Source organism: Ictalurus punctatus, chromosome 5 (genome assembly GCF_001660625.3).
Source record: "Ictalurus punctatus breed USDA103 chromosome 5, Coco_2.0, whole genome shotgun sequence".
In the NCBI taxonomy this organism is placed as follows: domain Eukaryota; kingdom Metazoa; phylum Chordata; class Actinopteri; order Siluriformes; family Ictaluridae; genus Ictalurus; species Ictalurus punctatus.
In genome coordinates this window covers 20,180,404-20,324,582 of record NC_030420.2, presented here as the reverse complement: position 1 = coordinate 20,324,582, position 144,179 = coordinate 20,180,404, and the positions used below count along the sequence as shown (strand labels likewise).

At 38.7% G+C, this 144,179-nt stretch overlaps 6 protein-coding genes and 1 long non-coding RNA gene across 8 annotated transcripts in view; 3 read left to right on the top strand and 4 right to left on the bottom strand.

Annotated features, from left to right (window-relative positions):
- The window catches only part of tspan36 (tetraspanin 36), a 4,222-nt gene extending 855 nt beyond the window's left edge, over nucleotides 1–3,367 (bottom strand). The window contains exons 1-6 of the mRNA NM_001200327.2: nucleotides 3,267–3,367; nucleotides 997–1,188; nucleotides 780–854; nucleotides 499–591; nucleotides 243–389; nucleotides 22–105 (exon numbers count right to left, since the gene is read on the bottom strand). Of these exons, the coding sequence (NP_001187256.1) occupies nucleotides 22–105; nucleotides 243–389; nucleotides 499–591; nucleotides 780–854; nucleotides 997–1,188; nucleotides 3,267–3,326 (651 nt within the window). The 5' untranslated portion in view covers nucleotides 3,327–3,367. The remainder of the gene's footprint in view (nucleotides 1–21; nucleotides 106–242; nucleotides 390–498; nucleotides 592–779; nucleotides 855–996; nucleotides 1,189–3,266) is intronic.
- Nucleotides 3,368–28,658: 25,291 nt separating this feature from the next.
- On the top strand, nucleotides 28,659–31,664 carry mpeg1.1 (macrophage expressed 1, tandem duplicate 1). The gene is made up of 2 exons (XM_017467711.3): nucleotides 28,659–29,153; nucleotides 29,621–31,664. Exons 1-2 carry the CDS (start codon nucleotides 28,704–28,706, stop codon nucleotides 31,322–31,324), a joined length of 2,154 nt encoding a protein of 717 aa, XP_017323200.1. The 5' UTR covers nucleotides 28,659–28,703; the 3' UTR covers nucleotides 31,325–31,664.
- Nucleotides 31,665–36,514: 4,850 nt separating this feature from the next.
- Nucleotides 36,515–49,156, top strand: prf1.5 (perforin 1.5). Its single transcript, XM_017467066.3, has 3 exons — nucleotides 36,515–36,729; nucleotides 37,153–37,696; nucleotides 41,065–49,156. Exons 2-3 carry the CDS (start codon nucleotides 37,161–37,163, stop codon nucleotides 42,086–42,088), a joined length of 1,560 nt encoding a protein of 519 aa, XP_017322555.1. The 5' UTR covers nucleotides 36,515–36,729; nucleotides 37,153–37,160; the 3' UTR covers nucleotides 42,089–49,156.
- A 962-nt stretch (nucleotides 49,157–50,118) lies between these two features.
- smarcad1a (SWI/SNF-related, matrix-associated actin-dependent regulator of chromatin, subfamily a, containing DEAD/H box 1 a) lies at nucleotides 50,119–67,155 on the bottom strand. Of its 2 annotated transcripts, XM_053680296.1 has the most exons (24): nucleotides 66,728–67,155; nucleotides 66,473–66,572; nucleotides 63,766–63,895; nucleotides 63,158–63,304; nucleotides 61,184–61,250; nucleotides 60,915–60,991; nucleotides 60,699–60,809; nucleotides 60,534–60,615; nucleotides 59,384–59,997; nucleotides 59,027–59,223; nucleotides 58,425–58,515; nucleotides 57,998–58,097; nucleotides 56,775–56,834; nucleotides 56,553–56,628; nucleotides 56,283–56,418; nucleotides 55,978–56,109; nucleotides 54,233–54,328; nucleotides 54,018–54,135; nucleotides 53,722–53,837; nucleotides 51,468–51,656; nucleotides 51,250–51,368; nucleotides 50,984–51,166; nucleotides 50,630–50,736; nucleotides 50,119–50,547 (listed from the first exon to the last, which is right to left on the bottom strand). In XM_053680296.1, the coding sequence occupies exons 1-24, from the start codon at nucleotides 66,864–66,866 to the stop codon at nucleotides 50,486–50,488; spliced, it is 3,249 nt and encodes a 1,082-aa protein (XP_053536271.1). In that variant the 5' UTR covers nucleotides 66,867–67,155; the 3' UTR covers nucleotides 50,119–50,485. The 2 variants fall into 2 exon arrangements, with proteins under 2 accessions (XP_053536271.1, XP_017324361.1); XM_017468872.3 differs by lacking the exon at nucleotides 63,158–63,304.
- LOC128632852 (uncharacterized) lies at nucleotides 66,535–82,917 on the top strand. The gene is made up of 3 exons (XR_008396460.1): nucleotides 66,535–66,731; nucleotides 72,249–72,354; nucleotides 82,584–82,917. It is a non-coding gene; the product is annotated as an uncharacterized LOC128632852 (long non-coding RNA).
- A 15,474-nt stretch (nucleotides 82,918–98,391) lies between these two features.
- Nucleotides 98,392–100,122, bottom strand: atoh1a (atonal bHLH transcription factor 1a). The gene has a single exon (XM_017467229.3). The coding sequence runs from the start codon at nucleotides 99,895–99,897 to the stop codon at nucleotides 99,091–99,093; it is 807 nt and encodes a 268-aa protein (XP_017322718.1). The 5' UTR covers nucleotides 99,898–100,122; the 3' UTR covers nucleotides 98,392–99,090.
- Nucleotides 100,123–108,074: 7,952 nt separating this feature from the next.
- grid2 (glutamate receptor, ionotropic, delta 2) overlaps nucleotides 108,075–144,179 on the bottom strand; it is a 522,151-nt gene continuing 486,046 nt past the window's right edge. Inside the window, exons 14-16 of the mRNA XM_017468976.3 lie at nucleotides 135,392–135,558; nucleotides 117,374–117,614; nucleotides 108,075–110,375 (exon numbers count right to left, since the gene is read on the bottom strand). Of these exons, the coding sequence (XP_017324465.1) occupies nucleotides 109,944–110,375; nucleotides 117,374–117,614; nucleotides 135,392–135,558 (840 nt within the window). The 3' untranslated portion in view covers nucleotides 108,075–109,943. The remainder of the gene's footprint in view (nucleotides 110,376–117,373; nucleotides 117,615–135,391; nucleotides 135,559–144,179) is intronic.

The window sequence follows — 144,179 nt, the reverse complement described above, 5'->3', positions numbered from 1 at the left end:
CAAATTATAGGCCTAACATACCTTTATGATGGCAAATCCCATAATGACAAACATGGCATAAGTCAGCACATTCTGCAGCAGCTCCTCCAATTTAGTTTTACACCCCTATAAATATACAGAGAATTAACTGTAGAGTTGAGAACAAAGAACTTAACTTCTCACCAAAACATAAAAACACCGTAATTGTTAAGATCATAATAATTTAATGTGTAAAATAATGCCTTCTGAGGAGTTCTCCTTACGTGTGTATTCAGCACTTCTGGATGGTTGAACTGTCCAGTGCAGGTGGTGTTTGCTTTGCAGCATGAATGAGGCACAGAATTGTTATGAGAGCTAAACCAGGGCCTACTCGACCAGTCAGTGTAGTTCAGCACCCCACAACATTCCAGCTGTAAGAAAAGAGAGAACAGAATGATAAATGACATCAGTGAGAAAAAATGTGCAGCCATTCTGTTGTTTTTTAATTATGGATTACACCCAATTATAACAATTGTTTACCTGAGTCTGCAAGTAATCCACTGCCCGGGTTTCTGACTCATCACCGTACTTATCGAAAACTTCATTCATTGTCTTTTCCAAGTCTCCATTTATCTGTCAGTATATTTACAGTCATAAATCATCCAGAGAGAAATTGTGACCTTAGTATTACAAGGTTCTACCTGGGTTAGGAATGAATATGAGATAAAACCTTATAACACTAAAAGGTCACAAAATGCCAAACCAAAACCACAAAAGTACAGATCTTATATAACAGCAACTACCAAAACAGGAAAACTCACCCTGCCTTTGTAGATGATGCCAAACACAAAGGCAGTGACCTCCGCAGCAAACATCAGTAAAATGAGGAGTAGGAACTGCATGCAACACAAAATGCACATGAACCTAGGTAGCATTAAAACAATACTTCTCCATTTTATTTTAAAACTGAAACTCAAAGCACTGTGTTTATTATTTATATCCTGTCAGAGATGTGCTACTGGAAAGTCCCATACTTACAAAGCCTAGGCCAACTTTAGACTCCCTCAGAGTTGCACAGCATCCAATTATGCCTATGATGAACATAACCACAGCCACGGCAATAATGATGGCTGCAGGGATAACGGAGTATTTGTCAACCCTGAAGTCGTCAAAGTTCTTGTAGCTGCTTATGACATAAGCACCGACATATGCAAGAGCCGATCCTGCAGCCTGGAGGAAGACACAAAATTAAAAAGAGAACTTGTGAGCAACTTCTATGAAACACATGATCATCGCATGTTGATCATGGCTGTATGACAAACACACACGCATGCCCTGACCTGAATACAGTCATGTGAACAAAAACAAGTACACCCTATGGAAATTGTTGGCTTTTTTGACATATTTGGACAAGCAAACATTTGATCATCTTTGAAAAAGTGCCTATTAATAAAGTTGATATACTTGAACAAAACTACAAGGAAAATTAGCATTTTTCAATCATTTATTCAACAGATATATCAATAAAGGTGAGATTCTTCTGTGGAAAAAGTAAGTACACCCTTGGCCACAGAAGCTAGTGTTGCCCCCTTTAGCAGAAATAACTTCTTGCATAATTGTCAACCAGGTTTGCTGGAATTTTTGACCACTCTTCTATGCAATATTCTTTCAGATGCAAGATGTTTGAGGGTTTTCTTGCATGTACTGCCCATTTCAAATCCCCCCCACAACATTTCAATGGAATTCAAATCCGGGCTTTGTCTAGGCCACTCCATAACCCTCCATTTCTTCTTTTTGAGCCATTCCTTGGTGGATTTGCAAGTGTGCTTAGGATCGTTATCCTGTTGAAAGGTCCAGTTTCAGTTCAACATTAACTTTCAGACAGATGGCCTCACATTATCTTCAAGCACTCTTTGATGTGATGCAGAATTCATAATTGACACATATTCATAATAGAACTCATTAGATCTTATAGAACTCATTAGATCTTGGCATGATGACACCACACACCTCAATAATAAAGGGAACACCAGACACTACATATGAGAGGGGTATAAATAAGACAGGTTCCGCCTGCACTCGATAGGCTGCTTCTAATCACTGCCACACATCTTCAACACCTAATTGTATGGATTTGAAGGTGTGATAAATGTAGGGGTGTACTTACTTTTTCCATGTGATTGATCTGATTTAAAATGTCAATTTTATGTGTCATCTAATAGAGTGTATCAACTTTATTAATAGGCACTGTTTCAAAGAGGATCATAAGTTTGCTTGTCCAAATATGTATTGAAAAACATTCTATGGGGTGTAGTTATTTTTTCACATGACTGTATGTTCCAGTGTCATCTTTGAGTAAATGAGTCATCTAGAATAATAATAATAATGCAAGAGTTGCTATTTTGCCTGAAATGTGTGGTTCATCTAAACACCACATGACGCAGTCCTCTTACAGCAAGTCCCAGATCTTGGTCATGAGACTGAAAGTAACGTTGCTCCGCTAATCTTCAATAGAACTCTGGTCTTGTGCCTCAGATATCAGCGTAAAGCCCTAAAGGCCTTAGGGGATGTTAATACAATTTGATCTTTATTGGTATTCCTTGTTAGTTTTGATTTTTTGTCATCATATACTATAAAGGTAGTGTTGTTTTTTTTGAAGAGTGTAACATTTGTACAAAATGTTATTGTACAAAGTTGCACTTTCAGCCCACTGATTAAAGAAAAACACTGGGCAGTTCTGCCTGAAAGAAGCTGACCATGAGAACTAATACTCACTCTTCATGCATCAGTTCTTTCTTAGAGGCTCTAATAGGAATAAAAAGTGTTTACTCGGTAGGGTATCACACTGAGGCAAACAAAAAGTACCTGAAACTTTTTTACAATGTTATCATGGCCCTTAAGTAGCCTACTGTGCTTTACCATTACGTCATTACATTTACAATTAAACAAGACCAAGCATAAACCAAAGCATGACTGAATAAGCTAAAATCGATGTATTATCAGAACTCGTTCTTTGCTTTTGCTAACAAAACAAAAACTCTTCACTATATAAGGGTCACTCTTCACTATAAGGGTGCCACTACGCAAATGTTTATTAGCAGCCAGACGGCTATATCGATTTTTGCGAACTCACACGAAAAATTCACCCAAACGTGATATAAATTAAAGGACAATTTGAGAAAATATTCTCCAAATTTAGCCCACAGATTTAATCAGCATTGAGATTAATCGGTAAAACGTTAAACATTTTAGGAGCATGGTATTAGCTACGGTTTCGCTTGCTAATGGCTTTACGAGAAGATACTCACCCAAAATATTAAACTGAGCAACAAAAGGACGGTTTTCGAAGCTATAATGCCGCAGTCCATGTCTGCTGTAGGTGGCGGTTCTACGTGTGGTATTGAAGTTTCGAGGCGCTTATCCAGCAGACAACACAATCTCCAGTGAGGCGTGTCCTCGGGCCACAAAGCCACGTGACCGACAACAAACGAAGCCTGACTTTCTGTCCAATCAGGTGCTTGGTTCGCTTTGCGTGTCAGAATGTTCGGACCCCAGAACTTCCTTTACGAGTCCTCTTCGGCTCAGTCTGATTGGTTGGTTTGTGAGAAGTACTGTACTTTGAAAGTTGGATAATCAACACGGCATATTAAAATGATCACTATTTATTTGTCACAAAAATATTTGTTATTGTTTTTTTCTTCTTGGTGAATTTATGAATTTTTGGTTTTGTTTTGGTAATTTGGTGTTGGTATTTGGTGAAGAGGGGAACGTTAAGCTTTAACAAAAGCTTAACATGTATTATTTACTTACAGTATATAAACAATGGCATCAGCCAAAAAAAAAAGAAAAAGAAAAGAAAGAAATAAAGAAAGTCTTCCCCTGTTTGGGAATATTTTCATCTTACAACTTCCAATGTATGTATGGTATTTTCAAAGAAAAAAATATACATTTACATATCACAATTTTTGACATGTATTTGCTTTCACTAATTCATGTTATTATTATATTTAATATCTTAATTTAGTATAACTTTATCCAGAAGGGGATATGCTTGGTGTGTGACAAGGAGCTTGTGTATGGAAACAACATTTCATCCATGCTAAGGCATTTCAGAGCTTTTCATGAGAATGCACAGCCCGAGAACAATCCTATATGCACACAAGGTAGTAGGATTGTTTCTTCCATAACAAGTTTATACATGATTTTAAATTATTAACTTTTTAGTCCCACAATTTATATACAATTATGAATGGATAGTTTTGTCCAAAATTAATGATTTTCATTCAAACATTCAATTACATTTTTAAATACGCAGTCGCACAAGAAATATGAAGAGTACAAATAATTTCAGGCAAAATACTTGCCTTATGCAACTCTGTTATTCATATACTGTATAGCTGCGTCCTTACCTACTGTATAGTAGGCGAAAAGCAGAGGGGTAGTATATCCGTATTCTCAGTAGGCGAGAAATACCCGGATGGCGTACTGCTTCCGGTGAGATTTTGTAGAGATTATGCAACCGATGCACCCTATGCGAGTCAAACAATCCCATGATGCAACGGGACTAGTGCGAACGAGCTCAGAAAAAAACGTGGAAGACAGCGTCGGCTCTTTTCAAGCATTACACCTTGGTTAACAATACTTCTTAAGTTCGAAGTTTTGACGTCGAATGTCACATGGCAATGTTAACATGGTGGATGTGTTATGTCCGGGATAGTAGTCATAATACGCACAAATACATACTGTCATAGAATGCGATTTCGGACGCAGCCGAGTGTATTTTTACGATTTTCTAAAGTCAATACAGAACAATCGTAAAGCTATTAAGACATCTCGGCTGTTGAAAAGGATACTTGATGTATTAGATGTATGATTGATTTTTTTTTAATTGAGATGCAGAATATTGATTTGACTGCCTTATAGATTCAAGTGTTTTTGTATGACTTTGTATTCCCCTACTGTTATTTCATTAATAATAATAATAATAATAATAATAATAATAATAATAATAATAATAAAAGCGTGTATGTGTATGTTGTGTTCTTGTATAACAAGTATTGTCCAGGTGATGGCACTGTGGGTCTATATAGGCTTGTACCTATAAAAGGCGAACAAGTGACTGCTGCCATTAATGTGATATGCTGTTGCTTGTTCTCCTTGACTGTAGTTATTAAAAACAAATCTCTGAAATTTACAAGCGACTCTTAATGCTTACCAGGATTTAACCCTACACAACAACACCACAGTTTACATTATTCTTCTATTACATCACATGGAATTATATTAGTTCATACTGGCATTTATTGCCACACTTTAATGGGTAAATTAATTTATCAGAAGGCGTTAGGCTTTTATTTGTGCACATAACATTGAAACTATCCATGTATACTGTGATTGCTGCTTCCTCCGACAGAGCTTCTTCCACAGGTTTTTGACAGCTTTATTATTATTTTTACCAACCACCAGAAGGCGCTGTTTTCGACATGCTCGAAGCTTTGAATCTTTTCCCGGAACAGTCAAGGGAAAACCTCAGTGCTTTATGAGACTTCATGTCCCTATTTGACCAATGTTTATGCCTATCTAAATAATGTGCGCTACTCTCTAAAAAGACCCAGCTTCTGCACGCCTCTATATCGACGCTTGTTTGGCATTCAGGTTTGCCAGGCCTGTGCAGGAAACCACCCCGCTCACACACACGCCCAAATCTATGCAACGTCTCCCTAAACTGAACACGCTTTAAAAGTTCAACATTATGACCATGGAAATGACCCAGAATAAACATTTCACCATGGTTTTAAATGACTTATAATGTAAACTGAATAATAATAATAATAATAATAATAATAATAATAATAATAATAATAATAACCCCACGAGAAGAAGTAGCCCAATTCACTTAGACAACATGCATCTTAAGATAACACACCTAGATAAGAGAGCCAGTGGTGGAAATGGCAGAGTTTAAATATAATATAAATATAAACATATTATAAATATAATAAAATATAATATATAACATTACACTTATATCATGTCTCGTCCAAGCAACATGCTTTCTTAAGTATCAAGACAGGTACATAAAAGGCCAGTGAACAACATTCAAGAATTATGTGTGGAACAAAACAAACAGTTCATTCAAAAGGATCTCTACTTGGAGAGAATTAGTAAATATGTAGGTCAAGGATATAGTAGTTAGCAAGCTATGATAGTGAAAATAAATTAAGATGAATAAGCGCGATCAAATTAGTCAAATAGTCGATCAAATTAATAATAATAATAATGATAATAATAAACAAGCCATGATTTGATGACCAGCTATTAAATCATTATACGTGTGTCGTGGAGAAAAGACAGCAGTTATCATTAATAGCATTTTTTAAGAACACAAACAACATACTAAAAAGACAAGAGTCCAAGAGAGGAGTGGCAGCAGGTCATTGATGACTGTTCACACGACTAGCGATAACACTAGCCTGATTGTAGAATGTTTTTAGAAGTGCTTACGAGGCTAAACATTGTCACTGTACATGGCTTTGAAAGTTAGATTGACTGCTGGGAATTAAATAGAGTTAACAGTCCACGTAGAGTCATTCAAGCTTTTAGGGAGTACAGTATCTCAAATACACAAAAAATTCCAAAAGGACTGAGGCAGTTGTTGTCTACTGTGAACACCATACCATATCTCGAGTAGAGTGCGAGCAGGGTTTCCCCAAAATCAATCTCATTTGTACCTCACAGCGTGCATCCCTTCTCATCCCCACCATCTTGTCTCTGATGTTTTTGAACATTGTGGGTCCACCCTTTACAAAGTTCAATCCCTAGCCATTTTTGTGCTTATGGATATGTAAGGGACACAGGACAGGGAAGAGGAAGAGGACACTGTGTAAGGAGCCGGCTAGATCCTCATGGGTTTCTCAGGAAAGGTAACATAACTCAGCCGGACACAAAGTAAAAGTGCTGTTCTTCGTTTATTACTCTGCAGGATACCATAGGCTTACGCATGGTTACAGGTCGGGCATTAGAAGAGGATTAACTGAGTAAAACATCCCACAAATGGTACCTTAACATGAGACTGCGTGTCAGCACTTGATGTGGAGGTCACACAGAGTGAGAGAGCAGGGCGGTGACCACGCCCCTTGACCCCACATGACATCATCATAGCCGATCATTACAACTGACATGACAGCTTTGTGGAATAATTTGTGTTAGGTAAGGCCCATTTTTTCTTGATTATGTTGTGCAGTTAATGTTCGTTTATTGTAAGTAGTCCTACTGTATGAAACAGCTTTGTTTTCTAAGTGTTTTGGGCAAATGTGCTTTGTGTGCTCTGAGGTGACAGCACAGTAGGCCTTCTATAAGCTGATAGAATGTGCAATCTATAAAGGTTTCCCTTTGTATCGAGAATGCTCACTGCTATAAACTTATGTCTCTGTACCAAGTGTGAACAATTACATAAGTCTACCAATCAGCATTGAATATCGTTGGTTTTGTGAGATTCTAGAAGCAGTTTTATGTGTCTGTATGTTCAGGGACTGGCACCTTTCGTGTGCCATCTGACTTGCCAGATCACTACCCTCTTATGCTGTGTCTAAAACCGCTCCCTATCTCCTATATAGTGCACTATATAGAGTGTCAGTCATTTTGTAGTGGTGTCCGAATTCTGAGTGAACAACTTCATTCCCTACATTCGTTCACTCATTTATACCCACAATGCACTCTGATTTCGAGTGTACATCCGATGTACACTTGCACACGCAGTATTTCCCATAATCCAACGCGAGACGGCGATAAAACGCAAAAGAAAAAGAAACATGGCGGATAGGAAGATCCGTGGCGGCAACTTTAACAAATACGAGTGTAACTTTTATTAATTAAAATACATCTGTATCAAGATATTTAGACGCAAAATGATAGATTATTGATTGATTGGAAACAGTATTTTCAGCCACTTAGTTTGCGATTTAACTTAACTAATAAAAGTGAACAATCCACCAAACTATCATTTGATGTGTATGTAACTGGTTGTAGTCTGCGTTGTATGTTTTATTTTTTTTCAAAGAAAAATAGGAGGACGGCAACTGGGTCGACTCTTTGTTTATTCTCTCTCCCATTCAACCATAACACGAAAGGGCACATGTTGAAACAAAATACAAAATAAACAAATAAATAAATAAAATAATAAAATAAATTAAAAAATCACTCAAAAGAAGGGTAAAACAACAAAAATAATCACACAGATAAATAAAATAACACTATACACACAAATTAAAATGAGTACATAAGTATATAAATGATGATTTAAATAAAGATGAAACAAGATTACTGAGAACTCAAAATTAAACCTACCTCTCCCATTCAACCATAAAGTGAAAAGGAAGAGGAGGAGCCAAAACAGGAAATTACACAAACCAATGACATCACAACAACCAAAAGGAAAATACTCAGACAGACAGACAGCCACATCAGGTACACATCCTTTTTGTGTAATTCTACACATTAAATTTATGGAATGTTTTCCATACCCGTTACATTCACCCCCCTAGAATTACACAAAATTTAGAGAACACTGGAAAAAAAAATTGTACACAGGTCATAAGCATATGGTCCACACACAAAACAATCAGTGAAGACAGTCAGCATTGAAAGCTACCCAATGAAAGGATAAAAATGGTTTGAAATTGGCCAAACTTCAACACATTCTATAGACATTATTAAGGTGCCCATTACACCTCAAACACTTAGACCAAGTACTCAAATAAGGCAGGTTTTCAGTAGAAAAAAAACAAATAAACAAGGCAAGTTTCAAAAACCACATGTACCTATAGATAAACTGAATTCAGACATGAATAACTGAAGACCCAGAATCAAAACTTAACAGAGTTTCAAGTTGAACCATAGGTTCAATAAGTCTGCATAGTGGTTTGATGACTCTCCCAAACCTGCTAGTTAAATGATCACCTGTATTTAAATCAGCTACAGGGTATATACAGGGCTACAGCTTGCCTACAGGGTATACTGGCAGAGACAGGATTTTGGGATGAATAGCTAGCACCAGCCCCAGCCACAGTATCATCATCATCATCAGTCACTGGCACAGCAACTTGTGCATTTGGCTGCTCATGATTGCGCAACTGAGAATGCATCCACGATGAAGTGCGGTCATCATCGCAAGTAGTCACATTGGAGATGTTCGACATAGAGCCTGCATGTGAGAGTACCTCAGCCTCATCCTGCCCATAATCTGCGTGTTCAGCAGACTCAAACTCGGAACATTGGAGGACTCGCCACTGCGTGTCTGCCCAGTTAGACCAAAACAGCGTGCTGCATCAGACATCTGTGAAGGTACACTGCGGTTAAGTGTCTCAGCATCCCCATGATCAAAACTAACAATTTCTGTTTCAGGCAAAGGGAGGAAGTTCACTTGCAGAAGAAGATTCCGATGCACTATTCTCTCATTACCAGCCCTGTCATGGATCTTGTAGACGTGTGTGGAAGGCTTTGAGGCAACAACAGTGTACATGACTGGCTTCCATTTGTCAGCAAGATTTTGTTTCCCTCTACAACCCTTGTTAGCCAGAAGCACTTGGTCACCAACGGCTAGAGGTAGGCCTTTAACTCTTTTGTTGTACTGGCTGGACTGGTGTCTTTGCTCCACAACAGAATTCTTTTGCGCTAACATCATGGCAGACTGGAGGTCGCTGACTAACGATTTCACATACTCGTTATAGTCACAAACAGACTTATCCTGCAAAAGACTTTGGAACATGAGTTCAACTGGCAACCTTGGCACTGTACCGAACATTAGGTAAAAAGGGGCAAAACTTGTTGTTTTGTGTGCTGTACAGTTGTACACAAAAGTCATGGTCTGTACCAACTGCGGCCACTTCTGCTTAGACCTAGGTGGAAGGGACCTCAACATGTTTCCTAATGTCCTATTGAAACGTTTGGTACCACCATTCCCCATCGGGTGGTAAGGAGTGGTTCTAGACTTGTCGATGCCAGCCAGTTCAAGAAGCTCGGCAATCAGCTCGCTCCCAAAGGTAGCCCCCTGGTCAGAATGGATGCCCCCTGGTCCGATCCTCAACAGACCAGAAGTCGATGCATACAAGCTCCATCGGGGCTGTAGTTTTAATACTCTCCAAAGTGGCTCTCGCTGCAGGTTCCGGAGTTTTGCTGAGGACACACCTGGGACATTTCCTCACATAATCCCACACATCATGCTCCATATCGAGCCAGAAAAACCTCCGACGGGCTAAAGACAAAGTGCGCGGCTGCCCTTGATGACCGGCCAGGTCGTGAACACCTGAAAGTGCTTGAGATTTTAAGGATTTAGGTAAAACAAGTTGGAACTACTTGTGCCTGGTGAGTGGGTCTTTAATGGCTCTGTACAGGATTGCATTATTCAATGAAAGTTTGTCCCACTGCTTCAGAATCCACAACACGCATAGGTATTCACGTTCACGTCTCGATGGTCTGCGCTTCCTGCCAACATACTGAGACACTCGAGCAATGACAGGGTCTTTGTGATGATGTTCTTGCAAGTCTGTCAGTGAAAGGGAATGAAACACTTCATCACCACTGATTAAAGAGATCAGATGTTCAGCAAATGATGTTGCTTCACATTCACTTCCTGTTTCCCATTCATCACAGGAGTACAGAATGGAAGACACATCACCAGCAGACATTGATGTATCCAGCCCAACATCAAGTGGACCTGATCCTAATTTTTGTGGTTGGCAGGTAAGTTGGAACACATCTTGCACTTTTCCATCTTCTACACTGCGTACTTGTCCCAACAGTTCAGAATAAGGCTCTGACAAAAGCAGTTGACTCACTGGCCTGACAAACAGATCCCTACTGAGTGCGTCCGCCACCATGTTGAGTTTTCCAGGAACGTATTTGATCTCAAAAGAATATGGAGCAATTTTCGAGACACAACGCTGCTTGCATGCATCCAATTTTGGCTTGGTCATAATGTATTTTAGCGGATTATTATCCATCCACACAGTAAACTTATGGCCTTTAAGCCAGTGACTGAACTTGTCACACACTGCCCACTTAAGAGCCAAGAATTCCAATCTGTGCGCAGGATATTTAGATTGGCTGTGGCTCAAAGCCTTACTAGCAAATGCTATTGGTCTCGCCTTGTCCTCATCAGCAGGGATCTGAGAGAGTACTGCACCTAGGCCATCTAATGAAGCGTCAGTACAAAGAAGAAAAGGACACTCAAAATCTGGATGAGTCAGTACCACACTGTCAACAAGGGCCCTTTTTAACTCCTCAAAGGCCACATCACAGCCTGGGGTCCAATCCTGGGGCTTCAACTCCCGAAAAGTGCCCGGCCTCTTGTGACAACCAGCAGCTTTCACTGAGCATTTCTGGCCAGCTGTTAAACCAAATAAGGGTCTAGCAACATGTGAGCAACCTGGAATGAAGGCTTGTTAGTACAGGACCATGCCAAGAAACAATCTGATTTTTTTTTGTGAAGGTGTGATCCCGTCTTCCTTCATTAGATCCTCCTTTTTGAAAGCAGAGATGACTTTCACCTTCCCCTCATCAACTGAGACAACAGAACCATCTATCATATGGCCTAGAAACTTTTCTTAGATTTTCGTAGAAAGTGACACTTTTTAGGTGCTAGCTTCAGGTTGCTGGTTCTCAATCGAGAAAACACAATCTCCAAACGCGTTAATGCCTCCTGTTCAGAAGGTGCAAAGACCAACAAGTCATCAGGATAGCAGAGAAGACTGGAAAAGTTAAGGTCACCAAAAATGCTGAGCATCATGTGCATGAAAGACGCGGGGCTATTGCAAAGGCCTTGAGGAAGATGATTACACTCATACAAGCCCATTGTCGTTGTGAAGGCAATGTATCGTCGGTCAGACGCATGGAGCGGGATGTTGTAAAATCCTGAAGTTAACTTCATGGTGCTGAAAAGCGTATTACCTCCCAAGGCTCGGAGGCAGTCAGCTTGATGGGATAGAGGGTGGGCATCTTTGGTGGTTTTAGCATTGAACCAGCGAAAATCAGTGCAGACCCTCAGATTACCATCTTTTTTCCAGACCATCACTAAAGGTGATGCATACTCAGTCACAGATTTGCTGATAATGCCTTTCTCCTCCATCTCAGACAACACCTCTCTCAATTTTTGGTAGTGGGCAGGAGGGATATGGCGATAAGGCAAACGGAATGGGCGCTCATCATAAAGGTATATCCTGTGCACAAAATCCTTTGCCTCTCCACAATCCAACTTATCCTTGGAGATCCAACTTATCCATCCATCCACAATCCAACTTATCCATCATGGTAGGACACAATAAGATTCGCCAATTTTCTCTTCCACACCTCAGAAACCTCACATCCATCCATGTCAATATCCTTCAGACAATAGTCTCTCAGCAATCGTTCTGGATCAGAGGATTAAGCAGTTTTGAAGGGGTCCGAATCAGGAACGTGACAATGGGTTCTACTTAAACCCTGCATAACAGTGAGATCCTTCACAGCTAGACAGGAAGAAACATCGGCCAGTTTAGTGTTACGGCGAAGAATCTCTGATGTTGGATTAGGGTTTAATATTTTCATCGGCACCCATCGATTGCCCCACATTGGTGTTACTACACGTCTGACAAGGATGTCTCTAGGTGCCGAACGTGCAGTGGTTGGCTCAACAATTATAGTGCTTCCTGGGGAAACAAGTACATTAGCTGGCAATTTGTCCCAAACGAGACATTTGGGAAGTAGAGTTATTGCCTGACAGAGTTTCACTGTGCCAAATTTATTGGGCTGTTGAGGCCCAGACCTTCGGGAGATGCCACTCAAAAGTTAAAGGAATTGCTCACACTCAGGATTACTGTTATTGCAGGAAACAAGCTCCCAGTACTTGTCATGCGACTTCATCTTCTGCAGAACACATTTGATCACATTGCTTCCAACTATGCACTCGTCTCTTTGTCCAGGCACCACAGGAGTTGGAACGACAAACTTAAATCCATAGACTTCAATCTCCGAGTCGTATGTACACTTTGGCACAGTTGTAAGGCCACCACAGCCAACTAGAACCACATTACTGGGAATTGCTTGAGGATGTGGAAGGAGACCATCAGCTTGCAACTTGGACTCACCCTCCTCACTGAGCGTACAGGACATACTACCAGAATCCAGTAATCCCTTTAATGTGTAACGGTCGCAAACTATCACAGGAGCATAAAACAACTCACTCGCACCATCAACTCTCTGAGACCCCACATATAACACAATTTTGTCTTCTAGCAATTGCTTGCAGCTGCTCACAAAAATATTTTGCACATCTGTCTCTTCTGCGAGGGTTTTAGTAAAATTGCCCATGCTACCCCTCCCATCACATGACACAGGGCATGCTACTTTAGGACAGTCACTCTTAAAGTGGCCAGGACTGAGACAGTGACGACATAGCCTCTGACGTCTACAGTGTGAGTACGTAGTGTGTTCCTTGGATCTACAGACCCTACATGCATAGCCTAAGTTGCTTTTGAAGTCTGAAATTTTGCCTGCATGAACCGGACTTGATGAAGTTAAAGAGGCAGTGCACAATGACAGGGCTCGATCCATCATGCCAACCATATGTTGAAGACTGGTGCCTGGAGAGAATGGAACAGCATTAGGATTAAGTTGATTTACAGGAGGCAGCGACTGGGCTGGCATTGGAACAGGCTGCTGAGGAGAACTGGACACAGAACTGGGACATGCCCTAACAGCGCACTGGCTGCAAGCTGACAAAGACATCCTGTGCTGTGTTCACGGAGAGACTCTCTTTAGATCCCTCTGATGACTATCCAGCTGCTCCTGGACCTCAGCAGCGCTCCACTGCTCAGCTGGCTTAAACTGAAAAGACATAGCTAGACTTGGGTCTGGGCAATGTGAAATAAACATCATCACAGCTTCAGCAGCGGGATCCTCAACACTCTTATTACGTCTGTGCAAGCGCTCCTCAGTAACATCTATGGCTTTGTTAAGCCATATCCAGTAATCCATGGGACCTTCATCTGCTCTTGGGAAAGTATTATAGAAGTCAGCCATAGGCATGTTTGACTAAGCCAACTCACTGAAGTTGCGTTTCAATATGTCGAACACTGCACTTGGAAGCTCACTGGCATTCAGTTCAGGGGGGCTTCACAGAGACACCTTAACCACATCCCTCGCTTTGCCAGATAATCTGCTCATGATGAGATCAGAGACATCAGTTCGCGTTCTGCATTTCATTCTGTTTAAATAACTGCATATATCTTCCCACTCATGCACAGTAAATGAATCACTCTTATCGCCCCTGAAGAATGGTGGAGGTGCCGGATCTTGCTGTACTATCACCTTCAGGCCTGATGCATCAATGCACTCACTGGAGTGCTGAGACTGGCAAGGTGGATTAGACTGTACTGGGCTGGGCTGGTGCACAAGGTTAAGGCTGGCTGAAATACTCTCCCTATTTTCTGAGCCAGATCTGAAATGACACCCCTAATGACTCAGGAGTAACGACACGTTCAGTATCTGGGCGCGTGGTTGGGGTAGAGCTAGCTGCTGGACCTACAAAAGCACCAATCACTGAACCTACTGCATGCACATGGTCAAGTCCCACATTAGCTTTGGCTCTCCCTCTCCCATAACAACGAGTAGTAATTTTAGACACTGCCTCATTGCGATATATTTCAGGTCCACCACCCCTGCCCAATGGGAAAGTGACATTAGATTGTTTCACAGGGCTGAAATTGTCTTGGCCAATATCCTCAAACATGTTTCAAAGGTAAAGTGAAAACACATAAAAATGTAAAAATGACTGCAAATGAATATGCCCCAAACAGCAAAACCTTAACCAACTGGCAAATGTTCAAATACACTTCATACACGCAGGGAAATACATGAAACAAAGTTAGCTCAAAACAGTTCACTATCAGAATGAGGACATCAATAATAAAAAAAAACCCCTGAAACGCTCCTTTTCTTGACAAAAACTATTTTTTTTCCTCACACACAAGTTAGTAGGCACTGTTTCTTATTTAAAATGCACCTACAGTCATTTATTATATACAGTTCAGATAAAGGACACGATGCTCGAAGGTCACTGAAGCGTCCTGGAGTGCTTATCACAAAGTCTCTCTAATTTAATATGCACAACGACGAACGAAAGTACTCCGGAGAAGAAAAGGTCAAAGTCGAAGTAAATTAAACTCTTTTCCGTTCCTTTAAGATTCAACAGTTTGTCCTGTGATGTCGCACGTAGAAAAGAAAAGAAGAAGAAGAAGAAGAAGTAGAAACAGCCGTGTGTAATCCGTGCTCTCGGTTTTGCAAAGGTACACATCCGTTTTGTGTAATTCTACACATTTAGTTTATGGAATGTTTTCCATACCCGTTACATATAAAGTTGGTCATTTAAAAGTTAACATATTCACAGTACAGTATTCACATACATATTAGAAAATAATTTATTGACGACTTTTTAATTAAGGATGGATGGGGAATGAAACACACACACACACACACATATATATATATATATATATATATATATATATATATATATATATATATATATATGAGAGAGAGAGATGCATTTGTTTCTTACAAGAGTTGGAAGGATCTAGTCATCAGCTATTTAGTTAACAGCTGTATGTATTTTGTCCAATGTCTTCTTAACGATAGGTGGCATGTTTGAGCTAACAGAGCACGCAGGAAAAAGTAGTTTTGTCAAAACCAGAACTAGTCAGATGGAGTAGATTTTATGGCAGGTTTACCTCAGGAGTCAGCTTGAAGACACTGACAGGAAACCCTGCGAAAATGAAACCCAGCGAAAATCGTTTTCAAATAAAACGATTTTCAAATAAAGTAAACAAATAAAATAAATGATAGTGTTTTTATTCTCTTTTTATTTTTTTTTAAATATAATAAATAAGCCTGATAGTAGCCTAAATAAACATGACAAGCAGTTGTTTTTGTTCTCTTTATCAACTAGTACCATAAACATGACAAATGAACAGTGAGAAAATTAACTTTACTGTTTTATGATGCAATAACAATAACATCCACGACAGACTGCTATCTGAGGCAGTATCAGCGTCCGAATTCGCCCACTCATTTTCCTTCACTTCTTCCCCTTTTAGTGGACTCAAATATCATTTGCTATATAGGGAAAGTGAAATTAAGCACTGACACACACCTAAGTCCTTCAGAACACCAAACTCCCAAATGTTCTGCCTTTATAGAGGTAGTCACACTTCCTGATGATTAATTAATCTTGTGGATTTCATTAGTAACACCTGGCTGCTAATTACTTAGAGGGGGCTGGGGCAGGACTGGCTGACTACATACTGAAACCTTTTGTGTTTTTTTTTGTCACCTGAGGTCATCTTTTTATAGAATTTGGTGAGGACCACATAATTGTTATTTAGGCCCTGCTAAATAAAAATACAGAATTGAAGGAGGGTGTACTTTCTTGTTATCATGACTGTATGTGTGTGATGGTCAGGTGTCCACAATCTTTTGGCCATTTATTGTACATCGTATTTTGTATAGTTTTGTGTTGTATAGGCATCCCATGTTTTAACTTTTTCCTCTCTATAGAAGCCACCATTTTTATGCTTTCAGGACAAAATAAGACTGGAGGTTAAAGTTGTAGAACCTGAAGAAGGTGATACCTAGGTAGCAGCAGAATAGATTTCATGGAGTGGCATGTTTGGCTGTCAGTCTCTGCTTAGACAACCACTAAACTCATGGCATGCAATTTTATAGCTCACTCACAACAAAGGCAGTCTTCAGAGAGACCCATTTCCTGAATAACATAAGATGAGGTCTTAACAGACTCTAGTACAAGGGTGAGATCCCACACTGGTTAACAAGGGCTGAACATCTTCAGAAAAAATGTATGAGTCTGCAGCGCAGCACCATCCATAATGCTGTAATGTGCTAATGTGCTGCAATGGCTGCAACATTTACCTTCAACCTGGCAGTGCACACCATTTGCACACACACGCACGTGTGCGCGCGCGCGCGCACACACACACACACACACACACACACACACACACACACACACACACACACACACAAAAGAATATCAGCACGGCTGTCAATACCTGTGGCACCTGGCCTGGAGACAAATCAGAGCTGATAATCAGTATTCAAAACCTGTGAAGGATATTATTGATTATTTTAGAGGATTTCTCATTTCCTTAGACATTTCCAATTATTATTGCATGTTAGACATATAACAGATCAAGTTCTAGATTATGTGCTCTGTATGAAAGTGGTAGATCTTGTTGGTCTGGTTAGGAAACTTTAGAAACTTAGAGCCAAGTGCAGTTACACAGTAAATTCCAGAAACTAAGCAAGCACAAACATTGTGAAAACCGTGTCTTAATGTCAAGTATATTTGCAAGGTGAAATTATGTGAGACTCTTGATAATGTTTGACATTTACTAAAATTTACATCAGTATTACACACACACACACACACACACACACACACACACACACACACACAGAGTAATTAATATAATATAATAATAGTATAAGTTGTCTGTTGAAAGAATACTTGTGTAATTACTTTACAAAATACTTTTTCATCTGGCTTCAACTGACACAACTAATCAGATTTTTTCTGATTCTAGAAAACTATTTTTCTTGTTCTATAATAACAATAAATACCTGACTATTGTTGTGGATAAAAAATGTCATAAAATAAACATAAGGGAGAAGAAGGAAAAACGGGCACCTAGACACGTAGAAGCGGGATTAGGCGGACATTGACAGATTGGAATTACGAGCAATTTAAGAGCAGTAATAGTCAAAAAAAAGTCAAAAAGAAGTGTACGAGCTGAGGAGTGCTAAAACACACACACACACACTCGTGCAGTCAAGGGCGGGCAAGTAGACACAACATACATAAACACACATGAATAACTTTAATAATATTTTATAGTAATAGAGAAACTCTATAAAAAACAGAATTGTAGGATATGCAGGACAGTAGAACTGTAATGATATTAAGAAGTTGGAAGTACAGTAAACCGCTTTTCAAGTAGTATAAATATATATAAACTAAGAAACATAGTGCAAATATGAAAATAAATTATAAACGAGAAATACAGGAAAAAAAAGGAAAATATAACTTACTCATGATTCAGATGGTGAAGATTCTCGTCTCGCAAGGAAAGCCTTAATTTTTAGAGAACCATGAAGAAAGCCAGTTATAAGGGTGGCTGCCCCCCCCCTCGAGATAACGATAAGACCAAGGTCCCTCCCGGTTGTTTAGTCGTCTTGCTTACATCATTTTTTTAACCTAGGGAAATAGGAATCCTGGTTTTTGAAAACCTAGGTAAAAGAGAATCCTGGTTTTTGAAAACCTAGGTAAAAGAGAATCCTGGTTTTTGAAAACCTAGGTAAATGGGAATCTTGGTTTTTGACAACCTAGGTAACTAGAAACCCTGGGTTTTTGTTTCCTGGGTTGTTGGAAATGCCTGGGTTCTGATTTTATGTGTAAAGTAAAACCCCTGGTTTCAATTCTATGGGTAAGTGAAATAGGCCTTTTCTGGAAACCTATGGGTTATCTAGTGTGTAAATACAGTATAAATACTGGAGCTTAAGCTCAGGGTATTGGGATCACTTCTGAGAATTCTCATCGGTGTGGATCTCGTGTGGTGGAATGGAACAATAAAGCTGGACCCTTGCTTCTTCTCACTCACGGCTGGTGTATTTTTTCTATCTCCAACTGGTCTCAGAGGTAGATGTGAGTATTGGCTTCTAAGTTGAATTTTAAATGTTTTTGGGTAATAGGCTAAATTCGAGCCAACATTTGGCACCCCAGATGGGACTGGGCTAAGATCTATATGTCTGGAATCTCTCCCGTGGGACTTCGCTCTCTAAGCAACAGACAGGCCGTATAGGAAAAGGCATTGCAGACGCCTGTTATTTCAAAGCTCTGTTTTAGTGGTCTGTTGTTACGATGGAGAAGCCCCAGGGTGGGAAGAAAGACTAAGTGGGTCTCCAAAAGAACCTGGAGTGAGTGAGAAGAGGTAAGAGAAGTGTAGATTGTAGAATGTACTTTTTATAATTGTAATAAAGAAATGGTATATGTGTTGTGTGAGTGAAAGTCCTGCAATACCGCTGGAGGAAGGGAAAAAAGGTAGAAAAAAGAGTAGAGAAATAGAGAAATACTCCAGGGCGGGGATAGAAAGCAGGTGGAAAATGAGGCCTCAGACCCCAGATACCGGCTACTAGACTTGACTAGCAGTCTAGTGGTGGCTGCATTGGTGGGGACCCCTAATACCGCTGGAAAAGGATTAGATAAAAGATAGATAGATTAGATTCCAGGGCTGGATAGAGAGGGGAATAAATCCTGGGCCCAGGTCCGGGTCGTGCAATACAGCATGCCTGGTGTATGAATGGAATATGTACTAACAAATGTGTGTGCTTATAATGTATGTGCTTATAATATGAGTGTGGTGTGAGAGCGTGTAAGTTTTGGAAACAGGGAAAATGTATTTATTAGTGCTCTGAACATGAGCTCCATACCTGAAGTATTGGATAAGTTGGATAAGATTCAGAGAAAAGAATTCTTTTGGAGAAAGTTGGATTTAATTTGTATGACTATATGCTCCATGCATATGGAGCTGGTATGTAGGTGCTTTATACTTTGAACACTTCATGTAGTAACATAAATAAGTGTAATAATGTGGAATACAATGTGTGTATGTGAGCTTGCCTGCGTTGTTGATAGAAAGGGGGGGTGTATGTGTGTGTGTTCCTGTCCGTTCTTATCTGTGCGTCTGTGTGGAAGGACAAGGAAAAAAAAAAAAAAAAAAGGGGAAAAAGGTAAGACAATTCGGTGTGTGTGAGTTCTTCAGAGTGAGCTGGGTAATGCGGAGCATTGTGAGATATCTTGCGGACTTTGAATGTTTCGAATCCGGTACATACTTTAGGTGAGTCGGCGAGACTGTGTGTATAATTAATTTGATATCCATAACTGCTGTATAAGTGTGTTAAAAATTTGGGGGAGCATGCACGCCAATGGCACATATTTTAGACATCTGTTCGACTGCCCATTGTGTAAAGAAGAATTACTAGACCTGTAATATATAAAAACATATTCCCAGATTGTGTGATCCAGGGAAAAAGGAAGACTGAAGGTGGGAAAAAAAGTGTGCATTTTCAGGCCCCAGAAGTCACTGTTAAGAAATGAATGAGTCCGACGCTCCAAATGTGGAGGAGAAAGTCCATTTGGACCTTTCATTTATATTCCATTTATATTTATATTTCATTTCATTTATATTTGTAGCATTTTAGTAACTATTGTTATACAACTTGAAGTTAGTAAATTATATTAAAAAAAATTGTGTTTACAATTATGGTAATTAAGTACATAACACTTAAATTCCTTTTAAATAATGTGGAAAAACTAGTTGGAAGTTTATATATAGATTGTGGCTGGTCAGAATCATGCGCGTCGGAGCTCCAAATCATTCTTTTCATTTTAATTTGAATTCCCTGTTTGTGTTTCCCTGTTTGGAAACTGAATGAAAGTGTTTTGAGTTCCATGGTGACGTTATCTAAACCACCGAGCGCGCGAGAGATTTGTTTTTCTTCCCCTTTTAGTTATCTAACGCCCTATATTAAAGTCAAAGTGATTCAATGTATATATATATACGTGGATATATTCCTGAAAAAATTAAAATCAATCAGTATGTCTTGATGTTATCAGTTCGGAGAGAACTTTAATAATAGTTTATGTGGTGTGCATTGTGCCACTTAGTTTCTTCTGCAGAGGCATCTTTTCCTGACTAATGATAAAATTGACATGTGAACCTGTTCGTTTTGAGTGATATTAATAAAAAACCCTGAAAAGTAAAACCGACCCGAGGTAACAGTCTCTGGCTGATCACAATGTGGTCCGTATCAGGCTAGGTCACATCCTCCCTGTTGAGATAATGTTGAGCCTAAACATTTGGTTTTAGAGAGCAGTCTACCTTCATGAACTGACTCGCTAACAAGAGCTGGAGTAACCATAATTAATTTGTGTATCGGTGATTCCTATACGGGTACGTGTCTATACAATATCTTAAGCAGTGTAAATGCGAATTCTTCTGGCGTGTGGTATTCGTGTTGTATAATGCTGAATAATTTCTGTATGTTTTCTCTTTAAATGCTGTGTATATGTCCAATGATAAGTAATTAGTAAGATCAGGTGGCAGTAGTAGTCTGCACATTTTTAATTCTTTATAATGTGTTGTACGCCTGTTACAGATGTGATATCTGAATCAGTAACATTAGAATAAGGTGATGATTTGATTACTTACTTTTGCCGACATGTTGTGCTGATATGAGTTTGGGAGGTAGTTTAATTACGGTCCCTTTACAATAGTGTAGTTTGAAGTGTTTTTTTCCTGAACCGTAGATTGGTGAATAGAATAGAGTAGTTATGCAAATATATATGTGTGGGTGTGTATATATATACATATGTGCTATACGGTGTGCTATGGATATGTCATACAAAGTATACGAGTTACAATACTTAATAATACAAAGCAGTGGTCACAAACTCGAGAACCTGTGAAGTGAATTGAATTGATAATATGTTATACAGCAGCTGAGAGCTGATAAAAACTGAGAGCTGTGAACTGGATGCAGGTGTGTGTGATCTGGGAATTGCAGTTCATGGCAGCCAGCCATGTTTGTGGACCGCAGTGAAGGATGGGAAATGTGGTTTGTGATATGAGTAGATTTAACACTACCTCAATATGGTCAAATACAGTTTAAATGAAATGGATAAAATTATAGGGCGAATCTTATGCTTCTTACAATTGTGCATTCAGCCAAGATGATAAATTTTATTAGACTAAGTTAAATACATATTCACATTCCTCGAAAGTGAGCAACATTTAAATGTCATGTATGAAGGATCTGAGTGATATTTTGAGTACAGTATGTTGATACAGTTATAAATTAATAAGAAACAAAATGCATGTACATGCATGTATACCATTTAGACTACAGACTAGTGCTGTACACATAGAACCAAATTCACTAGGTTGTTTTGAATGTAAATTAGTGGGGTAAAAGTGGTTAGAGGACTGTAAATGCATATCTAGATCTCAACCTCATTTACTCTATTTTAGTTCTATCTTATTGGGATTATCACTCGTTAGCACAGATGGAATATTAATATGTTCGGGTAGTGTGCACCACAAATTTTCAGACTAAAGGAATTTTGTTTTCCTTTCTCAATATCTTTCTGGTAAATGAAAAACAGGAAGGGATAAGAATGTATCCTTGTCAATTGGGTTTGTACTTTTAAAAATAAATGGACTAGAACTATTTTACAGGGATAACTATACATGAGAGTGGAAAACCCCTTTAAGAGAGGTGTTATTCGTTTGATTAGAGCAGTGGAGATTACTTTAGTAAATTTTTTAAATGATTCGATAGACCAACATTATTTAATCTCTGCAGCAATATTTCCTGATTCACTGTGTTGAGAGCCTCTTCTAAATCAAGAGACAAGGAAGTGCAGAGGGTACCGTGACATTATTTTAAGACTTTCAAAACAACAGTTGTGCTGATATGTTTGTATGACCTTAGACTTCTTGCAGACTGATAACATGTGAACGGTTCACTGAAAAAGCTGTCTACAAGGGACAGGAGGCTTTAGGATTGGACTGTAATGATCTAATATAGTTGGATGTCCCTGATTAAATTTAATAAAATAAAATAAATAAATAAGAAAACTGATTTTCAAATTTCTGGTATAACCCCGTTGTCAATGGAAGATTAAAATGATAAGTTAAAAGAGATAAAATAATATCAACTGCTAAGTTTAGAAATACAGACTCCACACAATCAGGGCCTTGTGATGTGGTTATATCGAACTTGAGTGATCTGTAAACATCACAAGTCTTAACACGTTAAAAACTGAACTCCTCATATCGAATTGTTTTTAATAGCTTACTGCTTTATTAAAATCAGGGTATAGTAAATCTTGATAAATATTCACCGTTTTAAGGCCTAGATCTGATGCATAAATTGAACATTTAAAGATGGGTTGTGCAGTTGTGTGTTCCCAGTTGTCTGTCTCCATTTTCCAGTACTATTGTCCTGTAAACAATATCTTCGATCCTCAGAAAAAGGATGAAAGGATATGCCCACGTAGTCTAGCATTATTACCATTATTACAGCAAGCTGTGATAACAAAAGCGATAAGTTTTGCGATACAACCAACCCACCCAGTAACCATTATTTATAGTATGATGTATATAGAATATATATATATATATATATATATATATATATATATGTATATATATATATAAGATGTCCCAATTGTAACCTATAACTGTAATTTCATTCCACATGATATTATTATGGATCAGCGCTTTTTCCAAATGACTGCATGTGAGAGCTCAAGGCCATTATTCCTCTTAACAATTCCTAGATAGGTAGTACACCTGGAAGCGTCTCCTTCGGGGGCTGTGGGCTCCCCTGTGGTGTACTCCTCTGTGGTCATAGACTCCCTTGCACGCTCCCAAGGCCGTCAGGACATGATTGGGGTCATCCTCCGCCCCATAAAAGCACAACAAATGTTCCTGGACGTTATCAAGTATGGTCTGCAGTGGATCACTGATTGCTCACTAAAGGACAACATCCTGAGATCCGGGTGTTCTTTGGACAAGCCTGACATTGAATGAACTTATGCTTTGCACCTGAACTATGGCTAGCAAACAATAACAAAGACTCTGTCTTACATGTGACTGAAGGGGTTGGGTGCTGCTGGGGGGGGGTCCCGGCTCAGGAGAATGGGGCGCTTACAGGGCTGAAATTTATGTATTGAAAATAATGGATTTGGTGGCACAAGGATTGCCAGGCTGGAGATGCTCTCTTAGTGCGGATCATTGGGGAAATTGCTCTCTCACACCGATCTTACGTTTATCACACCAGGTCATTTCTATTTTGAAAGAACATGATATGGGGATATGGGGTTAATCGTGCCACCCGAACTAAAATTCTTAAACCTGTTAGTGTGCCTAACTCACCAACTGTAGTGTTGTAGTGGTGTAATTAATTCTGTGGAGCCAGTCACTGAGAACACTCACGATTGCCCAGCCGAAATTCGTATTTCGTTGAGCTTAAAAGTTTTGGGTCTGAAATTTCACAAACATTATGAACACCCTGTTCTGCCCAATTGGCTGAATAGAAGTCTATCACTAAAGAATGCAACCTGGTTAAGGGTAGAATTGTTAAAAAAAAAAAAAATATATATATATATATATATATATATATATATATATATATATAATAAAAAATAAATAAAAAATAATATAAATACTGACGTTTAGGCCCATGGATTGTGTCGTCTGTTTGGAGTTGTTTGAATGCAATGAGGTTCTAGGAAAAAATTGGAACGCCACTTATCGAACAAATAGTTTAATTGAATTCTGACTGCACTTCTTGCTGTATGTATTACAGCTGCCCATGATCTTAGCCTCAGAGGGGGAAGGTAGAGGAATGATCTCTGTACTTGCAGGCAACGATGGAGGGTCACCTGAAGTGTGCTCAAGATTATTTATTTATTTTTTTCCTTGACCAGGGATAGGTCTGGCATACCCTGATTTGTGTTTGAGGTAATTTGTGCTGATACTAAACGTATTTCGGTAGATGCTCTACCTCTTGCACTAATGACCTATCACATGCAGACTAACAGCAATATGTATCTAACACCGCATGAAATGCTTACGGGTTGACCCATGTCTGTGTCTGTTCCTTATGATGGACGGCCGCTGGAGTAATTGCAGATGAATCGAAAAACATATATAAGACCACTAACTATTATGTATGGAGCTATATATTCACAGGAACACAGCTAAGTGCAGTGTTATCAGTGTTATGTGTGAGGCGTCACCACCTCAACGGGGGGAGGTGTTCGGAGGTGTTCGGAGGTGTTCAGAGGTGTTCGGAGGTGTTCGGAGGTGTTCAGAGGTGTTCACCCGGAGGTGGGAGTCCCGGAGCCACGAGAGAAGGCTGACTACAGGGCAGCAGCGGACTAGAACATGCAACCCCTGGAGGATGCTCAATCCTCCAATGACGATGGTGGGGAACACGTGAAGGTCCGGTACGAAGCGTCAACGGGGGGTCTGCTCTGTGGCAGACAGGATGAGAAGATGTGAAGATCCATACCCTGGGTGTACGTGCTAGCCTAACCTCTCCCCAAAGGGTGGCTCTCTACAGTACGTAAAGTGCTTGAGCTGAAGACAACCAGCATACAGAGAGATACAGATACTGCATACAACAGACTGTCAAGTATAAAATGTTATAAAATGTTTGTGATGTGACGCAATCAGGCACAGAAAAGTATAATGGTGCTGCCGAGCACATAGTGCTGGCAGGGTGGGAATTTTTTCCTCATAAGAGGTTTTTTCGCCCACCCCTGACTGCGAAAGACTGGGGTTTGGTTTTTGAGGGGAAGCAAGAATCTGCAGGTCCCGACAAATACAAAACTGTGGGCTGACAGGCTTAGTTGAGAAAGATAGGGACGTGTAGATCAAGTAGTTAGTTACTGTAGTGTACTCATACGTACGGCAATAGTAGTAGTAATGAATGATTAGGGGAACTCAGTTAATCACTTATAATCGATGTAGGCAAACAAACATATAATCAAGGTAGTTAGATTCGAAATGAGATATATATACATAGTTGAAAGGAGAAGTAAGTTAAGGGTTAAGAGTTATGGCTAGGTACATCTACACATGTCCGGCGCAAAGTGGATGTAGGGGGGTCCTAAGGCCCATTCTCCAGCTGCCAATCTACTATGAGACCCCAGGGCGCACAACACTAGCACGTCTCCCACCAGGTCTACAAAACCTCCTCAGCTCCTGTTCGGATCAGTGTTGCGTAGAAGTGGTTAATGTAAGGGACCCATTGGATTACGGGGACGACGGGCGCAGGGATTATGGCCTTGTTAGAGTAATCCTCCGACAGCTAGCGGGGGACGGCCATGGGGTGCAGCAGAACCAGTTCCTCCACAGATACCCGCTTAATTAAGGTAGTGTATGAGGCTTCACAGCCTCAGAGGGGGAAATGTTGTGGATAAAAAATGTCATAAAATAAACATAAGGGAGAAGAAGGAAAAACGGGCACCTAGACACGTAGAAGCGGGATTAGGCGGACATTGACAGATTGGAATTACGAGCAATTTAAGAGCAGTAATAGTCAAAAAAAAGTCAAAAAGAAGTGTACGAGCTGAGGAGTGCTAAAACACACACACACACACTCGTGCAGTCAAGGGCGGGCAAGTAGACACAACATACATAAACACACATGAATAACTTTAATAATATTTTATAGTAATAGAGAAACTCTATAAAAAACAGAATTGTAGGATATGCAGGACAGTAGAACTGTAATGATATTAAGAAGTTGGAAGTACAGTAAACCACTTTTCAAGTAGTATAAATATATATAAACTAAGAAACATAGTGCAAATATGAAAATAAATTATAAACGAGAAATACAGGAAAAAAAAGGAAAATATAACTTACTCATGATTCAGATGGTGAAGATTCTCGTCTCGCAAGGAAAGCCTTAATTTTTAGAGAACCATGAAGAAAGCCAGTTATAAGGGTGGCTGCCCCCCCCCTCGAGATAACGATAAGACCAAGGTCCCTCCCGGTTGTTTAGTCGTCTTGCTTACGTCATTTTTTTAACCTAGGGAAATAGGAATCCTGGTTTTTGAAAACCTAGGTAAAAGAGAATCCTGGTTTTTGAAAACCTAGGTAAAGGAGAATCCTGGTTTTTGAAAACCTAGGTAAATGGGAATCTTGGTTTTTGACAACCTAGGTAACTAGAAACCCTGGGTTTTTGTTTCCTGGGTTGTTGGAAATGCCTGGGTTCTGATTTTATGTGTAAAGTAAAACCCCTGGTTTCAATTCTATGGGTAAGTGAAATAGGCCTTTTCTGGAAACCTATGGGTTATCTAGTGTGTAAATACAGTATAAATACTGGAGCTTAAGCTCAGGGTATTGGGATCACTTCTGAGAATTCTCATCGGTGTGGATCTCGTGTGGTGGAATGGAACAATAAAGCTGGACCCTTGCTTCTTCTCACTCACGGCTGGTGTATTTTTTCTATCTCCAACTGGTCTCAGAGGTAGATGTGAGTATTGGCTTCTAAGTTGAATTTTAAATGTTTTTGGGTAATAGGCTAAATTCGAGCCAACACTATAAACCTTTAAACCCTTATTTTGTGACTAGAAAATTTACAAATATTATCTAGAAAGTAGAATATAGAAAATACTACTCAGCTTTTTAAAACATATTAAAGACTTAATTTGTTACCATAAAAAATCTCTCAACATGGCAAGGACGTGCTAAAGTAGACCTTCCATTTCTGAGGAATGAATTTTTGAACAATTCAAAACTCTGAAACTATTGGAACGGAAAGGCCAATACTGTCTTTTAATTGGCTTATAATTTTCCAAATAAATGGCTTATAGTCTTCTTAAATGCATTATTATTTCTTGACTCTGTAATTACTGTCCATATTTACTTTTGTCTTTTAGTCCTCATCAATGTCTATTACATATTGCATTGTAATTTCCGGAAGGATCTATGTTTCATGTTTATCCATTTCCATGTGATGTGCTAAAAATGACAATAAAATGGACTTTGACTTTGTAAGGGTGATGAAAAATATATGTGGTGAAGCTGAATATTGTACTTAAGAAAACAAACAAAAAAAACCCACCAACTAACAGTTTGTTACATTTCACATCTGAAAAATAGTCAGCTTTCATGCCAAAGTCAAAATTCATTACTGCTGTGTTAAATATTACTACAATTTAGCTTTCTAAAATAATGTCATAAATAAAAAGTACAGTACATTTGAAGAGTTGGGAAAAACCCACAATATCTAAATGCTCATTAATGTACCTTGGTGGCAAATTTTCCAGGTCAGCCCCTGATAACTGGAGCTGATAACTGGCTTGAAGATTGAAATGTTATACAAATACATATCTAGCACAGACTCAGATGTAATCAAACATACAGTATGAGAGTCAAACATGTCTTAACAAGTCTGTCTAGAACTGGTTCTACGTTGTTATGCAGTGGCAAACAACTAAGATTTAACACCTCATCTTTAAAGAATAGAATATTAGTCTGAATATTGACTCTTCAAACACTATGATAATAAGCACTTGTGAGTCAAACACAGTTATATTCCATTATATTTCTCTGTGCCTACATTCCATTACATTTTTCAATATCAGTACCTCTCAAATCTTTTAAACACAAATACAAGATTTAATAAACAATTTGGCAAATCAAACTGTTATATTTTGCTAAATCCTGCAGAAGCCTATATTGTTGTTAGCATACTGCCTTTGTCCATGAGGATTTCTTTTTTTGTTTTTAATATCAATATTTCCTCATTCTACTAATTTTAAAAACACTGTGATCACATATTTTAAGTGATTTTGTTCGGTTAAATCTAACAAAGACCTAGACAGAACTTCCAAAACATGAAGTTACAAATATCCAGAACTTTGTTATAAAGAGGATGTGGTTAAAGATCCTATGACTTTTTTTTTATTTTTTTTTTTTACGGAAATGAAACTAAAAGAAATGCTATTTGAAAGTCCACAGAGCAAGGTAAGACCCGCCTATCACGTGAGAACAAGATTATATAATGCTGATATATCTCTCTTTAATGACTCAAAGCAGTCTCTCCTGATAATCATGGGCTCAGAATGCCTCTCTCTGTTGGCTATCATTGCATGTATCAGTACTGCTGATTTTCATCCACTTATTCGTTCAGGCAATGGGCTTCGTGAGTGCCGCAAAAACCTTAGTGCACCAGCACTTGAGGTTCTCCCTGGTGGAGGATGGGACAACCTGCGCAACTTGGATATGGGTCGAGTGATGAACCTAAGCTATTCACAATGCCAGACCACAGAGGATGGCATCTACCTCATTCCAGATGAGACATTTGTCATTCCTCAGAAGGTGAGCTCAGTAGAGATGAACTCTGAGATCATCAGCTCATGGCTTGAGCAGAAAAGCTCCACTTCGAGCTCAATCAATGTTGAGGCTTCCTTCTTCAAAGTGGTGAATGGCAAATTCTCTGCTGAGAGCAAACGCATGAAAACCCATCAAGTGAAGGATAATTCAGTCACAGCTCGGGTACAGGTAAGGTCCAGTAAGGTGTGTGTGTGTGTGTGTGTGTGTGTGTGTGTGTGTGTGTATGTATATATATATATATATATATATATATATATATATATATATATATATATATATATATAAATTTCTTTCATTAGAAAAGTAATTTATTTACAAAAATATATTTTTTAAATGGATGACTTGGAGCGAAATATTCTGAAAAGCATCCAATAACTGTCCAGCATCGGTGGGAACTCCTTTAATACTGTTTAAAAAGCATTTCAGGGTGATTCCTCAAGAAATTGGTTTAGAAAATGCCAAGAAGATGTCTACTTTGAAGAAGTGTGTGTGTGTGAAACAAAAACATTTTGGGCAAAAGCCGCTTGTCAGCTGTGTAAGCAGAATGCTCCTGAGGCTGTGGTCAGTGGAAGCAGCAAATGCAGAAGTTTCAGACATTTCAATTCCATATTCCTTCTTCTTTTTGCTTTCCGCAGGTGCGTAACCATCTGTACACAGTAAAGGCATATCCTGATTTCACTCTGGATGCACGATTTGCCCGACAAGCAGAGGAAATTGCAGATGCCATTGAGAACAACCAAACTCGCCAGGCAACCTATCTGTCTGAAAAGATGGTGCTTGATTATGGTACACATGTCATCACAAGTGTGGATGCTGGTGCTACTTTGGTGGAGGAGGACTATTTAAAATCATCTTATGTTTCTGATGCACAGTCCTCTCAGTCCTCTGTCACAGCATCAGCTGGTGTCAACTTTTTTAACAAAGTTCAATTTGATATTGGCAGTAAAGTGTCAACAGAAACATCTGAAACTACAGCCTACCAGGGTAATATTACATACTCCATAACACTGAGTCATGGTGGGGCTTTGTTTTATCCCGGCATCACTTTACAAAAATGGCAGGAGAGCACTTTAAACAATTTAATTGCTATTGACCGTAGTGGATTACCACTACATTATTTTCTCAACCCATCCACATTTCCAGACCTCCCACTTCCAACTGTAAATAAACTTGCTCTGACTGTGAGTAAGGCTATAGAGAGTTACTATAAAATTAACACCTATCCTGGGTGTGTTAAACCAGACTCAAAAAATTTCAACTACCAAGCAAATGTGGATGATGCATCCTGTGATGGTCCAAGCACCAACCTTAGCTTTGGTGGTGTTTACCAACAGTGTGCTCCACTGACTTCAGATGGAGATGCAATCTGCCAGCAACTTGCTGTGAAAAACCCAGCCACTGGCTCGTATACCTGTCAACAGCCATACACTGCTACACTATTGCGCTCTGAAGTGCAGGAAAGACCATATAATAATTATGAGTGCCACCGGCGATGTCATTCATGCTGGTTGTTATTTCATTGTTGTAAAGATGTATGTGGAAATGTGTATTATGTTCGACGTGCACAGGTTGACACTTATTGGTGTTCCACTAATGAGACAGCTCCAGAATTCAATGGATATCTCTTTGGTGGTCTATTTGGTCCTTCTTTACAAAATCCAATAACCAAATCCAGATCCTGTCCTCCAAATTTCTTTGCCCTACCATTTTTATCCAGTGGCATTATGATTTGTCTAAGCAATGACTATGAGGCAGCAACAAGATTCTCTGTGCCCTTTGGAGGATTCTTTAGCTGCCAGTCTACTAATCTGCTTGCAGGTAGACAATCTCACTGCCCACCACAGTTTAGCCAACATCTTGTTGCCATAAGCGATGGATGTCAGGTACTATACTGTGTTCAGTCAGGCATTTTCACTGGAGGTGAGTTACTTCCCATCCACCTCCCGCCCTTCACAAGACCTCCAGTGATTAATATGATAGCTACAAACACTGTAGCTGTGATGACTGAAGGAGACCGGGCCTGGGTGAGAATCAAAGACACAATGATGTGGAAGGTGGCCAAGCCTGAGGACATTGCAAAAATGTCCCAAATGTTTGAGGATGATTCCTCTCAGTCACAAAGAAAAACGGTTGGCATTGCATTTGGAGCTCTAGCCTTGATTGCTCTTGTAGTGGTGGTAGCAGTGTTAGTGGTGAGAAAGAGGAAGAAGATTCTTCTTCTCAGAAGAGGCCGAGGCTATGAGGAGATTCAAAGTGAAGGACTGTGTGAGACTACTGTAGAAAGCCAGACAGAACAGCAGAGTCTGACTGATGATCATACTCAGAGTCTCTTAGCATAGTGTTTCTGTTCCTATGCAATAAATACTTGTGAAGTGATTTACAGCAATGCACCATTATATAATAACTAAAACCTTTAACTGCTTTTAGCTATTCATTTTCTACACTGTATTAAGCAGAATGTTTTGTTTGTTTGTTGTACTTTTACCTGTAATACATTTATACATAAAAGCAGATAATTGAAATAATAACAGTGAAGTGCTGTAATACATTTTTTACATTTTGTTTAATTTGAATTAAAGTGGCTGTGTACCTTTATCATGTAGAGAAATTATGATGCACCTTAAATTACAAACTTTTTGACAGTGGTTTGTTTTTATTAAAAATTCTCTAGAAAAATAAGAGCACATCTTTTCATTTGTACATTGCTGAAAAGCATATGAATGTGGTATATGATACTGAAGTAAACATGTTTAAACCCATACACTTAAGCCATAAAAATCAATCTAGTAGAATGAGGAAGTTGGAAAGTACCAGGAAGTTCCAACATCACATCATAGTTTCACACAAGGCAGTATCAGTCTCTAAGGCATCTGTATAAATAAATACTTACCTTTGAACACAGAAATTGCTTGTGATTTATAATCAAACATATTTAGTTCACTTTAACTTGCTTTTCAAAGGGTCCAGCTTTACATTAATAAAAATGCAGAATTTGCAATTAAAACAAAATAAAACCTTGTCACCTTGCCCTCATCTCCCAGGACATAGTTGGAGACGAGTACCTTTTATAATGATGAGTAGAGGAAAATAGAGGTAATGCAAGAGTAATATAAATGTATCATAGTTTAACTAGCTACAGTAGACCAACAACTAGTTAACCCTAGTACATACTCTGTAATGTATACATTAGGTAAGCTATGGATAAAGAAGCAAACCTTTTATTAGTTCCCTAACTATATCTTAACATGCTCTTTACAGCTAATGACAAGCTCACTAAAGGTATAATGAAGCAACATAAACTATATTTAACAGCAAACAGCACTTAGTGATCTCTAATAGTTGTAATAACAGCTGGTCACAAAAAAAATTACTAATTATTTTTTTACAAAACATCACTACATACTTTTTTTTATTTTTATTATTATTATTATTATTTTACTACTTTCATTGTTTACATGCAATGCCTACAGTATATTGACTTTATTTTTATTTTTTGCTTATTGCATTACACAGTTTTACAGGCAACTATAAAACTGACTTTGGTCTTGTTTTCTATTCTCTCTGCCTATACTGCAAATACTACATGATCAGCTAGTGGGACACTAATGTTATCCAAGAAATATCAATATCATCTTTAAAATGACGTGGCGATCATAGGACTAAAGACACTACTTAAATCTACAAATTGTATCTTTCTAAGAAGGCATATAACATTGTCTCAGCCTACATAAAATCTATTTGGCACCCTTTCTGGTAGAGAAATGTTCAGTCATAGAGCTCTAGATTTAAGGGTTTCCTCAGACAGAACCATTAATGGTACTACATTTAACCTTCAACTTAAAAACAAGGTGGCATACAAAATTTGTCTAAAGCCAGACTGGTTTTGATATTGTTTAAATGACATGACAGTTATGGCATATTTGACTACTCAAACCTGTCAGTATGTACAATAATATTTTCAGAGTGGAACAGTCATATTTTTAATAGAAGAGAGATGATTTCCAGTCATGCAAATGCTATTTCCACTCTGCTACATTACAGACTGTACTTTTTTGGCAGCATTTGTATTGTGTTTCTTTCATTTAAGAGCAGTAAACTCCAAAAACAATCTAAAATTTTATTCTTTCTAACTGTCTAACTAAGTCCCATTGGATTCAAATGTATGCTAAATGAATAAATGTTAGAGCAATAGTACAGAAATAAATGCAAGTAATAGTGTTGACTAATTTACTTAATGCTAACCACATGATATTTTACAGCAAGTTCAATACAGGACCTAATCATTGCATTAAATTCTTAAACAAGAGGTGCAACTTTATCTGTTTGAGTAAACATACATTAGAGAAGTCACATGCCTGTGTTTTGATATCTATAACATGCAACCAAAATGCTAGATAGATAGAAAGGCACTTGAACTTTGAACTTGGCTGGTTAAAAGTAATAATTCATTCATTCACCCATCTTTATCTTAAACAAGATGTTGGTGGATCTGGAATCTATCCCAGGACCACTGGCAGAAGATGAGTATACACCATGGATGGGATGCCAGTCCATCACACAGCACCATGCACACAACACTGATGTACTCATTCACACCTAGGGGAAATTTAGAGTAGCCAATCCACCTACAGACACAGTTTTCGGTTACTGGGAGGAAACCGGAGAACCTGAAGAAAACCTGCAAGAACACAGGAACAGCAAGTGAAACACAGAAACAAACATGGGGTCATGATCCAACTGGTGACCCAGGAGAAGTGTGTCAATTTCCAATATCTTAGTAGCTGTGCAGAATTTAGATGATGCATGCTGATCTATTATCTACACCCAAATGAAGATAAACACACCTTCTCCCAGTTACTTCCTGTATATACAGTCCCTTCCAAAAATATTGGAATGACAAGGCCAGTATTTTTGTCTTTGCTACCGTTGCAATTAAAACTATTCAACCCCCATTGCAAATCAGTTTTATTGTCAAAATTGATAGACTTTCAGCTGTATGCAATGAACAAATCAAACAAAAGCAATTGAAATAGTTCAACACAACGAATGCTTCAAGTGGTTTCCCCAAATTCAATTGAAAATGCTTATAATGATTTCTTGAAGAACTTATAATTATTTCTCCAATTGCAAAATTATTCAACTCCCTGAATAGAATCCCTCACAACAACAAAAATATGCAAAACAGGTGTTGTCTCAAGCACACCTGATGCAACTAATCAAGGGCTTCATTAGTTGCACCAGGTGTGCTTGAGCTGGAACACATGAAATACCTGAATTGGCTAGGGGCAGAAGTTATCAACGGCTGCAACCAGATTTCTGAGAAGGCAGGTTGTGAAAAACCCTCGAGTCACTGCAGAAGACCTGCAGCAAAACTTTTGATGGCAACAGGCACTGAGGTTTCAGTGAACACAGTAAGGAACGTACTAAATGCAGAAGGTTTCCATGCTAGAATTCCAAGACGTACACCACTACTGACCCAAAAGCACAAGAAAAGTCGGCTCAAAATCATATAAATAAGCCACAGAAGTTTTGGGATTCTGTTCTGTGGAGCAATGAAACAAAACTGGAACTTTTCGGCACGATTGATCAGCGGTATGTCTGGAGAAAGAAGAATGAAGAAAGAACACTCTGTCCACAGTCAAGCATGGTGGTGGCTCTGTGATGATCTGGGGCACTGGAAACCTGCAGTGTGTGGAAGGCAAGATGGATTCATTGAGTGTCAAGAAATCCTAGGAGAAAATGTCATGCCGTCTGTGAGAAAGCTGAAGCTTGGGCATCATTGGATCTTCCATCAGGACAATGATCCCAAGGATACCTCAAATTCCACCAAGGCTTGGTTGTAGAAGAAGTAATGGAAGATTCTACAGTGCCATCACAGTCACATGACTTGAACCCCATAGAACATCTCTGGTGGGATTTGAAGAAGGTGGTTGCAGCACGCAAACCCAAGAATATTACTGAACTGGAGGCCATTGCTCATGAGGAATGGGCTAAGAGAACGCTGCCAGAAGCTATGCGTCTCGTTTGCAGCAGGTCATAACAACAAAAGGGTGCTCTACTAAGTACTAAAAATGCTTGCCATGAAGGGGTTGAATAATTTTGAAACTGGAGAAGTTGCATTTTCAGTTACATTTCTGGAAACCACTTGAAGCATTCATTGTATTGAACTATTTCAATTGTTTTTGTTTGAGTTGTTTATTGCAAACAGCTGAAAGTCTGTCAATTTTGACAATAAACCTGATTTACAATGGGAGTTTAATCATTTTGATTGCAACTGTACAGACTAAAGATCTGTGGTTTGAGATCAAAAGATGAATGAGACAATAGTTCAGAATTTCAACATTTATTTTCTGATATTTACATCTAGATAACTAACTAAGAAACATGGCACCTTTGGTGGCAGACCACCCAATTTTTTAGGTGACCAAACGTATTGGAACAGATATCAGCAGCATCAACCCCTGATGAAGTCCTTTGTTTTGTTGCCATTGTTTTTTGGGTGAATTATTTTGGATGCATTTCTCTGCATTTCTAAATTCTCTGGATGCTCATCGTTGTAATTCTTTGTGTATTCCAGTTGATTCTTACTGCTGATCAGTGGTTTGCATCTTGTACTATGGCATCTATATTTCTGCTCATCTTCTTCTTTGCATGGTGGATGAATAACTTCACTCCTGCCCTATAGAGGATGTTGGGGATGCCACTGACTGTTGTTTTGGGGTTTTTCTCCACAGCTCTCACAATGTTTCTCTCATAAACTGCTGTTGTTTTCTGGGCTGACCTGTTGGATGTCTGGTTGTTAGTACAACAGTGGTGTCTTTCTTTCTTTCAGGACATTCCAAATTGTTGTATTGGCTATACACAATGTTTGTGCAATGCCTCTAATTGATTTCCCCTCTTTTCTCGGCTTCAAAATAGCTTGCTTTTCTCCAATAGATAGCTCTCTGATCTTCATGTTGGCTTATCCTTTTAACCATCAAATGCAGTGTTCACAGGTGAAAACCAGAGCTCACACAAAGAGCAGACATTCAGAGCTATTAACTGTTTAAACACTCAATCTAAAGTGGCACACCTGGGCAACAAGAAACACGTCAGTCACATGTTCCAATATTTTTGATCACTCGAAAAATTGGTGGGTTCATACAAAAGGTGACATGTTCTAAATTGTTTAACAAATGTAGATGTAAATATCAGGAAATGAAAGCTGAAATTCGCACCTATCGTCTCATATTCATGTTTTGATCTTTCTATTATTTTAAACCCAAATGTCTTCAGTGTATAGCAAAAACAAAAATAAACTGTCCTTGCAATTCCAATACTTTCGGAGGGGACTGTATAATTTTAAAATAAGAGAATGCATTTATGTTCCATAGAGTATCAATGCTTCTACTTTAACCATCATAATTTAAAAAACAAAAAATAAATCCCTGCTGCATGAGGAAACACCACATGAATCATGTTATGACATCGACATGCCTTCTCCCTCTACATAATCCTGTCTCATTCCCGAGAATGTGACTCCTCCTCACATGCAACAATCTCCAAAAGCTCCCTCCCACAGAAAGCTCCTACAGCTGGGACGCACTAAAAATATCAAGAAAAAAAACAGTTAGCAGATGAATTCTGTTGACTTTGGCAAAAACTGAGAGAAAGGAAAACACTCCCTGCAAATGCCTCAGCCATTCACCGGGAGACTTTTTCAACTGGAGCACTCCTAGAACTGAGGCAAAGTGACACCGTAACAGTATGTGGTTATTTATCATCAACTTTTAAATGAATTTTCATTTTTAAAAGAGATCATTTTATGTAGGAGAAATGCAAGCTTAATGTGATATAGCTGAATTGTAGCCAATTTGTAGTTAACATTGCATGAAGCGGTTTTGTTCGAAAGATCTAAATGTGTGGCAAAAGTTTGCTCTGTTTGAAGGCGGGTGTGATTTCATTTGTAATAATAGCACAGTACTGAAAAAGAACTGGTATTTCAACTGTCAATGCTATAAAAGTAGCCATTATCTATTCTGTAAAGAGACACTATGTCCATCTGGAATAAGCTTTTGTCTTTTTGGTCTCAATAAGACCTGTAATTACAACATAGAATAAGCAATGGTGTAATTTCCAGATGCGGGGAATGGCGTGCTTATGTCAACCATGTATTATCTCTCTTTAGAAGCAGCCATGGGCCATCATACATGCACTGGTCTCCACTTGTTACTCTGTATCAGCACAATTCTGATCCTCTTTCATCAAAGCTCAGCCTGCCGCTGGGGAACAGAGACAGAATGTGAGAAAGCACCCTTTGTGCCTGGCTACAACCTTGCAGGAGAAGGATTTGATGTAGTCAGGCTGCAACGCAAAGGTGCCTATTTGATAAATGTTAAAAGCCACAGTTTTGAGAACTGCACATGTACTGTGTGCAAGAACCGCTTCCAAGGAGGACAGCTGCAGAAACTTCCCTTGGCCATTGTGGACTGGCGTCCTTTCAGCCGCTGTAGCAAACAGCTCTCAAGTGCTATTCACCATTCCATTGATTCACTTATCAAAAGCTCCACATCGCTGGTCAACAATAACTGGGGAATAGACCTTAGTTTGGATGATTTGGGCAAGGCTATTTTGGGAGGGAGCCAGTCAGATATAGCCAAGTTTGCCCAATCGCAGCACATGATGGACAAGGCGACTTTTGCTCTGCATGAGATCAGCTGCACTTATTACAGGTAAACACAGATGACACATGTTTTCATTGTGGTATTTCACACATGATTCCTTAGCTAAGCAAAAAACATGTGGGTATTTTATCACAACTTGATCTTAGTAAGCTAAATTGCAAAGGGTTCATCAAAAGTACAGAGCTGGCCTGTTAAATCCAAATCGCTATTTTATTTCTTGTAATCACATTTGAAAATGGTGGGTTATGTAAGTGACTGTAGTTATATGAGTGAAGTCACTACCTGAATGTGATCTCACATGTTTAGCCTATAAAAGCCGATCAGTATGTCATGCTCAATGTCTGGCCAATCTTATCAATCTTAAGTAAGTTTCCTTACGGTGTAGACCATTTATGAAAATCCCAATAACGCTCAGAGCAAGATGGGAGATTTCACCTTAAATGGGATGCCAGTCCATCATAGCTCACAGGACACTATGCACACACATTCATACACTCACATTCACACACTCACTCATACCTAGGGGCAATTTAACATAGCTACCAACATGTTTTTGGACTGTGGGAGGAAAAAAGCTAGCCCAGAGGAAACTCATGCGAACATGGGGAGAACATGCAAAAACAGATAGTAACCCAAGCTCAGGCTTGAACCCATGACCCTGGAGCTGTAAGGCAGCAATGGTACCCACTGTGTTAGCATGCCACCAGCTGTTTTCTGCAGAGAATAAGAATATTCCTGCTACTAGCTAACTCTAAAAAACTCACTTGGGTACATACAACTGACACATGCTTGCTCACAGGTGTCATCCCCGTTCAGGGTGTAGGGATTGTTGTGTGTGGGATAGTAGGTCCTTTCTGAAGGGTAGTGGGCACAGAAGATCCATCTAGAACCTCAATAACAGGTAGAGCAATTGTCTGCTTGTCCAAAATGCAGCTATCAACAATACCAGCTGCACATTCATTTATAACATTCATAACAGTGACAGCAGTGGAAAATATATTCTTTGATTTGACCAGTCATGTGTGAGAACACATTATGGTCTGGAACCCATGTTTCAGTTCTGTCTGTGAACCACATTGGACAGCGAGTTGTCTGTCTGTTCACCACTAGCTTGACACCTTCTCTGGCATAGGTGATCCAAATTATCTGAACAAATTCTCGAATTCCCTGATCTCTACACACAGGTGAGCTGTGATTGTGCATCCTGATTGCAGTGCCCTGGGTACGTAGATACCTCTCCAAGACAGAAAGTGTGCAACTGCTCATTTCCAGAGCTTGTCTTCCCACCTCAACATTGTTTTGCTTTATGTGCCCTCTTGGTGTTTGACATAAAATGTCAGTTTGCACTGGTATGTGACTCCCTCATTTGGTATCTTTCATTTGTGAATGTTGATATGCTGATATTGAGTCTCATTTTTCCACCTTCATCCTTTAAATTTTTCTATTAAAAAAAAAATCCCCCAGCTTTTCTGTGGGGCATTGTCACTACTACTGATATATGCTTTTGTGATATGTCTGATAAGTGCTGAGCATTTACCCAACACCGAAATGGTCTGGGATGCAGAACTCTAAATTTCATAACTGGGGTTGCTGCTAGCAACATTCCCAACAGATTCAGAAAAGGGGGTTCATAAGTGACTGACTTTTAGCACCAGAGCTTCCACATTTGAAATCAGATGGTTAGTCGGTATCATCACTTGCTGCTGTCCACCGCCAATCACCTAGTTCCACTTATGTGGAAGAGGAGAAATCAGCCACAGCATTTGAAATGTGGAAATAGGATCTTCCAGATTTATAGTTACAAAACAACTATTGTTGTTTATCTGCTATGTGCATCATGTGGAATGGCACCTGATTTAAGAAAGCATTTAGGTCTCTCAAAATAGAATATTCTGTAGCAGGTTTTTTAAAATTAGAGATCAGAATCTTGAAAAAAGGAACTCTGTCTTGTATAATTTTTTTATTGCCTGTTTCTGTAGCAGTAACTGTATTCAGTAATCAATATGACCAATTGGCTTTGGTCTTACATGTCTGTGGAGTAGACCCCTGTGTTCAGTGGTGAAACTGTAAATTATCTCAGTAACCGTTGAGCTAATGTTAACCACCTACAATGGTTTAATTGCAGACCGTTAAACCAGGTCACCATCGACCACATGCGATCACTGCTCCTATTAGTGTCATGCATCCACCCAAAATGCAAGAGTGTGTCACGTATCTTAATTTAATTGTATAGATCCCATAGTGAATTTTATTTAATATATTTCATCATCTGTTATTGAAATTAATTGCTAGCTATGCTACTGATTGTGACTGTAGGTCAAGGCTCCCACTGGTAGCCCAGTGTTCCAGATGCTTAATTTGTACTTCAATTATCTTGTAGCTTCTGAACCTGTGTGCCAAAGATCTATCCAAGCACCAGTGGCAATTTTTTTAACCAGCCTCTGGCAATGGCATTTGAGCAAGAGAAAGTTGCCCTCTCGTTTTGGCAATATACTAGGAGTGTGCTATCTGTATTTAAACTGCAAGTGGGTGTCGCCTAAACTGGATTTTGTTTTCTTTGAATCTCTAGTCATGACAATCTCCTTGAGGGCCATGAAAAAATGTTTCATAGTGAAATGCCCATGGCACACAGCCATGCTAAAACATGAAAAGCACACTTAGCTGGAGTGAGACTGGAGTGAGAGCAGGTCATGGCACTTTGAGTGGTAAAAACTTCCTTATACTGTGACTGTAGAACTAGACAGATGTTTCCCATCATACTGACAATTGAAACAAACTGAAAAGCTGGATTCTGTAGACAGCATCAAGAGTTATCAGCATGCTGTGTGCATATATATGGCCATGAAGCAGAAGCCACAATTAAACTGGAAGTGGGCATGATCTTTCTTTGAATCTCCAATAATGGGCATTATGTCCAAGTGTATCATACTGTTGCATCTGATCTTTTATATTTGTTTGTTGTGCAGTGCACATTTGCCCACTATACTTTGACTGCATTTAGGTCTAGTGATGCTACCAATCTTCTCTACAAACAAAATAAATTTTAGTCATTTGGTTTCTGAAACTGGCATTGCAGCCATTATCCATCCTCTTACTAGGTCACAAACTGAATCTGCTTAATTCACTCCATGGCGAGACGAGAATTTGACGGAGGGCAAATGATGTAGAGAGTGCCTTTTATTGGCTATACATGTGAGTTCATGGGGTGACATGACTATGCTATTAGTACTAGGCCAGGAAAGTAGAAATCCTTGACTTTATAGAATTTCTTCTTTGAATCATTCATCTTAAAACAGGAAAGTTGTTTTTTTTCATAACTCGTGTCCACATTGGCCGGGCAGAAACATTGAGTCATAAGCTAAATTAAGTAGCAAAGTCAAGGGCAACAAAAACATCTCATCTCTCATCTGTTTCAGTTACAGGGTAATGGATCAGCCAGAGCTCAGTATGGAATTTACTAAACGTTTACTTCAACTACCTAGACACTACAGTGAGAAAACTAAATCCCAGTATCGGAGGATTATTGATACATATGGCACCCATTACATCCGTCATGTCTATTTAGGAGGACGCGTGAGACAAGTCACCGCCTTCCGAACCTGCCTTGCAACCCTAAAGGGCTTTTTGGAGTCTGATATAAAGAACTGTCTGAACATTGAGTTAAAAATGTCTCTAGGATTTCTGCCTGCAAACACATCACTTTCTAACAAATGCTCCAATATTCTCAAGGATAACATGAGCATGGGCTTCTATCAGGGCTTCTTGACACAGAAGTTGGAGGTCTTGGGTGGTGAAAGTTACTTCCCAGACCTTGTGTTTCATCAGAGACCAGCTGAAGCTTATGCAAACTGGATGAACAGCTTGCGCGAGAACCCAGATATAATTTCTTATGCCATTTTTCCACTCCATCATCTGGTAGTTGACCCAGAGCTAAGTGCCAGCCTAAGGAGGGCTGTGACTGAGTACATTGAAGAGAACATGCTTCCTTCGGAGCAGAATCAGAACCATGAATGCAACCCAACACCAAACTTGGACCACAACTGCTGCCCTCAGCGAGCAGGTCATGGCACCTTGAGAGTAGTGGTGCAGCGGGCCACAGGTCTTAAGGCAGACATGTTTACTAAAACGGATGGGTTTGTCAAAGTGTGGTACAATAACATGTATGAGGAGACAGACATAGTGATGGATGAGAACAACCCAGAATGGAACATTAGTTACAATTTTGGTTCAATAGAATTAGGTCATGAGTTAATATTTGAGGTGTGGGACAGTGATGTAATGTATAACGACATGGTGGGAAGGTGTGTCGTCTATCCTGAACGTGGAATTCACTCACATAGTTGCAAATTAAAAAAGGGAGTTTTTTATTTCACTTACAGCGCCCAATGTGACGCTCACCTGGCTGGCCATAGGTGCGGACGATACTCCCCAAAAACCTGAGTACCTCGATCGGGCAATCACAGAGATGATTTTTTTTTTCAAACTATGAAAATATGAAGAATTTTGAATTTTTGTTTTACTTTTCCCTCTAGCTTTTTCATTTATCTATACAGCAAATATAATTTGAAATGACCATTAAATATAAATGTGCAAAATATCAGTTTTAGTTTGTTCATTAGTGTCACCACTTTCAAAATGGAATCATGGCTACAGGAAAACCTAACTGTTGTTTTTGCAGAAATATTTCTGGATTGGTAACGTAGGAGTGATTTGGGGGGTGGGGCTGGTCTGAAATGCTAGCAGGGTTTATTTTTTTAAATAAAGCACTTAAATCCTAATTTCTAATGTCTTTTCACTGGTGAAATATTTGTAAAACACACAGACGGACGTAAAGGCTGACCAATAGCATTCATCTATGAAAAAAAATAAAAATGGACAAAATATGAGATACGAGTTCTGATGTATGTCACTGAATGAAGCTCAATTTATTCATTAATATTACTCCAAACAGAGAATTGTTCATTTAAAACACTAGCTACTATAATCATTAAGAACAGCTGCTAGTTAATGTAGATAGACACAGTACATGTTGAGACTTGGGTGCTATCCTGTGAGGATTGCTGTTTCTGTTGGTGAGCTGAAGCTATGAGTATGAGTTGGAGGAGTTTTTTTTTTTGGCTACAAAAAAAACAAAAAAACAAACAAACAAAACAAAACAAAAAAAACACTCCATTGCCCATTTTTTTCGCTGGATGACAGTGTGAACTACTATGGCAGTTCTTGGTGCAGCAGCACTGCCCTACCATGGCAACGTTTTCCAGAATGATGAAAATGAAAACACACAGTCTCCAACTCACCAACAGTGGGAGTGATCCTCACATGATGGTGCCCCCATCCCAAACACCCAACCAGCTGGCTAACTGGTAGCTATCCATACAACTTACAAGCTTGTCCTTCTCAGTATTTTCTACTCTTATTTTTCATCCTCCTCTGTCCTCTTACTCTTAAAATATTGTAGGATACTCATCTCTATGTGAATCTTTTGACTAATGTTTCCATTAAATCGTTTATGGACACATACCAATGGCACATACACACAATTTTGCTGTGCTAGCTAGCTTGCAGACTTGTGCATATTTGATGGTTTCATAGGCTAAATAATTATTTTGACAACAAAACTGGCGATCAAAACCAGCAAACATGCAATAATTTCATGGACTGAAATAGCTACAATATCCTGCCTCAAATACAAAGTGGTAAATCTTTCATGTATATGTTAGTGTGCTCAAGAGCATCTGAATAGGGTGGTGCAGGAATGACGTCATTTTGTATACCAAAACCTGGAAACGATTTAGCATTTTAGCCCTTCCGCTTCCATCGTCCTGAAGTCAATGTGTTTTTGAATGGGTTTTTGTTTAAAAGCCTGAAATAATGACTGTGGTAAACACAAGCTCAAAATATTTTCATGTTTTATTCTACGACATTAAATACACCAGTAAAACCCCACTCATGATTTTTGAAAGCTTTTAGGTGTATTAAAAAAGGTGGTTGTTAACAAGTTGCTAAATGGGACTATAGACGTTGTCGGGGACATTAAACGTAATGTGACACTGCTAGCTTTAGCAGAATACTCAGAGTCAACAAAAATAAAATTTCTTGTTTACTGTTTATGTCAAGGTTACCTTTTATACCCAACAGAGTAAATCTGTATTATGAAAAATGTTTTTAAATCAAGGTTAGAAAATTTGTCGAAAACTTGGTGATGTGACGAAGTTGAGCGACTGCGGTGTAGTTTGTTTATAGCATACGGTTAGCTTTTAATTTCTGGCGATTGTATTTAGACTTCAAACTTCATAAAAGTTGTGTTCATTTGTGAAAATTATCTTGATGGACAAAACATTAATATTGTAAACTTTTGTTGATCACAGAGCTTATTTTTTGTGATAATCTGAAAGTTTATGGGAAAATCCTATTGGGTTCCTGTCGAGGAAACCAGTGTGATGATAACTTGACGTACAAAATGACGTCATCCCTGCACCCCTCTATGCTGTATCGTAACTGTGACCTCAGAATGCAAGTTTTTTTTTTTTTTCCTTGGATGGTCACAGAATATTCAAGTCATCTTCAAATGAATCCATTCCGCTTTCATTGTGTATGAGTAGCCACCTCCCTGAAAATCCATACCAGGTCTTGCTTGTTTCCTTGCAGTGACAGACACTTTGCTCTTAAGCTTGACAACAGGCAAACAGTTCAACAAGCCCTAGCTACTAGAGTCTCATTATAGTGAGTTTTAAAAAAAATTTTTTTTATTGAAGCATGTTTCTAAAAGTTGTGGAATGGATTCATTTGGAGACTGTCCAACTCAGAAATTCTGAGACAGGCAGGCAATGCAAAATAAAATTTGAGATTAGGAAAAAGTGGGGGAGACAAAACCTAGATTTTGAAATGTGTGTGTGTGTGTGTGTGGGGTTGGAGGGGGGACGGCACGGGGTGGTACATGTCCTCATATCCTACCCCCAGTATAATGGCTCCTACACCCTTGTTCTGGATTAAAATAAATTATAGGGTTGATTTACTTTGTACTGCTTAATAGTATGCTACACAGTGAGATCTGTAAACATTTGGAAAATTTTTTATTTTAGCTGTCTAACACAGTATATAGGAGTTAAAATTATATAATAAATAAGCTCAAAAGACTTTCATCTTTAATGTGAGTGTATATACAGCCAAATCAGGTGAATGGCGCAGGAATTACAGCACTTTATATGTAGTCCCCCACTATTATTAGACACTTGGCAGCTAAGCTGTTCCACGGCCTGAGTGTGTTGTGTGGTCTAGAGCTGATATTAAATGCGGTCCATACATTTGGAATCTGTTGCTCTTAACTCTCAATATAGATTCCCATGAGCTGTTACTGGCAGTGAAGCAAGTCTTCACTAGCCTGAACAGTCAAAACATTCTTTCATAAAAAGAAAGAATGCACTGGTGAGCTCAAGCACCCGGAAGAACACAGAAAAACAAAATATGATTGATGACAGAAGAATTCTTTTCCTGCTGAAGAAAAAACCCTTCACAACAGTTGGTCAGATCAAGAACACACAACTGTGTCAAAGTCAGCAGTCAAAAGAAGGCTTCACTAGAGTAAATAAAGGTTTGAGCATTTACAGTGCATCCGGAATGTATTCAGAGTACTTCACTTTTTCCACATTTTGTTGTTATGTTACAGCCTTATCCCAAAATGGATTAAATTAATTATTTTCCTCAAAATTCTACAAACAATACCCCATAATGACAACATGAAAAGAAGTGTGTTTGAAATCTTTGCAAATTTATTTATATAAAAAAAAAAAAAAAAAAAAGCACATGTACAGAAGTATTCACAGGCTTTGCCATGACACTCAAAATTGAGCTCAGGTGCATCCTGTTTCCACTAATCATCCTTGAGATGTTTCTACAATTTGATTGGAGTCCATCTGTGGTAAATTCAGTTGATTGGACATGATTTGGAAAGGCACACACCTGTCTATATAAAAAAGGTTCCACAGTTAACAATGGATGTCAGAACACAAACCATGCCATGAAGTCCAAGGAATTGTCTGTAGACCTCCGAGACAGGATTGTATGGAGGCACAGATCTGGAGAAGGGTACAGAAACATTTCTGCAGCATTGAAGATCCCAACGAGCACAGTGGCTTCTATCATCCGTAAATGGAAGAAGTTTGGAACCAGCAGGACTCTTCCTAGAGCCGGCTTCCCAGCCAAACAGAGCAATCGGGGGAGAAGTGCCTTAGTCATGGAGGTGACCAAAAACCCGATGGTCACTCTGATGGAGCTTCAGCATGACTCTGTGCAGAGAGGAGAAACTTCCAGAAGAATAACCATCTCTGCAGCACCCCACCAATCAGGCCTGTATGATAGAGTGGCCAGACGGAAGCCATAGCCCACCTGGAGTTTGCCAAAAGGCACCTGAAGGACTCTCAGACCATGAGAAAAAAATTTTTTGTCTGATGAAACTAAGATTGAACTCTTTGGCCTGAATGGCAAGCATCATGTTTGGAGGAAACCAGGCACCACTCATCACCTGGCCAATACCATCCCTACAGTGAAGCATGGTGGTGGAAGCATCACGCTGTGGGGATGTTTTTCAGCGTCAGGAACTGGGAGACTAGTCAGGATTGACGGAAAGATGAATGCAGCAATTTACAGAGACATCCTTGATGAAAACCTGCTCCAGAGCACTCTAGACCTCAGACTGGGGTGCAGGTTCATCTTCCAACAGGACAACGACCCTAAGCACACAGCCAAGACAACAGAGGAGTGGCTACAGGACAACTCTGAATGTCCTTGAATGGCCCAACCAGAGCCCAGACTTGAACCTGATTAAAACATCTCTGGAGAGATCTGAAAATGGCACATAAAATGTGGAAAAAGTGAAGCACTGTGAATACTTTCCAGATGCACTTTACCACAAGATTGCAAACCATTGGTAATTCTCAAAAATAGAAAGACCAGTTTAGAGTTGGCCAAAAAAAAACACATGTACAGCTCTAGAACATCATCCTATGGACAGATGAGACAAAAGGTCAACTTGTACCAGAATGTTGGAAAGAGAAGAGTATGGGGAAGGGAAGGACCTGCTCATATTCTGAAGCATACCACCTCATCTTATGGCATGGGCATGTATGGCTTGTTCCCTTGTATTTATTGATGTGAATGCTGAGAATAGCAGCAGGATGAATTCTTATGTGCATAGGCCTATATTATCTGTTCAGATTCAGCCAAATGCTTCAAAACTCATTGGACAGCACACAGTGCACATGGATAATGATTCAAAGAACACTTTGAAAGCAACCTTTAAAACAAAGAGGTGGAATGTTATGTAATTGCCAAGTCAGTCACCTGATCTGAATCCAGTTTAGCATGCATTTCACATGCTGAAGGCAAAATGTTCCAAAAACCAGCAGGAACTGAAGACTGCTGCAGTAAACTCCCTGCAGAGTACAAAACATTTTCAACCAAGTATTAAAAATGACAATCAAATATATGATTGTTAGTTTGTCTAATTACTTTTTGTCCTTTACAACGGGGGTGGCAGGGGGATTGTGCACATAGAATGTGGTGTTATTCCTAGTTTTCACCTAATTTGGATGAAAGTCCCATTAAATGAAAACTGAAAATCTTCACTTTGAGGACATTTATGATTTACTTCTACATGCTTTGACAGTTATCGTTTTAGTTGTCCTTGTCCAAATATTTATGGACCTGACCATATATCTAGTATACTTTCATGGTCCCATATTATCATTTAAACCTACCATATACAGTGGTGCTTGAAAGTATTGAACCCTTTAGAATTTTATTTATGCAAAAATGACAGCACACCAGATTTTCACACAAGTCCTAATAGTAGACAACGAGAACTCACAAATTAGACGACAATAATATACTTGGTCATGTATTTATTGAGGAAAATGATCCATTATTACATATCATTTGGGTGGCAAAAGTATGTGAAACTCTGGGTTAGCAGTTAATTTGAAGGTGAAATTAGAGTCAGGTGTTTTTCAATGAATGTGATGACAATCAGGTGTGAGTGAGGGCTCCGTTTTATTTATATATTAAAAAAAAAAAAAAAAAAAAAAAAACCAACACGGGGACCAATCTTCAAAGCACACGTTTGAGGAAGTGCATCATAGCATGAACAAAGGCACTTTGAGTAAGAGTTATTGATACTCATCAGGCTGGAAAAGGTTACAAAACCATCTCTAAAAAGAGTTTGAACTCCACCAAATCCACAGTTAGACAGACTGTGTACAAATGGAGGAAACCACTGTTACCCTCCACAGGAGTGGTTGACCAATTTGGACATGCCAATCAGCCTACCATGCATGTCTTTGGACTGTGGGAGGACACCTGAGTACCCTGAGGAAAGCACCACAGTACAGGAAGAACATGCACACTCCGCACACAAAGGGCCGCAGCGGGAATTGAACTCTGGAGGTGTAAGGCAGACGTGCTAACCACTAAGCCACCATGCGCCTCTGTACATGTTATGTAAATAATCGAAACCAAATTAAAACTTTCTACGGGATTTTACAAAGTTTCGGAAGGGCCAATTTTCTCCATACTCACATGTGTATGTTGACCCATGCCAAATCACCCATAAATTACCTGGATCATGCATGGCACAGCTTTGGTGAGGTCCACAAAAGGCAAAGCTTACAGTGTTAAAATGAGAGAGTCAACACCAAAAAAAAAAAAGACTTCCTCAGAGGTAGAAGTGAAAAGTTTTGACTCAATCTGTTATATGTAAACACCGTGTGACCACACCTTGAAAAGTCCCAATTTGGAGGGGAATTACAGAAAATGTGAACTAGATATGAAATATGAGGTGAAAAGAAAATGGTTTGACATGAAAACAGATGAAAGAAGGCCTACATTGTACACAAGTTATGTACATCGAGTGCATCACAGGAAACTGCTATATTTAATTTGTTTTGGCCGACATGCTGAATCCAACGTGTTGCACAGAATTTAAAGAAGGTGCCATGGCAAAGAGAACCGATTTATAAGCCAGCTTTCATTTTTAAACACCCTTTCCTTCTCCTGAATCTTCCGCGAGCTGAGGCATTTGTTTACAGCTTACGGCTATGCACAAACCAGCCTGTCCTCTGATTATATGCTCACTTTTTTTTTGGTCCAAGTTAAATGACTAGTTTTACTTGTCATAATTTTTAGGTATGTGTTGGCTCACTTTATTTTTCCAATTTTATTTTAATTAATGCCAATAATAATTTTTATATTATACACACACACACTGATCTAGTGAAGGAGCACAAGCTTTTGCTAGAGTATACTTTCGCACTTCTACAAGTTGCTCTGGGTAAGGGTGTCTGCTAAACGCTGTGAATGAAATTAATGAGCAATGTAAACAACTCTATGTAATCCACATATACAAGTGCAGTAATACATGCAAATTATAGGATATGAAGTTGATTGATACATTAGTTACTCTTCTTATGGGTTAATATAGACACTGAAGATACGAATGCTCTTCCAAAATGAAGGGATTTTCATGAATACTAAACGCTTGTACAAGTTAAGAATAAATCCACTCATATCAAGCTTGACAAATACATACCATCTTAACAGAGTTTGTACAGTAGGTCAAAGTTGGAGCCAGACTGTGTACATCATGATTAATAGAAGATAAATATTAAATGTAATGCAGGTACATTTAAGGTAAATGTAAAATCAAGGCAAACATGAAGGTAAATAGCTAATGTAATGCAACTAAAAATACACTGGTAAAAAGCAGTCAACATTTGCACTCAATTTCTTCAGGAAAAGAATCGCTGTTGTCCATGATTATAATCTAGCTGACACAATCTGAATAGAGAATGGGCTCTTAAACTCTGCTCATTCTAAAGGTGGAGTACATTTATAAAATAATAAAAGAATAAATAAAAATCAATAAGAGAGACTGGCTAACCAAGCTACTTTGAGCATTAGTTAAGGTCATACAATCAATAGTAAATTGTTAAATTTTGCTAGTGTCTGCTGCCTTGGTTTATATTGCTTGGGAATATCAGCACAATGAAAGTGAGGAATAAGACATGGTTTTGTTCCAAAACTGTCAAGAGATTTTTGAGCATGCTAGAATAACGTGCATGTTCATATGGCTTAATGCAAAACTTTTAATCATAAAATAACTCCTATAAAATGCATTATGCATAAGGAAAAATATTGGGGGGGAAGATATCGAGCTCAACTTGTGTATATAAAAAAAATAAAAAAAAACAAACAAAAAAAACACACTATTCCCAAAAATAACTGCAGAAATGCAAGTTTAAATCATTCACTTACATGGGATTTGGCAGGGTTGCACTGAAACCAGCCACTAGAGCACTCAAAACATCTTGGCTTCCCTTTTCCATTGTTCCCACTCAATGGCCACCCTTATGTACAGGGCAACTGTTATCCAACTACATAACTTTAGACTTGGTTCTTAACCAAAGAAGCAAGTTAAATAGACTATAAAAACATCTTTATTTGACAGGAACATATACAACAATATATAATACAACACAGACAACTACAACAATAGTATTTTAAAAAAAGAAAAAAAAAAGAAACTAATAAGCTATTAGCACAAGCATTGCGATCTTAAACCTGAAATTGGATTCTCCTAGGCAGTGCTAGACTTTCAACCCGAGTCAAAATGAGGATATGATGAACAGTACCCAAGTAAACACTAAGTGAAGTATGAAGTGAGTATTTTTTTTCAGTCAGACATGAAGTGACCTACTTGTTACCACCTATGGCTAGCAAGTGCACATTCATAAGAATAATAGTCATTTAGCCATGTTGCGTGTATCTATACTAACCACTTTTAGGTCAAAGGCCCAGTGATACCTTCAACAGCTCAGCCACATCCTCTGACATGGAGCCTTCTTCACCTGGAAGAAAAACAAAGAATCTTCATTTCTGCTATACACTGAAACAAGTGGTAAAGGTTTGCGCAGGGTGGCTTGCACTCACCATCATCAGTAGTCATGTCTTGTTCAAGTTTGAGTTTCTCCTGCCCTAAACGAAGCATGCAGGCCTCTATGGAATCTTTACTAATCAGTTTTATAACCTGCACAGTCCTATAAATAGGCAACAGTGCATCATCAATACAGAGTGCTCTAAACATTCCTGATATTTTTGTGTGGCAACCTGGAAAAACCTCACACATGGTAAAATTTTTACATTTACTTCTGTTTTCCTGAATTAAGAACAATTCTCATTTGCATTTGCCTCAATCATGAGTACTTACAGCATTTATCAAGGGATAGTGAGTCTTAAACAAGGTCAGAAACAACTATTACAGCAAGTAATTGATACTCTACTAACCTGCTCTGCCCCATTCGATGACAGCGGTCCTCTGCTTGTTTATCATTGAAAGGATTGCAGTCAATATCATGAAGGATCACTACATTAGCAGAGGCAAGGTTGATCCCTTGGCCACCAGCACGAGTTGACAGAAGGAAGACAAATATTTCAGGGTCTGTGTTGTATTTGTCTATGAGGCCAATTCTAAACCCCAAAAAAGAGGAAAGATGTCAAAAATTACATTGTGAGGAGAAAGAAGAATTTGCACACCATAGTGATATGCTAACCTTTCTGCCATAGGTGTGGAGCCATCCAGCCGAACATACTGGTGACCAAGGTGTTTCAGCAAAATCTCTACAATGTCTAGAACCATGGTGAACTGGCTAAAGAGCACTGCTCGGTCACCCTAAGCAGAACAAAAGTCACATCTCAGAGTGGACAGTTAAAATGAAATATAGTCTACAAATCAGGAGGACCTCAATTAAATTCCAATACCATTCATTACCTTCTCCTTGAGCTTGGCTAATAACTTTGTAAGCAGGGAAAATTTTCCAGAGTCCAGAAGGAGATTTTTTTCCAGCTGAAACCTGGAGATGGAGCTGTATTCCTTACAAAGGTTATGCAGCTCAAAGTCTGACATCACCTCCATGTCTTCCTGAATTAGTGCAGGGTCTGCATCAAAATGTGTTGGTTCCTATAAAAGAATGTGACTCAAAATTTAAAAACAAAAAAAAAAAACAAAAACACCACACACACACACACACACACACACACAGCTGAATCAAGGTCTTCCAAGCCTTAAAAAGTTTAGCATTGTGTTGCCATTAATTTAAACGGCTAGAGTCATGTGAAAAAACAAGTAGACCCCATGGAAACGTTCAAAAATAATAATAATAAAAAAAATTAATAATAATAAATAAAAAACCCCATACAACATATTTGGACAGGCAAACATTTGATCCACTTTGAAACATTAATAGAAGTTGATATACTACCAAAGGACACAATTTAAATTAACAAGCAAAGCAAAATCAGTCATGTGGAAAAAGTAAGTACACCCCTACATTTATCACAACTTCAAATCCATAAAATGAGAATCAGATGTTCAAGATTGGGTGCCAGTGATTAAAACCTGCTTAGGGAGTGCAGGTGGAACCTGTCTTGTTTACACCCCTCTCATATCTAGTGTCTGGTCTTCCATTTATTATTGAGGTGTCTCATCATGCCAAGATACAGTGCACCCGGAAAGTATTCACAGAGCTTCACGTTTCCCACATTTTGTTATGTTACAGCCTTATTCTAAAAAGGATTAAATTCATGACTGAGGCCTTCTCCCCCGATCGCTCAGTTTGGCCGGGTGGCCAGCTCTAGAAGAGTCTTGCTGGTTCCAAACTTCTTCCATTTACGGATGATGGAGGCCACAGTGCTCATTGGGACCTTCAATGCTGCAGAAATGTTTCTGTACCCTTCCCCAGATCTGTGCCTCGATACAATCCTGTCTCGGAAGTCTACAGACAATTCCTTGGACTTCATGGTTTGGTTTGTGCTCTGACATCCATTGTTAACTGTGGGACCTTTTATATAGACAGGTGTGTGCCTTTCCAAATCATGTCCAATCAACTGAATTTACCACAGGTGGACTCCAATCAAATTGTAGAAACATCTCAAGGACACTCTCTGAGTGTCATGGCAAAGGCTGTGAATACTTCTGTAAATGTGATTTTTTGTCTATTTTTAATAAATTTGCAAAGATTTCAAACAAACTTCTTTTATGTTTTCATTATGGGGTATTGTTTGTAGAATGTTGAGGAAAATAATGAATTTAATCCATTTTGGAATAAGGCTGTAACATAAAACGTGGGAAAAGTGAAGCGCTGTGAATACTTTCCAGATGCACTGTATAAAGAGCTCTGTAAGGCCTTCAGAAAAAAGGTTGTGTATGCTAGGAGTCTGGCAAGGAATTTAAAAAGATCTGCAAATTATCTGAAATACATCATTCCACTGTAAGAAAAATCACTTACAAATGACACAGATTTCAAACGACTACCAATTTGTACAGGACTGACTGTCCCCGCAAATTCAGCCCATGAGCAGGCCGTTTAATGCAAAAAGAAATCCAAGAATCCCAAAATTTCATCACAGGATCTGCTAGTAAGCCTTGCAACTGTTTGTGTCAAAGTGTATGCATCTACAATCTGGAAGAGATAGCAAAAATTTTACCTGCATGGGAAGCATGCCAGGAAGAAACCTTTGCATAGACCAAAGTCAGCTTTTCAGGAGAAGCACCTCATAGCAACTGTGAAGCACTGTGGTGGAAATGTTAAGGTTTGGGGTTGTTTCCCCTGCCTCAGACAATTATGCACAATGCCTACAAGACAGTATTTCTGCTTAAGGAAGCAATACTAACTTCTGAGGCAGAGGGTATTCTTACTTTTTCCACAGAAGAATATCATATCTATTGATATTCCTGTTGAATAAATGATCTAAAAATCAAATTTCCTTTGTGGTTTTGTTCAAGTACATCAACTTATTAATAGGCACTGTTTCACAGATGATCAAATGTGTGCTTGTCCAAATGTGTCAAATGCACTATTTCCATAGGGTGTACTTATTTTTTCACACAATTATTACTAATTGCACTATGAAGTTAGTCCTAAATGGTTATTTAAAATTAAAGAAATAAATAAGCACAAGTATACAATAAGCATAGTTTTACACTATTCAAATACCACTAACCAATCCAATCACCAGGTGCTAACCTTCAGCATGGCTCGGCTCATGGCTGCAAGCTTCTCTGTGGTATAGTACTGCCGGTGCAACAGTGGATGATTGGCCATCTTTCTTAGCTGCATCATCACATTACTGAGCTCTTGCTCTGAAAACACACAGATGCAGGTATGTTTATTTATATTCTTTGATAGTTTATTTTCTTTGTGCTGGTTTGGACCAGACAGATAACTGATTATTACGTTAACTATGAGCTATTTTATAGCATACGAGTAAGTACTTTGTGTTGATGTTTATGTAAAATATGCACATTTTGTGTTACACATACTCTCTCCATTAGCAGTGTTCTTGAGCCTACTGAAGAGACCATCATAGAGTTGCTGCTGAGCATCACTCATGGGACACATTTCAATCTTCTCCACCTTGGGTGGTAGTTCTTTCAGCACCTACGGTATTACATAGATTACTTATTAAACGTTCAAATGCTTTAAGTGTTGGCAACAGCAGATTATTATCTTAAACTCAGTTTTTAGCAGTCATTACCTCACTCTTGACTCGTCTCAAGATGAAGGGCTTCATGATGAGCTTGGCTTGGGCAATTCGGTCTTTATGGAAACTACTTTCCTCTTCTGATGATTTCTAACAGACAGTGACATGATTAACATTGTGCATGACTGAACTACTTAATTAATCAAAGTAGCACATTAGTACACACAAAGGCCAACAAACAGGGAAAACAGCCAAAAAAAACAAAACAAAAAAAAAAACCACCAAACAAACAAAAAAACAACATGCATTTAATACATTAGTCGTTCCTCCTTTAATCATCTAAATCAGAGGTTCAACCTTTGTAACTAAAGCACCCCCCATGACATGAGCAAGAAACCTTGAGAGGAACCAGACTCAGATGGGAACCCATCCTCCTCTGAGTAACAACAGCTGGTGTGCAAGTAAAAAAGTAAAAGTTAATTATGGCTTTTATATGAAGTCCGTTTGTCGAACTAGTCCACTGTTCACTAAAGGAGACTTGAGTGCAAAATTATATGTGGTAATTGCAGTCCTAAGGCCATAGCAGCAACCATAATCCCAGCAACCACAGCGAGAATGTCCAAGTGGAATTGAGGTCCAAAACCATTTCCATGGTACTTCAAGCGGTACCATCCTAAGCAATCTCCAGGCTGCACTGCTTGGGTTCGACTTGTGGCAGAATGTAGCCTCAAGTTGAGGAGAGCTCCATCCAGAGGTAGGGCATCAGGATGGTTAAAGATAGATTTTATATCTTAATATAACCTAATCCATAATCTGTTTTGATAGATAAATCTTTTATGCTTTTGTAACTTTTAAAATTACTTTTCATAAAATTTATTAAATTTAATATAACTAAACTATAACAGACACATATGGAACATGAATGATCAAAAAATGTTTCTGAACACAACTACTTTGAACAAGAGAACTAGGCTGTAATAATGTGTACTATTTTACATGTAAAACATGTTACATTACATTCATCTTGCATTCTAAAAAACATTCGCATATGAATGATGTAAATTTTGAAGGAGGACGCGTCTCGTTATCCATGACATTGTTAAATCAATCAGTGGGACACCTGCGCTTGCTTCTTTTTACATTCACGTCTGTCAGCTGCTGTGTGATCACCGGGATGTGCTTCGCCGGCTCTCGGCCACTCACTGAAAAGAACAGACGCAGAGAGAGGTACGAGTGCAGCAGGAAAGCAAGACCGCACGCTTGCAGGACAGTACCGGCGACATTCAGTTGCTAAAGGGGTCTGAAAAGTCACTAAGTTGACAGCACTGGTCTGAAGTGACAGCTAGATAAAAGGAAGGCTAAGCTCTGCCTCTCCTCAGCAAAAAGAAATTGCAGAGGGAGCGGGAACGCAGGGTTTTGGCATTTATGCACATTCTATTTGAAAAGCAATAAAATACAGGAGTACCCAAATGAGGCAGTCAGTGTTTTTTTTTTTTCTTGAAAACAATTTGCGTCTCCCCCTTCCGATCTCTCCACACCCCTCTGTTGAGAACCACTAATCTAAATGAATCGGTAGTTTTCAGATCCTAATTGCTTCAACCCAAAAATGTGCTGGTTGTCTTCAGATCCCTATTCCATTACCGTTAACAAGAAAGTTGCAGTTTCGATGCCGCTCACATGGAGTAAATGTCTTCTCGCTCAAAAAGAGCCAAAAGGCCTTCATTACCATGAGACAGATTTCTGATTTTCTAAAACTGATTTGCTAAACCCAGTAATAAACCCTCTCCCAATTCCCCTACCGTAGAGAACATCTTGGAAATCTGTGAAGTGCTGCTAGAGAACATGGAGGGCATAATAAAGTTGAGCAGAGATATGAGTTCCAATAGGTTGTTTTGTAAAGGTGTTCCAGTGAGCAACAATCTCTGTTCAGCCTAGAGAAGATACACAAAAAAAAAAACTAAACAAAAACAAAAATCAAATAACAGAATATGCAAGAAAGGTCTACACATATCAAACTATCTCTAACTAAAATTTAAATGCTGATGAAGAAAAATATTTAACTCAAGTCATGTCAATTCATTATGCAATATCAAACTGTACTAACATTAATGGTCATAAGATGGCAGTAGCGTAGTGAGTTCATGTTCTTCAACATGTGACCCTCATCAAACACAGCACACTGCAGCTTCAACTTGCGGAAAAGGCTGCGGTCACTTTCATTGCCTATTGTTAAATTATATCTGGGGAGAGAAAAAACAAAACAAACAGCACTTTACACAGAAGTAAATCCAGACAGACATTTCCTCAACAATACTAATGTCACAAATAGTGTCTATTAAAGGTGATGTGATTACAATTTATTCCCCAAACTTACGTAGACACTATGACATTGAATTCCACTTGGTTGTTGAGAATATCATGACGGAGGTATTTACGGTCCTCTACAGAGCCTACATGGTGTGCATTAGACAAGATGTAAATGTGAAACAGTGCTAATAGCTGATATTAAACACCACTGTGAAATACAAGGCCTTTTGGAAGCAGCGTCTAGTTGTATTGCTTATTAAAAGCACCAGAATGAGAGTAATTCACTCACCATAATAGACGATGACTTTCAGGCTGGGACACCACAGCTCTAGCTCCCTTACCCAGTTGTCTTCGGGGAGAGACAATGTTTACTTCAAAAGTGCTGATATACAGCTATTGCATGCAAGCTAATAAATTTGCTTTAAGGCAGCACAAGATGGACAAATAACACCATACAATTCTGTTACAGCTGCGAGATGCCTTGCTATATATATATATATATATATATATATATATATATATATATATATATATATATATATATATATATATATTTTTTTTTAAACCAGAGCCACAGTTCATTAGTTTGGGACCTCTGTAATTGGGCCGAAAAATGTTAGCATGTTATCGAGTCACATTATTTTATTAGTATTTTTGTCACTTGTAGGCAGCATTATTGTCGCTCTGAAATGTACAGCTCACAGTTTACTACAATATATGATTTATTTGCCTTTATAATGTACTTGTGAAAAAGTGCTAAAATCTGATGACCTCCAACCCCCCCCCCCCCCCAAGAGAATGGTGGACAATTGTGCAAAATACCTACAATAAGTTATTTCTGCTAAAAGGGGCAATACTAGCTTCTGAGGCCAAGGGTGTATTTAATTTTTGCACAGAAGAATCTCCCATCTTTCAAGATTTCTGTTGAATAAATGATTCAAAAAGCTAATTTTCCTTGTGGTTTTGTTCAAGTATATCAACTTTATTAATAGGCCCTGTTTCAAAGATAATCAAAGGTTTGCTTGTCCAAATATGTCAAAACGCCAATGATTTCCATAGGGTGTACTTTTTTCACACGACTGTACATAAGTGCCAGGCTTCTTATTAGCAGATTAGTAGCACAAACTAACTTGCCAAGCTATACACTCTCTAATGATCACTGCTATTCTTGGGCAAGAGTTATTTTTAATTTGTAATGTCTATACATATTTAATTAAAGGCTGTATGACAGGATAAGATTAAAAACTTAGTGTTATCTTGTATTTTTTCCAAGTCATGCAGTATATAGGAACTAAGTGTTGGTAGGAACTTGCTGGTTGTGAGAAGGGGAATGAAAAAATGTGCCACGAGCACCAATTGATTGGTCTGAGGACTCAAGTCAATTATTCAGCTTTGTTGCATTAATATCATAACTAATTTACAATAAGCTGAGAAAATCAGCACTGTCACGCATGTGCATAGAAAAGAAATGAATGCCAATCGTGTGCTTAACTAACAATATATTGGTCTTACCCACTGTGGAAGAGGGTACAGTGATGAGGTGAGGGCCTTTAATCCCTTTCTGATGAAGGTAAGCCAAAAACGAAATTGCCTGAATTGTTTTTCCTAAGCCCTGAAATGGAAAAAAAAATATTAGCATATAATACAGGGCTTTTTTTAATTATTGCCTGAACACTTGAGACATGTGATTCAACAGAACAATTTCCCAGTTTTCAAAACAAAAAACAAAACAATCCGCACAACTTGTACACTTAAAGTATTGTTCAAACTCTCAACAAGTAGCACGATGTAACTTTCATCCCCAATGGTCTTCAGTTCTAATTTTAGCAAACCCAATAGAGACTTTAAATTTAACATTATGTCAATTAAACACTCAATGGACTTGGATAACTAGTTTATACTTGCATGAAATTATAAACTATAGTAAACTCAAACTCACCATCTCATCAGCCAAGATCCCACTGAGATTGTGCTGGTGTAAGAGGATAAGCCACTTCAAACCTATCAGCTGATATGGCTGTAATTTCAACCTGAGTGAATGCAAAAGTAATTAATTACACACAAACTAAAATGATTTCATATTACATTCAACAATAAAGTATCTGCGATAAATCTACTACTGAGAGAAACTTTGATGCAATGCATCATGTTGTGGATGGTTAGAATTTTTTATTTTATTTATTTATTTTTCTACAAGTCGGCAACTGATTATGCCTTAATACATGAAACATTCACACTTAATCATTACGCACAGGGTGTTTCATTTTAAGTCTGTAGTCATGTAGGAGGTTTGAAAACCAACGTGCACAATTATAGTATTAACTGCTCACTACTTACTCGTAATACAGCTCAGTGTTGGAACCTTTTTAATTGATTATATAATTCTCTACATATGTATCAGGGTTTATTGCAGAAATCCTGGAAATCCAATTTTACTATTAATTAGTGACCCCAGTCTACTGCATGCATAGGAGACAAAATTCAAATCAAATTTAATATGATATTTTCACAAGGAGGTAAGTAGTAAATATAATAGCTCACTTGCTGTTGAGGGTGATGGGCTGTTTCATGGAGCCCATGCCGTTTTCAATGACCTTTGTTATGTCTTTGGTCATCTTCCTGGCTATGCTTTCGCACTTGTTCATGAGCTGCTTCAGTACTTGTCTTTTCTTCAGCACACTTCTACAGCCATGCACCAACTCCATAGACAAACCATTATCCTTATAGAACTGCTCGTTCTGGGGGGGAAAATAGCAACAAATTCACCCAAGTAAAGAATACCGACTGTCAAATGCATATAGTTCAGCTTTTCCTCATGAAATGGAGTACATTTGAGTTTCAGGCAATAGGTCAGGCAACACAATCTCTTATAGAAGCACTTCTTGCAAAAACCCTTACCACATCTTTCCATCTGTTGAATGGTCTCAGTGAAATAATCTTCTGGGCTTTTTTCAACGAGCAGCCAGATATCAAACTCAGTTCATCCAATGATGCCTCCTGGAGAAATTGCAATATCTGCTCCTGGACCCTGGGATCAAAGCTATCGTCTTCACTGTCAGAGTCAAATTCGTCGGAAACATCCTCGGCCTCACTATCCAGTTCTGAGTCATCAGAGTCTTTGTATTGTTCTGGCTTTAACTTATCGGCTTTTGCTCTCTCAGGCTTATGACCGACTGTCGTGCTTCCTCTTGAGGTTGATTTATTAGAGGGGGACTGTTTTCTTGAAGGAGATTTACTTGATACAGCTGATAGCCATCTTGTCAGACTTGAATTTGGCTTTTGCTTCCCATCTCCACTGCTCTCTTGCCTGCTCTTCGATGGTTTTGAATTACTTGAAGAATTTGGCTTTTGCTTCCCATCTTCACTGCTCTCGTTCCTGCTCTTCGATGGTTTTGAATTACTTGAAGAATTTGGCTTTTGCTTCCCATCTTCACTGCTCTCCTTCCTGCTCTTCGATGGTTTTGAATTACTTGAAGGTTTTGACATCTTCTCGATCTCTTTAGGGTTAGAGTCTACAGGCATTAAAAAAAAAAAAAAAAAAAAGAGAAAGAAAAAAACTTTTCACATATCAATGCTTGCAATTTTAATTGTGTGTCAATAATTCTGAGGCTAACCCAAGAACCAACATTTTAAGCCTGTGACAATGGCACATTGAAATATATTGTTTGACACAAGGCTTTCATTTTGAAACTTCTGGGTATCAAACACTCAAAGTACTGCATAGTAGGATATTCATCATAAAATACTGCTTATTACTTGAGGTGTAATAAAATTACTTAAGCCCACACTTGCTCTTATGAAAAAGTAACGTCCTGGATATCTTGGATCCGGAGAGGCTACAGTGTCATTCTAGTCTCAAATATTGTACTTTTATAATGCTGAATGTTTTTAATAAAATGTACCTAAGACACATTCAGGCAATGCGAATTTTTGCAGAATCAAAAAAATATTGCATCAGGACACTGCCATGTTGTTTTGATTCACATTTTGAATTTTTTTTTGCATCGTAACACTCAACCGACATAGTCCAGAAATATTTTAACCTCACCTGATTCTGATGAAAACATGAGCAATGATCCCAAGGCATTTTCAAAATCCCACTCATGCTCTCTCAGAACTTCTCTCAGTACCTGTAAAACACCACTCATCATACACAGCTCATGCACAAGCACAGACTTTTCCATTGCCTTCTGAAGCAACAATTTTAACCTACCACTTTGTCCATTTTGGGAAATTTCTTTTTCAGTTTGTGCACCAAAGCATCTTGCTTTTCTTTGCTTGGCTCATGGTTCTCCTCTTCAGACCCTGGCTCAGAATCTGGCTCCTAAACAAAAACAGAGTCAGAGCACACATCCACAGATCTCAGTTTTTTATTTATTCATTAAAAAAAAAAATCACCACCCCAAAAAAGAATTTAAACAAAGCTTACCACGGTTTTCCGCCGCTTCTTTGGCTGCGTCTCATCATCATCACTGTGTGTTGCTCCACCTTTTGTCTTGGATAAATCTGTCAGATATCAGTAACCCCAGCCATATCATCAGCATTACATTAATATTTTTTGTATTTTTGTCAGTCTACTTCAACACTGTTACATGAAGAATGTATGAATTAGATCAGAATTTACAATCAGCCAGCTGTAACCAATGTCAGAGTCAGCTGATGTAAATTCTGACCTAATTAATATATTAAAAGGTATACCTTTATCTTTGTAGGCCACCAAACAACATGCTACAGCTCCCTCCAGCGTGCTGGTACTCTCAATCAGCTGTGAAACCGCAAACAATGTTGCACAAAGATTAACAGTCATGTCACTGTTCCAAATCTGCAAACTGAATGCTAGAACTGTCTAGTCCTGGGCCATTGCAACAAGTCCAGCTTAGCTGTAATAAAATGATACAGAAGTTTTAAACTGAAAAAAGTTTGAATCTTCAAAATTTAGTTGCATTCATGCTGCCAGAAACTACAATAAACACCAGTTACATCACAGCATGACTGAATAATCAAACCTGATTGGTCAGAAGGTGTGCATTATTTTCCTAGAACAGCACGGCTCTGAAAGTAGTTCCGGCTGTAACATGAACAATAAGTTAATATTAACGTGCTTGTTCAAATATTACAGTTTCTATAATAACACCACATACACAGGGACTTGTACAACAGTCGCTCCACATAATCTAATAAGATTAGATTTGTATTTTTAAAAAGGTGTTGGTTTTTAACTTATGAAGTAAAACTTATAATCGCTGATGTGATTTTTGTTAGGAGATATTTATGGAAGGTGTCATGGTTGTACACGCTGTGTCATGGTGCTTTTGAGAATATTATCAGCACAGGAGAGCCTTCAGGACAGAGGAGTTTGTTTTCCAGTTTTTCTGTAAAGTGATGTGCGAGAGAGAGAGAAAGGCAGGCTGGTGAGGGAACAACTGTTTATCATGGCTATAAGTGAGTACAGGAACGAACTTGTGCCTTGGATGTTACACAACATTAAATCTAACTAGAAACTGTTAAAATGCATGCCGTTTAATACATTAAGAAATTAAACATTGGCAAATTTCTGTGGTAAGCAGAACACTCCAGACCAGAGGTCAGGAATCTTTTCAACTGGCAGAGCCATAATAGGCAAAAAAAATAAAATAATAATTAAAAAAAAAAAAAAGAGTTATGATTTTTTTTTTTCTTTGGAAAAAGACTTCATTTAACCAACTATGATAGCTTCATCAAATGGTGAATCAATACAAGATGCAGTACGAGCACAAATAAATTACCATTTACATGCTAGTTACCATTAAAGTAACTACCACAAATGTAAATTCATCTGTCCATTTGGACTGGAAAGAATGATGCTACTTTTTTTGTTTAGCCATTTCAACTTTGTTAAAAAACTGAAAACTGACTGGCTATGTATTTTTCAACTGATTTTTTAATTAGACTGGGATTTTACTGCTCTGCACAATTGGTTGGCGTCTACATGACAAAATGGGCATCAATTATGTAAAAGTTTAAAATGTATCAAATTTTAATTTAATCAACACCCAAGCTTTCGTGATTCATAATTGCTTTTATTTATTCGAACGGTATACAGCTGTTAAACACACTACTACAGTAACCTAGTTGTAACTGACCGAGTAGCACAATCTTTCGGTAGAAAAGAAGAAAGTATTTGTCATTTTCCACCACAAGTAGTGCAATTCACACATTTAACCATCCTTGCCGCTAGAGGGCGAACTATGCCAGTTCATACCACTTCATTTGCCAGTGAATCAGTGTACTGGAGAAATTCCTCCTGAGGAAAGCTGGGTGCAAATATTTCTAGGTTGGATCAAGGGCTATATTTGCAAGAAAAATTAACAATGACTGTGCAGCATTCAATGAATCAATCTGCCTTTTCCTACCAAACATGATGACTGTATTAACTGCTCTGCTGGAAAAACAAAACAAAACAAAAAAAAAAAACCCCACAACTTCCAGACTAACCACTAGTTTACAGTCTTGTCCTAGGACAGTTGCAATATTCTTTGCTTTGTTAAAAACAAGTTGCTTGTGGTGGTACTATTTGTTTGTGGTCTATTAGGAATAAAATTGTGCTGTTGCAGTAAAATAATCAACAGTGGGACGTAACGGTGTACAAATCTCAATCTTCTCAAAGCTGGATGTTGGCGTAGATTCTATTACCTCAGGGATATCATGTTCACTTGTTTGTGTACAAGAGCAGCACACACCATGTCCACTGATGTCCAGGCTAAAGTCTAAACAATGGAGCCACAGGAAGTCTTTCAGCAGGCAAGATGGATCTCTCCTTCCATTTTCCCTCTCATACTTCTACAGGTAACACATTTGTGCAGCACACCTGAAATTAATCTTTTGCCTCCTACAACCCACATTTCAACAGAACAACAAGAATTTTTGGTGAAGTGACAAACTTTGATGAGCAACTTGTTGATGCTAAGGTCTTACTAGTAAAACAGGGATGTGATTAAGGATGATGGCTTCTCTTCCCAGCATAAGTATGCCGGAAACCCATCAGAATGGATTATTTATTTCAGTTCTGTGCAGAAACTGAATATCTGTATTTCTCTTACTCTGGGAAAGACTTCTTTGCAAATAACATCACCACTTGGACTGTAACTACCTCATGCCACTCCCAAGATCCTTGTCAAATCCTATTTTTGTGTAGATCACATAACTGAATCAGGTAATACCAAGTACAAATAATACTATAAACACAAAGTGCTACAAAAATGTCTTTCTTCAAAAACTGAGTTAGTAACAAAAATAGTTACCTCCAGCAATTCACTTCTGTTCCTCTGAGGGAACATTTCCAGAAGCTTGGCCAGTTTTTCTTCCATCTCGAGACTTTTCTGCTTTTCACACTCTGTGGCATTCCTGGCTGATGATTGTACTGTAGGAACCCTGAACGACAAGTTCATTTTAGTCACTTTCAAACAGACAATGTTAAAACCGTTTTTGATTTTGGACATGTGCCATTAAAACATTTGATGTTTTAGCAAAATTATTTCTGTAGAAAGTGTTATAAAACACAGCACTGTTTTTCATTAGTGGCCCAAGTACAAGACAAATGAAGTTTATAGTCATTTTGTCAATCCCATTACCAAAACAGATTACAGCGACAAATTCAAATCATGTGTTGAATTCAGCTGACTGCATGCAGTAGCTCTGTATAAAACTGTGTAGTCAGTTGATAGACTAGGAAATGAAGTAAAATACTTAAATTATGCCAGTGATCATATCCAACTTAATCTGTTATTTTATATACATTCTAAACCCAAGTTTGATTACTGCCAAGTTAAAAATTAAATAAGTAAATAAATAATAATAATAATAATAATAAAAACTCTGTAGGACATATGGTGGAGGGGAGGGGGGGTGTAGGAGGTTGATTTTCATTGACTAATTTTTGACTGTAACTGACTAATTTTCGTTAAGTTAATTTAACTAAATATTTTGTTAGCCACTGTTGAAGTCTTTGAAGAATTTTAACACTCAATGCTGAAGCATACTGCTGCTGGATTCTGTGCACTGCATTCTGGCAAAAACATAGAAAACTATGAGAAGTTAAATGAAATTCATTAAAAAAAACAAAAAAACAACAAATTTATTTAAATAAATAAATAAATAAATAAATAAATAAAAATTAAAAAAAAAAAAAAAAAAAAAAAACAGCCTTAAGCTGCTTAGAAACCACAGCCTCATGTGAAGGAGCTTTGCTTAAGATTTTGTGTTAAGGCAAATGAATCAATTGCACTTCATATTTTTGAATGAATAAATACGCTTTTGGTTTTTAGCACAGTAGAAACAGCATTTTAAAAATCCCAACTGTTTTCTCACTTTAAGTGTACCGTAACTACATACCACCACTACTTTGGGAAAAAGGTTTTCCATAAACTTCCTGAAGTTAGAGTCAAAACTCTTACTTTGGTCCCCCCCACAGCATTTTAAGAACTGTCAAGGTTTTCCAGGTAGGGCTGCACAATTAATCAAATATCAATCTTGATTTTGACTGCCCATGATTACATGAACATGATCAACTGCAATATTAACGTTTGTTCGCCGCTCATAGAAACTCCGCTGCATATCAAATCAAGCGCTTCCTAAACTTACATCCAATCACCATAGAGTAGCACAGTGATGACGTCATTTTTATTTGCCAAAACCCGGAACTCACGCTGCAAGCTTTGCTTCGGATTTCAGAGCAAGCTGCAAGCTCCAGTGCTTTGCATGAGGGGAAATCGTGACAATAACAAACTGCTAAATGGGACTACAGAGGTTGTCAGAGACATTAAACATCATGCCAAACAGGAAAAAACTTCACAGATAAACTGGTTCAGGTGTGCTGTGCACAATTCCCCCAAAAAATATTTGATGAAGATTCATCCACAGCATCTACTGTATTATGGAAAATGTTTGGAAAAGTTGTCGGAAGCTTGGTGATGGTGACAGTGAAGTCGAGTGACTGTGGTGTAGTTTGTTTATAGCATATGGTTAGCTTTTTATTTCTGGCTATTGTATTTAAGCTTCAAACTTCATAAAAGTTGTGTTCATTTGTGAAAATTACCTTGATGGACAAAACATGTCAGTATTGTAAATTTCTGTTGACCATAGAGATTATTTTTTTGCAATAATCCAAAAGCCTATGTGAAAAACCTAGTTTTTTTTTTTTTGTCGAGGGAACCAGTGTGATGCTAACTTCTGGTTCCGGTACAAAATGACATCATCCCTGCACCACTCTATTGTGTGATTTGGCTGCATCTCTCTTCCTGTAAACACTGTTATTGCCTTTTTTGCATTCGCATGAGTTGTTTTCATTTGGTTGCATATTGTTATATTGGATTGCATATTTTCATTTGCTTGATGGCATTTTTACTTACATTATTTTTTGGTTACAATTTTATTTATACTTTGCTTCTATGAGATGATGCACTTTAAGGACCAGTCTAATTTGATGCAAAGATTTGCACATTAGCAGGAATGTAGCAAAACATGGAGGTGAAAGCAGCAGTCTGTTTATTAAATGTGAAAGTACAATAAAAAATGTTGTCCCTAAAATCAATGAATAATCATAATGAACAATCATGATCTCAATATTGATCAAAATAATCATGATTATCATTTTGGCCATAATCATGCAGCCCTATTTCCAGGTGTTGAAGTGAAAGCCTTTAAATTCCTAGGAGGCAAATAAATAAGTAAGTAAGTAAACAAATAAAACCCTATACTGCTGACTGAAGTGATTTTGGTCCACGTGACATGGACATGCAAGAAATGCTTAGCATTTAGTTGCGTCACTGGAATCTTAAATTCTTAGGAAAAAACTTAGTGTTCAAGTTTCCAAAGGAATTGGTTGGCGAGGAAATAACATAATAAACGTTGTGCTTGTTGTTACTATAAAACACGTGTTAGGTTTATCGCATTGTACATGATCTTACTGCGAGCCTATGTACATTGGTGAGGCATGTTACATCACCTCACCTTCCCTTCTTACAGGCCTCATCATCAGAGGACACATCCTCCAGGGCATGGCGTGGCATTTTTCCTCTTCCTCGTCTGCCATCCGGTTTCACTGGGCGCTCTGCGGATACAGACAGAAATAAAGGCTTACTCCACATAATATCACAATAAAGTGGTCACGGGCATCATGAAGAACAGCAGCTGCGCGGATGCTAACAGTCAGCTACACAGCTCGGTGTGTAACTGAGCTCCATCACCGCCTCTGCAAACCCTTACCTGGGTAATTCTCTTTCTCAGAGCTACTTTTATTCACCAGCCTGCGCTGCTCTGGTTTGAATGAACTGACCGACGACGAGACATTTTCCACCGTCTTCTCTTTCTGATAACGGAACCTTTCGAGATTGAACAAACTCATCTCTGTATATCGAGCGGCTACTTAACTAGACAGAAGGGAAGCTTATACACAAATTTAACCGGGTAAATAATACCACTCTGGCGCTCACAGGAAGAGGTAAAATACTACAGGGTTTCTACTAAAATACAAAGTTTTTCACTTATGCATATCCGCAACAAAAAACCTACAAGTGACTAAACTGAATACTAAACAAACCACAATATCTCGCCGGTGTAAAATTCAACAGTCCAAGAGAAGAAACTCCCCGGCAGTGTTAGTGTGGATATTTCCCGCCACTAATAAGCCTGCGTCATTTCCTCTTCACGTCTCACGAGCCAATAGAAAAAAAGACCACGGTCAGAGCCCTGTTCCAGATCAGGGGAGCGTGTCTCCTGTGAAGGTTGCCAGATTGCAAAGAACTAGTGAAACGCCTGTATAAAAGGGTACAGTTAAAGCTGCAGTATCGATTTTTTTTAAATGAACAAAAAATCAATTATTGAGCAAGTACATAATTTTTTTTAAATCAGTGTTTTAAACTGTCTCCTTACCTTACCCTGATTCCTAACGGTAAGCTTATAATAATGATTTATAAATTGGGATGTCAGTCAGATTTCAGGAGAAATATCACCTGACATCATTCTTCTTTCATGGTTACATCACATCTGTAAGCAGAAAGACGCTACTATATTGCATGTGGGAGCTGAGGATGGTGGAGTTTTTGTAGACTGCTCTTACAGCAGTTGCTTAGAATTTAAACTTGTCATCTAGATGGCTGGTTTAATCTGGATATATCTAAACGCAATCATGGCTGACATCTGGAGATTCAGCTGTTGTCGAAACCAAGAAAAAAAAAAATTCCGCAAGTTGCAGTTTTATGTTTCAAACAGAGATGGGGACAGAGAGACAAACGTTCAGTACTGCAGCTTTAAAGTTATTATAAATGAATGTATATGTTCATAAAATCCTTTTGAATGCTAAATAATTTTTAACTGCTGTAAGGTTCGCATTTTGTGCCATGGTAAATTAATTTATATTCATTGTTTTCATTCATACAACATGAGCAACCACTTTAATATAGTGCACATCACAAGGCAAGATTTTACTCTAAATTGGATGCTAGTCTATTACAAGACACCCCCCACCCCACCCCCACCCCCAAAAAAAACCAACTAACCCCAACCAAACAAGCATCAATATGATTGGTTGGGATGCTTCACTGTGTGTATCACTCCAGTCGTCTGTGCTCACTGCATAAATTTCCACTTCCTTGTTCGAAACAGTTACTACAGTAGTGTTACTGACATCATCAGCAGACATGGCATATGATCATTTTCAAGAATGCAACTTTTGACTTAAACTATGAAATATTGTCATTTGGAGTTGAAACAGAAGAAAAGTGAGAAAAGTGAAAGAAAAGTGAAAGAACCCAGAGAAAACAAAACCCAAGAGCACATACACATAAACTCCACACAGATAGTAACCTGAGATTAGGACTGAACAGGGGACCATGATACTACGAGGGGGCAACACTACACATTGCACAACCATTTTACATATTATTTTGATGGTCAAAATTAAGTAGAGATACATGTAGGTCTACTCCCTACTCATTTAAAGAATTTAGGCACTGTGTGTAAGTAATGCCCATGAGGTGGAGACGCACCTTGTAGACTAGCATGCCGGAGCTGTGTGTCCATCCTGCCTATAAGTCAGGGTGATGACATCCCCCATTCAGTGGGACTGCCCCTGACTGCTTAGACAATTGAGCTGCTTGCATCTTAACACTATGACAGATTGACAGTTCTCAGGGCTAGCAGGCCATTGCCTGTTCTAGCGGCCCAATGTTAAAGGCTCTGGGTTACTGATCAGAAGATTGGGGGTTCAAGCCCCAGCACCACCAGCTGCCACTGTCAGGTCCTTAACCCTCTCTGCTCCATGGGTGCTGTATCATGTCTGACCTTGACTGGCTGGGTTATGCGAAGAAAAGAATTTTGCTGTACTGTGTATATATATATATATATATATATATATATATATATATATATATATATATATATATATATATATATATATATATATATATATATATATATATATATATACACAGTATATACACACACACATTCATGTGAAAAAAAAACTACAATCCATGGAAATTGTTGGCTTTTTTGACCTATTTTGAAAAGCAAACATTTGATCATCTTTGAAACAGTTGATAGGTTGTAGGTTGATATAGTAGGTTGATATACTTGAACAAAACCACAAGGGAAAATAGCTTTTTTAAATCATTTATTCAACAGAAATATCAATAGATGTGATATTCTTCTGTGGAAAAAGTAAGTACTTTAAGCAGAAAGTTTAACAGAATAACTTCTTGAAGGCGTTTTGCATCATTGTCCACCAGTCTCTGACATGGGCTTGCTGAAATTTTTAACCACTGTTCTGTGCAATATTCTTTCAGTTGCAAGATTCTTGAGGATTTTCTTGCATGTACTGCCCATTTCAAATCCCCGCACAACATATCAATAGGATTCAAATCCTGGCTTTGACTAGGCCATTCCACAAACCTCCATTTCTTGTTTTTGAGCCATTCCTTGGTGGATTTGATAGTGTGCTTAGGATCATTATCCTGTTGAAAGGTCCACTTTCTGTTTAACTTAAAGTTTTTGACAGATGGCCTAACATTATCTTCAAGCACTCTTTGATATGATGCAGAATTCTTAGTTGAATCAACGAATGCAAGCCGTCCAGTCGCTGAGGCAGCGAAGCAACCCCAAACCATAACATTTCCACTATCATGCTTCACAGTTGGCATGAGGTGCTTTTCCTGAAAATCTGTCTTGGGCAGCACCAAACATGTCTGCTGTTTATGTGGCCAAACAACTCTAACTTTAATTCATCTGTCCAGAGCACATTCTAAAAGGCCTGGTCTTTGATTATATGCTCATTGGCAAACTGTATTCTTGCAAAGGCTTTTTCCTGGCACGCCTCACATGCAGGTCAAATTTGTGCAATTTCTTTCTGATTGTAGAAGCATGTACTTTGACAACAACAGTTGCAAGACTTACTAGCAGATCCTGTGATTGAAATTTTGAGGTTCTTGGAGACTTGTTTTTGCATCAGACGGTCTGCTCTTGGGCTGAATTTGCTGAGATGGCCAGTCCTGGACTAATACTCTGCCAATTGTAGATGATTTTTCTTACAGTGGAATGATGTATTTCAAATCATTTGTAGATCTTCTTAAATATCTTTTCAGACTCATAGGCATCCATAACCTTTATTCTGAAGGCCTTACAAAACTCTTTAGATCTTGGCATGATGACACCACATACCTCAATAGCAAAGGGAACAACAGACACTAGATATGAGAGGGGTTTAAATAAGACAGGTTCCACCTGTACGCCCTAAGCAGGTTCTAATCACTGGCACCCAATCTCGAACACCTGATTCTCATTTTATGGATTTGAAGGTGTGATAAATAGGTGTACTTACTTTTTTTTGTTAATTTAAATAGTGAAAATTACTACAAAATGTCAAATTTATCAGGGGGTTATTCAATAGGGCTCCACAAGTCAAATCCTGGATGATAGTTGTTAATGTTATGGTTCAATTATAAATTGTAATAGATTATTGTTATCACAGTTTGCAATTTTATTGTGTAAATGAGAAAGCCATTCAAATATATCAGAAGTGAGTAAATGAGTAAGACATTCAAATATTTAGAAATATTAAAAAAGTAAATAAATAAAAACTGCCTCACTTCCCAATGAAAATGTCCCCATTAAGAAATTTAATTGACAGCCCCCTCTACAGGGCATGTAAAACAGGAGAATGGTGCCCAGTAAAATAGATTGTTTTGGATTTGCCACCATGTTGGCAGTACATAAAAGCTGGCAGATTTGGAAGTTGGTAAATTGCTCTAGAATCTCATTCTTCAAAATATTATAATGATAATGAGTCGTTATTGATCACATATACATGTGCACAGTGAAATTCTTTTCTTCACATTCTCCAGCATGTCAGGAAGCTGGGGTCATTGCGCAGGGTCAGCCATGATACAACGCCCCTGGAACAGATATAGTTAAGGGCCTTGCTCAAGGGCCCAACAGTGGCAGCTTGGCAGTGCTGGAGCTTGAACCCCTGACCTTAACCGTCACGCCACCACTGACCCCATTATGCATTACTGTGTTTGTATGAGTAATATTCTCAATATGCCCACAATCTCCTGACGTATCTATTTTTATGACACAGGAAAGCTTGCAGGAAAGCAATTAAAGAAAGCTTGTCCATCTATCATTTGCTCCACAAACTTACCAATTTTTCTACTGAATTGTGCTATTGCATTGCAAATCTGTAATGTGTCAACCATATGCCTTCAACAACATGTGCATTCCCAAAACTGAAGGTGATAAGATTAACTTTACCTTCTGTAGATGGATTAAAGCTATCAGTGTTATTAGGTCAAGATTTTATTTGCTATTACTAATTTTGAAACATAATTATGCAGTGGAAAGATGGAAAAAGTAGTAGGGTGTCCACTAGGTGGCACAGTTTCATTCTAAAGTCCTGATTGGGGCCCTTAGCTTTAGCATGCCTGTACATCAGATGTGTTTCTAAGATATGAGCAATAAGCTTTCTACTTGGCTTATGAGGAATATGCTTTCCAGTTTCTAAAGCAGTGTTTTTTTTTTTTTGTTTTTTTTTTAAAAAAATAAAAAAATAATTATGTTTAATGAGGAATTATTCTTTCGGTAGAAGTAATCAGTCAAACTCAGTTGAGGTACCATGAAATGTTAATCCTGTTATTATATGATTTATTTATTATGTTCTGTAGTTAATTATCGTTAGCTTGTCTGTGCAAGTTATTATCAACCTTATAAGCTTAATAATAATACATTTTAGAAAAACTTTTCTTATACTTAAATATGGTTGTGTATGGCAAAAATATTGATTACTAAGAACAGGCTGCCGTGATATTTACATATTTAGATTTAAAATTAGGTGCTTGTTATGGAATAAGTGCCACAGTGTAAAATTCAGATAACAGCAACTTAAATGTGTATGAATGCAGCGATTTGCAATGTTTATAAGCAAGTTATTTTTTGGAGCATCTTTGGTCCTAACTGCATGCACCCGGTCCACTGCATCTCCTGATTAATTGAATACGATTATACTATATATTTAAATACTATTATAGCTACTTTAATAACTTTTATATTTATTACTTTAATAATTTTTTTTTAAAAAACAGAAGCCCTCTTTCTGTCATTCCAGAATCAACCTTAAGACCCACCAATTCTCACCTCTTAGGATATTCTTAATTTCACTGTTAGCCCCTTATTTTATTCTTATCTTAGCCTGTTTGTCTGTTGTCTTTGACTTGTATCCTCATCGTCTTTTTAGTTTTGTATCCTTACCTGTCTAGGGCCTGCCCAACAAGGTGGATGATGGGTACTCAGATGACCAACGGGTCTCGTGTCATGGGGTGCCTTAAGCTTGAGCATGGCAGGTGAGTAATTTGCAGGTGTTGAAGTACACTGTAAAACCTAATGTTGTCTTTACTTAAACAATCAAGTAATCATGACTAAACATTGATTAAAATGTTGCGTTTTGGATCCATAAATCAAAAATCTAAGTTTGTTTAACTTATTTACCTACAAAATATATAAACGTAAGATTTCAAGTGTTATGAACTCAAAATCATGATTTATTAAAATAGCTCACTTTGGTATGTCTTTGTTGTGATTGGCCATGAGAGGAGTTTTGCCTGGCAACAAGAGAACTAATGTACTGATTAGTAGATAATTACTAAAGGTGGTCCTTTCGTGATTGGGAGGGATGACTATGTGTGTGTTTACAAAGAAATGGCAGTATGTAGAGGATGTTTTGTAAAGTTACATTTTGCTAAAAAGTGTTAATTTCTCCTGTATATGGAGACTTTTGGGACACCTTTTATGTAAGGGAACTAAGTCAAGTGAACTTAATTATTTAACCGGTTCACTGGTGGACAAGTGGCTAGCAAGTGGTGCTCTCACTGCTGTGACCCGAGTTTGAAGATAAGATACAGTGCGTCTGGAAAGTATTCACAGTGCTTCACTTTTTCCACATTTTTGTTAAGTTACAGCCTTACTCCAAAATGGATAAAATTTATTATTTTCCTAAAAATTCTACAAACAATACCCCATAATGACAACATGAAAGAAGTTTGTTTGAAATCTTTGCAAATTTATTAAAAATAAAAAAACAAAAAAGCACATGTAGATAAGTATTAACAGCCTTTGCCATGACACTCAAAATTGAGCTCAGGTGCATCCTGTTTCCACTAATCATCCTTGAGATGTTTCTACAACTTGATTGGAGTCCACCTGTGGTAAATTCAGTTGATTGGACATGATATGGAAAGGCACACACCTGTCTATATAAGGTCCCACAGTTAACAATGCATGTCAGAGCACAAACCAGGCCATGAAGTCCAAGACCTCCGAGACAGGATTGTATCGAGGCACAGATCTGGGGAAGGGTACAGAAACATTTTTGCAGCATTGAAGGTCCCAATGAGCACAGTGGCCTCCATCATCCGTAAATGGAAGAAGTTTGGAACCAGCAGGACTATTCCTAGACCTGGCCCCCCGTCAAACAGAGCAATCGGGGGAGAAGGGCCTTAGTCATGGAGGTGACCAAAAACCCGATGGTCACTCTGACAGAGTTCCAGTGTGTCTTTGTGGAGAGAGGAGAACCTTCCAGAAGAACAACCATCTCTGCAGCACTCCATCAATCAGGCCTGTATGGTAGAGTGGCCAGATGGAAGCCACAGCCCACCTGGAGTTTGCCAAAAGACACCTGAAGGACTTTTGGACCATGAGAAACAAAATTCTTTGGTCTGATGAAACAAAGATTGAACTCTTTGGCCTGAATTGCAAGCATCATGTCTGGAGGAAACCAGGCACCACTCATCACCTGGCCAATACCATCCTTACAGTGAAGCATGGTGGTGGCAGCATCATGCTGTGGGGATGTTTTTCAGCGGCAGGAACTGGGAGACTAGTCAGGATCGAGGGAAAAATTAATGCAGCAATGTACAGAGACATCCTTGATGAAAAACTGCTCCAGAGCACTCTTGACCTCAGACTGGGGTGAAGGTTCATCTTCCAACAGGACAACAACCCTAGTGTCCTGGAGTGGCTACAGGACAACTCTGTGAATGTCCTTGAGTGGCCCAGTCAGAGCCCAGACTTGAACCTGATTGAACATCTCTGGAGAGATCTGAAAATGGCTGTGCACCACTGCTCCCCATACAACCTGATGGAGCTCGAGAGGTCCTGCAAAGAAGAATGGGAGAAACTGCCCCAAAATAGGTATGTGAAGCTTGTAGCATCATTCTCAAAAAGATTTGAGGCTGTAATTGGTGCCAAAGGTGCTTCAACAAAGTATTGAGCAAAGGCTGTGAATACTTATGCACATGTGCTTTTTTTGTTTTTTTATTTTTAATAAATTTGCAAAGATTTCAAACATAATTCTTTCACCTTGTCATTATGGGGTATTGTTTGTAGAATTTTGAGGAAAATAATGAATTGAATTCATTTTAAGGCTGTAACATAACAAAATGTGGAAAAAATGAAGCGCTGTGAACACCTTCTGGATGCACTGTAAATATGTGGTTTATGTTTTGTATTTATTTACATTATAAAAAAAAACATTGGGTTAAAACAAACAAATTGGGTTATTTTTAGCCCAATGGCTAGGTAAATATATAGGACAGAACACATTTGGGGCTAAACTAACCCATCAAGTTGGGTTGTTAATTTTAACCCAACAAATGGGTTGTTTTTCCAACCCCAAGGATGGTTTCATTTTTGCAAAAATGCTGGGTTAATTTAATTTCATAAATGGGTTAACTTTTTCAGTGTTATTTTTACCCTTTGAAAATGTCAAAAATCCCGCAGTAGAAACAAATATGTCAACATCATATCTTGTTTATTTATACACAAGAAGGTGTTCAGAAATGCATTGTTAGAGCTGCTAAAGGGGTGTTTATATATAGACTTGTAATATAGAAGTAAATTACTCAAATAAGTCATATACAGTATCTCACAAAAGTGAGTACACCCCTCACATTTTTGTAAATATTTGATTATATCTTTTAATGTGACAACACTGAAGAAATGACACTTTGCTACAATGTAAAGTAGCGAGTGTACAGCTTGTATAACAGTGTAAATTTGCTGTCCCCTCAAAATAACTCAACACACAGCCATTAATGTCTAAACCACTGGCAACAAAAGTGAGTACACTCCTAAGTGAAAATTTCCAAATTGGGCCCAAAGTGTCAATATTTTGTGTGGCCACCATTATTTTCCATCACTGCCTTAACCCTCTTAGGAATGGAGTTCACCAAAGCTTCACAGGTTGCCACTGGATCCTCTTCCACTCCTCCATGATGACATCACAGAGCTGGTGGATGTTAGAGACCTTGTGCTCCTCCACCTTCCGTTTGAGGATGCCCCACAGATGCTCAATATGGTTTAGGTCTGGAGACATGCTTGGCCTGTCCATCACATTCACCCTCAGCTTCTTTAGCAAGGCAGTGGTCATCTTGGAGGTGTGTTTGGGGTCGTTATCATGTTGGAATACTGCATACTGATCATGGTCTGCTTCAGTATGTCACAGTACATGTTGGCATTCATGGTTCCCTCAATGAACTGTAGCTCCCCAGTGCCGGCAGCACTCATGCAGCCCCAGACCATGACACTCCCACCACCATGCTTGACTGTAGGCAAGACACACTTGTCTTTGTACTCCTCACCTGGTTGCTCGCACACACGTTTGACACCATCTGAACCAAATAAGTTTATCTTGGTCTCATCAGACCATAGGACATGGTTCCAGTAATCCATGTCCCTAGTCTGCTTGTCTTCAGCAAACTGTTTGCAGGCTTTCTTGTGCAATCTTCTTATAGGCCATCTTTATGTAGAGCAACAATTCTTTTTTTTGAGATCCTCAGAGAGTTCTTTGCCATGAGGTGTCATGTTGAACTTCCAGTGACCAGTATGAGGGAGTGTGAGAGCGATGACACCAAATTTAACACAACTGCTCCTCATTCACACCTGAAACCTTGTAACACGAACAAGTCACATGACACCGGGCAGGGAAAATGGCTAATTGGGCCCAATTTGGACATTTTCACTAAGGGGTATACTCACTTTTGTTGCCAGTGGTTTAGACATTAATGGCTGTGTGTTGAGTTATTTTGAGGGGAAAGCAAATTTACACTGTTACACAAGCTGTACACTCACTACTTTATAATGTAGCAAAGTGTCATTTCTTCAGTGTTGTCACATGAAAATATGTAATCAAATATTTACAAAAATGTGAGGGGTGTACTCACTTTTGTGAGATACTGTATATAAGATGAAAACATCAGATTTTGATCAAAGGAGACATTCTCTCCCCACACACAGTTTCTTGTTCTATTGCCAAATAATTTTGCTTCATTTTAGAAATAAATGCATAAAATTAGAATCATTATCTGCTATTAGAACAAGACTATTTCGACCTTGAAACAGTAAAAATTGTCCAGAAATAGGTTTTAGTAATCTTATATTTGGTTTGTTGTAATCTTGTAATAGTTAAACTTGAAATTCTGTATAGCTTTGACTATATTCAAGATGCTTTCACTTGCTAAGATATCATTTTTTTTGGGCAATGTAAGAGTGCTTCCATGTTTTCAGACTTCTTTGTTCAGTTTTGTCAAGTCATGGAAACAGAGCTGTGCAACATCTTTATGACACCATTGAGGAAGACTAATGTCCCGTAGTTTGGTGGAAACTTCACCATGTAAATTTTCCCAGGTTGAAAAAGCCTTCAGCCTCTCTCTAGCACTATGAGTGTTCTCGAGGTGTATATGAAGAGGGATCTGGATGCTGTCGTATTTGACTGACTAGCCCCTATGTGCCTCCACCAGAGAGCAAAACTCATCCACCCCCTCACACACATTCGGGTATTTGTCTCATGGTGACGGGAACTTCCTGACACAAAAACTTTGGTATACATTTTATTTGTTGGGAATTATAGTCATTTTGGAATCCCAACAGCGGACATTATCAAGCTTATGGATAAAATTCATGGAGGTCACTCCCTGCTAATGAGACTATGATTGTTGATTGCAACTGCAGCGGTAGTAGCATAGGACCTGATGGAATTAATGGACTTCCAGAAATGGATTATGAGCTTGAGGCTAAACCCCAAATACCCCAGACAGAGGTGATTTCTTATCCAGTGAGGGGACACAAGCTCTACCTTGCTGGAGATGTTAGGCTTATCTTCTGAATGGGTTTGGCTCTTGAGTGGTGCCCCATCAGAGACTTCCCTCACTGGCTGGGGTGCAGTGTAATGCTACAGAGGCACATGTGAAACCCTAGTGTGAGATCAGAACATATAAACCAGCTGGAACTGAAACTCATCTATCTGGGACACTTGGCCAGGTTATCTGTTCCTGTGGGTTTGGTTCTGAGTGAAGTACAGGCTGAAGTACAGACTTCAGTCCAGGAAACACTCCTGATTGCAGGAGCCCCTAGTATGTGAGCCTCAGGTGGAAGCTGTTCTATTATTGTTGTGCACTGCAACATTTGGATATAGTGCACATGCCACGTTCCTAGTATGATAGCCTGCTAAACAATGACTACACCAAAGGTGTATGTAGTAGCCATTGCAGCACATTACAGGACGATGGATAGTCTCTCAAATTTATCAGAGCATTTTTAAAGGGAACAAGGTGCCTTCATTTGGTACTAATCCAGGATGCTGCAGTGAAATGGGTTTCATTAATTGGTTTATGCCTTTTGGATAGCAATCACCTCAGCAAAAGGAGTTTGAAAAATGGACTCCAACCAAACCAGCTTTCTAGTTAGGCCAAAAATTAGGTAATCGAAGGACAAAACTCGTGAAACTAGGATTCTTTAACAGCTTTTGTCTTTATCTGTTCTATATATAGACTAACATTTAAAAGCTGTTATACCTTAAGATGTAGTCTTTTGACCAATTTTCATAAAGGTTATTGATGTAAAGTCAATTGTGCTTATCTTTGATGCATTTACAAGCTTAATTACTCATGTAATGTAATGTGTTTAAAAGAATGAACAAAAATGCCCACTATTGTCATGAACATTTGTCCACTTGCAAGATGGTGCACGGCAGTAATACAAAGCGGGCTCTCTGGATCCAAAAGGGTGCTATTTTTGTTCCTTAGTTTGACTTCTTACAGCACATGGACATTGGAGCAATCTATGTTCTTGTCTACCATCTCCAGACACTGCTAAAATACAGAAATCATGCAATAACCAACCTGCATGAGAAGTTATGCGATCTCGGCATCCCTGGACCAGGCCTCCAGTCCATGGCATCGCTTGATGCTGGTGGCCAGTGGAGGGGATGTCGTAAGCAGTGTGTGAGGAAGCTGAAGAGTGGCAAAAGGGCAGGGATCCAGCCAGCTCTCTTGTCTATCCTGCTCTCCAATGTCTGCTCCTTGGACAATAAATTGGACTACATCCTACTCCAGCAGGCAACATGGCGTGAGTTTAGAGACTGCTGCGTCATTGTTTTCATGGAGACGTGGCTCAGAAACAGAGTTCTGGACACTGCCATTCAGCTAGACGGGCTCGCCTCGTTTTGTGCTGACAGAAATGCAGCTCTATGTGGTAAGGCTCACGGAGTGGCTTATGTGTTTACATCAACACTGAACGGTGCAAGACCTCGGTGATAGTTTCTAGTTACTGCTCATTGCTGATGGAGTTTGTGACTGTTAGATGCAGACCTTTTTATTTACCAGGGGAATTCCCCCCTGTGCTAATGCTCAGGAGGAGCTCTGTGAACTGTATGGGGCTATTAATGAACTGCAGAACACACACCCTGATGGACTGTTTATCATTGCTGGAGATTTCGTCATTGACAGAACCCTGCTCCCACCTTGGCTACTCAGACCACATCTCTGTTATGCTAATTCCAGCATACAGACCGCTCATTAGATGCGCCAAACCGATTTTGAAGCAGGTGAAAACCTGGCCAGCAGGAGCCATCTCTGCTCTTCAGGACTGTTTTCAGCACACTGACTGGCACATGTTCAGGAAGGCTGCAACTGACAATGACTCGGCAATAACGGCATCACTTGGCCGAATACACGGCATCAGTGACCAGCTGCATCAGCAAGTGCATTGATGATGTCACTGTCTGCAAGACCATCACCACACGCTCCAACCAGAAGCAGTGGATGACTGCAGAGACGCATTCCCTGCTGAGGACCCAACACTCCGCCTTCAGGGCAGGTGACAGGGTGGCCCTAAGAACAGCGAGAACCCAACTGTCCCGGGCCATCAGAGAGGCAAAGCGCGCACACGCCCAGAGAATCCACAGTCACTTCACAGATAGCGGTGACACAATGCGCATGTGGCAGGGCATTCAGGCCATAAGCAACTACAGGACAACGTCACAGAGTGGACAACCTATGACAGTGATGCCTCCCTTCCAGATGCACTGAACACCTTCTACACTCGGTTTGAGGCGCAAAATAATGTGACAGTGAGGAAGACCACCTCTCCTCCCAACGATCAGGTGATGTGTCTAACCACGGCTGATATGCGGAAAACTCAATGCAGAGTCAACCCACTGAAAACCACTGAACCAGACAACATTCCTGGCAGAGTGCTCAGAGGATGTGCAGACCAGCTGGCAGATGTTCTTCCACATTTTCAACATCTCCCTGAGCAGGACCGTTGTTCCAACGTGCTTCAAGGGCACCACCATTGTCCCCGTGCCGAACAGTTCTTCAGTATTCTGCCTCAACGACTACCATCCCATAGCACTCACACCCATCAGCATGAAGTGCTTTGAGAGGCTCATCATGAGGCACATCAAGACCCTGCTACCCCCCTCACTGGACCCTCTGCAATTCGCATATTGTCCCAACCACTCAACAGCTGATGCCATCGCCACCACCCTACATCTGGCCCTCACCCACCTGGACAAAAGGGACACCTACTGGGCTTGAACATCTCCCTCTGCAACTGGATCCTGGACTTCCTGAACGGGAGACCTCAGTCAGTCCGGATCGGAAACAGCATCACATCTCCAGCACCACCACACTGAGCACTGGGCCCCCCCAGGGCTGTGTGCTCAGTCCACTGCTGTTCGCTCTACTGACTCACGGCTGTTCAGCAATACACAGCTCCAGTCTCATCATCCGGCTCACCAGTGGTGGGTCTCATCAGCAAGAATGATGAGTCAGCATACTGAGAGCGGAAAAAACAAATGCTCTCCTGAAGTTGTTTGTTAACTTCAGGAGAGCATGGAGCGACCACTCTCCGCTGAACATCGAAAAGAGCACCAAATTCCTTGGTATTCACCTGGCGGAGAACCTCACCTGGTCCCTCAACAACAGCTCCATAACTAAGAAAGCCCAGCAGCGTCTCTACTTTCTGCGAAGGCTGACAAAAGCCCATCTCCCACCCCTCATCATCACCACGTTCTACAGAGGAACCATTTATAGCATCTTAAGCAGCTATATTGCTGCCTGGTTTGGAAATTGCACCGTATCAGATCGCAAGACTGGATAGTGAGGTCAGCTGAGAAGATCATCTGGGTCTCTCTTCCCTCTATCATAGATATTTACACCGCATGCTGCATCTGCAAAGCCACGAGCATTGTGGATGTCCCCACACACACCTCACACAAACTCTTCACCCTCCTGCCGTCCAGAAAAAGGTACCGAATGCCTAAACTGTGTAACAACTTCTTCCCACAGGCCATCAAATTCCTCAATACTGAGAGACTGGACTGACACACACGCATACGCACACACACACACACACACACACACACACACACACACTGAACTGAACACCATTTCACTCCCCTTGCAATTTTTGCACATTTCTGTACTGACTACCTGTACTTTTGCTGCTACGGTACTTATAAAAATTTAAATTCTTTAAATTCGTTTAAATTCTTGTCACTATTATACACTTTACCTGGCTGCTACCACAATAAATGTTATGTCCATATATGGTATTAACTAATCTGCTGAATTCTATGTCATAGTATGTTATGATTATATTCACAGCATTTTTTAAAATTATATTGTTTTTCTTTCTGCACTACCTGTTATATCTGGCACTTTCACACTAGAACTGTGTACTGGTCGGTGCTACACTGTCACTTACTGTGCCTATTGGCCTGTTTTAGTAGTTACTGTGCTGTCTTGTGTTGTTTGCACATCTTTGCAAGTGCACTTTATGTAGAACATGTAGGTCTTATTTAGTTCTGTGTCATCTCATGTGGTTAGTGTGTTGTTTTAGGTAGCACCAGGGTCGTGAAGGAACGTTGTTTCGTTTCACTGTGTACTGTACCAGCTGTATGCGGTTGAAATGACACCAAAATGACAGTAAAAGCCACTTGACTTGATTTGACTTTTTCCAAGATCATGAGAAAAATAAGTTGTGTTAATAATTATAAAGAAAATAATTATAAAGAATACAATTATAACAGCCATATAAGTCCATATTAACCCTGCTAAATGTTAGTCTTGTATAAGCTTAATTAAAAAGCACGCAAATTGTTAAATGCTTTAATGCTTTTACAAAGTAAATTATGATTGATATTATTTTTTATGTTTGCTCTTGAAACCAAATATAGAATCAAACTCTTTTTGGCACAAATCTTTGGAGTAATGACTGGCATTACCAACAGGGCCAAACTGCACTTGAGCCAAGAAAGTATATTCAGCACTGTGTACAGTTCTTAGTTGTGCTAACTGGCCTATGTTGCCGCCACTCAGTCGCCCCCTGCTTGTCTCTATGGAGACACCTATAACTTACACCAGTGCCATGCAAACAATGGACACTCTGACACTAAGGTTGATCAGACTTCTGACCTCTCACAGCAGGTCTTCAAATCATGACTCCCCTTTCTGCATCTTATTTCCCCAGATAAGCTTCAGAATGAAGGCTATAGCCCAAGACTGATATATTTAAATAAATATACAGAAATACAAATGAGCATACAGATAGCTATAGATGTAGGTAAAAGGCTTTTGTGAAAATAATTAATTCTGTTTTTTTTGTTAGAGCTATGGATGTACATAATAGACTTTTATGAAAATAATTAATTCAGTGAACATGTTCAGTTCTGACAAATGTAGATGTAAAAAAACATCTGCAAAAGTTTCTAAGTGCCACTAAAATGCTGTTTTAAATCAGTGTTCTAAATACTGTTTAGTCTATTTATTTGCATATCTAAAGTGAAGTAAAGTTTTTAATATGATGCTTCCACTATGCAACCACGTGTTTCCATGTGTAAAATGTGTACAGATTCATGTAGTTTTGAAAATGATTGAAAGTTATTTCACATTACGTTGGGTAATGTAATGAAATAAATAATCTTGAGCAAGATACTTTCGTCCTTACGGTTAGCTGGTCAACAGAGTGCTACTAAGGATACTAAAGTAGCAAGGTGAATAGAAAAAAAGAGTTAGTTTACATTTACATTTAGTGTAGAGAATGCATGTTAAATTGATCCATAATAAGTCCAGGGATGATTGCCATTGCATTCAAAAACATTTACATGGTGGAATGAAATGTGCTTCCAGGACCAAGGTGGGACCAGGACCAAGTAAGAGCAAAGTATAATATGAATTGTTTTGGAAGCTTGCAAAAGGGAGCTAAATGCTGTTTCTCTATTCTTGTCCCTAAGTGTGTCACTAGCCAGTCTGCAGTCGCCAGTTGTGTCACTATCCAGTCTCCATGGCTCCATGTCCGAGACCCGACGGCGGCGGGCACTACCTTATCACCGTGGCAACATGTCTGGGATGTCATCCACCCCCCCATTCTGTAAAACACAATGCAGCCCCCATCCAGCAGCAAGATCATCAAAAAATTAATTGCTATTGTCTCACTATACATCCATCATACATTATCTAACAGCTGTCAAGGCAGGGTTAAAAATGATGATGGATAATACTAATAGATACTAATGATGACGTGAATGAACAATGTTGACATGCTGGTGTAATTAAGCAATTAAACATAAGTGATAGTGATAATAAAATTATTGTTTTGATTCAATATAAGTGGTAACAACTGCATGAAATAAGGTTACAATCACTGTGTTAAGAGTTAAGAGCCCAAACTCACCAAGCATGATGATTATTTGTAAGGATAAGATTTTTTGGAACTTTTATTATGTTTTGTTTTATTATATTATATTATATTATATTATATTATATTATATTATATTATATTATATTTGTCCATGTAAAAAGCATTAGTATAACATGCTATGATTCATATACATATAGAATTTGGAACGGTGTAGGTGAGAAGAGCATGTATATAGACTCCGTGTTGTCCAGTCAGGACAGTGAGAACATGATAGTCCACCCCATGTGTGAGAATGTTGTATGTGTGTGCACAGTAAGGTACTCCCAACAGTCCAGTGAGGGGTCGTACCCTGGCAGGGTGGAGGCCCAGGATGGTGCTGCTGGGGATTTTAATTAAATCAGACCACAATGAACCAGAAATGAAGGAGAGCAGGAGGAGGGAGGGGGCTGCTATGGTTGATGTGGGGGATCTGACAATCTCCAGGGGTAAAAGGCAGTGTGGGAAGAGAATGTGCACCTCCTCACTGGGTCTCCTCTTTGTGTCATACTGATGCTTATATACTGTGGGAATTCCCAAGGAATGAAAGATGGGAAGATTTGAATCAAAACTAAGACGTCAATATATGAGTAATTGCTGTTATTAACATTATATTAGTTGTAAAGGTTATATTACAATTGTTTTGGGACTTTGTAAGTTATATTGAGCAAGTGAATTAACTCGGAAGTGATTTTGTTAAATACATAAGCAGGGCTAAATATAAAGGGTGATCATTACTTTTAGCAGCACATTATCCAGCAGAGAATGGATTCATTTTGACTGACTACTCAGTCATGTGACACTCAAATTAGCATCATGACAGGAATAGGTATCATTTATAAGGAGCCATTATTTAATAGCTACATTTTAGTATAGCCTCCATTTCAAAATGAAAACTTTCTGAATTTCAAAAGACACTGATTCAAGAGGGATTTAAAAAAGCAATTGGATAATAATATGAAAAGATCACGCTTGTGCATTCAGAGCTATTCAAACCATGAATCAGCCATAAGAGTGCGTGAAGCAGCCAATTCTGACAAGATCAGGGATGGATGAGACCTGCATACAGACAGACAGGGGGGTGATGAGAGATGAGTCCCCTCAACACCAACCCCCCCCTTCCACTGGTGCGGACTGGTGGGGTTGGTCATAGTGGGACGAGCACCGTAGGGGGGTGGTGACAGCCACAGCAGAGGAGGTTCAGCCCACTGTGGGGGCCGATGTCTGACATGACCTCTCCCAGTGTGGCCTCCCATCATGGCTTCCAGAGTTCCCCCTGTGCGTGTGATCGATCTTTGTCTCTCAGTCAGTTGCTTTCACTGCCAAAGAAGTCTGCATGCAATAACACGTTTATAAAGTGATTGATTTATCTTTATAAACACACAATAGATGTTTCAATTGAAGTCCATCAGTGGCAACAATGACCTCCTTATGAAATGCAATATACCTCAGATGATCATTATTGGGCTCAGACAGTGATATGAGACAGATACCTGCATAAGACATGACTACCTGATAAGACAATATATGAAATATTTTTATGTATGTTTATAACAAATGTAACTACATAGTTATTAAGGAAGAATATTGTGATGACCCATTCAAACATAAAATGATACGTATCCTGCCTCTGGATATAGAGTGACAGCATCAGTTTAGTGCCCTTGTTGAGAGGTGTGATTATCAGTTCAGTGAACAGAGCAGGTAGTATTGCAAATCTACTCTCTCTTTTATCTCCATCTGACACACCATCAAAAAATAAATTGCTTGCATGTAACTCAAGTTCACATATTTAGCTGGACCTGGTACCTTCACCCATCCACTCTGCCCATCCCCTTTACTCTGACCTTCTCTATCTCTTTCCACCTCTGAGTGCTCAGGTCTCTCTGCCAACAATCTTAGTATCCTCAAGGTGCACTTTGAATCTCCCCAAGCATGTCCACCTTGCTGAGACTTTTGTTTTCCCTTACACCACCAATGGATTCCTGCTCTCATTGCTTTTGCGCTCTCTCTCTCTCTCTCTCTCTCTCTCTCTCTCTCTCTCTCTCTCTCTCTCTCTCTCTCTCCCCCACTCTTAACCAGGGGGCCGTTACTGTCACAAAGCCGCCACTGTGTCTCTGACTCCTTCGCACTCTTGCTCTCTGTTTTCCTCTGTCCCCACTGGCTCCTGCAGGAGTAGTGGAGCATGAATCAGAATTACTTATCTCCAGCCTTCCCTGCCTTACCTTCCTCTCCTCCAGCTCCCTGGGACAAAGGCCATGGCTCTTAAAGGCAAACAATGATGCAGACCTGAAAAGTTACTTTGCTGCATTTCCCCCTTCTACACTAATCCACCCCCACCTCCAAGTGTCTTTCTGGCCGTCAGTTCCCTTCCGTAGCGTGCATGAAAAGAACATCTAATGGCAGCTTGTTAGCCCCTCCACTGGCTGCACTGATCCACGTTATCTGTTCCATCAGTTGTTCCTGAGATGCCTGTGTGAATGTCAGGATGATCCCAGCCGGGGTCATGTTTTTATTCACCCAATCGGCCGCATGTCCGATAAGACAATTTGTCAGAAAGAAATCAGAGAAGGGGACTTAGGACACTAGGGTTCACAGGGAGCTCAAGGAGGCCCCTAGACTGGAGACCCACTGCACTTCACCTTTCATTCTCACTCACCTCTGTATACTATCAGTCTCTGCTGATCAGCTTTTCATAAGAACCTATACAACTGTATACAAATTTTCTGTATGTGACTGTAACTATATATTTCATATTTAAGAGTCAAATTAAAATTCCAAAACAGAGTCAAAAACGAAAAGGAGTTGGGGGCAAGCCTCTGAAAAGCAAGATATACATTATAAGGCCAAAACTATGTGGACACCTGACCATCACAACCGCATGTGCTTGTTGAGCATTCCATTCCAGATTTAGTCCGCCTCTTTGCAGCTATAACTGCCTCCACTCTTCCTGGAGGCCTTTCCACTAGATTTTGAAACATGTCTGTGGGGATTTCAGCTGGTTCAGTGAGCATGCTAGTCATGCTGCACCAAGTTTGGGCCTCTTAATTCCAGTGAGAGGAAATAGTAATGCTAAAGTATACAAAGACAGCATATACAGGTATTTCTACAACTTTGTGGCAACAGTTTGGGGAAGATCCACATATGGCTGGGATGACCAATTGTCCACAAACTTTTGCATATATAGTATATATCTGAATATGTATTCTAAAACCTCCTAAAGTATCTTAAAAGTATATTAAGTGATAACCATTATGAATTATATACTGGAATAATTGGGGGGGAGGGGGGATATTATTAAGAAATATAAGTCTGGAATATAAGTCTGGATCCACTGATGAGGCAGGAACGTTTAAGTGGTTAATCAATGGCATAAAGAGCCATGTTTAAAAGCTTTAATATTGTGTTTAACAAATTATATATATGTTTTACAAATTATAGAATATGAAGAATTTTCATTTGTACACAATTAAAACAACTTATGATGTCTTAATTGGATTTCAAGACCCTAAGTGTTCGAACACTCGCTAAATTTGACAATTTAGCTTAAGCAAATATCTGTCCGAAGATCCCTAAATATGCTTTGAAATAACTCAAGAAAACATGCTTAGACACAGTCGGTTACCTCTTAAATAAAATGATGATGCTTCACACTTAGATTAGCACAAAATAGTTACTGTATAGAAGCAATCCCATATTGAAGTGATTGTTTCTGTCTAAAATGTTCTCAGATTTATCTGAGTTTTATCTAGAGATCCTGCTGAGAGACATTGTGTTCAGTCCCAGCCAGGGTTGTGGAATTGCTAGTCATCCCTTTTCTCTCCCTCTCTGATCAGTATGCCTCCCCAGTGGTCAGCTTCCTGCTCTACCCTCTAATCCAATCATGCCCTGTCCCATAGTCACAGTGGACTTTTGAATTTTACCGAATACCCACCAAGAAATCTCTTAAGCTGCAGTTATTGCTTGGGATCAAATTTACTGCGAGAGGGCAAGTCTTTAGTGATGTGATTTCAGTCACCCTAACTCAATCTATTTCTAAAGCCTTTCTTTTACCGTCTATCTTTCATCTTGGCTTGAAGCTATGGCATTTTAATTTTCATTGTTGTATTATAACTTATTTAGTTAGCTGCCACTTTTTCTCGCCTTCAACATAGATACAGGTTGGTTATGTCATTGGTAATGGCATTACTGCTCTCCCAGGGACTGTAGGGAGCGTGGTTTTATGGTGGGATTATGTTATTGCAGATATTTCCCTGCTTCTTGGAGTAACTTGTATAGATGAGACAAGCTAGTAATAAATGTGTTTGTTATTCATTTGAAAATATTGAGTTGCAGTGCTTCTGTATACTGTATAGTTGGTGGTTTGGTCATTTCTTGCTTGCAGGGCAGTTGCAATATTTTTCTCTAAAACTGATGCATTTTGTGTAATGCCTGTTGGATTTGAATGTAGAATCAATACAAATATGCTTCTATTCTTGTAACCTAAGCTTTTAGTACCTTTTTGCTCCTATAGGATTGGTACAGTAACTAGCTTAGAAGAGTATCTGTCATGGAAACTGATGAGAGAAACAATCGTGTGCTTTGTTGCAAAATGGCTTTTTAGGGTTGTCTACTGTGATTTTGATTAATCAAGCCACTGCTGTTTTTTAATTAGATTGAAATAATTATTTCAGTCTTATTACAATTTTTATGTTGCTTTTATGAAATCATTATTTAATATTATAAATGAATAAATAAGTCAAAATGGCTAGCCAAATGGTTAATTTACTCACATTATTGCAGTTGTGTGACAGAGAGGGGTGTGTGAGACAGCCTTAACAAGCTTAATGAAACATGTCAGTGTGTTATTTTCCGCTCCATGCCTCAGTCATATGCAGTCAAAGGCCCCCTACTGAAGAAGCCCCATTGTTTGGATGTTAGACTAGTGTCCCAGAGGTCCAGCTCCTCAGTCTCTACCAGTAGTTACTTATGCACAAACACACCTCTTATCACACATACATATAAACGTAGTCATGTAAGAGTCATCATTTATAGAGATGAGTGTGTGTAACAGTGTTTTCTGGCAGGTGGTCAGTAGTGATCTGTAGCTGTGTGTCACTCATAGTGGCTCCACTGAAAGAGATGGGGGACATAACCCATGGGTCAGAGATCCCACCACAGGCTTTCACACAGTGGCAGAGGCAGTAATTAACTAGCTGACTGACAGGGAATTGAGGGCAACAGGCAAAGTGGAAGGAGCAGTCACATCACTGTCAGTCTCAATAGTACAGAACAGTAGGATACAAGATCACCACTGAATGATATAAGCCAGAATAAGCTAATATATACAAATATATGTATAAATCAATGCCTATGGTTGTAGTATTAGAGCACAACTGCTTTTTTTGTTCATAAAACTCCTTCTTCTTTGTCTGCTTAGAATTTTAGAATGAATTAAAGAATGTATATGGAATTTATTTAGAAACATTCCTTTAAAGTTGTCAAATAATTGCATAAAATTATGTAAATTGTCCAAATAGAAAAAATATTAAATAAAATCATTCATATTACATATTTACTATGGAGATTTAGACAGGTTTGAAGTATGCCAGGGAGGGCTGCATAGTAGTGTGACTCGTCTCATGAGATACTAAAAGGCAGAACTTCTCAATCAGATTTGAGGGTGGGACCACCTCAGTCTGTAAGGTAACAGAGCTCCTATGCAGATAACATGTTCACCTTTGAAGCATGCACTTAAAAGGGGCTAAATCTGCAGAATTAAATGGTGTCTCTCCCCATTGCTTCTGAGGGGACATTTTCTCCAGCTACATAAAAGACCTGGGATCGCGTTGCAGCACTGTATTCACTGGTCCACTTTGTTTTCAAATGGTTTTGTTGGTTGTGACACTGCAGTCATCCAACACCTTCTAAGAATCTGAACTGTAAAAAGCTCTTGTTCTCCAGCAGCTAACCCAGAAACAGACTCGGGGGCCCAGAGACTGTAATAGCCTGTGTCTTGGTAAAAACGTTCCCCTCTGGCGATTCACTTTTAACACTGTGTCCCAGGGCTTCACCAGTGTTTAAGATGGTTAACATAGCCACATCCACCACATTATCTGCTTCTTTCACATGTTCAACTCATTCTACTCCTTGACCTCTGACTTATCACCCCCAAGAAGAATATACACATTACACACATACTACAATACATCACTCACATACTTGCATGCATGCATATGTAGTTATTTCACAGTCAAATGTTAAAGAGTAGTAGTCTGAGGTTTACTAAGGAAAGATTCATTTTAGAATGAGCATTGAGCGAGTACTTAAATGACACATGCAACACTTGGTTATTTGCGAAGGAGCACAGGTACTGATGAATTAGATTTTTCATGACATAGTAGGACGGTGTCCATCCCAACAGACAGAAGGAGACTTAGGGACTCACAGAGGCAGGCAACAGAAAGACTATCCACTGCATTAACCTTCTGCAGGCCCGCAAGAGCTCTTTCTTCACTCCTCTTTCAGCGGGACCCAAGGGAGAGGAACTCTGAGCTCGGCCCATTCTCCCCGAGAACTTTGATTTCCTATTAGGTTCCTCTAGCCTAGTGGGAGGGGGGAAGCCTGATCGTCTCACGTTCGATGGCGGGCCCCGTGTGGGACAATGGCCGGGCCCGGCCTGGATACAGGCCCTTTTGTTAGCCATGCCATTTTGTTTTTTGCCCCTGTCTCTCTGGCAGAGTGCAGAGTGTTTGCATCACATGCTCATCCCCAAAGTGCACACTTTTAGATTGGGGTGGGGGACAAGGAGTGAGAGAGAGGGATTATTCAAGTGAATGTCTTTGCATCAGGGGACATGAGGGAGCAACAAAACAACCTCTTTCCACTGCAAATGTTTTGTAAGCATATTCAAATGAATCAAAACAGTGCAATAAAAAGTGTGTACAGTTCACTGGTTGAGAACACATAATTGCATGCAAAGGTAGACATTTTCCCTGGTTTCTGTTAAAAAAGGAAATTGTAGCTTAGTTTCCAATTTATCAATGAAAGACGTTTACTTCTATGATAAAACATGATAAAACTGGACAGTGAATTTGCAACAAGACAGCAGTCTAAAACATACAGAAAAGTCAACAGAAGCCTGAATTTTTTTTTTATCATCTTGGTCTCAAGACTAAAAATCTGGCAGAATCAAAATGATGGGAATACAAGCCATTAAAGGATATTTATATTACATTCAGAAAGGGAAACGAAAACTTTTGATTATATTTAAATTAATATATATTATTATTAAATGTTTATTATAATTATATTATTATTATTAAATATATTAATATATTTAAAATTCTTGAAGCATAAACGCCTTTTTGGTAGGTAACGAAGCCTATGGGCAATGTTGGGTAAATTACTCAAAAAAAAGTAATCCACAACTTTAAAATTGTAATACTGATTACTGCATGTAAAAAGTAATCAGATTACTAATTAATTTACTTTAAAGTTACTTTCAAAACCTATCAAACCTACAAAAATACACTACGAAGTGAAACTCATTTAGTGCTAATTATAGCGCACGTCAATGTATGACACTGTATGTATCAGAAAAAGTTTCATTTTCTTAACACTGGCTAGTCTGGTGTCGCTAGCCAAGGGGAGGCACTGCTAAGCTATCATTGTATGTGTTTAGCTGCTACAGTGCTATGCAAAGTACATTATCTTTCCTTATGCCCTGCTTATATCATATTCATGTAAACCGGAACTCATAGACATTTACACACCATGTTTTCCTGCTCAGCATCAGAGGATGTTACTGTTTCAGTTTCAACTCGTTTACTGGTTTAAAACAAAAATCGCCGTATATCCACAACCCTGTCTGATTGGTCTTGCTTTTGTTCACTGAAGGTATAAAATTACAGGCCGTCTTCTTTCACTGACGTTCAGTTACATAGTGACGAACTGCTCCAAGTGGAGAATTATTCGGGGCTAAAGAAAAAATCTTCCCCCAATGCCCAGGCCAGGTTACGCCCCTGGCAGCCCCCCAAAAGTGATTTATTGTAAAAATGCATTTTACTTAATATTTTTTTCTTAACAGTAAATTTGTAATGCAAGTAACGTAATTTTATTGACATCAGTAACTGTAATCAAATTATATAAATTTAAAACGCAACGTGTTACTGCGTTAACAGAAAAAATCATTCGAATACAGCCACCCAACTCTGCCTAGGAGGCACTGTGTTTGAATTTGTGTATTAAACTGTCTTGATTGATTGACAGGTGCAGTGAAGCAGCACTAGTCTGGGAAGGAGCTGGAGAATGTGGAATGGGCTTAAAGATATGACAACAAGGGATGCAAAAGTTAACCTGCTAGATAAGGTAGATAAACAAGTTAGTGTGGGAAACACTAAGAGCTTTCCCAGGTGAGTTTTTAGTTTATTACATTACAGCCCAGTACCTAAACATTTTCATTTAGCATGACCAAATCTGTACAAAGATTTAAATTACATTTCATTGTAAAGCATTTTCTTGGCCATTTTTAATGTTTTTTAATATGATAGAAATTATTATAAAATAACACATTGGAATTTGTTGCACAATAAAATGTCTAATTGACTGTGGTGTTGTGTGTGGAAAAGTGTTGAGTAATTGACTGATTGATTAATTGGTTCTGAGAAGTCAGACTTGTTAACTAATTACTCTGATTTCTGTGCACAAATTACTCATATTTCCTGGTGTCCATAAGCTAAGATAATGCAGAAAGGAAGCTGCTTTGTGTTGGTGTTATGGTGTACACTGGTTCAGAGAGAGGAGCATTTATTTTAAGAACACCCCCAGGCACTGACACTCACCTCTCTATTTCTGGGTCTCCTCTGTGGATAAATAATACTGAAGTAACAATTTCTCATAGCTGAGTCATCATAAGACTGAAAAGGATTTTCCACACAGCATTTATGCCTTTGAGTTTCTGAGACTGCAATTATTTTCTATTGTCTATTAGTCTCTCTGATAATCATGAGTCACCTTTACAAAAACATACACAGTACTACTCAATGCTGCTTGTTACTCAACGGCTATGTGCTGTTGAAATCTGCCATATAAAATTTGGTGAGTTTAAAAACAGACCATGAGAGTGCAGAAGTGACTCAGAACCTTTTTGTACCATTTCAGAGTGATCTGTGACCAGCTTTCTATATGCAAATCTCAACCTTTACTGCTGTAAGGAAAACCTCTAAACTGATCACAGATCAGATTGCAGCTTCCAACTGATGTCCCTCTTGTGGTTTTTCGATTTGTAAAATTGCTTTTCTGCAACTCTGCATTGTTGGAGATACTTGTCCAGGGCTAAACAAAGGCAACAGAGAGGAGAAATGAAATTGGACTCAGACATGTACCCCTAATTGTGTGAGTGAGGGGTGTGTGGTGGAAGGTTTGGGGGGAGAATTGCTTGTCTTGCACCGGCCTGAAAGTGATACCCTTGTCTCTCCCAGCCTGACCCGCTCCCCTTTACTCCGCCCACGCGATACCTGAGAGTGGGGGTCTCAGGGGAACTGCACCAGGCGAGGCTTTCAGTGGCCGTGAAAGGAGAGAGAGAGAGAGAAGGGGGGAGAGAGAGAGAGAGAGAGAGAGAGAGAGAGAGAGAGAGAGAGAGAGAGAGAGAGAGCAAGCGAGTGTAGAAAAAATCTTAACAATATACAGTATCCATCCCTAGAGTGGGGCTAGCAGGTGAAATATTATCTGCTCAGTCACTGTACAATGGGGGCAAGAGTCCTTTAATAGATGTGGGGCCTTCACAGGTGAGTGGGTGGGACTGACAGCACTCTCCGATCTTGTTGGAGTTAAATGAGTTCAAGGCTCCAAGCAGCAGGACCAGAGAGGGCTCAGAATTGTGGAGCATCCATATCATCCATGTTCTTCTGAATGTTTTTGACATACTAATTCATATAAGAGAGATATATTAAGAGAATTATATAATGTTTGTTGCTGTCTACTACTATCTGCACCCACATATAGTGTAAGGACCACAAAAGTTCAGTTCAATTCAGTTAAAATTTATTTGTATGGCACATTTAAAAATTAACATTGTCTCAAAGCAGCTTTACAGAAGTATATAAATTCTGGATATAATTTTTACATTTATGAATGTATCCCTAATGCGCAAGCCATAGGTGATGGTGGCAATGAAAAACTCCCTGAGACGATATGAGGAAGAAACCTTGAGAGGAACCATACTCAAAAGGGAACCCATCTTCATCTGGGTGACAATGAATAGAGCGGCCGTAAATCATTTATCTTCTATAACTGTATACTATATAGTCAAAAGTGCAATTGTGTAACCAGGAACGTATGAGCAACTTATGAATATGAACATCAGAGCTATTTCCTAATTAATTTCAATTAGTTTTAACATGAAGCCTATTTTGTTGAAGTGATCAACTGTTCACTGCTGAAGACCTGAGTGTGACCATATTCAAGTGCATGACAACAAGTGGAGCAGGAGTCAATTGTTCTCCAAGTTTATACCTACCAACTCCAATTATTCCAGATTTATGATGTAATATGCCACCCCATTCTGGTATACCTTCATACCTGACATAACTTCTCTTTAAAACAAAAGAGTCACTTTCATGTTCTAAGGTGTAAATGTCTTGTAGTAAGCTCTGACAGTAGTGACCCACCATCAGTGGCCACACTCCTCACACCTCAGAAGTGGCACAGCGTGCTGGGTGTAATCCAAGCTGTGAGGAAGTCACCGTAAAGAGTAAATACCCCTACAGTTGAGGTGTTTCCTATACATATACACACACATCCATATCCTTGCAATGAATGTAACTGAGACTCAGAGGCCATTGAACGACATTATAATTGGCCTCGCCATTGTAAGCTTCTGAATGGGATGGTTACCCAAGAAGCCTCATGTTGGTCTAGGTACATTTGCTTTGAACATTTTGCAGACACAAAAGGTCAGCCTGGAGAGGAACAAAGATGAGAGAGCTCTGCAGTGTTCTTTCAGTTTTCCTTTGGCACTGTGAAGAAAGACAAGTGGACAATGCTGTCTAATAAACAGTTCATACTTCCTTTTCCCTTATGGTGCAGGCTAATATTTACACTACAATCAAAGGCTTTGTTTAGGAAAGACTCATAACTTAATAGATTTTAGATACAATTAACAGAATAATTTCACACTTTTATACAACTTGTGACTGCTGCTGCTATAGTTTATGACTTCTAATAAGAGTTGTCTTAGTGACTTTCCTAAACTTGTTAATATGTATTATCATAAACCCTCCATATTATTTTGGAATGAATATTATGTGGATAAAAATAAAATGTATTATTTTTGCAGCAAACACTAGCCCAGATCTCATATAAGATGACATCTACACTGATATGCTACACTGTTACACTGTTCACTGTTCTACACTGATATGCATCAACAAGGGCTACAGACTGCTGTGAAAAGCTTATGCATTATTCATGTCATCATCTCATGTGACATTTTCTATTATTTTCTCTGCTTGCTCAGATAATGATCTTCCTAAAAAGGCACCAGCTTCTTTTTTTTTTTTTTTTTTTTTTACCTCTGTGGTTCATCCACAGGTGCACATAGTGTGCCTTCATGCCACATGAAATTAAAGTTTTATGCAGCCTCTTCAAATTGAGATCCAAATCCTTTTGTTACTGGAAGAACAGATGCCCAATGAAACCTGTTTGGGCCAGGAATGATACACTGAACCTGGTGCTTAAGACTTAGTTTTAGATGTGTCAGAGGATATGTGAAGATGAACTTCTTGCTCCTCCTGTGGTGTGACTTCCACCTTCAGTGCATCTTATCTCTCACTACCATGATCTCTCTCTCTCTCTCTCTCTCTCTCTCTCTCTCTCTCTCTCTCTCTCTCTCTCTCTCTCTCTCCCTCTGTCTCTCTCTCTGTCTCTCTGCTTGTTGCTCAGACTTGCAGCAGATGGAGAGTACGGCCTAGTTTTAGCTTTTGTTCTGATGTCCCAAGAGAGTCCAAGCCCTTTTTTTCAGACTCCTACGCTCCTTATCTCTTATGAAATGCAGGGACTTTGCTTTTCAGCAGGATAAAGCACAGAAACAAACATGTATCTGTCCACATTTGCTCCCTGAAAAATACTGACTTTTTTTTTTTTACTTACCAGAATATCCAAATGCATGTGTATCAATTTATGCATTCATAATGAGGATCTGATAACAAATGAATAAATGGATGAAGCAGGGTGAAATAATTTGAAACACTATAAATAAAAGAGGTAAAGGTAAAGCCTCATACTAGTTGCTAAAGTTTGGCTTAAATTCCTCTCTTACCTACTCTATTTGATTAATAGGTCACCTGCTATATGCTAATATACAATTATAAAATTCTAGAATAAGAAGGTTAAATAAGTTCAATATTTTAACGTTTACACTAAGTGTTTACAAGTTGTTAAAGTGTTGGTAATTTTGGTTAATATTTAAGGCTAGTCAGTCCAGCCTTTCCTGATAAATAATTTATTATGCAGTACAGAATTTTATTCTTCGTTTAGAACCGGTTGCACAAGTCACTGTAACATTGTTACCCGCATTACATTTAGTGGGACATGCTATAAATCTAACTGCCCTGCCTAAGAACCTAACTGCCTAAATAACGTCTTGTCAAAGCAACTAGCTGCCAAATAACTGAGATTATACAAGATAAGGGAAGTAGCAGTTTTCAGTCTGATGTCTGAAAGAGAAGGAAGGTGATTAAAATGTAGGACGAATTAATTCTATTATTTTTTATGGACATAATTTTTTTTATGAGATATCAGATATCTGAGAAGCGGCTACGCTTTATGCGCGCTGTGTTTACGCCCAAGAATAACCATTTAAAGCATGTGAACGGTGAGTAAGAAGTTGAACAATTGAAATGAACAACTGCTGATGGTTTTATAGGCTAGAGTCTGTTAGAATGTGCCGCCTCTCTCATTCACACACACACACACACACACACGCACGCACGCACGCAGCGCGAGCGCAAGAAGGGAAGGGCGTGCTGTTTACGTTTTGCCTTCAACGCTCATACTTGTTCAATATTTCATGAGATGTGAAACCTCAACTTATGCAGTCTCCCAGCTGTTACCACGAACACTGCACAATTAAAATGAAGCGACAGCGTCGATGCAGCCGGGGCATTTTCATTTGGAGTTTGGTGCGTGCAGTGGGGGCAGGGGGCAATTACTTGAATTACTAAGGGCATTAGTAGCCTATTGCTGTTTTGTTAACAAGGACTTTGTTGTTTAGTTAACAGGTTGAAAAAAAAACATGCCTGTTTCAAGTCATACAAATAAAACTAAAAGGTCATAGTCGTCTGAGATGCGTCTGAAATGAAAATTGCAATTAAGGTAAACCAAAGTAAATTTAAACTCAGTTAACTCAATCAAGTATCACAATCATATAAACCCACAAAGGCATTTTTCTTGCTGTGTTACAAAGACTACATTCTTATTCGAGGGTCCTTCAAAAGTTCTTTTTGTATAGTTAAGGGTTATTAACTTTGTAAAAGTGAGTTACCCTCGCTGAAACACTGCAGAGAACATTAAGGAGTTCCCTCTAGAGACACTACTGAAGAACCGTTAAAGATTCTACAGGTTAGACCTTTATTTTCTTAGAACACCAAAAAGAAATTTGAGATTATTTGTCGTTTAAGCGTCGCATGTAACAGGAACAATGCAGATGGCTTCGGTCGTTCAAGGGAAGATAAAGGTATAAAAATAAAAGTTGTAAATAATTGATCACGGCAAGGGTGCACATGATATTGCCTGTTATTATCCACATGCTAATCTGATTGGGCAAAACAAGGGGCGGGAATGTAAACTAAAGCCAAGGACTGAGAGCATAGTCGTTAATAATTTGTTAGCTTTTCCAGTGAAATGTTTTTGCAAGCGTGAAAGCGTGGGGGAAAACACTTCGGAATATTAAATGGAAGTAAAAAAGTAAACAATTAAATTATGTAAATGTGTGTGTGTGTGTGTGTGTGTGTGTGTGTGTGAGAGAGAGAGAGAGAGAGAGAGAGAGAGAACGCACGGCGTGCGTCTGCTGGTTTGTAAGTGCGTGCATGGGCACCTAGACTGCAGTGTGTGTGTGTGTGTGTGTGTGTGTGTACGGGCACCCGGTGCGTATTGGCGGGCGTGTGTGTGTCTCTGGAGTCAGGTCCTGAGGGACACGGCAGCTCGCGGTGTGTAAGGACGTGGCGCGCTCACCAGCTGACAGCGCGTGCTACTCTAAAGACATTCAACACCGCGCGCACGAGCCTGCCAACAGTGCGCGCGCCAATTAATATACACCACTACAGCAGCCGCGCGCGCACAACTCTTTATGTACAAAACTTTTAGCTCGGGTTTGAGACTCACTTCAGGCTATACTGAGAATTTGTCGGTCACTTCTAAGCCAAATAACTGCAGAGATAAATAATTTGGTAAGGGGCTGATTGTGAATATTTATGATGTTGAAACATACAGTAGCACCATATGGACGGCGAGGACCCCTGTAATAAACGAGCGAAGCAATTAATCTGAGAACTGTTGCCTACACAACTTGTAGCAGATAAGGTATTGCCATTTCGTGCACGTTAATGGAAATCAAATATCAAATTATGCAAGTTCAAAACATGTTTGCAAGGAGAGAAATTAGCAAAAATAACGAATGCAAACGTGCATATTTCGGGTATTAAACGTATTGATTTATTCATTATTATTATTACTATTATTATTTTTTCTTTTTATTATTATTATTAGCAGTAGTATTAACTATATATATGTATATATATATATATATATATATATATATATATATATATATATATATATATATATATATATATATAGATAGATAGATAGATATTCTGTTCGAATGTAAATAATAGTAATGGTTTCAAGAGTAAATTATTTATTCTGTTACCATTCTGGATAAAACCTTTCTCTACCGATTTGATAGTTTATTGCAGTTATTACAATTTCCTCTCACTTTTTGTGTTTTCCTTTTATATTTCGTGTATATTCTAAAGACAGATAACAGGCCTCTATCCAACAACAATTTTCAATGTATTTCATAATAATATAGTAATAGTAATCAGATTGACCTACTACTGCGACGAAATCATAACGCTTTTACATTCGGAAAATCTTGTATTATTATTATTATTATTATTATTATTATTATTATTATTATTATTGTTGTTTTTCAGCCTTATAACCTGCAGTTATTTTATAATCACTAAATTAATCATTTAGTAGTTCTAACATCTTAAACATTACACTTCTTCAGGGAGTAGCATTACATGTCCGATTTTGAGACATTTATGAGAAAATACTGATCAATCCAGCAGTAAATAATACAATAAGCGTTTTCTGTTTATAGTTGTTTTTTTTATTCCAAAATCAAATAAAACATAAAGCATGTGGCAAATTTGCTAATTTTCAACATAAAAATGACAAGGCAAACTGAAATAAATAGACACTTTAACCGCCATTTCCAAGCAGAAGTTGAATACAAATAATAACCTCGCGCCGAAATCGAATATTCAAACTTAACAAATGTACAAAACATCTAATGGCTATATTAAATATCCTTGACAAATTGGCATTACTAGGCTACATAAAAACAACAGAAAAAACTCGTTCTATTACAAAACGTGTTTCTCAAGCCTATGGCCCGTATTTAAAGTGCAAGTGAAGTTTAGAAGTTGTAAATTCTTCGAGTTAAACAAACAAACAAACAAAAGCAATCGTATTCTATGAAATTATCGTATATGCATAAACTGGGTCACTTTTTTTTCGGAAGACAGTTTTTGCATGACATCCGGGCCCATGGCACTGCTGCGCGCGGCAGTTGACGTGGCGTGGGGAAGCTCGCCAGTGTCACGACAAGGCAAATAGATTGGCGTAAAGGTTACTGAAAATAACAACAGTAACAACAACAGTAACAATAACAGCGTACAATTCAAATGGTCATGAAATCAAAGTTAGGACAACCAATTCAAACGGAATCACAGAAAAATAGGGCGAATACGATTGACACGAAGAAACGATTGACATCTCGGTCTCTTCTAGCGTCTCTAAAAGGCGCGGTGGCGGCTCAGCTTCAGTTCACTCAGCTCGTCTTCGCTGTGCAGTTCCGCGTGTGTCTCGTCCGAGTCGCTGAAGTGCGAGTGTGGCGAGAACTCTCCATCGCTCCGACTCGACCGCGGGGAGTCTTTGCTGCACTCAGAGGCAGACTTGCTCGCTCCAAGCGACACAAACGCGTCTTCCTCATACTGGAACGGCACGCCGGCAAGCTGAACAGGAAATGAGTTTGCTGATCTCTCGCCTCCGTAGGCGGGCGGAAGCACATCACCATTATGCGCGTCATCTTCTGCGCCGGGAGCACGCAGCAGGTCAGACAGCGCGTTGATGTAGATCTGTGCCATCTGGAGTGTCTCGTACTTCGACAGCTTCTTCTCGTTGTCTAGGGAGGGGATGACGCTGCGTAGCTCGTCGAAGGCGTGGTTCAGACCGTGCATGCGCCGGCGCTCTCGTGCGTTCGCCGCTATGCGTCTCTGCTTCTGCACCACGTTGGCGGCTTTGCTGGTCGGAGCGCGCTGCCTGCCCTCATCCGCCCGCGCCGCTCCCTTGAGGCGGCACAGCTCGCGCACACGTACGGTGCCCCCCACCCTTGCGCCCTTGTTTAAGTGCGAACCGGACACGCCCTCTGCGCTCGAGGAGCCCGAGCTGTGCGGCAGGTATTCCGCGTGTGCAGGAGCGAGCCAGGCGCGTGCGTCGCCGCCTTCCATCAGCGCCAAAGTGAGCGGAAAGCGCTCCCCACGCGCCGCGTCCGACTCCACCGCCGTCCTCGCGTCTTCGCAAGAGCTGCCCATGACGTCCATTTTCGTGTGTTTACACGTCACGTCGGGACGGAGGTTTCCAAAAAGGTATGAAGTAACAGTGTGTGCGTGTGAGGTGACGGGGGCTCTGGTCTCCTTCCTACACCTGTTGCGCTTACTCCTTCCACAGGAGGATTTCTTACTGGGTGTCTCTATGTGAAGCGCCGGTTTTAAAAGCGGCACGCGCCTGGGAGCCCCCCTTCTCAAGCAGGTCGCGTGGCGCTTTGACCAATAAGAGCACTCGGGGCAGGCGCGTGTGGCCGACCAATGAGAAAGCCGCAGAGAACCCGAGACAGGTTATTATGTCCAAACTTTTTTTTTTTTTTTTTTTTTTTTTTTATAGTACCGCTGCCTGTTTAACTGGAGTGTTATTATCACGATGGGTCGTCCCACAGGGCGCGCGCAGAAAGGTGCAGGAATGTGGAGAGCGCGAGCAGGGTGCAAACACACACAGGCGTGTGTTCCACAGTGCAGCTGGCATGGACATGCAAATGCACTCACAGTGAAGAAAGGGCTGATGGGACATGCTGTACAAAATGTACTCTATCCACTTCATAAAATTCTCAAATGAGACCATCAAACCATCACACCTTTAAACCCGGTTTCTTTAACAGATCATGACCAACCTGAATGATTTCTTTAAATCTCATTTTCCCGTTTAAGTAGAGCATAGAGGTTTATCTAAGAATTTAATAAGCTAATTAAGTATTTTAGTATAGCCTAAGTTAAAAGCTTAATCAGGACTTAAACACAACGCCATTAAATCATTTAATATACCCTATATATTTTATAATATTTCCCTATATATTTAATATAGATAATATATTTCAAGGGGAAAAAGCCGATTTTAACAGCTTATGTAGTTTCTTTTTATAAGTGGACAATCCAACACTTCCCTTATGAACGATGAATCATCTCACGTTTCATTTTCTTTAGAACAAGTTCTTTTGAGTAGACGTAAGAAACGCCCTGTTAGGTAAAAGGCGTCTAAGGGATAAAGCACAGCGTTGGCGTTTACTTTCTGGAGCCTTAAACACTGAAACAAAAAATAATAGTAGTAGTAGTAGTAGTAGTAGTAATAATAATAATAATAATAATAATAATAATAATAATAATAATAATAATATTTTTTACAGTGTGCAAGAAATAAATGTAATGTAGGCTACCATCGGATACTAGTCAGAAAAAATGATCTATTCGGTGATTATTATTATTATTATTATTATTATTATTATTATTATTATTATTATTATTATTAATAACAATAATAATAACAATATTAATATTAATATTACCATTAATATTATTTTTTTTTAGCAGTGTGCAAGAAATAAATGCAATGTAGGCTACCATCGGATATTAGTCAGAACAAATTATCTATTTATCTATCTAATAAGAATAAGAAGAATAAGAAGAAGAAGAAGAAGAAGTAGAAGAACAATAATAATAATAATAATAATAATAATAATAACAATAATAATAATAATAATAATATGATGATGATGATAATGCTGCTGCTAATTATTATTATTATTATTATTATTATTATTATTATTATTATTAATCATAAAATACTGTAAACCTTTTACGTTTTAAAAACGACATGTTCGGAACGGAATTCTAACGTTATCTACTAAACACACAAGAACACGATTAATTACCATTTCCGATATTTACTAAAAGATTTACACTACAGAAGCGGTGAAAAGGACAACATCTATTAATTGTTTTGTTGTTGTTGTTGTTGTTTTGTTAACAAAAGCAACTGCACATATCTCTTGTTACTATGTCTAACACACTCTCAACACAAATCTTGAAAGATGTTCCGTTTATGTTTGTACTGTTCAAACAGAAGAGCATTTGAAGACATGGCATGAGAGGCGCGATAAACGGCGCATTTCCGACGCTGGACCTTTGTGTTGGATGTATTCATGAAGCCTTGGCGCCTGAGCGCACTGAGCCGGAGCCGCGTCCAGTCAGCCTGCGTGTCTTGGAAGAGTTCCTAAAGCAAACAACAGGTTGGATATGGTTGCTGCCGATTATTAAAGTGTCTCGGGGACAAAGAGGACTCTATGTTCCATTGGACACGCCTGGGGGACTCTTTGGACAGAAGACACACACTGGGGCTTCAGCGCGAGCGAGTCTGCGTGCTGCATTCTTTATTTCTGTCGCCCAGGAAACGCCCACATATCGCTTAGCTGATAAAAAAAAAGACACACAACAACAATAACAACAAAAAAGCCCCTATTCGTAAAATCTCCTTTATGAAAGTACATTTAAATTTTTCAATTTAAATAGAAAATACATAATTTCCCCCCCGACTGCAACTGTGTGAATCTAAAATGACAATATGGTATTAATCTGTTGTAGTAATCATCTAAAAATTATATGACAGCTATAATAATTTGCTTGTAGTTTAGGCTTTATGATAAGCTACCGGACCTCGACTCAAGGACATTTATCTGGAACCCCCGTCTCACCACACCGGTTGAAGTTGCTGTAAAAGGTCAAAATGCATTCAGTTGTGCTTTACTGCTGCTCACATGATAGTAATCTAAACTCCTGTACATGGCAGGTAGGAGAGCCTATGGGTACAACTGACAAAGTCAACGCACCTAAGGCTTACATGCGCCCTCTAGTGGACTCAGCGTGCTGCAACATAACTTGTACTAATGTACAGCGAGGGAAAAAAGTATTTGATCCCCTGCTGATTTTGTACGTTTGCCCACTGACAAAGAAATGATCAGTCTATAATTTTAATGGTAGTTGTATTTGAACAGTGAGAGACAGAATAACAACAAAAAAAACCAGAAAAACGTATGTCAAAAATTTTATAAATTAATTTGCATTTTAATGAGGGAAATAAGTATTTGACCCCTCTGCAAAACATGACTTAGTACTTGGTTTAAAAACCCTTGTTGGCAATCACAGAGGTCAGACATTTCTTGTAGTTGGCCACCAGGTTTGCACACATCTCATGAGGGATTTTGTCCCACTCCTCTTTGCAGATCTTCTCCAAATCATTAAGGTTTCGAGGCTGACGTTTGGCAACTCGAACCTTCAGCTCTCTCCACAGATTTTCTATGGGATTTAGGTCTGGAGACTGCCTAGGTCACTCCAGGACCTTAATGTGCTTCTTCTTGAGCCACTCCTTTGTTGCCTTGGCCGTGTGTTTTGGGTCATTGTCATGCTGGAATACCCATCCACGACCCATTTTCAATGCCCTGGCTGAGGGAAGGAGGTTCTCACCCAAGATTTGACGGTACATGGCCCCGTCCATCGTCCCTTTGATGCGGTGAAGTTGTCCTGTCCCCTTAGCAGAGAAACACCCCCAAAGCATAATGTTTCCACCTCCATGTTTGACGGTGGGGATGGTGTTCCAGGGGTCATAGGCAGCATTCCTCCTCCTCCAAACACGGCGAGTTGAGTTGATGCCAAAGAGCTCCATTTTGGTCTCATCTGACCTCAACACTTTCACCCAGTTGTCCTCTGAATCATTCAGATGTTCATTGGCAAACTTCAGATGGGCATGTATATGTGCTTTCTTGAGCAGCGGACCTTGCGCGCGCTGCAGGATTTCAGTCCTTCATGGCGTAGTGTGTTACCAATTGTTTTCTTGGTGACTATGGTCCCAGCTGCCTTGAGATCATTGACAAGATCCTCCCGTGTAGTTCTGGGCTGATTCCTCACTGTTCTCATGATCAATGCAACTCCACGAGGTGAGATCTTGCATGGAGCCCCAGGCCGAGGGAGATTGACAGTTCTTTTGTGCTTCTTCCATTTGCGAATAATCGCACCAACTGTTGTCACCTTCTCACCAAGCTGCTTGGCAATGGTCTTGTAGCCCATTCCAGACTTGTGTAGGTCTACAATCTTGTCCTGACATCCTTGGAGAGCTCTTTGGTCTTGGCCATGGTGGAGAGTTTGGAATCTGATTGATTGATTGTTTCTGTGGACAGGGGTTTTTTATACAGGTAACAAACTGATATTAGGAGCACTCCCTTTAAGAGTGTGCTCCTAATCTCAGCTCGTTACCTGTATAAAAGACACCTGGGAGCCAGAAATCTTTCTGATTGAGAGGGGGTCAAATACTTTTTTCCATCATTAAAATGCAAATTAATTTATAAAATTTTTGACGTGTTTTTCTGGATTTTTTTGTTGTTATTCTGTCTCTCACTGTTCAAATACAACTACCATTAAAATTATAGACTGATCATTTCTTTGTCAGTGGGCAAACGTACAAAATCAGCAGGGGATCAAATACTTTTTTCCCTCACTGTAGCAGTAAAGGGCCAGGGACTACAGGAAACAGCTAGCCTACTTAAGCCATGGCAAGTAATTTTCAATGTCTAATATTTGAAGAGTAAAAGTTTAAAGGAGAAAACTGTAATTATTATAAAGGCCCTTTTAACTGTGGTGATTCTAGAGACTGTGGGAGCCCTACAAAAATATATGAAGTTCTTTTAAATGTTCTATTTCTTACTGCATTCTGGATGTTTTTAATTTAATTAAATAAATTTTTTTTGGGGGGTGGGGGTGGGGGGTGGGGGGTCTATTGGCAATTTACTCCTTTGCCTATACTGTTAATATGCATCTGACTGTTAGTATTGGGGATTCCATTCATCCATCTTCTATACCGCTTAATCCTTTTCAGGGTCATGGGGAAACCTGGAGCCTATCCCAGGGAGCATCGGGCACAAGGCGGGGTACACCCTGGACAGGGTGTCAATCCATCGCAGGGCACACAAACACATACACACATTCACACACCCATTCATACACAACATACACTCAGCCTGCCATGCATGTCTTTGGACTGAGTGATGGAAACCCCTGTAGCATGGGGAGAACGTGCAAACTCCGCACACATGGTCATGGTCGGAATCGAACCCCCACCCTGGAGGTGTGAGGTGAACGTGCTAACCACTGTGCGCCTGCAGTAGACTACTTATGGGGCATTCCCACTGGACCATGCAGCATGGTTCGGTTTGGCAAGGCAAATTACCCATAATCCCAATCATTGTTATGACTTCCACTGCGAAGCCAGATACTATTGGGGTACTAGTGAGACAAGCCAGGACATGTCCATTTGTTAGCTGACTGTCATGAAAAAGCCTACCAACTGATTCTCAGCATAACATCTATCTGTCATACATCTATATCTATTTCATATTAACTAAGTAAGCAAGTCATTATGTGCCTTAAATTTTTATTTTTTTGTGTGTGTATGTACCAGTGAATTATTCTGAAGTGCATTTTATAATCTTTATAATTATTCACTAACTAATAATGCTGTTTAGCGAATAAGTATTCCCCAAAATTTCTTAGGTAAAATAGTAAGTAAAGCCATTTTTAAAATGAGTAACCCAGTCAATTCCTTATTAGGTAATTCCTTGTTTGAATAAGATGTGTATTATTATTATTATTATTATTATTATTATTATTATTATTAATATTATTATTGTTGTTGTTGTTGTTGCTGTTGTTTAGTACTAATTTTGTGGCTTGATCACTGTTATGCATATTCACTCTTCACCTAACAAAAATGATAAATTTTAATTATTAGGCCAGTCTGTAGACCAGCCAGATACACTGTGGCTTTATGACACTATGAATTATAATGATCAACCACATGTTTAAAAACAAAGAGAGATACAGAGGATGATGATTACACATCAGCAACAAAGACTGTGATGTCCACCAAGTGAAGATGTTCTTCCTAATGCTGTGGTGTGATCTAATAAAAACCCTGTAAGAGAGTAAAGAATGAGACATGTGGAAGGACAGGGGGATGAGGAGTCAGAAATGGAAGGGCAGAACATTGCATTACCTGATCAGGAGATAGAGGCTCAATACCAGGCTAGAGTGGGAGTGTAACAGAGTTATAAAAGAAGCTCTCATGAAATGACTGGTTCTTACGTTTAATAATAATTTTTTCATGTGTGTTTTTTATTAAACAGTCTAAACACTATTGCAAAGTGCCACATTTAAGAATAAAGAATATTTCTTAAGAATAAGGTAAAGCAAGAAAATATCCAGATGTACCAAGACTAACAAAAATAAGTGTGCATCTAAAAGGCAAATTCTTCAAATTTCTGGTTACACTGATCAACCACAACATTAGAATCACTGACAGGTGAAGTGAATAACATTGATTATCACCTATCAAGGCACCTATCACAATGGCACCTGTCAATGGGTGGGATATATTAGGCAGCAGGTGAACAGTCAGTACTCAAAGTTGATGTGTTGGCGCATCCATGGTCCAAACTTTGACAAGAACCAAATTGTGATTGCTAGATGACTAGGTCATAGCATCTCCATAACAACAGGTCTTGTGGTGTTCCAGGTATGCAGTGGTTAATACCTACCAAATGTGATCCAAGGAAGGACAACCGGTGAACCAGTAACAGGGTCATGGGTGCTTAAGGCTCACTGATGTCTGTGAGGAGCAAAGGCTAGCCTGTCTGGTCTGATCTGACAGAAGAGCTACTGTATAGATATGATAGAAAGGTGTCAGAACACACAGTGCATCACAGCTTGCTGTGTATGAGGCTGCATAGCCACAGATTGGCCCATGCTGATGCCTGTCCATCACCAAAAGCAAGGTGCAATGGAAGAAGGTGGCCTGGTCTGATAAATAATGTTTACATCATGTGGATGGCACCAGGATGCACTATGGGAAGAAGGCAAACTGGTGGAGGAAGTGTGATGCTCTGGGCAATGTTCGGCTGGGAAAGCTTGGGTCCTAGCATTTATGTGGATGTTACTTTGACACGTATCACCAACCTAAACATTGTCACAGACCAAGTACACCCCTTCATGGCAACAGTATTCCCTAATGGCAGTGATATCTTTCAGCTGGATAATGTGCCTTGACACACTGGAAAAATTGTTCAGGAATGGTTTGAGGAACATGACAAACAGTTCAAGGTGTTGACTTGGCCTCCAAATTCCCCAGATCTCAATCCAAGCAAGCATCTGTGGGATGTGCTGGACAAACAAGTCTGATCAATGAAGCCGCCACCTTGCAACTTACAGGACTTAAAGGATCTGCTGCTAAGCTCTTGGTGCCAGATACCACAGCACACCTTCAGAGGTCTTGGACAGTCCATGCCTCAGTGTATCAGAGCCATTTTTCCACCAAAAGGGGGACCTACACAAAAATTAAGCAGGTGGTTTTAATATTATGGCAGAATAGTATATATTCATGTTTATTTCTACTGTATATGCATGTTATCCATCAATAGAATTGACCTCCATGCTGTGAATTGACTCTCCGCTTTTTGCCAGACTTTTTGAGTGGAGTCAACTCATGGTGGTTTGAGTGAAGTCAACTCATTCATTAAATTTCTCTTAACTAAGGCTTTTGAGAAACTGTAGCTAAACACTGTTGATTTATATTTATGCATGTAGTATCACTTTGTACCACCAATCAACTATCAGTACACATTTAACATACTATCAACTGACTGTGACAGCTCAGTGACATTTGACTGACAATTAGTTGATAATAGTGTTACTGGGTTACCTGATAGATTAACTAATATAACCAAAGTAATTAAATGTATAGCCTACATTGTTACTCAATGCACTCAAGCTGGAAAGCTTATGAGAAAAACACTTTACATTAATATTTGGTCATGTCTGTATTAATCAATCAATGTCAAAACAGAACTAGAAATGAACACTTCAAACATATACAGTCAACCCAGTAACAATGATCATAAATGTAGGATCACAAAAATCCTTCAGCTGTGAGCAATATGACTGTAAATTACGGTATTTTTAATGTACAGCTCATATATTCATATGATCAACAATGATGAGCCGAGAACTTGGCCTTTTGAAGTGTTGCGAGGGGTGAGACTGGAGGGGTTGTACATGCACTTAGTAGCCATGGCTCTTCTCAAGTCACTCAAGCATGATACGATGGGCTGCTGTGCTATTCATTGTGTGCCAGAGGGCATGACGCCTGGTGAACACGCTCAGTGATCATCCAAAACCAGCCTGGCCCTTCGACCACACTACCTGGGGTGTGGTGTAGAAACCATTGCAACTGAAATCGAAAATATGATCTTCTGCATTAATCAAATATCTATGAAACAGCCACCATGAACCAACTGGTCATTGCAATAAATACAGTGGCAAAAGCGAGTCCTCTGATACAGCAAACACAATTAAACCCACTGTAGAAAACATGTTTATTAGACAAATTATACACAGAAAGCTTTGCCACTTGTAGCAGAGGCCTCAGTTTGTTCCATTAGAATAATATGCAACACATACAACAAAATAGGCCTATATTAAATACTGTACATTATAATCGTTGAAAATGATCAAGGAACTCCTGTACATACTATGTAAGAAATTAAAAATGTTACAGGCTTAGCAAGTCTTACATGTTTTTTTTTCTTTTGAAAAAGGACTTACTCATGAATCCATAACTCAAAAAAAAAAAAATTAAGTTAAAATATGACTAAAATTGAAACCTTAAAGACTGTCTTATCAGAGGGATTCTGGGTAATTGAGTTAGTGTAATGGTGGCTAATGCAATGCAAGGCTTTAATGTTAAACTCTATATCTTCTTAAATTCAACAAAAAGTATCTCCATGTAAAATATACATTTTAATGTCTTCATTTTATACTAAATAAAAATCTTTAATTCAATACTAAATAAAAACTTTTTCCTATTGTCATTCATAGCTTAAGAAAAGTACACCTAGAATGCTGTCATCAAAACACTGTTGCTTTTCTCTACACACAACATTTGCGAATTAGTCTGAGGATAACAAACTGAAAGCTCATTCTAAACAACTAACATTAGTCATATTAATACAATGTTAGTGAAAAGTGTTTGAATGTATTTCATGGGTTTTTTTTTTTTTGTATTTTTAAACTTCTCAAAATGTGTCTTTTTTAACCTGTCATCACACACTGATGGACTTGTTTGAACAATTAGCACTTTTAAAAAAGTTAGATAAATATTACCCCTTACTGTTTATGAAAGGAAATAGAAAGTTATTTCAAATAATTCCCAAAAATGGGCTGTCTTGTTTGTACCTTCAGATGGCCTGGTGCCAGTTTGAGGACACATGAAGAATTAAAAACAGCCCCTGGTCTAAGACTCAGGAATCAATTTGAAGGTTTTCTTCTTGACTTCAGACCTATAACACCTAACAGTAAGATGATGGCACTGAAGCGATCTCAAAATGTATATATATAAAAAAGAAAATAAACAAAATATAACCTGCAGTAATCTTTTTTCCATGTTTAACTTTCTCATCAAACACATTCCACACAAAATAATTTGTTCTATTTCAAACAAAGCAGAAAACAAAAACAAACAAACAAAAAAACCCCAACAACAACACATATTTAGAGGCCTCATTTGCATGTGTCCTTTCTATGCTTTAACTTGGTTTATGTATATTTTTTCATTACATCTTTCTCTTATACATTGTCCAGTGTGTAAGTGGAAAAAGTCTCAGAGAGACGGTATAGCCAGACGTTAAGATTTCAAAAGATCAGTCTATATGTCTGGAGCTCAGGTGCAGTGTAGAGCAGCAGAAGGACTTTATTCTCTAGCTATTGACACCCAACTCACCACACCATATGGCCTAACTCGGTACAGAGCATTGACCAGCATAAACTGAGAAGCAAGATTTCTCAAATAAGCCTCAAGTTATTGCAGGTCTGTAGGTCAGTCTGCAAAGTGCAGGGTTTTTTTTTCCCTTTTTGTCCGGAAACCAAAAGAAAACAAAGGAAATGTAAACATCCCATGATTTTTATATTCATACAGTCTTTTAAAACTCCCCCAAAATTACATGTGAAAAATGAAGGCAAAGTCATGTTTACACAAGAGATCTCCCAACAATCACGACGACAATAATGAAATTTATCATCATCCTCAACAGGTAGGTGAGTTCAGGCAGGACGAGCACCCCCAACAGCAAAACTTAAAAGCAAAGCTTTCAAAAGCAAAAAACGACAAAAAAAAAAAAAGAAGACGGGTATTTACATTTGTATCTTGTTTTGTGAGTGCCTCCTCATATGGAGGTGCCCCGGTCTGGATCGTTGCCGTAGCTAAAGCATGGGGCTGGTGTGGGCTGGTAAGGGATGCTGGACATGGTCTTGATGGGGCTGCGAAAGAAGCCTCCATTGGGCGCGCGCTGCCTGAAGGGCCCGGCGCCAGTCCGCTGGTCGGGCATGGCGCCGAAAGCGAAGCCGGATGCCGCCTTGGCAGAAAGGCTGCGGCTCAGTGTCTGGATCTGTTCAGGGATGAAGGTGGTGGTGGTGATGTGTGTGTTACGGAAATCACTGATCTGCTCCAGGGCCTGGCGTGCCGCTGGCAGTGAGTCCATGTCCAGTGGCGTCAGATCCATTGAAGAGGTGGAGAACTGCTTGTGCGGGCTCTCGTCATCCGTGCACAGGCTGTTCACACGCCGGTGGAGGTGCTCCAGGTCGATCTCCTTGTCATCCTGAGACGAGGGGTTGAGAAAGGTAGGAGAGGTGGAGTGGGGAAAAGGTGGGGGGAAAGAGAGAGAGAGAGAGACAGAGAGAAAGAAAGAAGGAGGAGGGTGAGGAGCAGCAGGAGCAGAGGACAGAAGAAGTAAGGGGTATAAAAGTGAGGAAAGTGGGTGTACGGTCGGAGGAGTAGAAGTATAGACGAATGTGTTAGTGTGAAACAAAGCAGTGAGTGTTGTAGAGATGAGTAATGAATAAGGCAAAAATAAATCACATGTATATGTGATTATAGAGATTTAAATGGAAACAGGATTGGAAAGACAGGGTTGTGAAATGTAGTGCAAGTTTTGTAATGCAATGAGAGCAACAAAAGTGAACAGGCATAGGGAAGAAAAGGCACAAAAAGGACAAATGAACTATAGTAACAAAGGCAAATGGATATTTTTTTGCTATGGGATCAAGCATTGTATAACAGTAATGCTATTCTTAATTGGACAACTGGAGACTAAAACTGTAGTTTTAAAATACTACAATACTATGCAATTATTATGTCATCAACATCTTTTATAATCTTTTATAGTGTTCAAATGGCTAAAAATTGAGTTGTGTGTCCAGATGATTACATCTCGCACATCAGTTTGACAGACTCTTTCAGTTTTAACAGAAAGAGATATTAAATATTAATGCCAGTGATCCTGCTTGCAGGGTTCCATCCATAACCACACCCTTAAAACACAAATGTACACCCTTGGAAACGTTCCAATTTGATAAGCAATTTGATAAGGAAAATATGACTGCCAAACAAACACGGACCCTTCTTGTCCTGATTGGTTGTATGTTGGTGATTTGTATCATTTGCCTTTTCTCTTGTTCACCGTGATTGGGGCATGTTCGACCAGAGTTTTTAATCTCTGAGCTGATGGTAGAGCTACCAGATGGTAAGGAGGCCCTATCTTTAATATTAATGCCAATAAAGTCATTAAAGTTGCTTATTAATATTCCCCAAATAATTAACTAGTCAGTTTTTGTTTTATTTGATATTTACCAACCACTACCTTAATCACCTCAGAATTATATATATATATATATATATATATATATATATATATATATATATATTGGTGATGTATAGTGATGAAGGTAAGGTCATGCTCTACATTCACACACATGAGAAGTCATAGTGTCTGCAGTGAGCCTTTTGGACAAAACAGCAGCCCAGCTGGCAGCAGAAGCCTGAAGGGAAGCTTAATCTCTCAGAGAGTTGTAGGGACACATGTAGAGGGTGCTCATGGGTACTTGACCATATAGATCAGCAGTGGAGAGGTTGTGAAGGAAAGGGGCATATAATAGAGTGAAAGAGCTGATTAAAGCAAATAAGAGGAAGTGTGGGGATCCATATATAGTTTGTGTGCATGTTGTTTGTTTCTCTGCAAGTGCATGTGTACATTTGTCTGTAGAGGAGTTTGTTAAGGGATGAGGCATCTTTGCTAGCATACAGAGTCTTTGTCTATGTGGTTGCAACAAGCTTTGGCTATACAAATGATAATATTTTTTAATGTGAAAACCATGGAAAATAGATTATACTGTCCATTTTAAGAACATCATTTAAACTGCTTCCAAGAAAAAAAATCATTAATGTTTTTCAGGTTGAATGACATTGATGAGCCTTATGAATCTAAGCTGCAGTTTTTTATTTTATTTTTTGCAATTTTTATTTCAGTGATGTAATAGCTCTGGTGTGCTCCAATTTATGAACTGTCAGCTAGTTAAAAGTAACACTCACATTAGTTCCAGCACCAGGCTTTTCTATTTTCTTTCTAGCACCAGTCTAAATGAAAATTAAAGTTACTATATATTATTTCTGAATTACTGACCTCCAATAGATTTCCATTCAAGCCTGTTTTTCACTTCCCCTGCAGGTACTTCTTTACAACAGATTCTACTATAATAATGTTCCCATCTATAGATGTCAAATTACAAATATCACTGCACATTAGTCACCGTATATAATTTAATTGTTGAAGGATTTAGAACATCTATACAGTAATGGCTTGTCTAAAATGCTGCATATCACCCTGCATAATCAAACCTCTGGAAATCCTCTCTCAACATAAATGTATTTATTTGTGCTTTACTGTACCTATGCCATAGCCAATTCTTAAGGCAAATTGTGCACTTTGTGGAATGGTAGGGGTTTATTCCACTTATTCCACTACCTATGTGGGCTTGAAGCTTGGTTCATTGGGAGAGAGAGGGCGGCTCAGTGTTGGCAGAAGACAGTTCGTGACGGAATAGCAAATGTGTGGCGCAGGCTGGAGTCCAGAGGCTGGGCACAGCATGCAGGCGACAGGTGATTTGATGTGGGCCTAAGCGTGAGTGTGATGTCACTCCGAGGTTCATGACAAGGCTCGTCTGGCCTGGCAGACGGCCCGTCAACTCGTGTCTGTTTAGGCCAGCGGGCCATGAGCCAACAGAAGGACGATAAGGATGGACAGATGGATGGATCAGGCAAATGGGACGAGGGAGAGGTTCGTTTAAGAGAGTTGGGAGATGAGTAGAAAAAGACAACAAACAAAACAGTCAGAATATAGACTTTGTTTTGGTTCTTTTCTATTTCCAAGGAGCCAGATACCTGGAAAGGTGAGATGGTAAAAATGGCATATTGCATTTCTCTCCCTCGCCCGCTTTAACCCCCTCAACACAGAGTACTTATCTACAAAACAAAACAAAAATAAATAAAAAAACAAATAAATGGAATGCTGTCATCTCAAATGAAGACAGTAAAACTTTTATGACTTGTTTTTTGCTGCTTTTGGCAGAAAATCAGACAGTTCCTTAGGTCAGAGTCATGATCAACACAGAAGATTGTGTGGGGCTCAGCAACGCCAATTGAGTTTTTTTTATATATATATATATATATATATATTTTTAATATGGAACAAAGTTGTTTAAAGAGGACATGCTGGACTCCACATAATCACAACAGCAATGACATAACAGACATCTGAAGTCACTTCTTTTCTGGTCAAGGACACAAATTGGCCAGCATGGCTTGCTCATCACACTGTGCATTCTTTGTTTCTCCTGACCCGAGTGGCTGTCTGTCTCTTCACTATTGGCATGTGTTAAGAAAACATGGCACATTTAGAAGGGAAAAAAAGACTTGTTTTGATGACTTGTCATCTCAGACCAATTCTTGACACTGCAGTAAGAGGTCTGACTCGGAGATCACAGAGAAGCAGAGAGTGGAAACAGGCTCAAGCTTACACCATGACTTATGCAGAATGTGACAGTGAGTGTAAAGAGACAGAGACACAAGCACAAACCTCTTATTCTACTATATTGGTGTTTCAATGCACTTGATGTTAGCAAAGAGATATTACATGGAGGGCAGTTAGGAAAGGTTAGAAATGTGTTAAGAATCAAGGACACATTGTTTGGAAACTATGTTGTTGAATGGAAAAAAAATACAGACAATGGAAAATAGTGAGTTTAAACAACAATGCTTTAAATTTAGGCCAGCATGTGACAGATTACAGATATCCATACTATGGTGGTAACTGCAACAACATGGTAATGTGGTATAAGTGGACATCTTAGTATTTATCTTTTGTTTTCTATCAATCAGTTTACTCCAAACATTAAACTGATTGATCACTGGACTGTGAGTAGTGTGCTCATCGATGTGTGCCTGTGTGTGCAAGCTCTGCCAAGCGTCAAGTCTGATGGAACCTTCTGGAAGAGTGCTCTGAAGACCGGCCTCAGCGTGATTGCACCACAGGACTTGGGAGGAGGTTCAAGTGTGACGGCCAGTCTTCTGGAAGCCACTTTAGAAATCCTCACAAGAAATCAACTTTGCATTTCATCTTATGCTGCTAATCAAATAAATCACTATCATTAATTACTCGGCATATTCTGTGTGCTTATGCTTACTCACAGTATAGGTATGCATAGCCAGAGAAATAATTAGAGCATGCACAGTTGTTATTTTTTTTTTTTGGACTTTAGATGCACATGCGTTTAACATCATATATCAGAAATATCAACTTAAATTGTTTTTTTTTTGGACTTTGGACTCACATGAGTTTAACATCATATATCAGAAATATAAATGTACATCTATTTGCTTTAAACATTCAAATTAGACAACAGCCTGTAAATGAGCTGTAAACTTAAGGAAGTGAGCTAAATATGAATACTTTCAGAATGATGTTAAACTCATGTGAGTCTAAAGTTTTGTTCACCAACTGTCCAGCATGGTGTAAGATATTTATTTTACATAGGACGAAGTTATATAGCAATGTATTAAACTGTATAGTGAAATTCATGTTTTAAGTATACGTCTGATGAATGTATACATGGAGAGACTCCAAAGTAGGCTTCTGTAAAATAGATTTTTCCCTGCTTGTGATTTACCATTAAAACATTGAGATAAACTATTTCATTATCTTGATAGCAGTAGTATCATTTGATTCCACAGTAATACACAGTAAACAGTAAAAACATTTTAAATATAATCCTTTTACAAATCGGTTGTTTAATGTCCACATGGCCAACATTTGGAGGGGGACTAGAAGGTGGTGTCAGTTAATATCAGAGAGTTCAAAACACCTGCACGAATCATTCAAGATTTATATGTTGAATGGCTAATCTACTGCTTTTTGGAGAGTGATATTTTTGAGTAATAATGCATACTACATCAGAGCTCATAGAGAAAATGTGTAATGGTTGGCAGGTCTGGTAATATAATATAATCCAGAGTCAACATTACTAGATATCATGGCAGTGTAATACACTGTAGAGGTAATTTAACTGTTATGTCAGTCTGTACAGGATTTCACAGAGGTTTTTTTTGGTGATTGTTGTGACCAAAAATGCTTGATTCTGCTGTGGCTTTTTTCAAAAATTTATGCTGCAACTTGGAAAGTTTTTTTGTGCTTTTTTGCAGAAAATTACTTGAATTGGCAAAATTGCAATTGCACAAAATTATTTTGCATGGTCTTTTGCGGTGATGTTTGTTGGAAAATGAGAACTTTCAGCTGTACTCATGTTTGATGAATGTGAATCGAAGAGGGCTTATGATGAATGTGCGTTGTAATGACGTCACATGACGTGTCTTGGCTCAAATCTGAGGAAAATCTTCCGGAATTTTTCAAAATTGCAAGCTCCTCAGAATATTGCAAAGTTTGCTTGACTTTGCATTCATTTCTGCGGTTGCAAAATAAAAGCCTGCTCCAAAGAATATGCACCTGAAAATTCTTGATCAACATTATTCCTTGTCTGTGAAGGCAAGGCATCAGTGGCCAGGATCATAACAATTTTTTTTTTCTGCCGTGCTATGGGGCAATATGTGACCTGCCTCTCCCATTGCCAGATGAAAGCTGTTACAAAGACTTGAGGTAACCAGTGGCTCAATGCAGGGTCAAAGCTCTGCTGAGTGCTCAAAAGGCAATCTATAGCAGTAGCTACTGTATATTCTTTTTGTTTTTTTTGTCTTTTAGATATAACAATTATTTTGATTTGTGTCTTATAGGGACTTCATGGATTCAAGCAGGTTCACACATAACCAGATAACAGGAATGGGGGTGGTGTTCACTAAAATATGTATAATTTGATGTCTGAAAATATGACATGAAGCAATTAAGGCTAAATCAGTCCTTCACCCAGAAGCTGTTCAGGTGATGTGGGCTTTCAAAAGCTGAACTCCCTTGTACCTCTTAAGTTGCTTCAATTTACACTAATTGACATGCATTTGATTTTTTAAGTGGGCAATAAAGCAAGACAGAATGACCGTTGAGAGTGTTCAAGTGCATTTAGAGTGCTACGATTACATCTTAATTGCTATGCCTGAGCTACCAAAAAGAAATATGATGTATTTGGTTTTGCCATTATTTTTTTAAAAACTTTAACAAAAATCAAAAAGTCAAAAGGAATTTTAGTGCATTTAGCAAGTTCCAATAAAACCTTTATCTTTGAGATATTAAAACCAGTCTTCCAGCTGCTGCTTTATAGCATTTTTTTCGATTGGAATTTATTTTCGGTAGACCTTGCAGGAATTTCAAAATGGTACTATTACGAGCATGCACTTATGAGAACATCAATTTTATCACACCTGTTTGATCTATTTTAAGACCAAATCTTCATCATGGCAAGTCCCTGACAAAAAAGTATTTACTTCTTTTCTTTTGAGAGTCTGTATTTATGTCTTTGTCTCAAAAACCATTGCATTCTGTTTGTCTGCAGGGCTCTACTTTAAGAGTTTTTTCATCAGCATGGCTCTATTTTAAGAACTTTGTATTTAATGATACACTGTATGGCCAAAAGTTTGTGGACACCTGACCATCACACCTACATGCACTTTCATTCTAGATTTAGTCCCCATTTTGCTGTTACAATAAACTCCACTCTTCTGGGAAGATTTTCTACTAGATTTTGGAGTGTGGATATGGGGATTGGTGCTCATTCAGCCACAAGAGCATTAGTGAGGTCAGGCACTGATGTCAGGTCAGGAGGCCTGGAGAGCAGTCAGCATTTAGTTAAACATTTAGCAGTCAGCATTTAGGTCAGGCCACTTGAGTGGGGCTCCATTCCAACCTTGGCAAGCATGTCTTCATGGGCCTTGCTTTGTGCACAGGGGCACTGTCATGCTGGAACAGGTTTGGGCCCCTTAGTTCCAGTGAAGGGAAATTGTAATGCTACATCATACAAAGACATCCTATACAATTGTGTGCTTACAACTTTGTGGCAACAGTTTGGGGAAGAACCACATATGAATGTGCTGGTCATCTGTCGTCAAACCCTTCACCATACCGTGTAAAAAAAATCTAGTCTCCTTACAAGATATTATGCTAGAAAAACACCAGCATGCATGATTTCATGCTGACTCTAGGCAACCAAAACTGAATTTAAGCTAGTTAATGACTGCAATTGACAGACTTTTGAATCCTACTTTAAAAAGAGTAGATTTGAAATTGAGATTTCATTCTCATTGACCTTCCCATGTGATTCTCACCTCCTTAGAGGGCACTCTGGATCCCTTCCTCCGTGTCCACCAGGTCTCGACAGTGGCAATAAGGCAGGACAGCACAACACCGGCTGCAAGCACAAAGAACACGCCAGCAAAACTGTGGATATCCAGGGCGCTGGCACTTTTCTTCGTGCCCATGGCAGAGTAAAGGTCACATGGGCTTTCTCTGGGCCACCATTTCAGCTTCAAAATGTCCATGTCCCCATTCTGCTGCAGCTCTAAGATCCTAAACACAGCACAGAATAGACATGTGATCATGTGCTCCATTGTTGGAAAGGTGGATAAACTACAATTACATAAGAAAAGCTTTGGCATGACTTGCGGTGATCTGTGTCTTATATTAAAATATTTGGAGTACAGAGATTGTTACAATGTAATGATTGTAGTTTTGAATGCATGTTATATCGTTATGTATTTTGTAAGGAGTAAAACACAACAGAGTGTGCTGTTATAGGAAAAAAATTAACAATGTAGTATCATGTGGCCCTATGTGAAGTGGAGTTAATATTACCACCCCTGTTATACCTATTATACAACAGAAATTATAATTATTAATTTATTAATGAAAGACACATCATGCATTTTAACCATTTACCATTACATTTAATGCACTGAAGCACCTGTGAGACAAGTTAGTTTCTGTTATCACTTACGTTGTAGCAATATAGTCATTCCCTCACAAGCCTTCTACCATAAATGTTAAATAAACATCACCTTATAGAAACATTACTTTTGCCAAAGGTAATATATTGCTTTTTGTGGAATAACTGCAAATCAGCTTTCAACTAAAAATCAGCTTATTATTAGCTTTAGATTACATAGTATGTCTGACATACAGACCATACTTGTATGTCTGCCATACTTTTTTCAAAATTCTTATCTGTAGTAATCACACATGCACTACAGTAGAGACACTTTGAGATGAGGTTGTAAAACACTGCAGATTACCTTTAAGTACAAATTTTCCCAATAAAGGAGTGAAATGTATCTGGCATTCCACTGTAACTGACTCAATAACTGCTAGCCAAATTTAATTTTCTACAGGATTACTATCTCATTTAAACTGCTCAGCAGAGGTCTGTGCACGGCACCGTTATCCACTTTTTTATGTTCTGCCCAGTGGCATCTGTTGCTGCAGTGCTCAAATTTCTACTCCATTTGCCCACACTAGAGGGCAGTGTCTCCACAAAAAAGCAGGCGGATAATTCCCTGTCCACCAGTCATGTTTTAATGTAGAGGAGCAGTTTGCACTAATGACACTGCACTGACAAGCGTGATGATGAATACAGAACACAGAGCTTTATCACAGTCCTTCCCACTGATTTATTGTTCACATCGCTGTCTTTTGGACCTACAGCAGGGAGCACCACTAAACACACATTCTCTAAAGGGGACGAATAGGGACCTGTCATGCATGTGCTCTCGCACTCACGCAAATACACACATTCACAAATGTATACATCAGGGAGGTCCATAATCCTACTTTGTACATATAGTTGTATATACAAATGCAAACAGAATGTGTGAATCATGTGTAATGTGTGTACGTTCATGACTTTCACTAGTTAAAAAAAACCCCTCAATAAATAAGATCATAGAAGCCTATCAATTATAGTAACATTTGTGAAAAGGGAACCTTGAGACACTGACAATTACAACATCTAACAGCAAGTCTCTCAGCAAATAGCAACCTTTTAACTTCATGACATACAGCAACCAAGCGAAAGTAAATAATGGTTCTACTCACTGCAGTAGTCCTAATAACTGATGAAATAGGATTTCAGTCAGAGAATTAACTTAGAATGAACACTTAAAAAAACCCCCAAACTCTCATTCTTAACCTGTCCAGTCAGAGGCATTTTTTCAATTAATGTTCAATTTAAAATCAGGCAGCGTTAGTCTAACAGTCAGAAAATTGGTAAGCTGCTAAGCTTTGAGAAATTAATTTTGAAAATGCAATGCAATCTTAGTGTCTTTTCTGAAATGTTTACTATGTGACTAAATAGGCTATGTGCTGCTTTAGAACCAGACTAACCAAAATGACACATTTTAAAAGGACAAAGATAAATAGAACAAAAACACAGAAGAAAAGGCTGTTATATTTTTAGATGTGTGGACCTTCATGGACCTGCTTTGTAACTCACAAAATATTAACTGTTAATATTTAGCACGCTGAAGATTTTGCATAGAGGGAGTTATTAACACACAATTAGCCTTTGTTTGTGTGCATCATTGTATGGGAGAAAATTGGCATGAACCCACAGCAGCAGAATTTAATAAACACAATCTATAATTATTATGATAAACCATGGAAATGACTAGAGGCAAAACACTGAGGGTGCTATAAAACGTCTGTCCTGCTTGCTGGTTGTAATTCCATATCTATTTCTATATTGAAGTGCATTCATATAAATGTTAAACATGTATTTCTAAATGCTGAAGCAAGCTTTAGAGTGCTTTCATTTCTGCAGCACTTAGTCTGTGTAAATCAAACATGGTGCATTTTCCCCACTGGTGTGGCTCATTTCAGCAAGTGAGAACACGGGAATCTCACTTGGGTGTGGACCAAAACAACCGGTCCAAGAGCAACTCAATGAACTGCTCTTGGTCCGGTTAACTTAAACGTGGTTCAATTGCAGAGAGAAAGCAATTTGACCCTGAATTGACACAGCTTCAAGAAGTGAACCAGACATGTGTATTTTTGATTGCAGCATTCTTTGGTAGATGCAAGCTGCTAAACTATTCCACAAGGAGCTAACTGAGCCATAAAACAGAGCTGTAGCACTGAAGAAATGGCATGCATTCTGGAGATTTAAACTGATGAACAAAAAGAGAAAAATAAACGTTGGATGCATCACACAAAACATTTTAAACTTGTTATTTATCTAAACAAATATAACTGAATCATTTATTTAGTGCTAACTCTGCGTTTTCTGTGCTTGGGTGATTGCTGTGATTTCAATGAACACTTGGGCAAAGATTTGTTTACCTCTGTCCATCGCTGTATTTCTGACCAGTGAATGTAAGAGTTTAATGAATACATTTTCAGCCCAACATGCCCCCTTTTTCATTTTTTGCTTCATTGAATTATGTTTAGTGTGAAACCATAGCAAATTAAACAGCAAACGAACCAAAACTATTCATTTTGCTCTGATACAAAGTTAACAAACATTATTATACCCTTCTACCAAGTGCAGCACATGAGATATTATATGGTGACATGAAATTATATTGCACTACTTTATAATGTATTATACACATAAATGGCAAGTTCAGCCACGAAACTGTCTGAGTGCTGATTGGCCATGCAACAGCCTATCAGCCATGCTTCTCCGCCAATGTAACCCCACGTACTCATACTTGCTCAGCAGCAGCAGCAGTGTAGCAGATCTAGTCTGCCAGACCAAACCTATTTACACTCCATCCCCATCTATAAAAGCTCACAATTTCACTCCGAGAGATGTCATGACTTAAATGTAATAGTTTAGTAAACCAGAGCTGTAAGTAGAGCTGTAAGTATAAGCTGCATTTCCCCAGGTTCGTGGAGTTGTTATGAATCACAGAGGCAGTAGAAAACACACTTCCTGGACAAATTATACATCTCTATGTATTCTCTTACCACCAGCCACTTCTTTTCAAGTGAAAATCCATTACATGAACTGGGGATGCCATATAATTAATCAAAGGATGCACTATAACTTGGAGAGAATGGCAAGCCATGAAAATGCAAACCACAGGGCATTGTTACCATCATATTTGCATTTTTTTTTTTTACTGATTGCTTACCTGCCTGTCCATGGGAGTCCACAGAATTGCTTACCATAAAGCGTGCAGCATTGGATCATTCATGATGCTGCAAAATAGCTGTACCTCCACTCCAGCAATTATAAAAGAATATAAAGGAAATAAATGTCATATTTTTAGGATCTAGGGCCGGGAACATTTTGGCTTAGTTGTTAGCACATTTGCCTCGCACCTCTGGGGTTGGCGGTTTGAATTCTGTCTCGGCTTTGTGAGTGTGGACCTTGCATGTTGTCCCTGTGCTTCTGGGGTTTCCTCCAGGTACTCTGGTCTACTATCCAGTCCAAACACATGTGCTGTAGGCAGATTGACATTTCCAAATTGTCCTTGTGAATGTGTGAGTGATTGTGCCCTCTGCTGGGTTGGCACCACATCCAGGGTGTCCCCCATCTTGAACCTTGAGTTCCCTAGGATAGACTCCAGGCTCCCCACTGTAGGATATGTGGTATGGAAAATGGATGGATTTTGAGGATCTAGATCTGAAGATCTGGTAATGACCTTGCAGGTTTTTAGCAGCTGTTCCCAGGCAAATTAACACCCCTGTTGCCTAAACCTCCTGGCACTTGAGCAAATAGAGAGAGATATGATGCATAGGGATTAAGGCTGGACAAACCTAGAAGAATCAAAAGTCTATTTTTACTCATTTGGATTCACTTCCTGAGGGAGTCACGAAATCAAAGACCTGATCTGTCATATATAATTATTTTTCAGACGCCATAGTTTGAAATTAACATATAGTGTATTTAAAACTCAGTAAGCCATACTATATGACTTAAGCTCATGTGGATAAATGAATTTGCTCTCCAGTAGCTTTACTGGATTTCCTCACCATTTCTTCTGAGCGCCCAGCTGTTTTGCTAAATCATTAACTTCACAGACACACTGTATCTCTTTCTCCCTCTCCTCATGTCTTCCCCTAAAGATCCAGCAGAGAAACAACATGCTATCAATTTGCAGCAGTGGGCCTTTGAATTATTTATAAATTTTTCCACAATTACAGATGGACTGGCTCTTAAACTGTGCTTTTGGTAGTGTGTGGTGCACAGAGACTACATCTGTTTGACTAATGTGTGGAATATGTGCTTGCTAATGCAAAGCTTTGGGAAATAACGTAAAGGTAAGAGAGAAACAAAAAAAAGAATAGGTGCTATGCTTATTAAGCAGGTTGTGACACCTGAGTTTTTGCACTCACACTGCTGGACCTTGTCAGTGTCCCATCAGTGATGACTGTACATGTTTAATCAGCATTAGAGGCCAATAGGAGTGTGAGAGTACTCTGACTGGGTGTTCAATGGCTTGAAAACTGTAGCTACTTTTTTTTTTTTAGTTACATCCCAAAATACAAGACCCTGATTTACTAATAAGGAATGCTAATTTGCATGTTTTGCATTGGATTACTGATTTGTGCAATAATTCGGTGGCTGATTAGCAGGTTATTTATAAAACTAAATGATGTCATAGCAGATCGTGGCACATAAAGAGAAATTATGTCATACTGTATGGAAACAATTGTTTTAATGAGGTTAAGGTGCTAATAATTCCCTCTATATCCATGGTGAAGTCAGGTCCCAGAGATTCACAGTGTTACATTAGTATACCACCAAGTAAAAAAGCTGTGATACAATGGAATGTACATGAGTATGCATCCTGTTCATAATGAAATGCAAAGAAAATCTTTTCACCCTCTCTTTCTGATTGGTACTGGCTTCAGAAATGCAAACATTTGGAAAAAAGTGAATATAAACTTTACGGCCAGAGCATTAAGTTATAATTGTAAGAATTTGGTGATTTTATTTAGTCTATAAATACCTTCTGACATACAAAAGTTAAAGCAGCCTCCTGGTTGAATTAATTTGTTCAAGCAAGCAGCCTTCAAATATTTACTTTCAAGCTTGGTAAAAATCACTATGGGTTGCATACACAGCTCATTTTATTTGAATTTTTGAGTATAAACACCCCAACCCCCCAAAATATTTAATTCTCTGTAGACTTTCTATGTTTAAGCAATCCACCTCCATTTCCTGTTATATTATTTCTAGGTGTAAACCATGCCAGTTGTCAGCTGTAGTCTGTTCAAGTAGAAATTTTTATAGAAGGTGGAAGGTTATGTCAGGCAATCTTCAGTAATCTCAGCTGGCTGTAGTTCTTCAGCACTATCTTGATGTGTTATGGCCCTAATAGCTGGTAAATTTCCTCTGAACCTCCTCTTGCAAATTGGTAATACCCTTAAACACATTGGATGTTGTATCAACTCAGATCCATATCTAATTTTTTAGTTAATCATCAACATTGAGTTAAACATATCAATATTGTCATTATCCACCACAATTATCTGTATTTCTCAGTTTTTCAGTATACCATATGCATTTTTGTTTCCTCTAAACTAATTCCTCTGTTCTTTGAGGGCATAGAACAGGTATTTGTGTCTCTCTTCTTAAGGTCTGTCTGTCATGCAGTCTCCTCACTTGGCTATCGTCCCTCCTGGGCCCTCACACTCCGATTAGAGTGTGGACTGCCCTAGCTGTTGCCATGGAAACCAGCTGCAGCAGAAATGATCACATGTTATTAGATGACTCTGACTGCAGGCAGACAAACTGCTTGATATGAGTGAGAAAAAGAGGGAGAGGAAAACAGAAAAAAGAAGAAGAAGAAGAAAAAAAACAGAAGGCAGATATTTTTCTGAGCTGACAAAATGAATTAGAACACTGCAGAGGCACCAGAGCTGTCCTTCCTAATACAGAGAGACAGCTGTATCTTAGTGTAAAGCTCCCTTCCAAACACACACACACACACACACACACACACACACACACACACACACACACACACACACACACACACACACACACAGGTTGGCCAGATAACCAAAAGACTCCCATGTATAAGGAACTTGTGTTAACACAGTGCATTTGCCAAACAACAGCACTGCTAGTTAAATGGTGATAGGAAAGAAACAAAGCTAGCACTCTGGAACAGCATGACAATGGACTTGAAATGTCATGTGTTCACATGCACAATTTGTTCAGAGGCTTTCACTCTCAGTGGTTAAAATCTGCTAATGGGTGTCTGCCAAAAGCTTACAAGCAGCTCCACATCTGTCCTGTTAGTGGAACTGGTAGTATGCAGTGCCAAACATCAGTGATTAGCAGTAGCTCTAATGACTATACTTCAGCATTTAGTTCAATATTATCAAAAAGAAATTTCCTGACGGTGCCTCATGGATACATGGGCAAGAAGACAAATTTCCAAACAGTTCCAATGAGTTCTCACAGTGCACCACAAAGAATGAACAGATTCAATAAATATGCAATGCCATATTAGTAGTGATTATTGAGATACAGTAATTCATGTGAACATTAATATACTTAAACATTCAAACTGATACATGGCAAGCAAGTCAAGCAAATCTTTTTAAGGTATACATCTATTAGTTATGTAGATCGAAAGAGTACTTTACTTTAAAAATACCCCCCCCCCCCAAAAAAAAAAAACAAAAACAAAAAAACAAACACCTCATGCCAGTAACAATACAGTTGCAATCAAAATTATTCAATCTCCATTATAAATCAGGTTTATTGTTAAAATTGACAGATTTTCAGCTGTTTGCAATGAACAAATCAAACAAAAGCAATTTAAATACAACACAACGTAAGCTTCAAGTGCTTTCCCCAAATTCAACTGAAAATGCAACTTATAATGACTTCTCCAGTTTCAGAAATATTCAACCCCCTGATAGAATCCCTCACAACAGCAAAAATAAGCAAAACAGGTGTTGTCTCAAGCACAGCTGATGCAACTAATCAAGGGCTTCATTAGTTGCACCAAGTGTACTTGAGCTGGAACATGAAATACCTGAACTGGCTAGGGGTAGAAAGTGTGTGAAATACCTGGACGGGGCAGAAAAAGGAAGCTATCAACGGCTACAACCATTATTTTGACAGTTATAATATCAGAACAATGAGCTAGCTTAGACATCAAAATAAACAACATACCAGAAAAACTGCAAAGAGCCCCTTGCTGAGGGTCTGTCAGAACTGTTTACAGCACAACTGGACGTGGCTTTACTACTGAAATGTCAAAGTGTGTACATGTTCATGATGCTCAACTGTCATGTCCAAAAACTGTTTTATTTATCATCATATAACTCCTATAAAAAGCATTTAAGATAAGATAATTCTATATTAATCCCCAGAAGGAGAAATTTATCATGAGGAACAATATTGGGGGAGATATTAAGTTAAACTGAAATGGTAAAAAAATGACAAAATGCTATTCCTGAAAATAATTTGTGGAGATATAACTTAAAATGTAAGTTTGGGTCCTTTCCCACTGACTAACATGGGAATGGGTGGGATTAAAAATTGTACTGCAGACAACCTCTAAAGGGCCTCAGAGACACCTTTGTGTCCCAGTTACGAAGTCCGCCCATATATACAGTACAGTAACTGGGTGTAGCACATTGAACTTATCGGTATCTGTTTAGTGATCCAAATATTTGTATCTCTGTTTGAATTTAAATATGAAGAGGGCATGACATAAACTAGAAGGGGTTTTCTGTAAATAAATATGATCCCAACCACTATACCCCTGAAAACAATGGAAATCACTGCTAAAACCTAGAGGTAGAAACACCAGTACTGTCAGCACGGTCTGTGAATTCTGACTCAGAATGTTCAACAACAGCTACATATCCTGAGTTCATAATTGCTCTCAAATAGAGCATGGGACTCTTGGGCATGGGACTGCATGGGACTCTTTTTTTGTCTGTTCCTGCCTACGATATTTTCTAAAACAAACAATGTAACGTTACTAGGAGTAAATGAATGAGCACAGTAAATGTATCGCACAGTGCAACACATTTATGTTAATGGTCATGTGGTCTTCACTCTTCACCACACAAGATAATACTTTATTAATCCCCAGACAGAGATTAATAAAGTAATAAAGGATTGTCATATCTGACAGCGTGCATGTGCTGGAATAAAATTATACTTTTATATAAGTAAAAATTATACTTTCGCCCTTGCAGCATTTTGGTTGCATCCCATGGAATTCGAATCCCAATGCACACCTCTAATTTCAAACGTTACAAAAAAGAGGGATTAGTGCACCTCTTATCTGTTAAGAACACATTATCTGTTCATTCTGAATTATGTGTTTGTTCTGTTACATCCCTATTCACTGTGGTCTGCTCAGTGCAACTATAAACAATTTGCCACTGGGAACAAAAAACAACAACAACAACAAAAAATAACACCCACAGGGTTGTGTTCCAGTTCTGGGATTTTTGCCTCATAGTTAATCTTGATCTTAACTGGTAAAATTCTTAATTTGTAAAACATTCTCGTATTGGTCTTGATTGGTTGCTATGAGTTTTAGTCTTGTCTTGGTCTTAACTACAAGACTGGTTTATTAATATTTTAATTGGAAAATCTGATAAAGCTGGACAGATTACCCACTATACAGATAACTTTTATGGGTAGTGATTAACAACTGCCAGATGAACAATTTCCCTCCTTTACAGTGTACTAGCTATAAATGCATTTGATTTCACCAAGTTACTGGTCATGACCTGGAAATAAATATATATGAGCCACACTCAACTCCTTGTGTCATAATCCTGACCTCTATGTTAGACTTTGACTTTCAAAAATTTGTCACATACACTCACTGAGCACTTCATTAGGAATGCATACGCATCTAGTCTTTCACGCAATTATCTAATCAGCCAATCGTATGGCAGTATTTCAATGCATAAAATCATGCAGGTTTGGGTAATGCTCACATCAAATATGAGAAACCGAAAAAAATGAGATCTCAGTAATTTTGACTGTGGCATGGTTGTTGGTGCCAGATGGGCTGGTTTGAGTATTTCTATAGCTGCTGATCTCCTGGGGTTTTCACACACAACAATCTCAAGAGTTTACTCAGAATGATACAATAAAGAAAAAAACATCCAGTGAGCAGCAGTTCTACAGTCCGAAATGTCTTGTTGATGAGAGAGGTCAACAATGGACAGACTGGTTTGAGCTGATAGAAAGGCAACAGTAACTCAGATAACCACTCTCAGACATCTCAGAATGCACAAAATGCCAAATCCTGAGGAGGATGGGTTCTAGTTCTGTCAGCCAAGAACAGAAAACTGTGGATGCAGTGGGCACAGGCTTACCAAAACTGGAACGTCAAAGACTGAAAAATGTAGCCTGTTCTGATGAATCTCCATTTCTGCTGAGGCAAACAGATGGTAGTCTCAGAATTTGGCTCCAACAGCATGAATCCATGGACCCAACCTGCCTTGTGTCAACAGTCCATGCTGGTGGAGGTGGTGTAATGGTGTGAGGAATGTTTTATTGGCACACTTTGGGCCCATTAATACCAATCAATCATGGCTTGAATGCCACAGCCTATTTCAGTATTGTTGCTGACCATGTGCATCCCTTTCTGCCCACAATATATATTACTGCTACCCCGACTAAAGATTTTCTTAGTCAACTAGTAGTCGTTCATTAAGGCCATTAGTCAACTTAATCGAACATTTAATTTAATTACAGTGTCGTCTGCAAAGTTGACAGCGCGGAGACATCTCTGCTGTATAGTGGATAAGCCTAGAGAGAAATGCACTTTAAGTCAAATATGTCAGTATGATTAATGTTGGCTCAAATTTAGCCTATTACCCAAAAACATTTAAAATTCAACTTAGAAGCCAATACTCACATCTACCTCTGAGACCAGTTGGAGATAGAAAAAATACACCAGCCGTGAGTGAGAAGAAGCAAGGGTCCAGCTTTATTGTTCCATTCCACCACACGAGATCCACACCGATGAGAATTCTCAAAAGTGATCCCCCTACCCTGAGCTTAAGCTCCAGTATTTATACTGTATTTACACACTAAATAACCCATATGTTTCAAGAAGACTATGATCTCACTACCAATAGGGTTAAAAAAGAGCTCATTTACCTTACTCTTATGTTCCAGAAAAGGGCTATTTCACTTACACATAGGATTGAAACCAGGGGTTTTAATTTACACATAAAATCAGAACCCAGGCATTTCTAATAACCCAGAAAATAAAAACCCTGAGTTTCTAGTTACTCAGAGGATCAGAAACCAGAATTTTCAGTTACCTAGGGCATCAGAAACTTCGTTTTTCATTTACCCAGAGAATAGAAAGTGGAGAAGACTAAACAATCTAATGGGACCTTGGTCTTATTGTTATCTCGAGGGGGGGGCAGTTTGACCCAGCCACCCTTATAACTGGCTCTCTTCATGGTTCTCTTAAAATTAAGGCCTTCCTTGCGAGACGAGAATCTTCACCATCTGAATCATGAGTAAGTTATATTTTCCTGTATTTCTAGTTTTTATTTTCAGATTTACTCTATATCTCTTATTATATATGCTGCTTGAAAAACCGGTTTACTGTACTTCCTAATTCTTAATAGCATTTTTATAAAAAGTATATATATATATATATATATATACTTTTTATTATAAGACATTACCCTTATAATATCTTAATATTCCTTTTTATTATTCTTATAAAGTTATAATAATATGTGTGAGAGAGATTGTGTGTGTGTGTTATGTCTACTTGCCCGCCCTTGACTGTACGAGGGTGTGTGTGTGTGTGTGTTTTAGCACTCCTCAGCTCGTACACTTCTTTCGACTTTTTGACTAACAACCCATAAAGATCTTTAAAGTGTTCTTCCAATTTATCCACCTCTGACTAAAACCGCTTCTGTATGTCTAGGTGCCGGTGCCCGTCGTCAGCCCCTTCTCTCTCCGTTACTGGACCTAGATCTGGATCTGGATCTGGATCTGGACACTCATTACCAGCTTGTGCATCTCACTGCTGATATCATGATGCTACTTAACTATCTTCGCAGCACCCCCCCTAGGAATAGAGATCCGGGGTTCCCCCCTCTTCTTCCATACAGAATCTGCCCCATGAACGTGCGTGTTGACGCCTCTACACAGTCAGAACCAGAACCCCCCTCCAGCTTCCAGTCCGAGGATGATGTTGTCTTCTCTGATCCGGGCCCCGACCATTCGTCCCTCTTCTCACCTACCAGTCCGCCCGACTCTCAGTGGTCCGTTCACTTCACCCTCGCTGATTTCCCCATGTCCCCAGGACGCACCCCGTTTTCTTCCCCCTCTCGCTCTCCTCCAGACTACGCACCCACCCGTCCTGTGAATTACCAATAAAATTACATTTTTACTCATACTAAGTCTCCCTCATGTTTATTTCATGTCATTTTTATCCACAACATTAACTACCACACTCTGCACGAACATTTGGATAATGTAACATAATAGCGAACATTTATCTAAGTTAAGTTAACTTAGTTAACCTTAACGTTAAAATGAGCGGCCATGTAAAGTGGCTAATGCTAGGCTGCTACTTACATGTTTTAAATGATAAGACATAATCGATTTTGATGAATGATGGACGAACGTTTGCCTGTAGAGTTTGCAGGCAATCTTTTTGGGGTCATCCCTAATCTTTTCAAAATGATCCCACACTTTTGATTTTCTTCCTGACATAATTATTAGCAGGTGGATCAGCCAGGCCAGCCGTGTTAGCGAACTTTCCGTCACTGACTGCGTAACTTCACCACTTCCTGTGGAAGCTTTTTCCTGCAACTAACTGACCAATGAGAATTTAGTCGACCAAGCCTCTTTTAATGGACTAACAATTAGTCGACTATTAAAGGGCAGCCCTAATATATACACTTTTTTTTTCTCTTTCCAAATATGATGCTGAAGTTTTCTAATGACAGCACTACAATTTATAACGTGTTCAAAACATCAAGAGTTACATTAATGGTGGAATTATAACTAACATGTAATGTTTTGTATACTTAGCTATGTCATTTGATGACTATGTATATTACATAATGAAGCATGTATTAGAATGAACAATAATTAATAATTTATGAGCTAACTTTCTGCTGTCAATTTCATCATTCGTCTGCTTATATTTTCTGGCACACATCAATAGAAATATATGAGTAAATAAATTTCTAGCTAAAGGAGACTGAAAGGGAATCAATCTTAGCTATCTGCATGATGTTAACACTAAAAATGTTTTAATGCCTTTAGGCTATTTGCCAGAAAAAATGGCAAGACGTTGTTGATTTCCTTCTCACAGAACTTGCAGTACTTTTCATTTTTTTTCAAGTGGTTTTAGTTTTGAATTTGAAATTGAATTCTTTTTCAGTGACTGATTAGGCAAAAAGACAATTTTTGTGTGATTGCCAAGATATCTTTAGTTTTTCCATCTAGAAAATGTCTTTTGCTTATACCATCAGCATAAGTAATCAAAAATAACAGCCCGGCATTATCAGACACAGTGATTTCTAAATAAGGTGCAGAATATGGAGCCCACATTATAGCATTATATGGAGCCAGTACATTAATGTATTACTACAGAAAAAGATCAAGAAAATAACACACAGACCTACATAGATGGCGCTTCTGATTATAGGCCAGATCACCCAGTCATTTTGCGGGCTTATGTATAACTTTACATTTACAGATATCAAACCTTTCATGACAGTTTATAAAATTATCGCAATATTGCATTAAGACCTTACTACATTGCTGAAAATAGCTCTCAGTCAAACGATTTTCAAAGGCAAAAGTCCTTATGCTGCCCTCCAAATGGGACACACCTATTCTGCTAGCATAAACACTGCCCAAAAAAATGCATCTTACCTTGCAGCCTCATTCTAAATGAAACATTATATCAATCTTGTGTGTGCTAAATACTTTTTAGGACTGTCATATCTGCTGCAGGGTAACAGCATGACTGCTTCATGCTGTGAGTTTCTTCACAAGCTAAAACAACACTAACCCTCTTGAAGGAATTTTGCTCACATGGGCGTCTTAGCCCAACATGCTGAACTGTGCTACAGAGAGATTAGTCTTGTAGTGATATGAAAAGCCACACAGCAGCTTTAACCAAGAAATGCTGCTACAGTATTATCTCCTAGATACCTTTTAAAAAAACAATCAGGTGACCCTTTGTAGGTGTAGCAGTAAATTCTGAGCTTAACATAAGTTTCAATCAGACATAACATATAATAATAATCTCATAACATCTACTCACATCTACTCCATCACCAATGCCTCAGGAACTCCAGAAGACACACATTACACTATATTAAATCAGAGCTGACAGCTCTCCATGCGGCCGAGAATGCACTAATAGTAAAGTCAAGAAATGAAACATATCTCGCAATTAATAGCTTATTAATTTCCATTAGCTCCATTACAGACAACACAGGACACCACATACCAACAGAATCAAATAAAGAAGAAAAGCCTTTGATTGGGAGGAACATAAGATCTGAGCAACTCTTTATTAAGCGATTAACGAATGCAAATAACAGATAATGGAAACCAATATTTCTGCAAGCATCAGCAAATTGAACTGGATAATTCTTGTACCACCATTAAAGGAGAACAAAAGCTAAATATTAAAGCATTGAATATGAATGCAAAACTAAACAGTCTTGAATACAGTCCAGAAAGTCCAAATACCCCCAGTGAAGATGGCCATTAAAACCAAAATTAAAGAAGGACAAAACACAGTGAGACAGAATAAAATGACTGACTGTATTAGCATAAATGTAAATTACAAGAAAGCATAAAAGCCTATAAAAATGGACAGCTTTTTTAAAAATTTAACAAAAACCATTCAAGTTTGTATACTAATGCACTTTGTGCAAAGCTTAGATTACAGGCTATACAGTCAACTCCTACTGCAAGCTTTTGAAGCCTAAATCTTGTTGAATTGAATCAGCAGTTCAATCTTGATTGAGTTTGCACAAGAGGTCAAAATCGCAGACAGATCATGCGCTGTAGACACTGCCGGTTGGACAGTACAACCACCTTTTGCCTGTCCATATCAGCTGGGGACACTGATATGGGGACACTTTATAAGTTTAAGCTGAGGACACTGTTTGGGGACAAACATGCTGGGAGCGCACACTCACATTACCTGAAATGAAACTTAAGATGGCACATAGTATGCTAGCTCAAACTGGGAAGTACTGTGTTATTAATTCATATGCTAAATGTTAAATTGCAGTCATATAACATGTAATATACATGTAAGTATATTTATTTTACTGTTGTCACGACACGATCTTATAACTTTCAGAGCTACCATTTGTTAGGTAGTTGACACCGGCTAATCCATCATATTATTCAAAGCAATGTAAATATAATCAGCTAATGCTAATGTACCAACAAAAAATTTAATGGAAAACAGCAGTCAACATTTGCACTAATTATAACACAATTTTTGATGCTCTGCATGATTTTCATCCAGCTGACACTTGCATTAAATTACTCATCTGAATGGAGAAGTGCTCTTTTATGCTCCATTCATTCTGTTGGTGGAGTTTATTTAAAAAAGGCTGGCTAACATTACCAAGCTACTTTGAATGTTAGCTGAGGTCATACAGTCAATGTTATATTGCTATGAAATTTAGTTAGTGTGAGCTGCATTGTGTTATGCCATCACATTGTTTGCTCATGTTGGTTTGCTAGTTATAATATCAGCACAACAAGCTAGCTTAGACACCAAAATGAGCAACATACTGGAAAAACAGCAAAGAGCTGGTCTGTTAGAACCGTTTACAGCACAAGACATGGCTTTTTCATTGAAATGCCAAGAGGTTCCGGAGGTGTGTTGGAGAGGGTGTGCATGTTTATGAGGACTGACTGTCATGCTCAAACCTGTCAATCACCTTATCAGCCACGCACTTTTATTTCTCATCACATAACTCATATCAAGTGCATTTATTGCAAGGAAAAATATTGGGGGAGATACCAAGGCCAACAGAACTTGTAAAAACAACAGAACACTATTTCCAATAATCAAATAATTTTTGGAGTCACTTAACAGTAAAAGTAAGTTTGTTTCATTTCCCATTCACTTACATGGAAATGGGCGGTGTTAAAACTGCAGCCAACCACTAGAAGGTCTTAGCGACCCTCTTTTTCTCTTTTTCACGTCTGCTTCAACGTGCACACATATACAGTCACTGACACAAACACACCCAAAAATTTCTCTCCTCCAGCAATTTTTTTCCCCTCATTTGCATTTTCTTATGAACACCTAGTCATGCAGTCGAGCACTTTCAGCTCCAGATTGATCCAACCATGTGCAGCATAGAGCACAGGAGGTCCATCTTACCCACCGCTATCAGATTATACAAAAATCTATCTCTGTACAATTCTTTTCAATCTGTTTACAACTAATAGGTGCAATGTTTTCAGTTTTTCATTTAATGCTTATGTAACTGATGAAGATTGCACAAGAGGCATTCCATAACTACTGACATCCTGCATAACAGCCTTGGGACACTGCACTATTACACTACATATATTTTCTGATAAATATTTAAATCTTCCTCTAACATTATTATCAAATTTCAAACTGGCTTTCGAGTGAAATAGGACAGTAAAACTTTAGCAATGGCTAAACTTTTATCAATAATCAATATTCATTTGATCAATAATCAATTTAATATTCATTTAATCAAATATCGATAATCATTTTAGAACTGTTGTACATATGAATGCTGAAAACTACTAGTAGAAAAGTAATGTTAAAAATATGTATGTATGTATGTACAGTATGCACAGTATGTATGTATTTAAATAAATATATTGCTTTTCTTGTCTGAGCCATTGACAAATCTGCATCAAAGATAGTTTCACTATTCTATTATTCTTCATTATTATAGCAATGGCTATAACAAAAAATGGGAAGTGCTAGTCTATAACAGTTAAAAAGAAACACTAACACACTCTTTTCTTCTTTTTATCATTGATTTTAAAAAATAATGTTGAAAATGTAGGTCTTTTCAGACCTGGAATACTTTTTAATACTTGGCCACACTGTTGTCTTTGGTAAGCGTTTCCTTAAGAGTTAACCTGTTCATGACTTTTGTCACCTTAGGGTTAATAAAGTAATGAGTAGCATTTGATTGAAATGATCAGTGGTTGTCAGTTAAGGATGAGGGAGAGGATAGGATACCAACCTTGTTTCTGCAAATAAGCATTACTAATATAAGCTAGAATGTGGTTGGGAAATAGCTGCAACACTATTTGGCTAAAGGAACCACAACCAAACTGTTTTGGCTAAACAATCATAAATGAACTACTGTATCACAGATTATGGTAGTGTCTGTTCTCATCAGAATCAATTAAATAAATCCATGCAGGGCGTGCTGTTAAAGGAAAATAAATAGCAGGGGAGGGAGTGTTATATGTTACATGACGCCATGATTAATATATATATATATATATATATATATATATATATATATATATATATATATATATATATATATATATATATATATATATATATATATATATATATATATATATATATATATATATATATATCTGTTTATAGTTACCTCAATGCTGTGGACCATCCTCAAAACAAGTTAGCTCCCATTATCACTTAAATTACAGCAGCTATAAACAGTAGTTCCATCACTATATTGAAGTTAATAAAAGAGAAAAATGCAACTTACTTCTGAGAAACTGTAACACCCAACGTCCTCTGTGCTTAGACTTTCCCATGACAGAAAACATAAATGAACAGCTTTTCTTCTGGCTTTTTTTTTTCTATCTTTCTTTCTTTCTTTCTTTCTTTCTTTTTTTTTTTTTTAAATAAAGTACTGACACTGGAGACAGATTGGAAAAAATTCCCCTTACAGGAAGCTTCACCATATTTGTTAAATAACATGCTTGTTAAAATCTGTTTATTATTAGACTTTGTTTGGAGTGATGCCACTGGAGTCCTTGTGAATGAGTTGTTACTATACAAATGATAAAGTACTAGAATGAGTTCGTGAATATAACCTGTGACTTGAATTTCAGCCCACACTACTGTCAGAGGCATGTTGTTATAGTAAATGAATCAACTATTTCAACATCAATCTCCAATTAGAAATCAAAACAATACTTTAGTTAAATTACTAAAATGAAAAGAAATGTATTTGAGACTTTTTAGAACAATTTAAGGCCTAGATTTTTATCAAATGTTATGCTTTTTCTATACTACCTTGTATGTATGCTGCTGGAAATCAGTATTTGCCCCATGCTTAAAGATTTTAGATGGCAGATTCTATAGGAAGCAGTGTGAGGTGTCATATGAGGTGTCATATGGTACCTCTGAGAAAAGATGTCTCTGTAAGGGCTGCCGTGCTGCATGGCAATGCCGTAGCCTCTGTCTGGTGCATTATTGCTCACAGTGTAGAAGGAGCAGTCCTCATCGTTAATGGCCACATACTCCAGCACAGCTGCATCCCACACAAATGCAAAGCGGCCGTACTTTACCTGAGAGAAAAAAGGGGGGGGGGGGGGGGGGGGGGGTTAGAGGGACAACACAATTGAATGAGAAACTTGATATATATATATATATATATATATATATATATATATATATATATATATATGTATATAGACAGGCCATCTGATAAATATGCATGGAGATAAACGAATTATAAAATCAAATAGGAAGGCTGAAAGACTCATTTCAAATAATGCAAACAGGTGCTGACTGTATTGGTAAGAATACTGGAGAGGGAAAAGTGTGCTACTGAAAAGCAAAATTTGCTTTCAATATAAACACAATGTGGCCCTTGGTCTCCTTTAACTAGATGCCAATGATAATGATTGATAATAAGATTATGAAAACTCAATGAAAAAACAAAACTTAATTGGATTATTTTTATCAGCTAAAGAAAATGGCACACTTTCCTAGGATGGTACTAGAGAAAAAAAAATAACACGGTCATACCAATCACCCATTAACCCTGTTGCTGATATCATTCTGTCTCTTATACTTAAATAACATAAAATCCTAGATTAAAACTTAAATTTGGATTGTTCTTAAGGACACAAAATTCTTCTTTATTTTCCATATTTGTGATATATGATGCAGAGCTGCATAAGAACCTGAGAGCTTTTAAAGGGTTAAAGGGTGAAAGTACAAAAAGAAAAGAACATGTTCCTTTTCTAAAAGCCACACCATGCAACTTCAGTCTGGTTTCATCAGCATCTTTGTCTAGCATGCATCCCATACTGATTGCATGCCGGCAGACAGAATGACAGACATTAGTTTGCAGTATGTAAGGTACTGCCTTAAGCCATTCACATAAAAGAAGTCCTCTCTCCTCAAAGAGAACATTTCAAGGTTAGGCTTTATGCAAAAATCAGTGGACCCTGACACTATGGCTTCTTTTACAGCATACCTGGATCTCAGGTGGAGTTACTTTGAGTGCTTCATGACCTGGGATTTTTCAAATGATCTGATATTAACGTAAAATGAATGATTATTGCTTCACTTAAGTTAAATATAAGCAGATAAAGACAGAAAAAAGCCCTCATTTCACATGGCATGCATCTGACATTTAAACATTTTCAGGGTCCACTCATAAAATTTGCACACGTCTGCAATCAAGTTACTTTAGAAAATCATAGAGAGAGTGAGAGTAATTTCAGAGAAACTGCCAAGTACAAACATGCATAAATATCTTACTTATTGCACACCGTCTGACTAGCTCAAGCGTGTAGCTAAAGGTCATTATGTAATACTCTGTCAATTTGTTGATATGAAAATGTGATATAAAAGCTGCTTCAAGCCGATTCCTCAGCGGATTTATATTCATTCAAGTTTTCTCATGAAAGAAGGAGCTGCAACACGTCTGCAACCACAGCAGTCACAACATCAGCAGTTTAGGAATTCAAATTAGGTCTACATCCCCATTTGTCGTCTTATCTCTTTTCGTCTTTGCTGTAACTTCCATGTATGAGTGCATACTCTAGCTGTAATTACACAGTATCTGACACTAGATCAGTGTTTCTCAACCAGGGATCCACGGGCCACAAGGGGATAATTACAGGGGGTTCGTGGGATTGTTCCGAATTAAAAAAAAAAATGTATAAGTGGTATTTATGTTAAATACTTTGTAATATCATTTAATAACATTTAATAATTTATAATTTACATACATTAAATTACAATTTCAGAAAAGCTGAAGACTTACTGTTTTTTTTACATTACACTATGCTTAGTCATGTGCATTCACAACACTTGCACTGATGTATCTCATTCTTAAGTACCCTTGATCTGTGTTCACCATGTCATTATTAATGCAAGTGTAATTTTCATTGTGTCCAACATCCATCCATCCATTTTCCATACTGCTTATCCTACACAGGGTTGCAGGTGAGCCTGGATCCTATCCTAGGGAACACAGGGGACACCCTTGATGGGGTGCCATCACATCGCAGGGCACATTCACACACTACAAACAATGTTTGGAAATGGCAATCAGCCTGCAGTTTATGTCATTGGACTGGGGGAGGAAACCGGAGTACCTGGAGGAAACCCCTGAAGTACGGGTAGAACATGCAAACTCTGAGCACACAGGGGGAGTCAGAATTTGAACCCCCAACCCCCGAGGTGCGAGGCAAACGTGCTAACCACTAAGCCACAGTGCTCTTAGCACTTACTTGTGCTTAACTCTGAAAATCAGGGGAACTATGTATTTTATTTTAAGCCTAATTTCTAATTTTCCTGCAACGACAAAATTGTAGGCATGCTTCCTTCCCTGTTCTTTAAGTGACTGTGTAAGAACACTAAATTGAAGTCCAGAGCCCAAATGGAGTGCATTTAGGCATACCAGAGGCAGCTTCCATCGATTTCATTTCAATTGACCTCAGGAGGCCAGGGCGGAAAACATGCAGGTAGCACAAAAGCCACAGCTGCATTAGAGTGAGTCTGGGCTACAGAAACGAAACATAACCAGAGGACCATGACCCAGAGCAAAAAACCTTGAGGTCTGGCAAAAAAGGAAAAGAATGAAAGAAAGAGAGAGTGGGGTTGCTGGTTCTTGAGACAGAGCGCATTAAGAAGAGGATGATGAAGCAGGTCTTGGATTGAGAGTGTTGCAGCCTGCAGTCATGGCAATCAGGGAGGTTTGATTCTAATTGTGCCAAGGTAATTTGAAGCAATTTTCCCATGAACAAACGATGCTGTGCACATCCTAATCACATCAGTATTTTCCAGGGGAACACACACACACACACACACACACACACACACACACACACACACACACACACACACACACATACACACACACACACATGCACGCACACAATGCTCTTGTGAGATTCATCATATCTACAGTAAAGCTGTTTAACAGATGCACAATCATACAAACACACAGACGTTACAGGCAATGCTTTAATATATATATATTTTTAAACCTGTGGCAATATTCACCCTCAGATATTTATTATCTAGTCATCAGTGTGAGCCTAGCAGAATTACTCAGCTAATTAGCATCCTGAACAGATAATGATGTACATTCAAAGCTTTTGAAACTAGCAACCTCCCAAGTGGCAACATGATGGATCATTTTTTTCTTCTTCTACTTCTTTTTTTTTTTTAACCATTAATGAAACGGCTATGCGAAAAAAAGACACCATATATAAAGCAGAAATATTCAAAAGGAAAAGGTTAAAATCAAATGTCAATGGGTCATATTCAGAGTTGAGTAATGCATGTGTGGTAAGGCATTAATAACAAAACAGTGCATATCAGTATGCAGGTCTCAGATATAACTATAGACATATGCACTATTTGGTCAGATAAACAGGAATTATCTGTGGGGTGGAGTTTATCAAAAACAGAAGTGTTTCATTTATGTACAATTCTGACCACTAGTTTAAGCCCATACTTCTTGTTGTGTAGGTAGTATGCGTAGGTGGTATGTGTACAAGAGAACATTACCCAGAGCATTACTTTACCTCTACCAGCTTGCCTTCTTCCCATAGTGCATCCTGGTGTCATCTCTTCCCCAGATAAGTGATGTACACACACCTGGCTGTCCACATGATGTAAAAGAAAACATGATTCATCAGACCAGGCCACCTTCTTCCATTGCTCCATGGTCCAGTTCTGATGTTCACGTGCCCATTGTAAGTGCTTTTGGTGGTGAACAGGGGTCAGCATGGGCACTCTGACCGGTCTGTGGCTATGCAGCAAGTTGCGATGCACTGTGTGGTTTGACACCTTTCTTTTATAGCCATCATGAACTTTTTCAGCAATTTGTGCTACAGTAACTCTTCTGTGTGATCAGACCAGACAGGTTAGCCTTCGCTCCCCAACTGCATCAGTGAGCGATGGGTGCCCATGACCCTATCGCTGATTCATAAGTTATCCTTCTTTGGACCACTTTTGGTAGGCCCTAACCAATGCATACTGGGAACACCCCACATAACCTGCTGTTTTGGAGATGATTTGACCCAGTCATCTAGCCATCACAATTTGGCCCTTGTTAAAGTCACTGAGATCCTTACACTTGCACATTTTTCCTGCTTGCCACACATCAACTTTGAGAACTGACTGTTTACTTGCTGCCTAATATATTCCACCCCTTGACAGGTGCCTTTGTAACAAGATACTCAATGTTATTCACTTCACCTGTCAGTGGTTTTAATGTTCTGGCTAATTGTTGTAAATGTTTTGGACAAAATACATTCACTCAATGAATTATGGATTGGCAAACAAGAGAGATATTAAATGCATAGATATGACATTATGAATGAATTAACCATTTGAATCGTCCCTCTAGAGGCCATTGTTTAAAAATATTGTGTGCACAGAAGAGATTACAGGAGAAACATTATAGTAATAAAATACTAATCACATGGTTATTAATCACACTAATCACATTTTAATAATCAGAATGGGTCAACCAGAAATTCAAGATATGTGCCTGAGTAAGCTGACCCTAAATACAAAAACTTTATTAATTGTAGAACAGAAAAAAAAAAAAAAAACCTGCCCCAAACTAGCAACCTCGAAGGCATGCACTATGAGAAATTTAATTTAATAATCTGAATGGTCTGCCCAGAAAACCTTTCAATATGTAAATTCTATCTAAGCCATATCTCTAATTTTCCATGTTCTGTGACACACTTGCTGCTTTGAAAAGAAGGAGTTACCCTTTAAACATAGCTTATTTACTCACTTTTCCTGTCCTTCTCTCTCCTTTCTCTAAAAGACACTGTACTTATTTGTAGACATAGAAACAGCCAATCCAAGTAAATATACTCACTGGATTACATCTCTTTAGATGACTTTAGATATATTAGAAATTTTAAGCTATCTGATTTAAAATAAATATTCTAATTATTTCCTTTTGGCTTGCAAAACAAATATATGGATTATATATGAACCACATGAATGTTAGTGAATAAAAAAGTAGAGCTTTAAAAAAAAATAAATTAGTGTAATGAGTAAAAGTCAAAAGATCTAACTAAAAGAAAAAGTATAGCACCATGCCATATGTGCAAGATCTTCTGATTTTAACCTTTTCATGCATGAATTATGAAATCCCGATCAAGGATTTTTTCTCTTTGTGTTTTTACTCTTCTTTAGGCATAAAAAATTATTTTACCATCATTTTACTTTTAAATACATTTTTCAAAAAGTTATTGTTAGTGTCCACTCCAGTGGACTGCATGCGTACAAATGAAGAATTAGTGTCCACTCTAGTGGCTGTCATGCAGTTATTCTACTGAAATCCTTTCAATAGTCAGAAAATGTCTTCTGAAAAGCTGTAAACTGTAGTAACGACTATGCATGAAAGGGTTAAGAGGTTTCCGTACAGCAGCAAAGTAAATGTACTTCATTATTAACCATCTCCGATGACAGGTATAAAAACAACCTAAGCATGACTTTGTTTTAATACACTGACATTTGTGTTTACACCACCCTTCATCAGGTGTACTACTTAAAGGTCATCAGCAAACATAAATTAGCTTCAGTGTCAGCATATTAGCTAAACACAAGAGCATGTTTGTTAATAAAGAAAGACATTTCTCCTAAGAGAACATCCAGCCACCTGTGAGGAAGCCAGCCCTTGTTGCTGTCATGCTGGGTTTTCTTTTGATAAGTCTCAAGTCTTAAAGGTTTGATGTTAACACCCCAGGTCAAAGTACATATCATCTTGTTTTTGCTAATCTGATTTTCCAACAGCAGAATTGCTTCTGGGGTGAAACTGTGTACTACATGAATAGAAAGATGATGCATGGAACCAATTGCACACCACGTGTGGTATTCTAAAAGAAAGTCTATATAAAACTAAGCTCTATAAATTTAGTTATATAAACCATACAAGACTAGGTCTCATGCCCACCAATACTCTATTCATACATAATGAATAGAGTATGAATCTTCTCAAAATTCAGTATTGTTAAATATATTATAAGGATATCCAGCATTGCCAGCATAGTTAACAAAAAAAAAACCTAGCAGACAGAGTGAGAGAGAGAGAGAGAGAGAGAGAGAGAGAGAGAGAGAGAGAGAGAGAGAGAGAGAGAAATGTATATGGGTGTATTAGACAGCTATTTTTTTTTCCAGGTATGTGCCAAGCAACAGTAAGAAAACAGTGAGAAAAAAGTCCGGTGAGACTGTTAATTAATAATAAGCAGCTACTCTGACCATAGAGACCACAATCCCACCCACTTGGTTTCTATGTGCAAGGCTTGTGAATTCACAGGTCAAACTGCTACCAGAAGCAAATGCGTCTTTCACATACAATTTAAAAATTGCAAATGCTACAGCTAAACTGTAGATGTTGTCACCTTTGGAATCATAAAGGAATATCTTAAAGACATGCCAAATAGTTTCACTGTTACAAGGTCCTTGGTGTAATATTTATGAGAAGACCAATCCAATCGATGAATAGAACTAGAATGCTTTAAAATTGGCTGACTCATGTTTACTGTAGAGGATATCAGGGGGTTAGGGTTGTCAGTTATGCATGACAAACCAGCCCACTGCCATTTAAAGTGCCCCTATTATAATATATTAAAATACCTAATTTTTTTTCAGAGGTCTCATAAAATAGGTTTACATGCATCCAAGGTCAAAAAACACTTTAATTTTCTCATAATTACATTGCAGCATCACCTCTTTTTCTCAGCGTCACAAATGATTCGCTCAAAGATCCGTTCACTCTAAACTCCTCCTTTCAGAGAGCCTACTCTGCTCTGATTGGTCAGATGTCCCAGTCAGTTGTGATTGGTCTACCGCTTACAGCATGTGTCAGAAAGGAAGCGCCCAGTACCATATTTAAACTTCAGATTTAAAGAGTCTGATAGTGATACATCGGAAGATCAACCCAAACCACCATCGCAAGCATGACGAGAACAGAACATTTCTCAGTGTTAAGTTTATATGTAGTTTGACAATAACGTGAGTTAGCTGGTTAGCAGAGGCCTACAGCTGTGCAATGACTGTACACGTATACAACACAAAACTACCCATTTGGAATACTCGGTAGAAAACATACACACAAATAATTAGTCATACTAACAGGTGGTGATCCAGAGGGTTCAAGATGGTCCGAATAAAGTGGGCACGGCCTCGTGTTTAATGAATAATCATTTTGCAAATCCCACGTTGACTTCAGCTAGATTTGAGAAGCAATCATCAGTGAAATGACTGGAACACAAACGAAGGTTGGAGTTGCTGTGGTATCATTTTAAAAATGAATTCTATCCACTGACGCTTTACATCCTCATCCTTTGGGAGTCCATGCAAAGTGGTTTTGCTTTTGCAGCGCAGAAAACAATGTCTTCTAGACATGAACCTAACTCTTTGAGGACACAACTACAAGTGTAGTGTTTGGGGGCGGGTCAAAGTACACGTTGTTCACGAGCAGCCAGTGATGACCAGAGGTGGGGTTTTTGTTACAAACCTACGTAGGTTAGTACAGGAAGTAAGTCTGGAATTACTGACGACTCGTTTCAGGCTCTTCAGAATCAGTTCTTTCTTTTGGGACTACAGTAACTTCACTTGTCATGCACTTTGATTTTTGAACCTTAGCAGACTTTTTACATTCACAAACAGCTCTATAACACACTACATGAAAGGTAATAATTGAAAAAGCATAATAGGGGTGCTTTAAAAAGATCCCACTGGGCCCAATGGTCAATATTCCAGACCTCTCCAATTCCATATTAAATCCACAATCATGGCTATATTTGCCAAATACAAGCCCACCCTCTCTACCCCTCTGGAAGTTTGTCCAAAAATTGGTTCTACCTTCATAATACAGCTCACCATATGTTTTCCCATTCTAAATTACTCATGGCCAGAGAAATGAGAAGAGTGAATTATTTGGAGTAGAATAGAGTAACTTTAATGTGTGTGTTTGGAGGAGGATGGTTGAGCAGTAGTGTGTTTCTAAGGAAGGCTCACACACAAATGGCTGGTTCTCAAAACAGGCTCTCTGTGGAATAACACACAAAGAGAAGCAGAACTGTGAAGACTTCCTCTCCAGTTCTGCTCCCCCTCCTCCCTTGGCCTTGAGCTGTCATTAGTGTTTTATGTCTTCTAGAAAACTAAAGAAAAGCAATTAACAGTTTATCATAAAACATATGCAGTTTGGCAAACATCTCTTCAAAGACACAAGCTGGTATGGGAGAGGGGAATAATTAAGGACAGATGTTTCATAAACAGTCCAGGACCATGCACTGCGGTAGAACTGAAACACCATTACTAATATAAGACAACATAAATTGTTTTTAAAATGACACTTGCGTCCTGACGATGCAAAATAAAAATTCAAAACCTTTTTTGATAACCCATGTCTTACAGTGGAACTGCCATACTGTCAGACCTCATATTCACTGCATGTCCTTCATAAATGAATAGTTTCTTTTCTTAAAAGCTTTTGTGTGTAAAAGGATGAAAACTGTTTTCTAAGACTCTGTTTTATCATGATACATTTATATTTTTCATTTGTTCTATTGTGATGTGCAGACGATCTTTATATTAGTAAATCTGAAAGAAAAAACCTTGGCGTCTTATACTTCTTCTTCCATGTTTTGATAAATCTATCAGCCATCTTATTGGCAGCATGGGAAGAGAA

What these genes read in the sequence shown, in the direction of transcription:
- atoh1a (XM_017467229.3), bottom strand. Translation starts at nt 99,897, where the DNA reads ATGGACGTCATGGGCAGCTCTTGCGAAGACGCGAGGACGGCGGTGGAG.
- prf1.5 (XM_017467066.3), top strand. Translation starts at nt 37,161, where the DNA reads ATGGGCCATCATACATGCACTGGTCTCCACTTGTTACTCTGTATCAGC. An exon ending in ATCAGCTGCACTTATTACAG is followed by an intron (nt 37,697 to 41,064) that starts GTAAACACAGAT and finishes CATCTGTTTCAG; the next exon opens with TTACAGGGTAATGGATCAGC.
- mpeg1.1 (XM_017467711.3), top strand. Translation starts at nt 28,704, where the DNA reads ATGGGCTCAGAATGCCTCTCTCTGTTGGCTATCATTGCATGTATCAGT. An exon ending in CAGTCACAGCTCGGGTACAG is followed by an intron (nt 29,154 to 29,620) that starts GTAAGGTCCAGT and finishes TGCTTTCCGCAG; the next exon opens with GTGCGTAACCATCTGTACAC.
- smarcad1a (XM_053680296.1), bottom strand. Translation starts at nt 66,866, where the DNA reads ATGAGTTTGTTCAATCTCGAAAGGTTCCGTTATCAGAAAGAGAAGACG. An exon ending in TCCACACCTATGGCAGAAAG is followed by an intron (nt 51,167 to 51,249) that starts GTTAGCATATCA and finishes TTTGGGGTTTAG; the next exon opens with AATTGGCCTCATAGACAAAT. An exon ending in CATCGAATGGGGCAGAGCAG is followed by an intron (nt 50,737 to 50,983) that starts GTTAGTAGAGTA and finishes GCCTATTTATAG; the next exon opens with GACTGTGCAGGTTATAAAAC.